The sequence below is a fragment of the Catharus ustulatus genome, chromosome 11, assembly GCF_009819885.2.
Source record: "Catharus ustulatus isolate bCatUst1 chromosome 11, bCatUst1.pri.v2, whole genome shotgun sequence".
Classification (NCBI taxonomy): domain Eukaryota; kingdom Metazoa; phylum Chordata; class Aves; order Passeriformes; family Turdidae; genus Catharus; species Catharus ustulatus.
Window position 1 is genome coordinate 20507281 of NC_046231.1, and position 139203 is coordinate 20646483.

A 139203-nucleotide genomic window follows, 5' to 3' on the forward strand; every position below is an offset into this window, starting at 1 on the left:
GCAGCTGTGCAGTGCATCCGCTGGGGAGCCGTGTGACGGGAACTGTGCAAGAGTTGTGCCAAGGGGAACTGTGCAACAGAGCAAAGGAGCTGTGCATGGAGAGTTGTGCCATGGAGAGCTGTGCCATGATGAGGGAGTGGTGCCATGGAGAGCTGTGCCATGGAGAGCTGTGCCATGGAGAGCTGTGCATGGAGAGCTGTGCCATGGAGAGCTGTGCCATGAGGGAGAGGTGCCATGGAGAGCTGTACCATGAGGGAGCTGTGCCATGGAGAGCTGTGCCATGGAGAGCTGTGCCATGGAGAGCTGTGCCATGGAGAGTTGTACCATGAGGAGGGAGCGGTGCCATGGAGAGCTGTGCCATGGAGAGCTGTGCCATGGAGAGCGGTGTCATGGAGAGCAGTGCCATGGAGAGCTGTGCCATGAGGGAGAGGTGCCATGGAGAGCTGTACCATGAGGGAGCTGTGCCATGGAGAGCTGTGCCATGGAGAGCTGTGCATGGAGAGCTGTGCCATGAGGGAGCAGTGCCATGGAGAGTTGTACCATGAGGAGGGAGCGGTGCCATGGAGAGCTGTGCCATGGAGAGCTGTGCATGGAGAGCTGTGCCATGGAGAGCTGTGCCATGAGGAGGGAGTGGCGCCATGGAGAGCTGTGCCATGAGGGAGCTGTGCCATGAGGGAGCTGTGCCATGGCACTCCGGTATCAGGGCTGTGCAGGAGCCTTGGGTGCTGTCCCTGCCAGCGCTGGGATCCCGGCCCCGTTTCCGCTCCCAGCCCGCTGCACCCCACGGGCTGCAGCCCTGATGGAAACACACCTGGGGAGGTGGGTGGGGGTCACCCCGGCCGTGCCGCTTCACGGCCCAGCGCGCACAGCCGCAAAAACACGGCACCAGCACGGGAGCGGGGCCTGGGGGACGTGCCGTGTGCCACCGCAGGGCCCTCTGTGTGTCCCCAGGGTGTCCGTGTGTCCCCAGGGTGTCTGTGTGTCCCCAAGAGGTCTGTGTGTCCCCAAGATGTCTGTGTGTCCCCAAGATGTCTGTGTGTCCCTTGGTGTCTGTATGTCCCCAAGATGTCTGTGTGTCCCTTGGTGTCTGTATGTCCCCAAGATGTCTGTGTGTCCCTAAGGTGTCTGTGTGTCCCCAGGAGCTCTGTGCATCTCTGGGATCTCTGTGCATCTCAGGGATCTCTGTGTGGGTTCCACGAGCCCAGGCCACCCCTGAGCCCTGCCCAAATCCCAAAATCCTGCAGACCAGGCCCATGGCCCCAGGACCCGCGGGGCAGAGATGGAGCACCGTGTCGTCACCCACGCCCGCCACGACATCCGATGACACCGGTGACACTCCGGGGGGCTACAGGGACACTCAGCCCCGCGGTGCCCTCACCCCGCCCCTCGTGAACGTTTTGGGGCCGAATCCCCACAAACCCGGTGCGGGAGGCGGAACGTTGGTGCGCGGAACGTTCGGGTCGCGGCGCCGCGTTCCCGCCGGAGCTGTGCGCGGCAGGAGCGGTCCCCCGGCCGCAGGTGAGGCCCCGCGGGGCTGCGGGAGGCGGCGGGGCCGGGACGGGCCCGGGGCTGGGACTGCCCGGGATGGCCCCAAGGTGTCCCAAAGCCGGGGCGAGCCGGGACCGGCCGCTCTCGGCCCGGTGCGCTCGGTCCGGGCCCTCCTTCCCGGCGGGACCCGCTGGATGCGGGGCCTGCGGCGGGGGCACTGCCGTTCCTCGGGAATCGCGGGGAGAGGTTTCTTGTTATTCCTGCTCTGGGATGCGCCGTGAGTAGGCTGCGGGCAGAGAGCTGGAGGGTGGGAATCCGCTCCGGAATGAGAGAAGAATGAAGCCCTGTGAGAGCGGGGAGGCCCTGGCGCTGGCTGCCCAGGGAAGCTGGGGCTGCCCCTGGATCCCTGGGAGAGTCCAAGCCAGGCTGGACACTGGGGCTTGGAGAAACCTGGGACAGTGGAAGGGGCACTGGATGGGCTTTAAGGTCCTTTCCAATCCAAACCTTTCCCTATTTTTTGTTTTGTGAGCAGCACAGAACAGTCAGCATCTGAGACATTGCTTGATGCCTGTTCCAAGTCTCTTTAGTTACTTTTTTATTTTCTAAGAATAAAGAATTTTTTTATGATTTTCTAAGAATAAAGTATTTTTTATCTCTGTTGTAGAAACAGCCAGGAATCCCTTTGTATTCCCGTGCCTATAGATGAGGACAGGGTGGAATCCTGCAGGTCAGACTCGCACTGGCAGTTCCACGGTCACAGCTGGAACAATGATTATTCCTATAATAATTCACTTTGGAACAGCTCACAGTAACTCCAAGGGTCATTTTACTCCAGGGAATGCATTTTTTGCCCTTTATGCTCAGAGCTTGCAGAGGGGTGCAAAGAGCACAGGGCTGGGCAGCTCCCAGTTTGCACTGGTTTTCTTGTGCTGGGAGCTGGGGAGAGCTCTCCAACTGCTTTGCAATCTTCAGCCTTGGGAGGAAGAGGAGGGCTTGGATTTTCCCTTCCAGGGGGCTTTGACCCTTCCCTTCTAAGGCAGCAGAGCCACATCTCTGCACTCCCCCCACCTTCCTGTGGGCTCTAGGGACAAACTTTGTTTCCAGGTGTGCTGTGCAGGAGTTTGTGGCAGCAGGAATCCCTGAGCAACGGGAGGGGATGGAAAACAGCCCTGGATTTACATCCCTGCCCCAAGTGCCTGCACACACCATCACCCCATCTCTCTGAAACCAGCATTCCCAGGCTGGCTGAAAGTGCTGCTGTTAATTGCTCCATTAAACACAGACTGGTGGCAATGGGGTAATTCGATTTTTGGAAAGAGCAGGAGGAGCAGTGAGAGCACTGAGAGCATCAGCCACACGGATCCTGAGCAAACACAGCTTCCAGGTCACACCCCTCTTAATGCTCAGAGCATTGACAATTTGCCATGGCCACAGGTTCAGTTTAGGGTGTGCATTAGGTCAGGATTTTACATTTGAGTCTCTCCAGAGCAATGCAAAGACGTCACACGAGCTCTGCCTTGAGCTGCTTTGTTTTTTTCCATGCTGGTGGCAAATGTCAGGAGTTCCCACGCTCACCCTGCTCTGGGGCTGAAGCCTCTGCTCCCCCACATGTTTCCACTCTAAATCACAAGCTTGTTTTGCAGAAGCAGAAATTGAGGTTGATTTGCAAAAGAAGATCTGAGCAGGGCCAGTGTCTGGGTGGGGAAATGCTCTGAAGGAGGAGGGCAGAGACCGCAGGGCTCACGGGAAATAAACTCCTGTGCAGCCTGAGCTGGGGGCAGCCCTGGCCAGCTCTTGCTGGGCTGGATCCCCTTTGTTCCAGCTCATCCCCACAGTGGGAAGCTGGGCTGGGAGGCTCTTGGAGCTGAGCTGCTCCACTAATAGGCATTTATCAAAAAAAATGGGAAAAATCAGGTTGTTATTGCCAGCATCAAGGAAGTGTCACGGACACTCTCAGAGAGTGAGAGCTTGTCATCCTTTGGCTGCTTCCTCTTGTCATGGAATCCCTCTGGGGATGTTCTGGTGCTGATTGGATTCTGTGCAGCAAACCCCTCTCTCTCCTGCCACAGCCCTGTCCTCTCCTCTCTGCTCCCTGCTGCAGTGTGGAGAGGCTGCTCCAGGCTGTGCAGAGGGCTTAGGATTCTTCACAGAATCGTGGAATGCTTTGGCTTGGGAAGGACCTTAAAGCCCATCTCACTTCACCCCCTGCCTGCCAGCAGCCTGGGACACTGGAGGGTGTCCCTGCCTGTGGCAGGGGTGGAGCTGGATGGACTTTGAGGTCCCTTCCAACCTAAACCACTCTGGGATTCTGTGAAAACTGGTTCCTCATTTAAATCAGCTGGATGTTGGGGACTGGAGGCTGTGAGGGAAGGGACTCTGTTCCTTGTTCCATTGTGGCAGAACGCAGGGATCCTCGGGCTGCCCAGGGTGTGGCACTCTGAGGCAGGGACATAAATAATAGAGTGGATATTATTCAAATGAGGGCTGCCACTTTCCCTGGGTGGGAATAACCCCCTGGGCAATCCCTGACCTGCTCCCATCATTGCTTTCTGCAGAATCACCTCAGTGCTGGCAGGATGCTGCTCCCCCTGCTCTTCCCCCAGCTGTGCCGGCCCCTCCGCTGCCTCCTGCGGGACCTGTCCCGCTGCACATGGCATGGGAAGAGGGCTGGCTGTCCCCACAGGGCTCTGCACACGGCCTGGGCCACCTGCAGCAGTGACATCACCCCCGTGTTCACCAGAGCTCTGGCTTTTGGGGACAAAGTGGCCATCGTTGACCGGAACGGGGAGCACACGTACAGGGACCTGCTCGGCCGGAGCCTCCGCCTGTCCCGGGAGATCTGCAGGGTCCTGCAGTGTCCCAGCAGGGACCTGAAGGAAGAGAGGATCTCCTTCCTGTGCCCCAATGATGCCTCCTACGTGGTGGCCCAGTGGGCTGCGTGGATGAGCGGGGGCATCGCGGTGCCCCTGTACAGGAAGCACCCGGTGCCCGAGCTGGAGTACGTGATCCAGGACTCCCAGAGCGCCCTGCTCATCGCAGCCGAGGAGTTCCTGGGGAAAATAACCCCCAGTGCTGAGAAACTGGGAGTCCCAGTGCTGCCACTTCCCAGCTCTGGAGGTGATGGATCTGCAGCCACGGAGGAGGGGCCCTTGCCAAGCTGTTCCTCGTGGAAGGACAGAGGAGCCATGATCATCTACACCAGCGGGACCACGGGGAGGCCCAAGGGTGTCCTCAGCACCCACGAGAACGTGCAGGCTGTGGTGAGTGCTGCTGCCCCCCTGCCAAGCTCAGGACAGAGCACAAAGTCTTGGAATGTGGAGGGGATTTGGGGTTGCAAACACCTTTCCACTGCCAGATTCCTGCAGAGCTGTGGGGCTGCAGCTCGGGATTCCTCCACCTTTGCAAGGTGAGCACACAGCAGTGTGTGAGGCTCCAAACCTTGGCCTGTTCATGCTGCAGCTGCATCCTGAGGCAGGTGGATTCTCCTCCCTGCTTTCCTGGAAAGCAGAAGGGATGAAACCTGTTGTAAAAAACCTGATTTCTTTGCAGTTTGCTTTTCTACCCTCTGACTAGGGGAGAATCTTTCCTCCTAATTGGAAAATGTCTTAGCCCAGCCCAGTGCTGTGTGAAGCCTGTGCATTATTCAGCTCTGTATCCCCAAGGCAAAAAAATCCATTAGCTCTCAGAGCCAAAAGGAATTAAAAGTTTGAATAAGCCTGCTGACTAGCTCACCACTTGGTTATCAGCTCCTGCAACTGCCAGGCTGCTGCCATTAGGGAAGGAGGGCAGGGAATGCAGGGATGCCTCCGAGAGCTGCTGCTGCTCTGGGTGCTCAGATCCTGCAGTGTCCCAGCAGGAATGAAAGCCTTGATGGATGGAGCCAGGGCTTGGCTATATTGGGCAAAGAATCTGTTCCCTCACAAACATGCTGATTATTTGGGGGGGTGGCCTGAGCAGTCCCCATCCTTTGTGCTGTCCTGCAGGAAGCCCAAAAGCTGCTCCCTGCCCTGTGGAAGAGGGTTGTGAGAGACACGACCAAATTCCACTGTTCAGATGCTTTTCTTATTTTTAGGTGGCTGGAAATAAGCTTTGCAGTTGCCAGCACTGGGCTCTGAAGGGCATTGTTGACCCAGAAACCTGATAATTATCCCTTCAGATAATTATCCCTTCAGAGCAGAGTGTTTTGGAAGCTTGATACTCCCATAATTTTTACTAACATGAAACCTGCTTTCTGTTTATCAGCGATTTCCTGCTCCTACTGATTATCCCCTACAGGTGCTAAAAGCCTGATGTCATCAGTGTCCTAACTATGGCAACAGAATTCTGGGAAAATTAGCTTTTTGATTACTATTTCTGCCAAATCTGCATGTGCAGCAGCAGATTAATATTTCTGTGTGTCCTACTTAAAATCATTGTTGATACTTCTCAGTAACAAGAAAAGGCTTTGCTGATTCAAAGACATTTCCTGACAGGATGCTGAAGGTGTTCCTCTTGTGTTCTGCTGGTGTGGTGAGAATTTTTCCCACACTGATCCTAAAGAAAAGATTTTGTGCCCAGGCAGGCTTGGAATTCCTGCCAGGCAATTTGGGAAAACCTTGGGATAATCCTCCCTCCTGCCCTAAGGCTGTGCTGTTTGTTTTCTTCTGCAGACCACGGGGCTGGTTGAGAAGTGGGAGTGGAAGAAGGAGGATGTGATCCTGCACGTGCTGCCCCTGCACCACGTCCACGGGGTGATCAACAAGCTGCTGTGCCCGCTGTGGGTGGGAGCCACGTGCGTCATGTTCCCGGAATTCAGCGCGGACACGGTGAGCCCAGGGGGACATCCAGCAGCAGGACCCCAGGCACTGCACTCAGAGCAGCTCTGGGGAGGAATTCCTGAAGAATTCCAGCCCCTTTAGCCTGTGTGTGTTGGTTGGGTGCTCAGTCTGAGGTAAATGTGCTCTTGCAGAGGGTGCAGCTCGTGTGTGATGTTGGAGTGGGGATGCTGCACTGCCCCTCCCAGCCCTGTGTGCTCACCAAGAGCATTTCCATCCAGAATCAGGGTTGTGAATTTTTTCTTTTTTACTGCCAGGAAAGGTGGAAATGCTGGTTTTTCTCTTGTATGTTAGTGGTGTGCTTCTTGCTGAATTTTTTACTGACTTGCATTTCCCCAAATCCCCAAAACACTGAGGCTGGAAAAGACCTCCGAGCTCACCATGTCCACCCTGTGACCAATCTCCACTTTGTCACCCAGCCCAGAGCACTGAGGGCCATGTCCAGCCATTCCTTGGACATTTCCAGGGGTAGGGGCTCCACCACCTCCCTGGGCAGCCCCTCCCAAATTTTCCCCTTCTAGTCCTACATCCTTAGTGCTTTATATTGCATTACATGACAGAACACAGCCTTTGAGTTTTGTGCAGCCCAGGTAAGGGAAATCCTGCTTTTCCTCACATGGAAAGATGTCTCTTCCTCCATGGAAAAACAAGAGTTAACAGAGCTGTTGGGTTGGACTCAGTGGTGTGAGAGTTTGCAGATCCAGACCTCCTTGCAGCTTTTAGGAAAAGTGGCAGGGGGGAAACCTTAGTGAAATAAATGCTCTTATAATGTTGTTTTCTCTCTGAGCCAGGAAACACCAGTGCCAGTGTTCTGCTTCTCCTTTGTTCCCTGCAGCAGTGAACTCGGTGGAAAGAGAAGAAGGAAAGGGACAGGCAGCAGTAAAGGTGGAACAGGTTCTACATTTCCCAGCCCCTGAGATGCAGCACCATCCATCCAGATGTCCCAGTGTCCTGGTGGTGTCTGCAGTGTCACAGTTCAGGGACAGTTGGGTTTTCAGGTGCAGAAAGGGTGCTGTTGGCACTGCAGAGTTCCCTGGGAAAGCCAAAGGAGCCTGTGCTCCTGCTCTCCCTGTCAGTTTATGCACGTGCTGGGAAGGCTTGTCCCTTGGAAAGGACAAAGTGCACAGGTGTGGATGCACCTGGAAGCTCTGGCTGTGCTGCTGCCAGGTGAGGGCGGGCCCAGCTCCAGCAGGAGCAGCCACAGGGCCGGGTGATTCTTCACAGCTCATTTCTGCTTCTCAGAGCAGCAGCCACAGAAAATGCACACTTCCTTTTTCTGCCAGGATGGCTCTGACACCTGAGCACTGCCCCTTTTTGGGGGGACAGCCCCAGAATCCCAGCGGGGCAGCTCTGCACTTCCAGAATAAATTGGTAGGATGCTGTGGTGGAAGGCAGGAAGGTCCCTGGCTGCCATGGCTGTGCTCTCACCCAAAGATTGCTGTCATTAGGGTGAGCCCAGGGGCTCGGGGTGCAGCGGGGCTGTGCTGGAGCAGCCCTGGAGGTGCCGCTGAGAGGCGGGGCCGGCACTGAGAGGCTGGAGCGGAGCCTCTGGAGGGCGCGGTGCTCCACGTCCTGTGCCACCGTGATTGATGCTCCCTGGTACCCTCCCGTTCTCCTCTGCTCGCTCCCGACATGTGCGAATCAATGAGCTGACGTTGAGGGATGGGGTCGGGGGAGCGGGACCCTCTCCTGATCAAAGCTCTGCCCAGATGTGACACCGGGGACACGCGGGGACAGACCGGGAGTGGCCGCTTGACCCTGACCTTGGGCAGGGAGGGCAGAGCTCGGGCGGGGCTCTCAGGTGCACGGGGGGCCCTGGAGGGCGGCATTTGCTTCTCTGCTTTCTTTTATTCCCGTTTTTTTCCCGAGGGCCTCCCCTGGGAGCTGCAAGTGGTTTGATCGACACTCCAAAGCGAGCAAGGGAGGGTAAATAAGGCTTTCTCCTGGAGTTTATTGCAAGCTGCCTTTCAGTTCCACTCTATTTTCACCAGCTGTTTACAAAGTGCCCTTTGCTACTGAAATCAGCTTGCAGCAAAGCAGCAGTGGAGGATTTTGCCAAAGGAGCCCGAGTTTTGCCGTGTGCTTTTTTTCCTTGGCTGCACCTTGAGAAAGCAGCCAATTATAGTGTGATATAAAGAAACTCGACTGGCAGCTAAAACACTTGACAGGCTGATCAAAACAAGGCAAGGAACTTACTCTGAACCTGCTGCAGACATATTTAGCCTTGAGTGATACTGGCAAAGGTTCAAGAGAAACCGCAGCAGCACGCCCGATGTGTGTTTGGTTTCTAATCACTAACACTTCATTATACAAAATAAATACTTTATTATTACAGTGTTTATTAAATTACATAATTTGCAGCGTGCCTTATAGTCGTGGATACAGATGGCAGTCTGGTTTTGGTGGTGGGAATAATGCTCTTTTTTTTTTTTCCCACTGAGAAGACGTTCCCAGCCCCAGAGCACGGCTCGCTTGTCGTTCCCCGCCGTGCAGGGGTGGGAGGTGGCAGCTTTCAGACCTTCACATCTGGTTTTGGGAGCTGTCCAAGGAAAGGTTAAAAATCAGGACTGTGGAGTGGCCCCAGTGTCCTGACCAACATCCTTCCTCTCACTAAAACAGCACCTGATGTCTGTGGCTACTGCTGAGGCCAGGAGGACTCATTAAAGTGTGCTGAGGTGCCTCAAGCGTGAAAGTTGCTGCATAAAATCAGATTCTTTTTATTAAATGAGGACATCCATTACGCTGCACTAGCTACTGTACATGTTATAATTCACTTTATAGCACCATCTGTTAACACTGTCTTGCTTAAGCTCTTCGTAGCATTTTTTTATTGCAAGTTATTAAAAAATATGGCTGCATCTATTAATCATTTATTAATAAATGGACCCTTAGTTTCCAGAATTAGTCAGCTCATACATGAGGTGCTGAGTCCTCTGGTGCTCGTGCTCCTTGGGGTGCAGTGTCCTCACAGGGAGCCCATCCAGTGCTCCTGTCTGTGGGGATGGCAGGGATGGCTCTGGGGGACACTTTTCAGCACAGGTGGGTGTGGAGCAGGAAGGAGAGCAGCAGTGAGCCCCAGGGGTGTTCTGCCAGCAGCTGTGTGGGGCATGGCTGGCTGTGATCTTACTGGGTTCTTGTTTTATTGGTTTGTAAGGGTGAGAAGTGGGAGGGCAGAAAGCTCCTGAGGAGCCAGAGCAAGCTGCAGCCTCAGCATCCCTGCTCCTCCCTCCATCACCTGCTCCCAAGCTGAGTTTACTCTTCCAGCTGCTCTGCTCCTGTTTGCATTTCTCAGCTGCTGCTGACCTGTCCCAGATGCTGCAGCAGGAATTTCTTTTCCAGGGGTAGGGATTTTAAAGGTGCTGTGTTTGTAGAAATTTTGTGCACTTTGGTGGCCAGAGAAGAGGTGAATGTGTCTGTTAAGGAAGGAGTGCAGGGTGAGCCTTCCCCTCCTGGCCAGGTCTTTCAGAAGGCTCAGAGCATCAGGGCTTGCACCAGGCACCCTCTGGAGCATCCATTCCTGGTGATTCCCTCCCTCCATCTCCCTCCCTGGATCATTTCAGGCACAGCCTGTGGTGTGAGTGTTGCTGCATGGAAATGTCACTGGGTCTGGAGAGACAGACCTGTGTGTCCCCTGTGCTTGCTGTGACAGTCACACATTGATGTCCCCATGCCAGACCAGACACTCCTTGGACATTTTGGAGCAATTTGTGTGTGGTTTACAGGATCCTCTGCAGTGGATTTTGGGCAAAGAGGATCCATTTTGGGCTTGAACAACAGGAAGAGCTTGTCTTTGCCTTGGACACCCTGATCCTGCCTCAAGGGGAGGATGTTCTAATGGCTAAAGGTTCCCTGTCAGCTCTCACTAGAGCAGATCCTGGGAGTTCTTCCAGCCTCTTGTGCAGAGTGGGAAATCAGAGTGCTGAAAAACCTGAAGGAGGAGACCTGGGGGAAGCTGATGGAAATCTGCACTGGGGGTGACCCAGCTGAGGCGTGTGCTGCCCGCTCGGCTCTGCTGGGCAGGTTTGAGCTGTGATGTGCTGCCTGTGCACTGACAGCCCTGGCTGTGCCCTGCAACCCCTTCCATGATAAATATGCCAGGATGCAGATTTGCTGCCCTGCAGTTCCAGGAGCTGCTGTTTCAGTGCCAGCCTCGCTGTGTGTCTGATTTAAGGTGCTCCGAGGATCAAGCCCTCTGAAAGCCATGCCCTGTTTTACAATGTCACACTCAAAGCCATCAAAACCGTCTTGTCTGGACTCTTCTTTCTAGGGAAGTAGGAATGCTGTGTGCCCAGAGGTGGTGTGTGATTCAGGACAAGCTTTCCCTGACGTTCTGTCCCCCGTAGCAGCTTTCCCTGTGGTAGGAGGGAGCTGCAGACCTGGCACAGGACGAGTGGGATGTGTTGCTCCAGGGCACTGCTTCATCGTGTGCTCACAGCCCTGAATTCCTGAAGGCCAGGAAAGCCAGTGCTGTATCTGGGAGCAAACTTTGTCCTTGTCACTGGTGTTTGTGTGTGAGCCAGGCTGGGCTGGGTGCTGGGGCTGCTGCCTTGGCTGGGCTGCCCAGGGGGACCCAGGGCTCAGCAGTCGCTGTTGCCTGCGGGAAGGAGAAGCGTGCGCTGCACTGAACCTCTCCCCTGGATCTGTCACTTCTGCAGACATCACTCTGGGCAGCTCTTTTGGTTTATTTTGAAAGGAAAAGCAAATCCAAGCAGAGGAGCCTGAGCTCCAATATCCAGGCACGCTGGGGATCGCGGCCCCCATCCAGTTTCAGCTGGAGAGAGGCTGAAAGTTCTTTTCATCTGTTAATGGGAGGCTTCAGAGGAGTAATTTTATTTCAGACTCAAAGAGGAGTCGGTGGAGGGAGGAGCAGGTCACTAGTGAATGGATTATGTTTGATCACTTCTCACAGACCTGGCTTTAAAAAGTTAGAGGTTTTCTTTCCCCTCTCCCCAGATCTGCCGTCTGTCCTCAGCATCTGTTCCCAAGTAATGGCTTTTGATGTGTGTGGGGAAATATAAAAAATGGAACCAGAACCTGTCATATTTACTTATATTTCCAGGTCCCAGGGAAAGCACTTGCTCCTTTCAGTATGCCTCCAGCATAGGAAGGGTTTAAAAGCTTCAGCCTGGAATGCAGAGGGGCCATCAAACAGTGCTGATGAATAAATGATTAAAACCAGAGTCGCACAGAGCGCAAACAGTTTGGGGTTATAACAAACATGAGACGAAGCCACCGAGGGCCTGATTTCTCTTTGAAGAGAAGAATGTTTCTCTCTCTCTGCATATTGGTCGTGAAGTGTTGGAGGCTCAGTCCTTGGGAGAGAGCAGAGCTCCCCTTGGTGCTCTCCTATCTCCCATCTGCTTTTTTTGGGATAATTTGGTGCTGGATGTGTGTGCGTGGTCCTGCAGTCCCTTCCCTGCTGCTGTTGAGTTACAGGAGCTTCCCACCCTTGTGTTTGGCACGGGATCTCACCAAACAAGCAGCTGGTTTGGCCCTGTTGCTCCCACAGACATTCCAAAAATCACCGGCATCCCTTTTCCTCGATGGTGCTTCCCACATGGCAGCAGTCAGTGCTCAGCACAGACCCATCTCCCGAGCGAGAGGGAGATAAAGGGCTGAGTTAACCTTGCATTAGAGGCATTGTTAGTTTTGAAAAGGTTTGAAAAGATTCAATTACAACTGAAAATGGCTCAATAATTTTCTAGAAGAGAGGAGCTGTTGTGTCTGTCAATAGAGGCTGCACCACGGGCTGGCTGTGAGCCTTTTGTGGCCTGATGGAAAAATCCATGCTGATGTTTGCTTCATTTATGGCTTCTGGCTGGTTTGGAGAATCTTCTATCAGCCAAAATCTTACATGGTTTAGCACATAACTGGGTTTGCCACTTTCTCTTCTCCTTTTGCATGAGAAGATGCCCAGGTATTGGATTTGGTGTTTCTGAGTGATTCATGGCATTGCACATCTCCCTCTCTAAAGGGAAAAGTTGTTGCCTTTCCTCCTCTCTCCTCACATCTCTTCCTTCAGATGACCTTAGCAGGTCTGGAGACTGGTTGGGAAGGTTGCTGTATGGACTGGCTGCCCCTTGGAGCCGCTTGTATTTTCCTCCATCCTCATTCACCATCTGTGTGCTGGGAAAACTACGTGGGAAAAATCTCCCAGCTGTGCCTTGCTGCGCTTGTTTTGCACCCACTGGTGTCACTTTCTCCTTTTCTTTTCATTTAATGATGGCAAAATCCCACTGGCCAGCTCATGATATGCTTTTGAGCAGTGGGAGGGGAGGAAAATCAGGAATGTCATGCTGACAGGAAGGCTTTTGGGAACATTAGGTCTCCCACTTCTCTGCTGGCACAGGCAGCCCTGACCCAGAGCATTTGCTGCCGTTATTGCTGGTGGGAAGCTGTTCCCACTCTTGCTTTCTTGCAGTGAGAAACTTTTTGTTTCTAGCTCTTGGTTATCTTAGAAGGAACGTTGATCCATCTCCTGAGCATGTTCCATGGGAAGGCTGCTGCTTCCCTTCTCTGCAGAGCCTGGCATGCAGTGCCATCTTTGCTTCCTCAATCCATGCTTTTGTAAAAGCACTTGGAGGGATCAGATGAGCAAAAAAAACCCCAGAACATTGGGCTGCCAGTCCCCTGTGCACAGGGAATTATTGTAGTGACAGTGGGATAACCCCAGGGAGGATGGATTGAGCTGTTCCAGGCCTGGTGCTGGGTGCTGCAGGACAAAGCTGGCGCCTTGCACGGGGTTGATTGATTAGTCCCAGGTAACGAGGCTTTCCCAGATCCTCCTCTCCAAGCCCGGAGTTGTAGTTAGAAGCCAGGAATAGCTGTTCCAGCTGGCTGGGCAGTGCCAAGCCCTCTGGCCAGCTTGGGCTCTGCAGAGCACTGGGAGCTGCCAGCTTTGTAGCACAGCTTAGTCCTGCTAAAACACATGGGAAGGATCCACATTTGGCTGAGCAGGAGCAGAGCAGGTGGAGAGGTTTGGCTGTCAGCAGATCACCCCAGCAGCTGGTGGCACAAATCCAAAGGCAGCTGCTTATCCTCAGGAAGGGGCTGTTGCTGGGTGAGCTGGACTGACATGGAAAAACTGCAGTGCAGGAGGGAGGATTTTATCTAAGGCAGGAGCTGAGCTAGCACGTGGGGTCAGGGGACTCTGGGGTGCAAGACAGACTTGCTCTGTTTAGATGGGTTTGGGGTTTTTCAGCTCCAAACTCGTGACAAAAACTCTGCTGCATGACCAGACTGGAAGTCTGCCCGCGTTCCCACAGCTGCTCAGGGCTTGGGAAGGCAAAACAAAATCACACAGCAAGGGCTGAACAGCCCCTGAGCATCTGTTTGCCTTCAATCCCCTCAGCACAGTCCTGATCCCTGCTTGCCATCACACGTCCTTCCCTGGCCACAGCACTCTCAGGAGCACAGGCTGAGGAGAGCAGCTCCATTCAGCCCTGGCTTTGGAGAGATCCTTCTCCACCCTGCTGCCTGGAATGGGAAAGATACTGGGGGGAAAAAGGGGCTGGGAGGAGCATGGGGGAGGTTAGACCCTCTAAATGCAATTTTACCTATTCTGGCTGGTAGGTGGGTCTCTGCAGGGAGTGAAATGTTCCCTCTCTGGACTTAGCACCCATCATGAAGAAAGTCAATTCCAGCTGTGCTTTCCTTTCCTTTCCCAGGGATCTTGCAGTGCTCATGTCCCACCTCCCATGTCCATGGGGTTTGCACCTTGTGCATCCCCACCGAGGGCATCCCTGGGCTGGGAGGCAGCGTCAGCTCCCTCCTGCTGGGTGGCACGGTGCCTCTGTGGCCGTGTCCTGCTCTGTTCCCAACAACCCCCTGTGCTGGGAGGGTTTTTTTCAGGAGCTGATTGTTCTGGAGCAGTGGAGTGCGAGATGCGGGGGGAGCAGCCAAGGAGAAAGGGATGAGACGGAGCCCGAGCGAGCAGAACGGAGGGAAGGGGCAGAGTGACAGCATGAAGGAGAATCCCTGGCTCTGCTTCCATCAATCCCTGCCTTGGCTGCCTCGTGTGCAGCTGAGCGTGCCCGGGGAGCGCCGAGGCAGCGCTCGGTGTCAGGAGCTGTTAGGGGATGCGTTTGTCACCGGCGGGGCAGGGACGGCGGCGCTCTGATTTATTGATGGCTTTGGATCCCTCCTGCCTTGGGAAGAGCTTACCTGGCAGGGAGAGTGGTGAGGTGTGCGAGGAAGGGGCTCAGGTGTGACATTTATGGCTCTGACCCCTTGGCTGTGCATTGCAGAGGTGTTTGTCCACATCCCAGCAGAGTGGCTGCTGGAATTTGCCCCCATCCGTATTTCCCACTGATCAGCAGGAGTTGCAGCTGAAGAACATTATTCCCACTCAGGAAGAGTGTGGTTGGGGTAGTGGTCCTCCAAAAAAGCTGCTGTACCTGTGGATTCCGATTCTCTCGCCAGGGACAGAGCTCTGCACCTCACCATTCTCATGAAATCTCACTCCCAGTGCCTGATCTCCCTCTTCCCAGCTTTGCCTCAGAGGTTGAAATCCATGGCTCCAAGCTGTGTATTGTGTATCAGGTGTGGGCTGTGTCTTTCCAAAGAAGAGCTCCCATGCTTTGGAAAACTGGGGAAGCTGTGCATGACAAGGGAATGAACTGATTCTGCCACAACCTTCCATCTTTGTGGGCAAATTCTTGGCTGTAACATGACAGGAGTAAAAAATGCCATTTCCATCACCTCATGAGTGATGGTGGGTGGGGGATCCACCGGTGGGATGAGAGATGAACGTTGTGCTTTGGGAAATAAGGGTGTGATGAAAGTTGGGAACTTGTTTTGGACAGGGATGAGGGGCACACAACAGCTTCCAGCTGTACTTCCAAGAAATCTTAGATAGCAAAGGTGAGTTTTTATCCATGTGTGTTCCCTTCCTTCCTAGGTGTGGAAGAAGCTGCTGAGCTCTGAAGCTCCCCGTGTCAATGTGTTCATGGCAGTGCCCACCATCTATGCCAAGCTGATGGAATATTACGACGAGCATTTCACCCAGCCCCAGGTGCAGGATTTCGTGCATGCCTTTTGCCAGCAGAACATCAGGTGGGTGAGCTGTGGGCAGGGGCTGCTGCTGGCTCACTGCATGCTCCAGGTTTTCCTTTCAGCATCACCTCTGTCAGTGCTGGTTGTGCTTTGGTGTCACTTTGACAGGAACAAGGGTGACATTGTTTAGTTGTGAGCCACTCTTGCATGGGAAGGCCAGAAGGGGCTCATAATGTGCAACACATGGCTGAGGACTGTCCTGCTTGCACTCCAGGATCTCTTTTAAGAGGCTATCCTGATTAACTTAAACCCCATATCAGGCTGAGAAAGTGAAGGACATCTTTGTTTAAAAGGATTTTGAGCCTGCAGGTTTTACATAGAACTGTATCAGGCTGCAAATTCCCTGGAGCAAAGGAGCCCTTGGATACTCTCTTAGCTGGGCTTTCCCTGTGCAGGTTGATGGTGTCAGGCTCAGCAGCCCTGCCTGTGCCTGTCCTGGAGAAGTGGAGGAGCATCACAGGGCACACCTTGCTGGAGAGGTATGGGATGACTGAGATCGGGATGGCGCTGTCCAACCCTCTGCACGGAGTCCGTGTCCCAGGTAGGAGTCTCCAGAGGTGCCACTGCTTGGAGGCATTTTTTGGGATGTGGTTTGGGGTATTCCCAGAGGAGAGGCCGTGCTAGGAATGAGGAATTGGCCAGGACAATGGATGTGTGGGAAGTGGCTGCTGGGATCAAAGCTGTGTGTGCAGAGCTGGCAGTGGTGCCCACTGAGCTGACCACACTCCACACTGATGCTTTTATCACTTCCAAAATCTTAGTGAATTGAAGGAGTGTTTCTTCAGCTCCTGCTGCCTGGAGTTGTATTTTTGGGTGGTGTCACACAGGATTCTCCACACAGAAGTGCTTGTCCAACCCATCAGTGCTGAACACTTAAAATAGGACGTCTGCTCACTCTTATTTTAGTGCCTGTTTCTTGCCTCTTCAGGAATTCAAAACTGTCACACCTTGCTGTACACTCTGGGCCTGTTTTCTCCTTGTCTTCCCCCCCTCCTCTGAGCTACATTTTGTGATTCTTCTCCATAGCTGTACTTTCTGGAACCTAGAAATAAATTGATCTGAGACATTGCAAATGTGAAATGCCCCCACTCTCCCTGTGGTTGGAGCGTGGCCATCTGTGTGCCCACCCTGTGCCACCTGCCTCCCCACAGGCTGTCTGTGCAGGCATGGCACCATATGCAGCCTCCTGGGGAGCTGCTGTTACCCCAGGGGGGGTCCTGGGTGTCACAGCTTCCCACAGCACCCCAATCCCATGGGATGCAGGAGCTGGGTCCCTCAGGGGTGGCACAGGGAGAGGAGAAGCCAAAACTCCCCCTCGTTGACTCCTCAGCCTGAGAACAGCTTGAAATACAAACTCTGTTTTACTTCTGCAGGGTAGCTGTCATTCCCTCACCCCACCTCAGCCAGTTTTATCTTCCTCCAGCAGCCCCATCCCTGCAGGCAGCAGAGGGAAGCAGGCAGGAAAAACAAGACTCCCATCTGCAGGAGCTGGAGCTGTGTGTGAGCCCCACACCCCAGGCTGACAGGGCAGGGATCATTTCACTGCCCCTCTGGCCTGCTTATATTTGCTTTTTATTGATTTTCATGAGGGAAAATGAGTGGAGACTCCAGAAATTTCCCAGGGGACTGAAAGAGAAAAGGAATAAGACTGAAAGTAGCATGGCAATGCAGAGGCTGGCACACAGAAGGGCAGCTCCTGCCCCAGAGCTGGTGGCATCATCCCTGTGGATCCTGGGCTCTGCTGGGGACCTGGAGACAAATCCTCTCATGCAACCAGAGCAGAGGGGCTGGGGACTGTCACTCCAGCCCCTTCCAGGGGCTCCTGCAGCCCTGAGAGAGAAGTGTCTCACAAAGGTGGGGATCAGCAAGAAACTGTATAGAAAGGAGGCTATAATTGAATAGGCTTGATTAATTTATTTCAGGAAGTGTCAGCTGGGAAGCAGATGGGTGAAGCTGAGGCATAATTTACTGGAGCTGTGAAAAAGCTTTTGATCTAGTGCCCTGTTAGAGGCTGGGCAGGAGGTCACCAGGTACCACAGGGATCCCAGAGGCAGCTGATGGTGGGCTGGGAACAGGGGACATCCAGCAGAGGATTTTCCAGGAGTGGGAGCAACACAGGTCCTTCTCTACTGCACTGACCTGTTGGAGTGAGCCCAGAGGAGACCCCAGGATGATCAGAGGGATGGAACACCTCTGAGTGCTGGGAGAATTGGGATTGTTCAGCCTGGAGAAGAGGAAGCTTTGGGGTGACCTAATTGTGGCCTTCCAGTGGCTGAAAGGGCCTGCAAGGAAAATGGAGTGGATTTTGGACAAAGATATGGAGTGGCAGGACAAAGGGGAATAACTTCACAATTAACTTTAGGTTTAGATTAGATATTAGTAAGAAATTCTTGGCTGTGAGGGTGGGCAGGGCTGGCACAGGTGCCCAGAGCAGCTGTGGCTGCTCCTGGATCCCTGGCAGTGTCCAAGGCCAGGCTGGATGGGGCTTGGGGCAGCCTGGGACAGTGAAATGTGTCCCTGCCCATGGAATGAAATGAAATTCAAGGTCCCTTCCAAACCATTCTGTGATTCTCTGAGCAGAGATCCTGGGGCTCCCCTTGCCCTCTTCCAGGCACTTGGTGTGGCAGGAGAAAGGTGAGTCCTTGGACCCTGCCCATGCTGCCCATGTCACCAGCAGTGTGTCCCCACTCTCCACCCACAGCACAGGTCTGAAGGGCAGGGATGGGGGTGTGGGAGCCTTCATTTCCAGAAGCAGCAAAGATGAAAGATTTGAAAGATAAATGTTTGCTTGTATATGGTTAAAACCCTGCTTAAAATGCCTCTGTTTTCACTAGCTCTCATTCTAATCCCCCCTGGTGCTGTTACTGTGAAGGGAGATGAATAATTCATGGCCGGAGAATGCCTCACTGGGCCTAATCACCACTTTAATTGGAGGTTTAGATCAGAGGCAGCTAATAGCTGCTACAGCGGGGACTCCGTGTATTGTTGACAGTGAGATCCTTGAGTGCCTTATCGTTGGCCTGCTCAATCCTCCCGGGACAGAACAGCACCGAGCTGCCCAGATACCAAAGGACACAGAGCACGGGGCCAATTACATTTATCTGGGAAGAGCTGACAACTTTTTCAAACGGAGGAGAAGGGGTGAAAGCAGAATGGTGTCACCCCCTCCTGCCTGCAGCCCCCCACGCCGCGGGCGAGGTGCCAGCATTGCTCAGCATCCAGGAGTCTGCACATTGGAGGGGTGCAGAGGGGAAGGAGCAGAGATTTCCCCCCAGTTTCCCCTCAGGATTGTGGCTGGGGACAAGAGGAAGCCAGATCAGCCCTTCTGATCCCCCCAGTTGTGGCTTGGTGAAGGCAGGAGCTGCGGGGCTGTTCCTTTGGGAATGGGCCCAAATTCCTGCTGACCTGGTGGAGTTGGCACTGGGTATATTTTGACAAAGTGCATGGGCCTGGGAAGCTCTTGTCATTGTTTTTGCACAAATTCTATTAATCCTATCAGGTTTGTGGAGCTCTAATCAATGGTAGGAGCTTTTTCAGCCTTTACAGATGCTGATTTCCAAGTTTGTCACTTTTCCTAAATACCAGAAAAGCTTCTCCAGACAGAAACATAAGGAAGCAGCTCTCCACCAGGGACTTGTTTTACATGCTGCTTTTATTTTAGCCAAGTAGGAGAGGAATTGGTGGGGCTGTGGTCTGAAACACTGTGGGGAACATGTCACCCCTCAGATGTGTCAGTGCTGTGCTGATCTTTGGTGTCTCATTCCCAAGGCTGGGACCAGCACTGGGCACTAATCCTGGAGTCTGCTGCCCATCAATCACTGCCCATCTCCATGCTCAGCTCAGCAGCTTGCATCCAGGGAAGAGCATCTCCCAGGAAGGCATCTGGCTGACCTTGATCTGAGAGGTTCCAAGGCTGTGAGAGCCCCTGGCAGCTCCTTGCATTGGTTTCTGCTCCCTCCAGGAGCTTTCCAGGACTGGCTTTGTGGTGCCTGCCCACAGCCATGCCGTGTTTTGTGGGCAGGCTGGAGTCTGCTCACACCCAGTGTTTTTCACCCTGGAGAAACTGTTCCCACAGAAGTCTAGAAGGTGGCTCCAGTAACCTCCCATGCAACGCTGAGGGTGTTTTCTGCGACTTGTTACTTGCTTTGAGGCCTCTTGGAGCCTGCCATAGCAGGTGCAAGATTGTTTATAACACATATGGTGTGATTTTTAGGGTTGTCCTGTTCAGAGCCAGGAGCTGGACTTGATGATCCTTGTGGGATCCAACTTCTGTGATTCTGTGATTCCATAAATGCCTCGACACGGTAGCTCAGGGCACTGCTGGCTCCCTCCTTCCCCTGCTGCAGCTCTGTCTCTGAGCAGGGTCTGCCCTGCAGGGGGGAGCAGCCCAGGGGTGCTGGTGCTGAGGGGAGGACGTGGCTGTGCTCTGACCAGAATGCCAGAGGCAATTCTGAGCGGAGCAGACACGGATCACGGAGCTGCCACGTCGCTTTGTGTTTATTTCCAGCCAGATTTGCTAATTGTTCGGGTAGTTTCACCGCAATAAAATCTCACTCCCTCATAGCCCATCTGCTCCTGGCTGATCCTGCAGGGATGCCATAAATCTGGGCTACGACGACATATCCATTTCCATGGCAACTGACCAATGTAGCAGACAGAATCATGATGTCACGGATAGCAGATCTCCAGGGCTTCAACAGGACAATGAGATCAGCACAGGGAAAATGCCACTTCAACCCAAATGCCTGAAATGCAAGAGGAAGGCAGGGCTGAGCTCCAGGTCCTGCACTCCCTGCTCCAGGGAATTCCCAGTATCAAGGTGATCCTGGCAGAGCTGGAAAGCAGCAGCTGGAGGCACTTCAGGGGAAAAAATTGATCATCCTTTAAATAAAGAGCAGAGTTACCAATTTATAGAATCACAGAATGGTTTGGTTTGGAATGGATCCCAAAGCTCATCTTGTTCCCTCCCCCCTGCCATGAGCAGAGACACCTTTCACTGTCCCAGGCTGCTCCAAGCCCCATCCAACCTGGTCTTGGACACCTCCAGGGATCCAGGGGCAGCCACAACTTCTCTGGGCCCCTGTGCCAGCCCTGCCCACCCTCACAGAAAAGGATTTCTCCCAATTATCCCATCCAACCCTGCCCTCTGGCAGTGGGAAGCCATTCCCCCTTGTCCTGGCACTCCAGGTATTGTGAAAAGTCCTTCTCCAGTTGAAACTCAGTCCTGTCCAGTCCTGCTGAGCCCCAGGTGCTGTGAGCTGCTGTCCCTCTCCCTGCTCACAGGGGATGAGGCTCACAGGTCACACTGCCCCCTCTGCTGAGCCTTCAGGTGCTCCCCAGGAAGGACAGGCACTGAGGCAGGGGGTGGGAAAGCTGCAGCTTGGGGAGCTCTGGGTCACAGACACAGCTTGGAGCTCAGCTGTGCTGGTTGTGACTCTGTGTTTGCCCTTTGGCTTTGAAATTGAGACCTGTGGAAGAATGGGTGGTTTTGATCCCTGCTTTTCTCCTGTGATGTTTTCTATCCATTGTATTGATGTCTCCTAAAACTGGGATAATCCCTGGCAATTCTCAGCTGTTAAGCTGTTGCCTCCCCTGTCAGGTGCAGGCTGTAGAGGAGCAGAGTAATCGCTGTGCTTTCTTTTCACAGCTTTGTGTAGGTTTTGTGGTGCCTTTCTCTTTTTTCTTTAAAAAGAAAAATATAAAAAATGAAACAGCTTCATTCCTGAGCTCTGAAGCTGTGCAGATGTCTTCAAAGAGTGGCCAAGAGAGACTGTTGAGGGCTGGAGACACGTTTGTGTTCAGAGCATTCCCAGCACTGCCATCCTGACATCCCTCACGGTGGCACCGACGCCTCCCCAAAGGGACAGGAAGTTCTGCAGTGCCAGCACAGCCTGCAGATGCCATTGCCAGACGAGCAGCTGCTCTTCAGCACCCCTGACTGTGTGATTAGCAGCAGGCTGGGCCCTGCTGCCATGCTGCTCTCCCCTGCAGGCTCCGTGGGCACCCCGCTGCCCGGCGTGGAGGTGCGCATCGCCAGCGAGACCTTCAGGGACGGGGCTGCATCCTACACCATCCACGCCCAGGGGGATGAGAACAGCACACAGGTACTGCCCTCCTCACCCAGGGAAAAGTTCTTCACCCAGGGGAAGTTCTCTCCTTCCCAGCCCTCTGAAACCCTGAGGGATGAGGCTTGCACTGCTCTTGTTCCCAGGAATTCAGTCATGGTTTCTTGTGATTTTTTGTGGGTTCCTATAGCTGTGGTGCTTTATGGACTGGGCAAGTGTTGTCCATACAATCATGGAATGATTTGGGTTGGAAGGGACCTTAAAGCCCATCTAGTCCCACCCCTGCCACGGGCACCTTCCACTGTCCCAGGGTGCTCCAAGCCCATCCAACCTGGCCTTGGACACTTCAGGGATCCAGGAGCAGCCACAGCTCCTCTGGGAATCTGTGCCAAAGCCTCCCCACCCTCACAGGGAAGAATTCCTTGCCAATATCCCATCTAAAGCTCTTCTGTTTCACTCTGAAGACCAGGTCTGGTGGAAAGTCCCTGCCCATGGAACAAGATGAGCTTTAAGGTCCCTCCCAGCCCAAACCATTCCATGGTTCTGTGATTGGAAGGGCAGGACTGGTGGCCCTGGGGGTTGCACTCATTTTGAAACAGCACTGGGGGAAACCCATCAGGTTTCCATGGAAGTCCAGCCCATGCTGAGCTCCACATGAAACCTGCACCTGCAGTTCTGGTGTGCCCAAGGTCAGGAATCTGGGGTGGGGAGGCACAGTCTGCCCTGTGCTGGGGTGCTGAGTGTTCCCTGCTGCAGCAGCAGCCCCAGCCCGAGCTCCAGGCTGTCTTTTCTTCCCCCAGAAGTGGCTGAGCAGGGTCTGCATTCCTGCCCCCTCCCCTCCACACCCTCTCTGTGGGTGACCCCACACCCCATGGGTGGGACACAGGCAGGTGTGATGCTCAACCTGGAGCAGGTTCCTGCACTCATTCCCCTGGGAAATGGCTGAGGGCTTGCAAGGAGCTTCCTGGGCTGTGCAGAGACACTGCTGGTGGAAGCACTGCTGAGAGGCTCAGGAAAATCTGGTTTTGTCTGAATTATGTGGTGGCAGGTGGAGGAGCCAGCAGGACCACAGGCAGCCCCGTGGGTGGGCTGTGCTCAGGTTGTGTTTTGTGTTCTGATGCTGTAAGAGCTGAATCCACCCCAGACTTGTAAAACAGCCCAGGGGACAGCTGAGAGGGGATTGTGGCTTTTATTAAAAAACCCTTTTTGCTGCTCTTTACTCTGTGTCACTGCTGGGGTGTGGCTGAGCAGTGGCAAAGCAGGAGAGTCCCCATGTCCTGTGTTTGTCACTTCCTGGATGTGTGTTACATTTCACAGGTTTGTCCTCTGATCCCAGAGTTTGCTCTTGGCCTTTTTTTTTCCACTTGTGTGGAACTGAGACATGAAATATAACGTGTCCCTTTTAATAATGATCCTATAATGCTTTTTTCCCCTCAGGGTTCCCTGGGCACTTTACAAATTAGGTCTCAGACACGAGAATCCCCAAAGTGCAGCTCCTTCCAGGATGAAATGTGGATGTTGTTCTACTGAATTATGAGAGGAAAAAATATGGGATGTTATTTTTTCTGCTCAGTTCTCCTTCCCCTTCCTTCTCATTGCACTGAGTGACCAGAGAAGGGGAGCCCAGATGATCTGTGTAGGGTGCTGGGCTTCCAGCACCTCCTCAGGGCTGCACACAGCAGGGATTCACATAACTCTTCTCTTTCCTCTGGCTTCAGGCTGCTTGGGTTTATTTTGCCCTTTATCCTGGTGATTTCTCACCTGCAGCCCCCAGTGTGGGTGGCTGAGGTCCATACCCAGGGCTCACAATTCTTCCAGGAGCTCCCACCAGTGCTGGCCTTGGCTGCCTGCCCCTTGCTGATGGTTCACTTCCCATCAGGCTCTCCCTTGGGGATCTTTTGGATGTTCTGGTGAATTCTCAAGTCATCAGCCAGGGGAGGGTGTGGGGAGGTGATAATTTGCCTCTGGGTATTGGCTCATGGCTTGGTCCCTGTCTGAAAAGCTGTCCCCATCTCACCCACCATTCCTCTTGTCCCAACTTAACTGGGAGTGTCTTCTGAAGGGAGAGCAATGGTCCCATCTGTTCAGCCACCTAGAGAGGTGCTGGGCACCTCCAGGACATCACAGCATTTCCAGGAGCAGAGCAGAGCCAGCTGCCTCTGTCCCTGGGACTGTCACAAGGTGGGAAAACAGTCCCTGCTCCCAGCGTGTGTTGGCACAGATGGACGAGTGGAGATGCCAGGAGTTTGGGTTTTCTGTGCCCTGGGCACACAGGGTGACTTTCCCTGGCGTGACCAGGTGGCAGCCGTGCTGACAACACCTCAGCTCCCAGGGATGCTGGAATTCCAGTGCCTCACACCTGGGGCCCAGGCAGGGCCTCACCTGCTCAGTGCTGCCCCAGACCTTGCTGCTGGCACTGTGTGCATTCGTTAATAATTCATGGCAGGAGAGACAACGTCAGTGGAATTTATTTAAAACAAGGCAGATCTGACAGTCCAGCCCTCATCACGCTCCAGCAGCCCCAGAAAAGCCCAGCTTTGTTTAAATCAGCTCCTCCACAGCACAGGGGCTGGCCCAGGATTGGGAAGAGCTGGTTGGTGTCACCCTGCCTGTGCCACCAGATAACCCCGTGGCCTTTCCCTGAACAAATCCTTCCTCACCTCACTCACAGGAGGGCTCTGAGCTTTGTTGAGGTTGAGGGCTGGAGGAGACTGAGGGGAGACCTCAGGGGTCTTCAAGGCAGCAGGGGGCAGGTACTGATCTCTTCCCTCTGCTGGCCAGGGACAGGAGCCAGGGAATGGCTGGAGCTGTGTCAGGCAGCTTTAGGGTGGATATTAGGAAAAGGTTCTTCCCCCAGAAGGTGCCCAAGGTGCCCAGGGAATGGGCACAGAACTCCAGGAGAGGGAGGAATTGTTGGGGTGTCTGTGCAGGGCTGGGGTTGGATCAGTGATCCTTTGGGTCCCTCCCAGCTCAGGATATTCCATGATTCCATAATTCAGGCACCCTGGGGATGCTGAGCACCCCGGCAGCAGCTGGGCTCTGAGCCACCTCTCTCCCCGGGCTCCTGCAGGCAGGTGCTCTCTGTGCCGAGGCTGAGGCACTGTCAGGGTGATGTTCACACCTCGGCTGTGCCTGCAGAGCCCTCCCGACAGCGAGCAGAGAGCGCTGCCCTTGCCGGGGAATTGTGTGCGGAGCCTCGCAGGGTCAGCGCCTGCCCCTGCTCCTGCTCCCAGCACAGCCGGCGTTCCCCGAGCTGTTCTTCCCCACTAACACCATCTCTGCTGGGCTCAGCTCCCCTCCCCGTGGTGCCAGCACCCTTGGGACGTGTGTGATGCAAACAGGAGCTGGGGAGGGGGAGGATGGGGAGGGGGAGCAGCCTGTGGGTGGCAGGAGCTGGGAGCTGGGGACTGTTCCTGCTCTGCCATCCCGTAACTGCCTGAGCTTGCAGCAGGGGACCTCTGTAATCTGCAAAGCTGTTCCTGGCACACCCTGGAGATCAATAATGTACTTAGCTGAAAGTTTGCTGGATCTCTGTTCTTCCCTGTGTTTTCTCCCATCCTTGATTGGAGTGCTGGGTTCCTTTCCTTCAGTCCCTCAGTCTCATCTCAGGAGCCCTGAGCTCTGCTCATCTCCCTGGCTCAGGTTTGCAGTTCTGTGCTGCTTCCTCTGGCTGTTCTGCACCTTGTGCTGGTTTCCACACGGAGCCCCAAGGCTCAGGCTGGGTCATGCCTGACCTTTGCCAGCCCCAGAGGAGGAGCTGCAGCCTCACACCTGCACTGGCTGCTCTGTCTGTCCTGCTGAGGATGCACAGCAGCCTGGGGACACCTGGGACAGGCCAGCAAGGGCAGGAGGTGACAGTCCTGTGGGATCACAGGCACAGGGGGCACAACCCATCTCTGGAGCAGAGCCAGCTGCAGTCTTACAGCTGTTCTGGGATACCTGCATGGATGAGGGTGAGGGATACACATGCCAAGTACCCAGACCCACACAGCCACAGGGGTGCCAGTCCTCCAAGACAACCCTGGCAGCTCAGTGGGCACCCCCCCATGGGCTCTGCAGAGATTTGGGATGAACATGAGCGAGGTGGGGCCGCTCCTGGTCCCCTCCTGGGGTAGTGTCCCCACCTGCTGCCTGTGCAGAGCTGTTCCCTGGAGCATCACTGGGGAGCAGAGGTGTGGAAATGGGACAGCACAGCTTTGCTGCTTCCAGTCATCCCCCAGCTGCTCCTGGAGCCACTGGCATCCAGAGCAGCTCCTCAGCTTTCCACCTTCCTTAGGCCTGCTGAGCCCCTGTGCTCAGGCTCTGATCCTTACCCACAGCCCCGAGTGCTTCTTCCCCTGGGGTGCTTTCCCCCGAATTTTTGGCAGCTCTCCCTGTGGCTCTGGCGCCCAGGAAAGGGTTACAGCTCCCCAGCTCTGAACATTTCAGTTTGCTTTGTTCAGTGCAATGCATATTTCATACGCTCAGCTTCCCAGCTGGCAGAGGCCTGGAAACCCTGCAAGCTGTCGGGTATTGTCTCTCTCCTTCTTTACTTGTTTGTTTGTTGGGTTTTTTTGGGTTGTCATTTTTGTTGGATTTCTCTTTTTTTTTTTTTCCCCCTTTTTCATCTTTCCCAAATTGCTCTCTCTCACGAAAGCCCAGCCCTGGTGCTGACAATGGGGGGCTATCAATAGCTAAATGGCTTCACAGCTGTAGCCAAGGCAGGGCTGCAGCCAGGGCTTTTATGGCGAGCAATTTCCTCCTGCCCGGGCTGAGGGAGCGTGGGGACGGATGGCAGCAGCAGGACGATGTGCCAAGGGCTTCCCCCCCTTCCAAAGGTTGTAATTATCTCGTTTATCCATATGCAAGCTGTCGTCCTGGGTGGGAACCGGCTCGGTCCCTCCCGAAAGCCACCAGCATCTCTGTGCCCTCCTCCCGTGCCCCCCGTGCCTGTGCCATCTGCTCACAGCTTGCTGCTGGTTGCCAGCGCCTCTGTGGGGCTGGGGACAGCTGGCATTGTCACCCATGGCTGTGGCTGCAGCTCTGGGGTGTTGATGTCCCTGTGGAGGGACCAGGAGCGGCCCCACCTCGCTCACGTTCATCCCAAATCTCTGCAGAGCCCATGGGGTGGTGCCCACTGAGCTGCCAGGGCTGTCTTGGAGGACTGGCACCCCTGTGGCTGTGTGGGTCTGGGTGCTTGGCACCATCATCCTCATCCATGCAGGTATCCCAGAACAGCTGTGAGACTGCAGCTGGCTCTGCTCTGGAGATGGGAATGTGCCCCCTGTCACTGGCATTCCTGGAATGGCCAGGATGTCATCACCTGGGGGTCTGTCCCAGAGGAACAACCAAAGGAGCTCTTGGATTGCTCCTTTTTTATCCCATTCAGACCTCAGCCTAGTTCTTTCTTTGCCTCAGTGCTCCTCCAGAAGAGCCCTCCTCCAGTTTTTCACTGGATTTCTTGTCCCTGCTCCATCCCATCCTCATGCATTGGTACCTCAGGGGTGAGCTTTACTTCCAGCCTCCCCATTCCATCCCCCACGAGGAGTTTTTCCTCAGCTCCATCATCTCTTCCATCAGGCCCTGTGGGGAATGTGTTGTTGAGGGCAGTCTGGATTAGATCTGCAGCTTTTCTTCTATCTGCAGCCCCAACCCTCAGGATTTCTGGCACAATCCACCTCTGATAAAAACACTCTGCATTTTTTCCCATTTTCCATTTCTTCCAAAACTGCCTTCCAAAGCCCTCACAGTGCTGGACACTGCACTTGTCTATGTTCCAGGTTTTTAATGTTTTTTTTTCTTTTTTTCCCTATTTCTCTCATCTCCTCAGGATCCTGTTTTGTGTCCTGCCCAAGAGTCTCCACTTTGTTGCCCAGGCTGTTTTTGTTCCTGTATAAACATTTTAGCTGCTTGTCATTGATCACATGCAGTTCCTTACTCAGCTTGGGCATTGATTCCATTCTCAGATGTATTTATATCGCCTTCCTTCTTTCTGTCTGCCCTCTGATTTTTTATTTTTTTTTTAATTTGTGGTCATAGCTCTATTTTATTTCTTCCTGGTAGTAAAAATTGAGGCAGAGGTTGCAGTAGCATCGTGTCCCCTTGTTTGTCAGCTGAAAACTCTTCTCATCACAGGGACAGCCTTGATTCCAGAATATTTCCTTGCACATGGAAGTTGAATCCATCTCTCAGGAAGATTTCTTGACCCTCTTTTCACAGGTGTGAAAAATCCTTTGGGCTCACCTTTGTCACAGCACCCTCAGGATCTCTTTGAGTCTCTACATTGTTGTTTTATTCTTCCATAGCATCCCAGACTGGGTTGGGTTGGAAGGATGAAGCTTGTCTCCTTCTCCTTCCACTAGAATATTCCTCTTTGTAGCTGAGGGAAGATTTGGGTGTTGTGGACGTGGTGCTGAAGATCAGGAGCTGTGTCTGTGCCAGGGGACAGAGCAGGGATGTCCCCAGGGAGCAGGGATGGCTGGCCATGGGCAGCAGTTTGTGTGTGCAGCCCCAGCTCATCACAGCTCCCAAACTGCACGTTCAGGGCAGGCTGGTGGAACCCAGAGCAAAGATGGGTCACTGACTGAGTCCCTGCCTGCTCCCTGTGCCTGCCCTGAGCCCAGAATGGCACGAGGGCACATCAGGAGCCTTCCCTGAGGAGCAGAGCTGAGGGAGCTGTGCTGACATCTCACCTCGTTTGTCATCCCTGGGAGCCTGGAAATGAGAGAGGGATGAGAGCAGCAGCGTGGAGAGCTGTTGGCATCTCTGCAAAAGTGTCACACATTTAATTTATGGTGTTAATATAGATCAAGAAGTTTTGTGTCCATGGAACAACTGTGGGAGCACTGACCTTTCCCAAACTTGGCTTGTTTTCTGTCATGCTTTTGGGATCATCTGGAGCTGATCAGGCTGGTAACTTAAAAAAATCAGTATTGCCTAAAAATAACAGACAATCACTTTTGTTTTCAGTGGAGCAACATTTGCTGTAAGTAGAGGGTTGGGTTGTTTGAAAATAAGTTTCAGTGTTCCAGCTCCACTGTGCACCAGCCTTGCTTTTAAATTTATAACTCTCCAAAATGAAAAGATTGTGTTATTCCCAGCCCTTTTTATAAAAGTTAACATTGCAAAAACAGATGTGAAATGTGGCCTCGCAGATTACAGCCTGAGCTTGGGGTTTTTAGGTTGGGGTTTTATTTTTTTCCTCACTCTCTCTGTGCTGTGTCCCTGAGGAGCAGAAATCTGCCTTTTTCCAGCAGGAGGAAAATTGTTCTGTGTCTAAATTGCCTCCTACCAGGCTTGTGTGGATGCTGCAGGACACAGAGCTCCAAGGAACGATAATGCCTTTGCAAAAACAGGCAACTTAGCAGGGAATTTTTAATTAGGAATGTGCAGGAAAGTTCACATTGCCTGGGAATTTGGTAATGCTCTAACAAAGCTCCAGTCCTAGGACATCCATTCCCAAATGGGGCTGGGAGGTGGTGATTAGAGGCACTGGTTGTTATCTCCAGCTTCCTTCAGGAGGCAGGTGAGCAGTTCCTCCCCTCCCACACCAGGTGGATGTGGTGGGATTTGGAAAAGCAGAGTCTGGGCCAAGCCTGGAGCTCTGTCCAGGTCAGTGGGGGCTGAGCTCTTGGGTACTGTGTTCAACCTGGAGGCTCAGGGGGAATGTCTGGCTCTGCACAACTCCCTGCCAGGAGCCCAAGCAGGGCTGTGCTCCAGGGAACAGGGACAGGAGCAGAGGGAACAGCTCAGGCTGGGCCAGGGGAGGCTCAGGTTGGACACCAGCAGGAATTTTGCCATGGAAAGGGGGTCAGGGATTGGAGCTGCCCAGGGAGATTTGGATCCCCATCCCTGGAGCTGTCCCAGGAATTCCTGGGCATGACACTCAGAGCTCTGGGCTGGGCACAAGCTGGGGGTTGGGCTCAATGATCCTGAAGCTCTTCTCCAGCCTCAGTGATCCTGGGATTCTGAGCCACCAAAGCCTTGAAGGGTGACTGGGGGGACAGGGAGGTGCTGGGGACATTAAGGTCCAGCAGAGGAGTGGGGAGCTGGCAGGGTGTCCGTGCTCCACAGCCTGGCTTGGGGTGCAGGACAGAGCTGGATCAGTCCTTCAGGCTTTGTTTTATCATTTCCTGTGCTCTGGTTTGTTAAAAAAGCCCAACAGACACCAGGAAAAAGTTACTTTTCTGGCAGAAGAGGTGGAAGGGCTCCGTCACTTCCACAAACCTCACATACATAAATTATTGTCTTCTATTAGTCACTTAAGGGCTCAGTTGCTTAATTATTTTGATCACAGTAATCATTTATTTACAAGGTGGGGAAAAATGCCAAGCACTTCCAAGCTGAGCAGCACAACAGGGAGGAGGCAGGGCTGCAGAAGCATTTCTTTCCTCCCACAAGTCAAAATGTTTTTGCTTCATGGAGTTACAAGGTCCCTTTTGAGATCCCTGCTGAGGGATGATGCTCTGATGCCTTTGGTGCTCCCCAGGAAAGAAGTTCAGCAAACCCAACTGCAGGTCCCTGTGCAGGAGAAGGCTCCAAGGAGAGCCCAGAGCCCCCTCCAGGGCCTGAAGGGATCCAGGAGAGCTGGAGAGGGACTGGGGATGAGGGATGGAGGGACAGCACACAGGGAATGGCTTCAAACTGAAAGGGGGTGGGCTTAGCTGGGATATCAGGGAGAAATCCTTCCCTGTGAGGGTGTGGAGGTCCTGGCACAGGGTGCCCAGAGCAGCTGTGGCTGTCCCTGGATCCCTGGCAGTGTCCAAGGCCAGGCTGGACAGGGCTGGGAGCACCCTGGAATAGTGGAAGGTGTCCCTGCCCATGGCAGGGGATGGATAAACTTTGAAGTCCTTCCAACCCAGACACTTCCATGACTCTGTGAGTATTTGGGGAGATAAAGGGGGAAAGAGGCACCTTGTAGAGTTGAAGTGGATCTCTCTAAAACCTGTTTGCAGCCTGCAGGTATTTGGGTTTTATCCTCAAACTCTGTCCTCCAACAATCCCCAGCCCAAGAACACGCTCCCACCTCCTCCAGCCTCACCTTCCAGCTTCCCCTCTGTGTCTCCCACATGTTTCTGCTTAGGAATCCAGCATGCCTTCCCTGTTCCCAGAGAAGGACAGGCTGCTCTGAGCCTTCCCTAATTCCATTAGAGTCCATTAGGGGCTCCCGGAGGAGCGCGGGGCCGAGACCGCAGGAAAACAAACGGGGCCACTTTGAACAAATCCCAGGGCCCAGAGCCAGGCAGGGATTCCCAGCTCTTTACAAACCACCCTCCTAATAAAGAGGCAAAATGGGAATGGAGAGGGGCGAAATATGCATTTTCTAATCACCCAGATTTAGGCCTTCAAAGGGTTTATTACAACCTTTTATTTCCAGGCACAGAAAATGGAATCTTATCTCGTGAGCCGGCTGGTCCAGCTCCACTGGGTTTAGAGCAGGGAGCTCTCAAACAACCTTCAGGGCCACGCTGGGGTGTTAAACTTGCTGGAAAGCATTAAAATGTGGCACTGGGAGAGGGGGAGATCCTGCACTCAGCAGTGTGATGCCTCCAGCAGCTGCTGGAACAACGGAACCACCAGGATTGGAGGGAGGAAGGAAACAACCCCCCAGCAGCGTGCTGTACCTGGGATTGCAGAGGGATCAGACTCCAGGGTTGGAGGAGATAAATGCCATGAACCTTGGGTTTGAATTGCTGTTGCTGGGGAGCTGGTGCTGGGGTGGTTTGTGCCCCTGTGCCACGCTGGGGAGCAGAGCCGGTGACATTCCGAGTGCAGCAAGCAAAATCCTATTAAGATAACGTCACGGCCTCTCTGTTTTACTGTTTGCAAGCCAGCCATAACATCATTAAATTACACAACAGGGAGGTGCCTGCTGCCAAGGGGCTCTGCTCGAGATAAGATGTGGCTTGAGCCGCTGCCAAAATTTGAGTTGATATGACAAGAACTTTGGAGCGGGTTCAAGGCTTGATTCACACCAGCCGTGGCACTGTGCAGGTAAACACTGGGCAGGATTGATCCCTGGGGCTGGGCAGGCACCTGGCACCGTGCAATCCTGGGCAGGATGGGGCTGGAGGGATTTGTAGCAGACAATTTACAGCTCTTCTTGTGCTCAGCACTGACAGGAAGAAGGCAGAGCCTGGCAGGGTGTGCAGGTGAAGCTCAGGGAGCTGTTTGCAGGTTCTTTCCTCTGCCATCCCCTCCCCAGCCCTTTTTGCAGGGTGGGAAGGAGCCTGAACACCAGGACACTGCTCAGGGAAGCTGCTTGTTTTGTGATACCACAGCTGGACCAGCAGGAAAAGGAGTGAGAAGGAAGAGCTGCATCATAAAACTCCACACAGCCTCTAGGAGCCCTGAAACCAGCCCTGTGGTCCATCTGTGTCACCCACCCTGTCCCTGCCACGCTGTCCGTGGAGGCTTTGTGCTCCTTGTGCCCTTTTTGCCCACTGTGCCTTTTTTGTGCCTCTTTGTGCCCTTTGCTGCTGCAGGTGTGGAGTTTTGCTCCAGGCCCTCCAGACCTCAGGTTTCTCTCATGGATAGTCTGGACTTGAGCTCCATGGGGAGAACTCACCCAGCAGCATCCCCACCTTGCCATCACTCAGAAAATTCCTCGTTGGCATTAACGACTTCTCTTCCCTGCAGCATCTTCCAGGCAGGGAATTGATCCCCACCCAGGGCTCTGGAAGCCTGGGCTGTGTGTGCTGAGATCCCCCTGTCACCCCATCCTCCAGGACAGGACATCAGGAAGAAAATACTTCAGAATGATGGCTTAGAAGCAGTTTTTTAAGCGTTTTCCATTAGGGAAGCTTTGTTTGCATCGCAGGCTGCAGAGAGCCTGCCCTACCCTGGGACTGCTGGCACTCCAGCACTGCTTTTACAGCTTTCCCTCGTGGCCCTGTTTCTGGCACTGCTGATTTTCGGGGTCCCAGATGGATCCTGGCCATTGCAGCAGCTCAAGTACAAAGTGCCTGGGGAAGTGCCTTGGAATTCCTGTAACTGAGCTGTTCTCCATGGAGGGATGGAGCAGGCACGTCCCACAGCACCCTTCCCTCCCAGCAGTGCCTTTGCACACCTTGGTTGTGGATTTTAACTGACAGAGAATGGGTTAGATGGGGTTTGGGAAGGAATTGCTGGCTGTGAGGGTGGTGAGGCCCTGGCACAGGTGCCCAGAGAAGCTGTGGCTGCCCCTGGATCCCTGGAAGGGTCAGGAAGGACCATCCATTCCCAGGAGTGTTTCCTGCACATCTCCTGTGTGAGCTCTCCCAGCAGCTGGAAGGCCTCACCCTATCCTGCAGTTCCAGGATGGCAATCCTTGTTTTTATATAACACAAATGCCTATTTCCAGTGCTTTGGAATACCAAAAGCTCCTGGAGGAGCCCTCCCAGCTGAGGAGAGATCTCCTGCAGGCGGGAAGGGTGTGCTGGGCTTGGCAAAGGTGGGAAGAGCGCGGGGTGTGGGTCCTGTGTGTCACCCTCCCGCACTGCTGGGGGACAGGTGGCAGGGAAATGCACTGACTGTGTGCTGTCCTAGGTGACACCAGGCCTGGAGGGACAGGAGGGGGAGCTGCTGGTGAGGGGCCCCTCCGTGTTCCGCGAGTACTGGAACAGACCCAAGGAGACCGCGGCCGCCTTCACGCCCGACGGATGGTTCAGGACAGGTATGGGAACGGCTCCCCGGCACTCAGGGATGGGGGCAGCACCTCTGCCTTGGGGCACAGCGCTGGAGAGGGCTTGGGGCTGGGGCTGAAAGGCTGGATGTGCTTCCAAACGCTGCCTTGGGAAGGGGCTTTGTGTTGCCAAGTGGTGGGGGGTGTTTGGGGTCCTTTGCTCCTAAACAAGGAATAGCAGTGCTGAATGTTTTCCTGGGAATTCAGCTTTGCAGACAGGTGGGATTTGTCTCAATTTCCACAGGGATTGTGTCACAGGATCATTAACTACCAACTCCCTGAGAGGAGGGGGCTGGGCTCTCCTCCTTCCAGGCTACCATGACTTGAGGAAATGGCCTCAGGCTGGGCCAGGGGAGGCTCAGGTTGGACAGCAGGAATTTTGTCATGGAAAGGGTCGTTCATTGGCAGGGGCTGCCCAGGGAGGTGCTGGAGTGCCCATCCCTGGAGGATGCCTGGACGTGGCACTCAGTGCTCTGGGCTGGGGACAAGGTGGGGATCAGGCACTGCTTGGACTCGGTGACCTTGGAGGTCTTTTCCAACCTCAGTAGTTCTGGGATTCTCTGATTCCATGACATCCACAGCTCTGCTTTCCCCATTCCCCTCTCTGCTGTGTGTCAGCAGTGCTGTGGTGGCAGGAGTCAGGCTGGCTTTCTGATGCCTTCTGTGTAAGCTGATTTATTGATGGTTCCTGAAGAAGCTGTGATTTATTCTAATTGTTCTCCCGAAGCAGAGCTGGCTCTGCCAGCAGTGTCACCGCGAGTCCCCAAGCCAGGCGGGTACCACGGAGCATCCCCAGCCCTCACGTGGGGTGCAGGGCAATCAGCCTCACAAATTTTTTTAGTCAACACTCCTGATGAATATTTCAGCTGCAAAGGAATAGCGTGCATTAATTATTGCAAAGAGATGTCTTTAGGAGAAAATGATTTTGAAATTCAGTTTAATTTCATTGTAATGCGCCGCAAACAGGAAGGGAGTATGTGTGTTTAATTGGCTCTCGGGGGTAAGGCCGGGAAGATGGCATGCCTTTGTCACAGGCCATTAGTGATACAGACTGCATAATGAGGGACTACAATCAGCTCACAGCTGCCGGCTCCTACGGGGAGAGAATGATATTAAATAGAAATCAGTATAAATTAAACTTAACCCCTTCGCCAACCGAGCAAAGCTCAGAGCTGGAAACAAGGGAGGGGAGCAGTGACAGGAGTGGGGGGTTCAGGGTGGGTCAAGGGCTGCTTGGACAACCCCCCCAGCAGCCAGGTGAGCTCCCTGATGTCCCCCTTCCCTCGGGCAGGAGGCTCAAGCTCCCTTCCCCATCCCTAGCCCAGTTCCTTACCTTCCTTTCCTCTCCTGCTCTGTCTCTCGTGGATATCAGGGTGATGGGACTGGGTTTTTCCCAAGCCTCATTTATCCAGCAGTGCCAGGAGCAATCCATGGCCCCATCCTCACCCTGCCTGCCCCAGTCTCATCAGCAGCCTCTGGAGATCACTCAGAGGTGGCAAACGTCCTGTGGTGGTAAAAAAGCCTTGAGGGAATGGAAGGGGTTGTGTCCTGGCACGGGGATTGGATCTGGAGCAGGGAATTATCCCCATGAAGCACAAATTGGTTACCCTGGAGCCAAAACCAAACTGGCAGGATCCCACAGAGGTGAATCCTGGCCAGTGCCAGGCTGCAATTCCCTGTAAGGGCCACTTCCAGGCCAGCCAGGTGAGTGTTTTACAGGTGAGGCTGAGTGCCAGCACTCGGTGTTCCCAAAACATTCCCAGCTCTGTGCCAGCGTTCTGCTCACTGCCAACCCTTGGGGGTGTCCCCACCAGTGACCTACAGGCTGCAGGTGGTGGCCAAGTCCCTCAGGGCTGAGGTTTCACAGAATTATGGAATGGTTTGGATGGGAAGAGAGCTTAAAGCTCATCCTGTCCCACCCCTGCCATGAGCAGGGACACCTTCCACTATCCCAGGTTGCTTCAAGCCTTGTCCATAAAAAAAAAAACCCAGTGACTTTGATGAATTTATGATTGTGGCTCTTCTGAGAAGCCTCTGAACTCGTGGGGGTGCAGAGGGGATGTGCTGTTGCTCCCATCCTCTTTATTCCTGGGATTTGTGCTGCTGTCTGCTGATCCCTCCATCTCTCATTTCCATCTGAGTGAATTTGATTATTTTTATTGTATTAACGCTGTTGACAGAGCTGCTTAGATCAAAGTCCCCTCTAGCCATTTCCAGGGAGACTGCTGGGTTTCCACCTGCTGTCATACATCCAAGTGGCACCGAGCCCTCGGAGGCCGAGCCCAGCCCAGAGGAAAAACGCCTGTGGGCATCTGGCTCCTGTCCCTGCTGAGCTCCCCAGCTGTGCCAGCCCTGCCAGGTGAGAGCAGCCTCCAAACAGCGCTGCTGAGAGGGGAGGAGAGGAGGAAAGAGGGATGGAAGACATTTTTTACCATGAGCACAGGGTGCCCAGAGCAGCTGTGGCTGCCCCTGGGTCCCTGGAAGTGTCCAAGGCAGGGCTGGGTGGGTGTTGGAGCAGCCTGGGACAGTGAGAGGTGTCTTTGTCCAGGGCAGGGGGTGGCAGTGGGTGATCTTTAAGGTCCCTTCCAGCCCAAACCATCCCATGATCTTATGAGCAAAATCAAACCTTGGGGAATGGAGGGAAGCAGCAGAGGAACAGCAGCTTCTGTGGTTATCCTGATGTTCAAATATCCATCCATCCATCATCCCTCCATCCCTATCCATCCTTATCCATCCATCCATCCCTATCCATCCTGATCCATCCATCCCTGTCCATCCATTCCATCATCCCTCCATCCATCCATCCATCTCCATCATCCATCCCTCCATCCACCCCTATCCATCCATCCATCCATCCCTCCATCCATCCATCCATCCCTCCCTCCCTCTCTCCCAGCCTTGCCATCCCACCCAGGCCAGGCCCTGGCAGTGCCAAATCAGTTATCCTTGCCCAGGAGGCAGCCTGTGGCTCTGGAAGCAGAGGAGAGTTTGGGATTTCACCCTGGTGCCCCTTTCCCACATTTCCCTGCCTTTCCCCAGAGCAATCTGCCACTCCAGCCGTGCTCCCAGGGCAGGGACACGACCTGAGAGCCCCCAGCTCCCCCAGGGAAGGGCAGCTTCCATTCCCATTTGCCCACACATCCAGAAAATTAGAATCTGGTGTATTCAGAGAGATTTATTTTCAATTACAGGTTAAGGCTGAGACATGAAATAGCACTGGGTTTGAAAGTAGTGCATAAATCCTGCAACAAATCCATGTATCTCTGCTCCATATAATAAGATTTTATTGATTGCTATATTGTATCTGTCAGAATAAAACTCTCTTAATGCATGCATCAGGATGGAGAAGATAGAGAGCTTGTTGGGAGTAGAATCTGATTCAGGAATCAATGCACTTTGATTAATATGTCGTTAAGAAAGTAAGAGTTATTTAACTTGTTTGATGCACATTTTGGAATGATGACTCATATCTTTTAAATTTCTTTGTTTGAGCTGCACTTAAAAAAAAACCCACAACCTTGGAGCTGTTTTTCATGCTGTTAAATCTTGGTTTATCAGTGAATTTTTTCTGCACCCTTTTGCACAGGTCACAAATGCCCCTGAACCCCATTCATAATAAATCCTGTGGCCCAAAACACTTCTCAGATCCTGATAAGGCTTTAGCGGGAGAACAGAGTGGACCTGGTGTCTTTTCATTCCTTCTGGATTTTCTGCAGTGAAAGAAAGAGCTCCAGGGAAAACAAAATAAAGCAAAAAACCCCCAACAGCAACAACAACAACAAAAAGAAGTTGTTTTTCCACTGTGATTACAAATCCAAGCACCAAGGACAAGCCCTGGCTTAGCTGGGAGCATCCCACTCAGCACTGAATTCCCAAAATGGAACATGCTCCTGCTGCAGCTGTGAATCCCAGTGCAGGGAATGATCCCAGGGACTCTGACAGGTTTCAGCCACCCCCTGATGTCTCTGTGTCATTTCCAGGCTGAGCTCTCCATCCACAGCTGACAGCAGCTGCAGATCCTTGCCATTCCCAGCCCTGGCTCTCGGGGATTCCATACAATCATGGAATACTTTGGTGGGGAAGGACCTTTCAAGGCCATCAATCCAACCCCCATCACGACTGGAGCACCAGGAGAGGCTGAGGAGCTGGGAAAGGGAGAAAAGGAGCTCAGGGGGAACCTTCTGGTTCTGCACAACTCCCTGACAGGGAAACAAGGGACAGGATGTGACAGAATGACCTTAGAGAAGGTTTAGGTTGGATAGAGGGGGAAATTTCTGCATGGAAAGGGCAGTGGTGGAGTCCCCACCCCTGGAAGTTCAACAAACATGGATGTGACACTTGGGGACAGTGGTCACTGGTGGTGCAGGGCTGATGGTTAAACTTGATGATCCTAAAGATCTTTTCCAGCTAATTCCATGATTCTGTGATTTCCACCCCTCCTGCTGGGAAAGGCAAAGCTTGCTGCAGTTTTCCAGCACAGAGCAATGTGGTGTTTGTGGGAAAGGCCCTGGGCAGGTCCCCCTGGGCCAGGCACAGCTCTTCCCTGCTCCCTGAGGACAGGGATGCAGCCCCATCCCTTTGGCACTGGCTTTTCCCGATGCTTGGCTGTCCCCAGGGACCAGCAGGTGTTTCCCTGCCAGGGGAATTGCTCACATCCGTGGGTGGAGCACAGACACCTGAAAGAGAAAATACTTGAGGCTGATCAAGGCAGATTATAAATAGAAATGCATCTAATTAGCATCTTAATCTGCAGGTTTTCTGTTTGTTTGCTGTGGCTTTCCTACTCACAAATCCAGCTAATGCAAATTCTATTTTTAAAGAAATGATTCCTTAATTGTAATGTGCTGAAATTACCGAGTTACCGGTGTGATCCCACCGGATGGAGGGGGGCTCCTGCCTGCAGGAGCTTCTTTTGGAGTCTGGCAGGGATCAGTCAGCTTAGAGCTGGGAGCCACCTTCCCACAAATGCCATGGAAATCATAGGGAATTTTTACCACATTCCCAGAAATGCCAGGTGACCCCAAACACGCTGATGTGGGAAGGAGCAGGAGCCAGACCTGGTGTGTGCTGGGCTCCTCTCTCCACCCAGCCCTCATTTAAGAGGTGTTTCTAAAATTAAAAACAGAAAGATGGAATATTCTCTGGTCTATCAGCCTTTATCACCCCCAGAGGTTCCTTGCACACACACTTCAAACACTTTGGAGAGCAAATTCCCTTTTTCTGCTTCCTGCTTGAGTGTTTACTCCTTCTCCTTGAGGATTCAGCATTTCCAGGTTTGCTGATAACTGGGAGCCTTGGGGTCACCAGGACATGAAGGGTTGGAATGAGATGAGCTTTAAGGTCCTTTCCAACCCAAAGCATTCCATGATTCCCTGATTCTGTGGTTCCATTTCCCTCACTGCTGGTGAAACTGATGTTTTCAGCAGTTCAGAGTGACTTGGGATTTTTGTAGCTGTAAATGAGAGCAGCTTTTGGCACAGAATTTGTTTACTCTCTAAAGCTCTGCTCTCGTCATATCAAACATCTTGGATGCCAACCCTTCCCTTCTCTGAGAACCTCTGCTGCACTGAGCTCCTTTCCAGAGGAGCAATTGCTCCCCAGCTGAGAGTCAGTGGGAACAGCAGGCACCTGCAGCTCCAAAATCCAGGCTCTCCCCTCTTGTTCTGTGCCTGCTTTTACCCCTGCAGCAGTGCTGCCCTCACAGCCTGGAGGGACAGCCTGGAATGAGCCCCTGACTGCTGGGAATCATTCTTCCCATCCCATCTTACTCACTTCCATCCCATTTCAGGGGTTTAGGAAGGAATCCTTCCCTGGGAGGTGCTGAGGCCCTGGCACAGGGTGCCCAGAGAAGCTGTGGCTACCCCTGGATCCCTGGAAGTGTCCAAGGCCAGACCCCAGAAAAAAAAAGTTGATTCTGCCTTTTGCTAAGGTTTTATCATCCCTCAGTGGCTGCAGGGAGCAGAGGGATCTGCTCTAATATTTTTATTATTAGCATTATTATTTTTGTTACCACACTCTTCAAAGCTCTACCAGCCTCGTTCAGCTGTGCAGCCACACCTTGGAGCATTGATTTTATTACTCTGAGTTTTCTTTTCTGTCTCCTTGTCTGCAGGGATTTCCATAAATATTTAAATGCTAATGTGAAAAAAAAAGAAGCGTTTTTCATTTTTACTTACCCATTTTCTTTCCTGGCTGGTCCTCTGGGCAAACCCATCTGCAGTAATTCAGGCTGGAGATGCTCAGCCTGCTTGTGTCATATCAGTCACCCATGAGTTCCTGCCAGTGAGGGCTGAACCTCCAAACTCTTGGCTGCCTGCTTTGCAGAAACCTTCCAGCTTTGCCTGCTTTATGCACTGGTTTCCATTGGAGCAGGACATGCAGCCTGGGGAGTGTTCATCTGCTCTTGTCCTCACTTCTGAGGGCTTGGAGAGGCTCCTGGTCACACAGAGCTGCAGGAATGAGATAAAAATGAGGAGCAGCACCTCTGCCAAGGGGATGTGAGGCACTGCCAGGCTTTGCCAAGGCTGAGTTTCCGTTTGGTGCTGTCCTGTCCTGGCTGGATGCCCAGGGCTGGGCTGGCACAGGCTGAGGGTGCCCAGGACCAGCCTGGGACCATCTGCAGCAGCCCCTGAGCCCCCAGAGCAGCAGGACAGACATGATTATTTGTGTTTGGTAGCCAAACCTGCTGCCTGTGGGATGTGTTGGGAAGTCTGGGGGTGGCAGAGGGATGGTTGGAGAAGGGATGCAGTGGGTGATGCTTTCCCTGCCCCAGGGGAGATCCTGAGTGCAGTGGGACAGTGACACAAAGGATAATGCCTAAACACTGCCCTGCCTTCTTCCCTGTGCTCAGACAAGGAGAAAATTCCTCTTGGGAGAAGGGAAAGGTCTGTGTGGGGGAATGAGCCACTCACAGGAGCCAGGCCAGGGTTGTGGAGGGGGGAATTTGGATGGTGAAGGAAATGGGATGTGCAGACAAGCCAGGAGAGTCAGTGAGCATCACCCTGACTTCTCACCCTGTCTAAGAGTACAGTAAATTTGAGGAGCCTTTGGAAAATACCTGTGTGAGGGGAATGAATCTGATAGATCAGCTGAGACAAGGGGAGCTGCACTCCTGGGCTGCCCAGAGGCAGGTCCCAGGTCCCTCTGTCCCCTGGCTGGAAGCAGGGTGGGCAGAGCTCAGCTCAGGTGGGCAGGGTTCAGTCAGGCTGGTCTTACCTGCCCCTTCCCCTCCCAGGTAGCTGAGCTGCTGCCAGCACTCCTGGCACTGCTCCACGTCCTGCTCAGCCACACAGCGTGGGGAGGAGAGCCTTATTAGCACAGCTCTTTGTGAGATGCCCTTGAGTGATTTATTTTTTTTCCAGGTGTAAATGCCAGGGGAGGCTGTTCCAGTGCTTCCCATTCTTTCATCTCGGCAGGGTTTTGCCCTTTCTCCCAGCGTGGCTCTGACAGCAGGCTCAGCGCTGCTGCCTGTGGAATACAAAGTTCCCTGTTAGAGAGCATGACAGGAATTCATTCCAGGCTGGGGCTTGCTTGGTTTTTATTTCTGATTTTCTTTTATCCTCCTGCTGGCTGCTCCAGGAGTCTCTGGAGGAGTTTTGGGAGTGGGGAGTCGTTGTTGAACCCCTTTCTCTGGAGCTGGCAGCTTGCACATGACCCAGAGCCTTTCCCAGATCAATCATGGAATATCCTCAGCTGGAAGGGAAGCATTAGGATCATCAAAGTACAAATCCTGGTCCTGTACAGACACCCCAAAAATCCCACCCTGTGCCTCAGAGTGTTGTCCAAACCCTCCAGGAGCTCTGGCAGCCTCAGGGCTGTGCCCATTCCCTGAGGAGCTTGGGCAGTGCCCAGCACCCTCTGGGACAAGAACCTTTCCTGATCTCCAGCCTGAACCTGCCCTGGCACAGCTCCACGTGGGCAGCAGAAAGGGCTGCACAGCAGCTCTGAGCTGTGACACAATTCCCATCCCCTGCCCAAATCCAGAGCAAGGAACCAGAGCACTGAGCCATCTGCATCCCTGCATCCCTTGGGCACAGTATCCACGAGGGCATGGGAGGGTCTGTGCCCCCTCTCTGCCTTTCAGCTGCTGAGGATGGCCCTGAGCTACAAATCCACTTGGCAATTTAACTACAAAAATAAAGGGTGCTGCACACCCACCTGCTGCTGCTGCTGTTCCTGGCAGTGTTTGTGGCAAGGTGTGGGAGCAAACAGAGATTCCCTTCCAATGGATTGATTCTCCCCCTCAGGAGCCATTAAATTGCCTCCAGATTTCACGTGGGTGTCCAAATCCTGCTCTGCTCTGTGGCCACAAAGCTGCACAGCCATGGATTGCTCTTGGACACCGGTGTGGGACAGGTGTGGAGCAGCCAGTGCCTCCTCAGGGTATTGGTGTCCTCAGAGGGTCCCTCCTGTGCCCAGCAGGACCCAGGCCAGAGCAGGAAGGGCTCTTCATTTCCAGGGGGTGAAGCAGAGCCTGCTCAGGCTTGGAGGAGGTTCTGGGGTGGAGTTTCACAGAATGCTGAAATGGTTTGGGAGGTTGGGAGGACCTTAAAGCTCATCCATTCCACCCCCTGCCATGGCAGGGACACCTTCCACTCTCAGGTTGCTCAAAACCCCATCCAGCCTGGCCTTGAACATTTCCAGGGATCCAGGGGCAGCCACAGCTTCTCTGGGTATCCCATTCCAGGGCCTCAGCACCCTCACAGGGAAGGATTTCTCCCTGATATCCCAGCTAAGCCCATCCCCTTGGAGTTTGAAGCCATTCCCTGTGTGCTGTCCCTCCCTTGTCCCCAGTCCCTCTCCAGCTCTCCTGGATCCCCTCAGGCCCTGGAGGGGGCTCTGAGCTCTCCCTGGAGCAGCTGAACTCTCCCAGCCTGGCTCCAGAGGGGCTCCAGCCCTGGCACAGCTCCGTGGCTGCTCCCCAGCATCTCCCCATCCTCACCCTGTGCGCTCCAGCTGGAACCTCCTGGAGAGCAGCAGCTCCACAGAGCTCACCTGCCTGTCCCACCACAGGGACACATCTCAGGTCACAGCTGCTGAGCTGCTCTCCTCCCAGGCCCTGGGCCCTGCTGGAGGATTTTGGCAGCAGATTGGAGTTCTGCTGCCAGCCAGGGCTGCCCGTGCCAGGATAGCAGCTGGATCCAGGAGCCCTTCTCAGAGCCAGGGCTCTGCTGGGCAGGGCAGGGACACTGGGAAAGGCTTTGTCCTGCACCCAGGGACAGAGTGGGAGCCCTGGGAGCTGCTGGGGAGAGGGGTTCCTCATGAATAATTGCTGTGGTATTAATATACATGTGGTTTTTTGAGGAAGTTTCAAACTCTCCCCCTCAGGAGCCTGTGATGCTTTATTAATGATCACAGCACTCTCCAAACCCTCCCTGCTCCAAGAGGGAGCTGGGCCCTGGAGCAGCCCCAGGGTTTTTGGGCAGTGCCCCTGTGAGCCCAGGGAAGGCATTTGCTGGCCCAGGTGTCCTGCTGAGGGTGGATGGACTCAAACATCCCCTGAGAGCCACTCTGAGTTGTGACAGGCTCTAAAGAGAGCAGCAAGTTGGATCCTGGGAGCTTGGCAGGTCTCATGGTGTGGGCAGGGGGGAAAAGCAGGAATTGATGATTTCAGCTGGATTTGGATTAACTGGAACTGCAGAGCCCTGGGGAATGCAGCCTGGTTCCAGAGAATGGGAGTGCTGAAGGGCTGGGCTGGATGGGGATGGCTGGGAAGAGGAGACCCAGTCTTTCCCAAGTCTAATTAATGTTAATTAGCTACAATTAGTGCTCGTGACCTCTGTTGGCAGCCAAGATGGCTGACAGCAGGGACACACATTCCTGCCTTCCACGCAATAAATCAAGCTAAAGTTGCTCAGTTATTTAGCCTATCATTTAGCATTTCATTAAAGAGTTCTGTGCACATACATCACCACTGGTGTGATCCCTTCAGGAGCAGGGATGTCTCCAATCAATCCCAGCAGTGCCAGAGAGGCTCTGGATTGCTGAGAGCTGCACCTTCCCCAGCATCTCTGGGTGCTGTAACTCACCCAAGGGCCAGGGTCCTGCCAGAGAGGGGCTCACACTGAGGGTGCTGTCGGTCCTGCAGGGAGAGGTGCTTGGAGAGAGGTCTCACCTGGGGGATGAGGTGGAATTCCTGAGCTGGGGACAGTCTGGAAGGTCCCTGTTGGAGGCAGGGTGTTGCCTTGCTTTGCCACGGTGTCTTCTCCCATCTCTTCTCCTAAGGAACAGCAACAGGAGGAGAGTGAACAGCCTCCCTAATTCCCAACAGCTTTGGGTGTTAGGGGAGCTTTCCTCATGGCAAGGGCTGTCCAGCTGCTCCATCCCTGCAGGGATTAAAAACCACGAGGATGTGGCACTTAGGGACACAGGAATAGACAGCCTTGAGGGCTTTTTCCAAGTGAAATAATTCTGTGATTCTTCCACTGCTAGCAGCATTCCATGACACGCGTGGAGGAGAACTCTGCCTTTTCTGCTGTGGCTGGGCTGCCCAGGAGCAGCCCTGCTCGCCCCACACCTTCTGTGCCCTCCCTCTCGCAGTGCTCCATAAATAAATCCCCCAGCCCAGGCTGGCACAGTGTATCAATCTTGTTTAATAGACTGGAAAGCTTCTTGCGCGGCGGCAGGTCGCGGGGAACGTCGGGGTGATGGATTGCGCCTTCCCGGAGTCGAGCGCCGCTGATATATAATGAAATATTTATGATTTATTCCAGCTAATAAACTGGAGTGAAGTGTGTGATGTATGTGAGCAGATGGGGGATCTGTGCATGCAGTTTTCATGGCGTGGGGGGAGGGAAAGCTGGGTGTCCGTGACGGAGAGGCAGCGCTTGGCCGCCCGTCCCACAGAGGGGATGGATTATCCAATTCCTATAAAAAACCTTTAGCACTTGCCTTATAATTATTTATCCGCCCCACGTGGCTTTTCTCCAGCACAGGAGTCTCTGGGAATGAGAACAAACCATTGCTTTTTGCACTGGGAGCTTGTGGCCAGAGGGATGGGAAGAGAGGCAGAGTGACCACAGGAATGTCACTGCTGTGCCACACTCAGCAGCTTCCCAGCCCCACTGTGTCTGTGCTACCTGCAAGAAAATCATTCCCATGGGTTTAGGAGAGTGGTGAGACACTGAGCTGCCCTGGAAAGAGCAGGGAAACTTGAAATGTGAGAAACGTGATGGCCATGTGGAGCTTGTGGCTGCAGGGGGATTCCAAAGGCTGTGAAGGAGCATTCCCATGGCCTGCTGCTGGAGCTGATCTGCAGGCAGGAAAACTGTGCTGGAAGGAGGAGGATGGAGGAGAACCTTTCTGCCAGGTGGGGCTCAGAGCTGCCTCTGTGCTCAGGGGGACCATCACAAGCCTGGCTGGACTCCTGCATATCCCCATCCCATGTGGGTGCTGGGACTTGCTCCCACAAAATCCTCACCTGGCAAAGGGGGTTTGAGTCCCCAGGTTTTGGCTCTGCTCTCTCAAGTGCAGAGGATCAGGATCAGGGCTCAGGCTCTTCATCACCTGCTTGGGCTGTTGGACCAATCCTACCTGGAAAATAAATCACAGCCCTAATCAGCGAGGTGTGTCACTGCCAGAGGGTGAGCTCTGCTCAGCCTGATGGACCAGCAGCATCAACAATGTTTTCAGGGAAGTGGGAGGCAGGCAGGAGTTAATGCCAGAGTGGAGCAGAGATCCAGAACCTCCTGCCCCCTCTCCCTGGTGTGTGAGGCCACTCCTCATCCCACCGGGGCTCCTCCAAATCCCACCCCTGTCCTGCCAGCTGTTCCCTTTCTGCCTGATCAGCCCTGGATCCGTGTGCCTGGAGATCCTCTGCTGAAAGGCACCAGAGAAGGGCAAAGACTGATTATTCCAGCTGCCTTCCTGCCAGCTTCCCGGGGGTTTTCCAGCTGGGAGCTTGCTGGTCACCCCCATATGCTCACTTGGTGAAGCAGCAGTTCCAGAGGAATGCAGGAGGGTGAGAGCACTGCTCTGGCTCTTCCCTCTGGAAATGAGGGATCATCATGGCAGGAGAACAGCTGACAGCAGGGAATTCCTCCTGGAGTTTGGAAAAAAAAAAAAAAAGCCATAAAAGTTCCCAGGGAAGCAAGGTGCACTGTGTGGTCTGAAGGAGCTCTGCTGGCTGCCCGTGGATGGCACCTGGTGACTGTCCCCAGAGGAGCTCTCCTGTGTCCCTGCAGGCCAGTGTCACCTGCAAGAGTGGCTGTGAGACATTCCTGCTCTCCATCCCCACTCTGAGGAACACTGGGCTGAGCTCCGCATGGAGCATTTGAAAGCCAGGAGTTTGCAAAAAATCAGGAGTGATTCATTAACGGCAAAAAGGTCTAATTAATATTTGAAAGTGCTCCAAGCACATCCTGCTGCTGGCAGGGAGGAGCCCCCCAGCATCCCTGGCGCCGCTCCGGCCCCTGGAGCTCCCGACTCGAGCATTAACTGCCTCAGAGCAGGAGGCTGAAATAATCAGCAAAATCATTTGCCTTTCAAAGGGGAGATTTGCTGTTCCTTGGTATTTTCTGCTGTGCAGCACTTGGTTTGCTGGAGCTGTGACAGGCATGGGGGGACATCACAGCTGCAAAGAGCCAAATCCCCCTGGTGGGAATGAAGCTTTGGTTTCAAACCTGGCACTGCACATCCTCAGGTGTCTGGGCTCTCCTTCCTCCCTTTCCTGGAGGAAACACCTGCCCCGTCCCCTCTGGAGCTGGGAACACAAAGGAATGGGTGAATACCTGAGGCAGCACCTCCCGGAGCCAGGAATGCTCTCTGCAGTTTGCGGATTTTGCAGATTTGTGGCACCGCGTTGCTCCCTCTGCCAGATCTCGGCTCGCACGTCGCAGCCGCGCTGTCACTGCCACCAAGCTGGTGACACCTGTTACCAAACAGTCTCCCAGGCTTCCGAGGGACGTCTGTCCCCCCGAGCAGGGATGGTGTGCCTGGGGTGGGCTCCTCCTCGGGGCAGCTCCGGGGTGCTGACCTCTCCTCATCACCAAATCCTGGACTCACAGAGCCCAGTGCCCAACACTGTCCCTGTTTGTCCAGCAGATCCCAGAACATTCCCGACCCTCTATCTAGACCAGGCTGAAATAACTTGATTTACCTAAAAAGTCATTTTTTCTGCATACTTCAGCTGTCTCAGAGTTCCCTGAAGCCACTCAGAGTTTCACTCCTTGAGCCAAAGCGTTCCCTGGGTCAATAGCTGCTTGCACGTTTGATGTGAGAATTGTGCTGTGTTTGCCAGGAACAAACTGCCCTGTGGGTGAGGGTGTTGACACAGGTGAGGGTTTGATCCTGCAGCTCAGCTCCAGGAGCAAAGGGGCTCTTGTTCTCCACATCCTGGGGAGCAGCTCCAGCAGCCTGTTGGTCCCCACGAGGTCCCAGCACTTGAAGGAGGTGCTCAAACTACAGCAGAGTCCCAAGGGCTCTTCTGTGTTGCAGTGAGGATTTTGCAACTTGAAGAACCTCATGGCAGAAACCTCTGCAGTTTGAGTTGGCAAATGTTGGTCTCCATTGCACAAATCCAGAGCTGCCCCATCCCTGGCAGTGTCCAAGGCCAGGCTGGACAGGGCTTGGAGCAACCTGGGATAGTGGAAGGTGTCAGGGGTGGAACAAGATGAGCTTTAAGGTCCTTCCAACCCAAACCTTTGCCTAATTGTACACTTTGAACTGGATAAATACATCTATATCCGCCTGTAACTCCAGCAAAGGGCAACCCCCACCAGCACAGAGCCTGCTCAATATGCAGCTCAGCAGAGCCTTTAACATTCACAGAACAGATGCCCACTGAGCATCTTGAAACAAATCCAAAGGTAGCGGTGACGGCTGCTGTCAGGGAAGCAAAAATCCCACGGCCTCGGCAGCCACGAGGTTCTGCTGCCACAGCTCTGTGTGCTGACAGGAGCAGGCAGAGGGGGAGAGGGGGTGTCAGAGATCTCATCAGCCAAAACTCCCCCTCTGCTGCAGCTGGCTGAGGGTAGGGAGTGCTGGTTGTGGTTCTGAGCTGCATCCCACTGGGTGGAGCAGCTGGGGTGGATGGAGCACAACACCAGCAGTGCCACAAGGGCTGGGGGGCTCAGGGGACTCACCTGTGACCCCCAGGCACAGTCCTTCCTTTGGAAGTGGCACTCAGCACTGCTGGGGACAGCACTGAGCAAACTCAGCATCCTTTTCACCGGTCTGGGAGCTCCCCAGTGGCTCGGGAAGCAATGCTGGATGTGGCACTGCACAGGCAGCCTGATGTGCTGGGCTGGAAGCAGATGGTGCAGGGCACAGGGTGACAGGGCTGTCCTCAGTGGATGGCATCCCCCAGAGCACTCAGGGCTGTCAGCATGGGAAGTGACAGCCAGGGCCTGCTGCTGGAGAGGAGATGGAAAGGAAGAGACAGGGGGAATTAGAGAGCTGGTCCCAGGAGCTCACAATAGTCACAATAATGATGTGACACATCCCCTCAGTGCGCTGTGCTGCCAGTGGAAGGGAGGGATCCGTGTGGGGAGCAGTGATGGTGTTTGTGGGGAGCACAGGGATGGAAGGGGAGCGGAGAGGAGAACTGTGCAGGGATCATTCACCCCATCAGGGCAGAGGAAAAGCAAGTGTGGCTGTTTTCCTATACTGACATCCCAAAGAACAACCTGGGAACTGCACCAGGGCTGAGTTCCCTCTCCTCTCCCCATCTTCTCTGTGTGAATAAGCAGCTCCTGCTCCTGGCTCTCCCTGTGCCACCGTTTAATTAATGTGCCCTGTCCCATTGTGTGTCAGTCACACACCACAGGGTCTGGGTGCAGAAAGCAGTCCATCACAGCAGCCACAACTTCCTTCCCACTCCAAACACCCAGAGAGCCCCAGTTCCAAACTTTCCCCCAACTTCAGGACATTCCAGACAGCCTTCAACATCCACAGAGTGCCAAGGGGCAGGCAAATAAATATAGGAACAATTAATCATTCCCTGGCTGAACTGAGCTGCTCAGGATTTTGGCAGGTGCCAGCTGAGCAGGGACACGGCTGTTCTGGATTTTCAGGGCTGATCCTGATGTTTCCTTGTCCTGACAGTGTGAATCTCTGGGCCTTTGCTGCACCACATGCAAACTCCACAGTGCCACAGGTGAGCTGGAAATGCTGTGTGAAAACTGCAGCACTGCTGGCACATCCTGTGGTACCTGGGCTGATGATGGGATCACACCTGTGGGAAGGACAGGTTGGACCAAACATCTTGCTCAGGACAGGCTCATTTTCCCAATATCATTCCCCATCTTTTTTTGTGGAATTACAGAATGGTTTCGTTTGGAAGGACCTTAAAGTTCATCTCATTCCATCTTCCACTATTCCAGGTGGCTCCAAGCCTGGTCCAGCCTGGCCTTGGACACTTGCAGGGATCCAGGGTCAGCCACAGCTTCTCTGGACCCCCTGTGCCAGGGTGGGATTCCTTCCCAATACCCATCTAACCCTGCCCTGTAGCAGTGGGAACCCATTCCATTGCAGCACCAGCAGAGTGCCACATCCACATGCCAGGAAAGGCAGAGGGGGACCGAGGGAACAGCCTCTGATGGAGCTGTTTGCTTTGCAGGAGACACAGCAGCATACAAAGACGGAGTGTACTGGATCAAGGGCCGCACCTCCGTGGACATCATCAAAAACGGGGGCTTTAAAATCAGCGCGCTGGAGGTGGAGAGACAGCTCCTCACACACCCCCACATCACAGGTCTGTGCTCTCCTGCTGCTGCCCAGAGGGGACAGAGCCTGGGGACAGCCCTCAGCAGGTGCAGGAGGCTCCCAAGGGCTCCCTCCCACAAGGGGATGTTTAAATCCCTGCTCTCCCAGGGCCAGAGCTGAGTCAGCAGCAGCTCCTCTCTGATTTTGGGAAATGAGGCTGTAATTAAATCTGCCCTGCCCTTGTGCAAGAGGTCAGAAGTGGTGCCCCCAGCTCCACACCACTCTGTGCATCATCTTCCTCCCTCCTGACTCCAAATTCTGGAACCATGGAGCTTCCTGCCTTTCCTGTGGTGAAAAGCTCTGTGCTTGTGTCAGCACAGAACCCCACGGTGCTCCCTTGTGCTGACATCCCATGGCATCACATCATCCCCACACCTGAACCCCTCTTCTGGCCCCAGGAGCTGCCCAGGCTCTGAAGGAGCTGCCCTGGCTCTGAAGGAGCTGCCCTGGCTCTGAAGGAGCTGCCCTGGCTCTGAAGGAGCTGCCCTGGCTCTGAAGGAGCTGCCCTGGCTCTGAAGGAGCTGCCCAGGCTCTGTTTCAGCCCCTGCTGTCCCCGCAGACGTGGCAGTGATCGGGGCCCCGGACATGGTGTGGGGACAGCGCGTCAGCGCCGTGGTGAAGCTGCGCAAGGGGGAGATGCTCTCCGTGAGGGACCTGAAGGACTGGGCCAGGTAAAACCCCACAGGAGGGACACAGGGACAGCAGGCTCAAAGCCAGCACTGTCCTTACAGGGGACATGCCATAGGATCACAGAGTCATGGAGTTGTTTAGGTGGGAAGGGATCTTAAGGCTCAGCCAGTGCCAGACCCTGCCATGGCAGGGACACCTTCCCCCAGCCCAGGGTGCTCCAAGACCTGCCCAGCCCGGCCTTGGACACTTCAGGGATCCAGGGGCAGCCACAGCTGCTCTGGGCACCTGTCCCCACCCTCACTGGGAAGAATTTATTTCTGATATCCCATCCCTCCCTGCCCTCTGGCAGTTTGAAGCCATTCCCCCTTGTCCAAGCACTCCAAGCCATATAAAAAAAGTCTCATAAAAATTCTCCTCTTTTCCCATCTGAACAAGCCCAACTCTGTGATCTTTTCCTCGCAGGAGAGATGCTCACTATGCTGTAGGTGGCTGCTCATCCCTAAATCTCCTTCCAGGGACACTGGAGATCTCTTCATCCATCCCCATGGCTTTGGGGATCCCCCCGGCTGTTCTGGGGGTCCCTGGTGCCAGGCAGGGGGCTTTGCTCAGCCCCCCTCTGCCTTCCCCACCTCCCAGAGCATTCCCTGCCCATCTCTTCCCCTCGCTGTCCCCAGCTCTGTGACAGGGACGTTGTCCTTGTGCCCTTGAGCACAGAGCCCCGCAGGGTCCGGCTGCGCTCCCTGCCCTGCGCCCACCTCTCCCTCTCGCCCTGTCTCTCCCCTTTATTTTTCATGTCACTTAGGCTCCCGGGGCCGCCGTTCTCGCACTCCCTGGCAGGAGACACATGTCCCTCTTCAGAGTGATTCATTTTTGCGGCTTTCTCCTCGGATGGTGCTTCCCGGCGCCAGGCGCCATCCCGAGTTACGGCTCCATATGGCCGGGTGCGGGTGCGGGGGGAGAGGCCGGCCGGGGCTCGGGGGGGCTCGGCAGACTTGGCATCTCACACGAGAGCCAGTGCCAGGCGCTGCCGGAGCCGGGCACGGCCCCAGGTTGGTGACAGAAGGCAGGAGAGGCTCCCCGTGCGCTCCGGGATGATGCTCGGGGCTGCCGAGGGGACGGGACGGGACTCACCTGGACTCACCAGGAACGCGCCGGGTCCCGAGCGCTGTCCCCGATCCCAGGAGATCCCAGGAGATCCCAGGAGACCCCAGGAGACCCCAGGGACCAGCTGCTCCCTGCAGAGACACTCTAGGAACAAACACCCCACCACACATCCCCAAAGAGGCTGAACTTAAATGGGTTCCTGGGTGTCCCAGCTGGGGCTGCTCGGGGCTCTGGGTGCTCCTGGGGGTCCCAGCTGGGGCTGCTCTGGGTGCTCCTGGGGGTCCCAGCTGGGGCTGCTCGGGGCTCTGGGTGCTCCTGGGGGTCCCAGCTGGGGCTGCTCGGGGCTCTGGGTGCTCCTGGGTGTCCCAGGTGGGGCTGCTCGGGGCTCTGGGTGCTCCTGGGGGTCCCAGCTGGGGCTGCTCGGGGATCTGGGTGTTCCTGGGGGTCCCAGGTGGGGCTGCTCGGGGCTCTGGGGGTCCCAGCTGGGGCTGCTCGGGGCTCTGGGGGTCCCAGCTGGGGCTGCTCGGGGCTCTGGGTGCTCCTGGGTGTCCCAGCTGGGGCTGCTCGGGGCTCTGGGTGCTCCTGGGGGTCCCAGCTGGGGCTGCTCTGGGTGTTCCTGGGTGTCCCAGCTGGGGCTGCTCGGGGCTCTGGGTGCTCCTGGGGGTCCCAGCTGGGGCTGCTCGGGGCTCTGGGTGCTCCTGGGTGTCTCAGCTGGTCCTGCCCAGCTCTAACAGCTCCAATTTGGTGTTGCAGGGACACCATGGCTCCCTACACCATCCCCACAGAGCTGATCGTGGTGGAGGAGATCCCGCGCAACCAGATGGGCAAAGTCAACAAGAAGGAGCTTCTGAAGCGCTTTTACCCAGCCTAGTGCCTGCCTGGGGGCTTGGCCCGGACCCACGGCCGTTCTGCCCCTGAGGAGGAGCCACAGGGACCGTCCCTGGCAGGGCTGGGCTCACTGCAGCCTAATCCATGAATAATGTCCACTAAAAGTAGGATTTTCCTGCCTGGCTGAGCCAGAGCTGCAGAGTTAAGATTTCCTTGTGCAGGAGCCCTTTGCAGCAATCACAGAATCCCAGAATGGTTCGGGTTGGAAGGGACCTTAAAGCTCATCCAATCCCATGGCAGGGACACCTTCCACTACAGGCTGCTCCAAGCCCTGCCCAGCCTGGCCCTGAACCTTTCCAGGGATCCAGGAGCAGCCACAGCTTCTCTGGGCAGCTGTGCCAGGACCTCCCCACCCTCACAGGGAATGATTTCCCAGCAGAAATAAAGAATTAATTCAAAATCACACATCATTACTGACTGTATTACTCATCCTGCATCCACCACCAAGTGATCCCAGTCACTGTTGATAAATCCCACCTTCATACAGGTGGGACAAACTCCCTGTTTGACTCCACACATGAGCTGCCAGCCGCAGGGGTTGCCCCTGGGGGACAGTGGCCGTGTCCTGTGGGTCCCCAACCAGTGAGTTCCCAAGCAGTGGGTCCATGTGGTCTGTTCTGTGCAGTGCTGAGGGAGCTCCAGCAGCTGATGGGGCTCTGGAAGCACCAGTGGGGGCAGGAGGAACATGGAGCACAAATAATTACAGGGATTCCTTTGTTAGGGTCTCACTGGAGCCCCAAAAATCTGGGAGAACATGAGGGGACCATGGAGGGGACCATGGCAAGCACACAGTGCTGGGCAGGGAGGGGATGGGATGAGATGGGGCTGGGAAAAAGGGGAAGGGGATATGGATGGGGACAGGCTCCCCCCATCCCACCTGCACAGGGGTCTGTCCCTCCCAGCACCCTGCCCACAGCGGCACCTCCTGGATTCCAGTGCTTCAGGCTCAGAAGGAATCGCGAGGGGACACGAGGGACACCCAGAGCTCAGCAGCCACTCTCGGTGTCCCAGATGCCAGCACAGGGCCACACGTGTGCAGCTCCAGCGGGAGGGCCCGAGCGGATCCTTTGTTAAAACATCAACGATGCAGTAAATTCTTTAACTTACCAAATAGATCAATATCAAATTATCATGTCTCGCATTCATAACTCTTAAGCAAGCAACAATGGAGAGAGACAAGGTCACTGGAGAATAAATAGCAGCGAAAGCTCTTAATGATCTATCATTCTCGACAACCCCGGCACCCCGCACCAGCCCGGTGACAAGATCATTAATAAAACTCTGCAGGAACGCTATCGATTGCTTTGATGGATGATCACAGGTAGCAAATACTGTAAAACACCTGGTTGTCACACACAAAATGAGGAGTTTGACTCACACCTCGGCGCAGGGACCTGCCCGGGGCTCTGCCACGTTTGTTCCTTGGGGATTCCCGCAGGGAGGGTGCTCAGGGCTGACCCCCGGTTTGGGGCTGTGCTGGACCCTGATGCTCCCACTCCCATTCATCCCTCTAGGTGGGACCTGTTAATTAAAAACCTCGTTAAAACGCCTGGGCACCGTGGCCTGGCTGGGAGCTGAGCTGGGCGGAGATGGTGACCCAGTGCCACTGGATGAACCTGGACACCTCCGGGAACACCCACAGAGCCAGGACAGGGGATGGATGGGGGTCCCGAGCACCCACAGAGCCAGGACAGGGGATGGATGGGGGTCCCGAGGCCGTGGGCTCTGCTCCCCCCACGCTGCATCCCTCGGGGTGCAGGGGGTGCTCTGTGTGTGCCCCCAGCTCTGGGCACTTCGCTTTCCGGGCACATCGGCATTGACGGTCGGATCATATGTACACAACCATTCAATTACCCCGTAATGGCTGCGGGCGATTAAGCCATCAATCTCCTTCATTAGGGGCTGCCAGGGCCGGCCCAGCATCGCCCAATAAAACCACTGAAACAACAACAAAAACAACAGCAACCCAAAGCAGCAGCTTTAATGCATTGACCATAACCTCAGCCTGGACAGCGCCGGGGGTGTCCCCAGCCCTGGGCCAGCTGGGGACCCCTCACCCCGAGGGGTTTTGTCCTGCTGGGCTGTCCCTGGGGAGCTGGGGGCTGCACATCCCTCTGTGCCCCCCCAGCTCGGCACGCCAGGACCTGCTCTAGCGCTTTATAGCCGACATTATCTTTTATTACCATATAAAATCCAAGCTCCGCTGGCTTTATGGGGCTGCGCTGGCACCTCTGCACTCCCAGCTGCTCCCTCTGCCCTCCTGGGCACTGCCCTGGCTCCCCCAGTCGCTGCACTGGGGTCACAGCTGGTCCCACTGTGCCACACGTGAGGGACGTGCCTGGTGCCACTCTGGGAGCATGACGGGTCCAGCTGCACCCCCATAAGAGACGTGACTGGTCCCAGTACACACGGAGGGCTACAACTGGTCCCAACAGCCCTGGCACTTGCCCTGCTGGATGTCACCTGAGAGGGGGAACCCTCCAAAACATGGAGCACGCAGGGCAGCAAGGGAATTGTAATCCTGGGCTGGTTCTGCAGGTTTGCAGGGGCAGGGGGTGTCAGTGCAGGGACAGTAAGGGATGGCAGCAGCCACCAGCAGCCCCGTCCCCACGAGCGGGGCTAGCGCCCTGTCACAGCCTGTCACGTCTGCCACCCCCGCCGCGGTGCCGGTGGCAGCGAACATCTGCTCGGCCGCCCCGCTGCCACGGCGCGTCAGGGTCAGGGGCAGCGCCGGGACCCCGGGCCAGCTCTGCCGGGGCCGCTGCTCGCCCTGACGCTGATGCGGCGTGACGGGGCAGCGCGGCGGAGCGATGGCATCGGACACACGGACGGGCAAGTGAGCGCCCTGCCCTCGCCACGGCCCGGCCACGCCGCGGGTCAGCTGTGCCCGACGCTGGTGACGCGTCCTTGGGGACACCGACAGCCCTGCCACCACCGCTCGGCTCCGGGGTGCGGACAGGACACCTGCATCCCTCCTTTTCCCACGCCGTGTTCCCCATCCCCGCGCTGCTGACCGCACCGGGAGGGCACCGAGGGCATTTATTCCCAGGAAGGGGCAGTGCTGGGCGGGTGATGCCACCAGTGTCACCCACACATTGTCACACCACACTTCCTTGCCAGGCCCAGGACTCTGTTTCCCGGGAGGGCAAGAACCCCTCGACCCCTTCGCCCTGGCCGGAGGTCGCTGCTGTCCCTGGCTGCTGCCCCGGGACCCCCGGCACCCCGCACTGCCGGGCGGGGAGCGCTCCCGGTGCTGCTCCCCGGGCTGCGAGAACCGCCGGGGCCGGGGCTGGTGGCCGGGACGATGCTGCCACCTGGTGCCACGGCACGGCGGTGGCACCGGGACCGGCACCGGGGATCGGGGGGCACACCGGGATCAGCACCGGGGCCGGGGGAAACACCAGGATCGGGATCAGGGGAAACACCGGCACCGGGATCAGGGGAAACACCGGCACCGGGGGTCGAGGGCAGCACCGGGGCTGCTCACGGGGGTCGGAGGAAGCACCGGGACCGGGGGGTCGGGGGACAGCGCCAGGACAGACAGTGGGGCCGAGAGCTTTGTCGGGACTCCCGGAGCAGCCCCCGCCCGGTGGGAACCCACCGGGACCAGGAGACCGCGGGATGCTGCCGGTCCCGTCCCGACTCCGCACTGGGACGGGTCCCCACGCCAGCACCGAGGGCACCGGCACCGGGAATGGCCGGGAGTAGACGGGAGGGATCGCCCCGATGGGAGCGCGGCCGAGAGAGAAGGGAAGAACCGGTCCCGGTCCCTCTCCCTCTCCCTGTCCCGGTCCCGGTCCAGCTCCAGCTCCAGGCCCAGCTCCAGGCTCCTGTCCCACTATCGGTGTCGGTCTCTGTTCCTGTCTCGGTCCCTGTCCTTGTCTCGGTCCCTGTGCCGGTGCCGGTGCCGATGCCGATGCCGGTCCTCGTCCCGGCGCCGGAGCACCGGGGGGGCAGCGGGCCCGGCTCTCCCCGTCCCGCCCGCCCCGTCGCGGCATCCCCGGAGCGCGCCCGGCGGCAGCTGCCGCGTTCCGCCCGCCCTGCCCGGGGCTGCGCTCCCCCGGCCCGGCCAGCGGGGACCCCCCCGAGCCCCCTTACATCCCTGCACACCCCCCGCATCTCCCCCGTCGGGCCCCCACCGGGCCGGGCAGGGCAGGGGCTGCGGGCCGGGGGCGGCGGGGCCAGCTGCCCGCGGGGGGGTCGGGTGCCCGCAGCACTTGTGCTGTCACTCAGCCAGTCCCGCCGCTATTTTAGCTCGGGGCCGGCGGCCGGGCTGTGCCCCGCTCCGCCATGGGCCCCCCGCTCCTCCTCGCCTGCCTGCTCGCCCCGCTCTGCGCTCGGGTAAGGGGTGCGGGGACACGGGCACGGCGGGGACGGGGTGCGGTGACACGGGGGATGGGGACCGCAGCTCCGTGCCCCAGGAGGGCTGCCTGGGATGGGGAGCCTGCACGCGCATCCAGGGGGTGGCCGGACCCCAAACCTCGTGGGAACTCGTCCTTGTGGGCATCGGGGATGGGGCTGGGGGTGATGGGGGCTCGGGGCCCCTCTGGAGGCTTTTCCCACCCCACAGATGGCCGAGGCAGGGGGGGGCCTGCGGCTCCGGCACATTGCCTGCGCCTGCGACCGGGATGGGCTGAGATGGGATCTGGGGGAGGGTGAGGCACTTAAAGACACCCTGCTCCTCTTTTTTCCACCCCAGCTGTAGTCCCAGACCTCCCTCCACCCCTCTACCCACTCACGCCCCCCCGAGCCCCTCATCCTGGTCTCAGGCCCGAGCCACATGGGGCCCTTGGGATTCTGGCCTGGGCTCTGTGCTTGGCTGCTTCAGGGCAGGGGAAGGAAAGGGGATCTGCAGGGCAGCCCCCACAGGAACAGGGCCCCCAGCGCCCCTCCCTCACATCCCGAACCCCCCCAGCCCCAGCGGCCCCCAGGGACGGGCGGGGGGGTTTCTCCTGCTGGACGAGGGCTCCAAAAAGGACCCGGAGGCCAGAGCTCAGCCTCCGAGCCTCGGAACCAGCCCCTGGTCCTGCCCATCCCGTGGGGCTGGTACACACTCCCCCTCCTCCTCACACCCCCCTCCCCAGGGACCCCCGGCACAGCCATCCCCCTGCCCCATTGCCCCATTCCCCCATCCCCCATCAGGACACACCCGCGGCCCCTGGGGCTCCAGGGACCCCCCTGCAGCCAGCGGTGCAGGCACAGCTGGGCACAGATGTGGGTGCCAGGCTGGCGCTGCCCAGATGTGCTCCCTCCTTGGGGAGGGGACGGGGCTGGCACGGAGCTGGGGGGGGTGGTAGCTGCATGCACTGATCCCTGCCCCCCCACCCTCACTGTCACATCCATGTGGTGACAGTGACATGGGGGGAGGCCACAGGGGTGCTGTGGGGCACAGCCCACACCCAGGGCACCACCAGGATCATTTGTGGGGCACCCCTTCCTGGTGAGCCCAGCGGGACACCCCTCACCATCGCACCAGGGGGGCAGGGGACACTGACACGAAGCTCCCAGAGAAGCTGGGTGGCCTCTGCATTCCCCCAGCCCCAGCCCCATCAGGGGGACCCAGCACTGAGCCCTGCAGTGCACCCCACTGTGCACACCCAGCCCAGTGCAGCTCTCTGCCCGCTGCCCTGGAATTCCACCCCATCCGGAGTTCTGAGGTCACTGGCAGCCCCGTGTCCCTCTCAGGGTGCCAGCCCAGCCCAGCCAGGCCCCTCAGCCCCCCAGGGCTGGCTGCAGCACGAGGCTCCTCGGCGGGTGAAGAGGGCCTGGGTGATCCCCCCCATCAGCGTCTCGGAGAACCACAAGCGCATCCCTCACCTCCTGGTGCAGGTAGGTGAGAGCCCCCCGCCCTCTGTTCCACCTTGGGCAGGGGGTTACACAGGGGCAACCCCAGACCCCCAGCCCTGATTTTCCTGGGGCAGATCAAGTCAGACAAGCAGCAGCCTGGAGGGGTGATCTACAGCATCAAAGGGCCGGGGGTGGATGAGGAGCCCCTGGGCATCTTCTCCATCGACAAGTTCAGCGGGAAAGTTTTCCTCAACGCCATGCTGGACCGGGAGGAGAACGACCGCTACCGGGTAAGGATGTCCCTGGGTGCCCACAGCCCCTCCCTGGGGTCCCCAGCCAGACCCGACCCCCGCTCTGCACCCACAGCTGAGAGCCTTCGCGCTGGACCTGGGCGGGGTCACCCTGGAGGACCCCACGGACCTGGAGATCATCGTGGTGGACCAGAACGACAACCGGCCGCTCTTCCGGCAGGACGTGTTCACCGGGCGGGTGGTGGAGGGGGCTGAGCCAGGTGGGTCCGGCCGGGGGGCTGGGCTGGGCTGGGGCACCGAGCCAGCCTGTGCCAGCACCCACCGGGCGCTCCTGCGGGCACAGGGACCTGCGTGATGACAGTGGATGCCACCGACGCCGACGACCCCGACACGGATAACGCGGCGCTGCGCTATTCCATCCTGGAGCAGGGCGCTGCCGGAATGTTCAGCATCAACGCCACCACCGGGGAGATCTGCACAGCACGGCCCGGCCTCGACCGCGAGGTAGCGGGATGGGGTCACCTGCAGGGGACTGGGGCTGGGTACCGGGATTTGGGACTCCTCACACGGTGAAACCACAGCTCCGTCCGCGAGCAGACCCAGCCGTGGGGACAGGGTGGGTGGGCAGCAGCTGGGGGATGTCTGCACTCCCTGGGGGCTGCAGGGGCTCAGCTCTGGCCCCTCATTCCCCACAGACCATGGGGGTGTACAACCTGACGCTGCAGGCGGCCGACATGTCCGGGGACGGGCTGACCACCACGGCCATGGCCGTCATCTACCTGGAGGACATCAACGACAACCCTCCCGAGTTCACCAAGGAGGAGGTAGAGCCGGGGGGCATTTGGGGACTTTGCCGGGGTCAGCAGGATGGACCTGCCCCCCTCGGGGCACTGCAGCATCCCAAAGGAGCAGAGTCCAGCCCCACACCGCTCTCCCCCAGTTCTCCATGGAGGTTGAGGAGCAGGCGGTCGGTGTGGACGTGGGCAAGGTTTTCGTGCACGACAAGGACCTGGCAGGCTCGCCCAGCTGGTTGGCCAAATTCACCATCCTGGAGGGCGACCCCGAGGGCGCTTTCGCCATCCGGACCGACCCGCACACCAACGACGGCGTGCTCTCCGTGGTCAAGGTGGGCACGGGGCAGCCGGGGGACAGCGGGGGTCCCACGGCTCGGCTGACCCCAGGCCCCTCCCGCAGCCGCTGGACCACGAGGTGCGGGATCGCTTCGAGCTGACGGTGTCGGTGCAGAACGAGCGGCCGCTGGAGCCCTCGGCCCCCGCCAGCCCCCGGGCTCTGGCCACGGTGCGGGTGCGGGTGCGGGACGTCAACGAGGCTCCCGTGTTCCGCGAGAACCCGCGGCGCATCAGCGTCCTGGAGGGGACACCCCCGGGCACCCCCATCACCACCTACACCGCCAGCGACCCCGACACCCACCAGATCCAGACCCTCAGGTGAGCCCCGCTCCGCTCCCACCGCCCCCGGCACCCGCGGGGGGTTTTGGGGTGATGTCTCACGCACCCCCTCGCCCGCAGCTACGCGCTGCTCTACGACCCCGCGGACTGGCTGCAGCTGGACCCTCACGGCGGCACCGTGCGCACCAAGCGGGAGCTGCTGCACCCGTCCGCCTTCCTGCAGGGCGGCTGGTACATCGCCCTGGTTCTCGCCCGCGACGATGGTGAGCGGCCGAGCCCCCGCTGCCCCCGAGCCCCCGCTGCCCCCTCGCTCCCGCTGCCCACGCTGACCCCTGTGCTCTGTCCCCAGCCGAGCCCCCGCTCTCGGCCACCGGCACCCTCTCCATCGAGATCCTGGAGGTGAACGACCACGCTCCGCAGCTGCAGCCGCCGGCCGGGGTGCTCTGCGGGCGGCCGGGACGCGGGGGGACCCTGCTCCTGGGGGCCACCGACGATGATCGGCCCCCCCATGGAGCGCCCTTCCACTTCCAGCTCAGCCCCCAGCACCCCCAGCTCGCCCGCAACTGGAGCCTCGCCCGCTTCAATGGTGAGGGGCAGCCGGGGAGGGGGGTCCTGCGCTGAGGGTCCCGCTCACCCCCTGCCCACCCCCGCAGTGACCCACGCCGTGCTGGCCGTGCTGGCCGAGCTGCCCGAGGGGCTCTACTCGCTGCCGCTGCTGCTCCGGGACTCGGGGACCCCCCCGCGGGAGCAGCAGCAGCTGCTGAACGTCTCGGTGTGTCACTGCGGCCGGGACGGCACCTGCCTGGACGGGGCCCTGGCCGCGGCCACCGCCGGGGCCGGCATCACCCTCGGGGCGCTCATGATCATCCTGGGCAGCACCATCCTCCTCCTTGGTGAGTGAGACCCCCGCCAGCCCTCCCCCGCCCCTCCATCCTGTGCTGCTCCTGGCCATCCCTCCCGAACCCCACCAGCACATTCTGACACCTTGACCCCCAACCATCACCCCGTCCTGGTCCTGGCCTCCCACCCACGGCCCTCAACACCTCCCCCGCACCCAGCAACCCCTGCTGACCGCAGTCAAGACCCCCGGAGCCATTTCCCTCATTTCCCATCGCATCCCAATCCCTGCCTCCACCCCTATCCCGTGTCCCAGCCCAACTGCATCCCACGCCAGCCATCATCCCGTGCTGCCCGTGCCTCCCCGTGCCCTCACTCGTGTCCTGTGTCCCGTGTCCCATGTCCCATGTCCCCATGTCCCGTGTCCCCATGTCCCGTGTCCCCATGTCCCCGTGTCCCGTGTCCCCGTGTCCCCATGTCCCGTGTCCCGTGTCCTGTGTCCCGTGTCCCCATGTCCCCGTGTCCTGTGTCCCATGTCCCGTGTCCCCATGTCCCGTGTCCCGTGTCCCCGCAGTGCTGGCGGCTCTGGGCGCTGCGCGGGTGCGCGGGCGCCGCCGGGCTCTGCGCAAGGGGCTCCTGCAGCGCTCTCGGGACGACATGCGCGACAACATCCTCAACTACGACGAGCAGGGCGGGGGTGAGGAGGACCAGGTGAGCAGGACCCCATGGCAGGGGGGTTCCCGAGGGTCCGCAGCTCCGCCCTGCACCTCTGAACCCCTCCCGGCCCCGCAGGACGCCTACGACATCAACCAGCTCCGGCACCCCGAGCTCTTCTCCCCCCGGGCCAAGCCCCCCCTGCGCAGGGACGCCCCGCTCAGCTCCGGGACCCCCATGGCCCCCCGCAAGCTGCCCAGCAGCCCCTCCGACATCGAGGATTTCATCAATGAGGTGGGTCAGGGCCCGGCACCCCCGCCCTCCGTCCCCCATCGCCGCCGGGCTGGCGGTGACCCCCCTGTCCCTGCAGGGGCTGGAGGCGGCTGACAGCGACCCCAGCGTGCCCCCCTACGACACCGCCCTCATCTACGACTACGAGGGCTCGGGCTCGGTCGCCAGCCCCCTCAGCTCCATCGTGTCCAGCCTGACGGACGAGGACCAGGACTACGATTACCTGAACGAGTGGGGGCCCCGCTTCCGCCGCCTGGCCGACCTGTACGGGCACTAGCGGGGATGGGGGGCAGGAGGGGCACCCCACTGCCCAGGGAGGGACGGGGCAGCGGGCAGCTCCCACACAAACACCCGCACATACGGAGGACAAGCCCAGAGGCAGCGGCTTCACCTACGGACCCGCACGGGATGCGCGGCTGGAGCGGCTTTGCACACGCGTGTGCAACGAGGGCGCTCCGTGCGGGGGCTGCCCACTCACACACCCCGCAGAGCCCGGGTGAGCCCCACACAGCTGGGGAGGGGGCGAGGAGACCCCCACAATAAAGAGCGGGGTCGGTGGCGGGGCTGTGTGACCCCCCCACAGCAGCCCGTAGAAACAAGGCACTTTTATTGGGAGCCGGCAGCACCCCCGGGGGGCTTCACCCCCGCCCCAGGGCTCCCAGCACCGCTGCTCCTGGGGCAGGATCCGGCCCCACCGCGGGGTGGGCGCTGCTCCCCCAGCCCACCCACAGCACGGGTCCTGCTGCCCCCAAAACATCCCCGGGCGGGGGTCCCACCCTGCTCTGCCCCCTGCAGCAGGGAGAGCCCCAGGGGGGCACGGCTACATCTCGCGGGGAGGGTCCGGGGAGCGCAGCATCCTCTTGGTGGAGGAGGCCAGGCCGGAGTAGCCGTGGGGGATGGCGTGGGGGGCCAGCAGGGGCAGGTGGTCCTCGCGGGGGGGGCGGCGGAACAGGGGCGGCCGGCGCTGGCTCTCGCCGTCCTGCAGGGACTGGGGCAGGCTGCGGCCCTGGCTCTCGGGCAGTAACATGATGCTGAGCACCGCCAGGATGGCGAAGGAGGCGAACACGACGTGGTGCAGGAAGAAGCCGCGGCTGTTGGGGATGGCGGTGATGGGAGCCGCGGCTTTGCCCACGAAATTGGCCCCCAGGACCAGGCCGAGCCCGGCGCCCCTGCGGGAGGAACACGCTCAGAGGGGCCCTGCCCCGTGTCCCCTTCTCTGGGGTGGCACAAGAAGGGGCAGCTCCCCCTTACCTGACCACGGTGGGGAGAACCTCGCTGGCGAAGAAGATGCTGAGCATGGTGACGGCGTGGGAGGCGGCCGTGCCCACCACGGACAGGGTCAGCACGATGAGCTCCAGCAGGTCTGCCAGGGGGCGAAGCACATCAGGGGACAAATCCTGCACCTCCCTCTCTTCCCCCCGGCCGGGGGCTGCGTCCCGGGGGTCTGTGGGGGTCTTACACTGGGTGAGGGCGAGCAGCAGGAGGGAGGAGATGCCGGTGAGGACGGTGCAGAGCAGGAGGATGGCGCGGCGCCCGAAGCGCTCGGCTGTCAGGCACACGAAGAGGCAGGCGGCCGCCTCGGTGCCCACCAGCGCCAGGTGCGAGGAGAAGAAGTGGGGCAGGTGCGGGACCAGGTTGCGGGTGAAGCAGTGGCGGATGCCCGAGCCGATGAACCTGAGGGACAGCGGGGTCAGGGGGCGGCGAGCGGGACCCCCCAGCCCACGGCCACCCCGGCCACACGCCCCGCCGCTCACGCCGCGAAGCCGAGGATGACGCCGTTCTTCCAGATGACCCTGGAGCTGCAGATCTCACACACAGAGTGGTACCGGGGCCGCGGGGGCTCCTCGGACAGGGCCTCCAGCTCTGCCGGGAGAAGGGAGCCCAGCATGGAGCCGGCTCTGCTTCACCATCCCCACCACCAGGGCTTTGGGAACGGGGCTGATCGCCCCCCACGCACCTGTGAGGAGGCTGTCCTGGGGGCAGTCGTCTTCGGCCAGCGCCTGCAGGGTCTTCCTGGCCCTCTCCGGTTGCCGCGTGGCCAGCAGCCAGCGCGGAGACTCCAGCAGCAGCGCCGGGCACCTGGAGCACGAGTGTCAGGTCACGGGGCTCCCCATGGGCCTGGCCACCCTCCAGCACTGACCTTCCCACCCGGCTTCAAAGCAACGCTGCCCAGAAACCCTCAGCTTCAAACCTGAGCAAACATTTACCCAGGGTGGGGGGCCTGCTCCTCTGGAGAGCCCCGGCTGGCCTTTGATCCCCACCCTGGCCCTGGGCAGGGTGTGCCGGGCCGGGAACAGCTTGGCACCAGCCCCGGGGCACAGCCCAGCCCCTCGGAGCCCCCTGCCCGGCGGGTCCTTACCACCAGCAGGCAGCCAGCAGGGCCAGGATCATGGTGACAGCGCCCTGCAGCACCCGCCAGTCCCGGCACAGCAGCGCCAGCCCCGGCAGCAGCAGCTCCCCGGCAATCCAGAAGAATCCGGCCACCATTGTCACCCCCAGCCGGTGCGGGGGCTCACACAGCTCCAGCCCTGGCGGGGGTGAGGGGGCTGCAGTGGGTGCCAAGGACACCTGGAGCATCCTGCACCTGGAGCATCCTGCATTCCAGAGCATCCCGCACCCCGGAACATCCCACAGCCTGCAGCCCCCACACCCCTCCGGGTGCCCCCCTCACTCACGGGCCACGTAGAGGGCGAGGAAGGCTCCAGCCAGCGCGGCCCCGAAGAGCAGCCGTGCCACCAGCACCATGAGGAAGTCCGTGGCCAGTGCCACGCCGAGGCCCACGGGCACGGCCAGCGCCAGGGCCAGCAGGAAGGTGGGACGGCGGCCGAACCTGCCAGGGACGGGCTGTGAGAGGGGCTGGGCACGGTGCCCCCTCCCGCGGGGGCTGCCCGGGGACCCCCATTACCTGTCACAGGCCAGGCCGGCGGTGACACTGCCCAGGGTCCAGCCCAGCAGCTGCGTGGTCTGCTCCAGGGGCACCTTCCAGCGTGAGGCACACACCAGGTCCCACTGCGGGGGACAGCGGGGAGGTGTCAGCGTGGGGGGCTTGGCAGACCCCTGACACTGCCCCTGACTGGGGTGGATGGGGCTGGAGGGCTTCTGGAGAGCCCCCACCCCACAAACAGAGAAGTGGGGACAGATGTGAGGGGATGTACCGGGGATTGCAGGAGCCCTGGACACCCTCCAGCCCCTCAGCACCCTTGTGGTCCCAGCCAGCCCCAAACCCCCCCCATGGGGTCACTCACCTTGCTCCCCCCTGCACATCCAGGACTTTCCCGTGGGGTCCTTCCTGCAGTCCCCAGCTTGCTCTGGTGGCTGGGACCCCCCAGTTTGTTCCCCCCGACTCCTCGCAGGTTTCCACCACCCCCGCAGCATTCCCGGGACCGTCCCTCAATCCCTCCCTCACCCAGGGACCCCTCAGCCCCCTCCAGCACCACACACTGCCCCAGGCCCGGGGGTCCCCCACTCTCCCCAACCCCGGGACCCCCCCCGAGTGCCACCAGCCCGACCCCACCTGTGTGACGAGGTTTGCGCGGAGGCCGGCGGCGGGCAGCGCGTAGTGCCAGCCGCGGGTGCAGGGCCCGGTGCCGTTGGGGCGGGGGGCTCCGGAGGGGTACCGGTACAGCTGGCAGGGGCTCCAAGCACCGCGGGGGAGGCGCGGGACGGCGGCGCGGAGCAGCGCGGAGCCCCCGAGGCGGCGGAGCGGCGGCGGCAGCAGCGCGGTGTCGGGGCGGCAGCGGTGCGGGGGCTCCGCGCCCAGCGCCCAGCCCAGCGCCCAGCCCAGCGCCAGCGCCGCGCACGGTGCCCACCCCCCCGCTGCCCGCCGGCCCCGCGGCCGCGACCCCCCGAGCGACATCGCCGCGGCCACCGCGACAGCGACACCGCGACAGCGACAGCGCTCGGGCAGGTGGGGCCGCACCGGCCGGACCCGCCCCGCGGCACCGCCCCGACGGCTCCCCGTGGAGCTGAGCCCCCAGCCCCGGTTCAGACCCCCAGTCCCGGTTCAGACCCCCAGTCCCGGTTCGGACCCCCCAGCCCCGGTTCAGACCCCCAGTCCCGGTTCAGACCTGCTAAATCTCGGTTCACTCCCCGGCAATGCGAGGCTCAGCGGTCTGATCGCCCCTCAAGCCTGGTTTGTCTCCCCAGCGCCAGTCCCGGTGCCCAGCCCTGGTCCCGGTCCCCAGCCCGGTTCACAAACCCCAGCCCGGTTCCGATCCCCAGCCCGGTTCACAAACCCCAGCCTGGTTCCGATCCCCAGCCCGGTTCCGAGCCCCAGTCCCGGTCCTGGATCCCTAACCCCGGTTCCGATCCCCAGCCCGGTTCCGAGCCCCAGCCCGGTTCCGATCCCCAGCCCGGTTCCGAGCCCCAGCCCCGGTCCCGATCCTCCCCCCCAGCCCCGGTTTGCTCCCCCCAACACCGGACCCAGCTCCCACACCCCGCTGCACCCCCAGCCTGGTTTGCCCCCTCCCAACGCCCCCAGTTTGGTTCTCCAAGCCCCATTCACCCCAGCTCAGCCCCAGTTTGCGCTTCCCCAGCCCTGCTTGTCCCCCAGCCCTGGTTCACTGCTCCATCCCAGCTCGGCCCCCCTCTCCATGGTGCCCAAGACCCCTCTGAGGACTGGGGAACCCCCTGGCCCAGCTGGTTTGGGGGTCCTGGGGTGCAGCCAGGGCTTCCCATCTCTGAACCCCCACAAATGCACCCCGGTCCCCCAAAACTCAAAGGGGGGCAGTGGAATCTGTGACACTCCCTCTAGGAAGTGAACGTGAGCCCGTGGGAAGGGCCAACAAGAGCAGCCAAACTGCAAACAGGCTTTATTTCCCTCTTCCTTTTAAACTTTACTCACAAAAGTGACTTCTGTGGGCAGCGGCATCACCCGGGTGCTCAGCTTCAGACCTGCAATGGTGGAAAAACTTCATCTGCAAAAATCACATTGAAAATCACACTGAAAAATCACACCTGCAAACTCACACTGAAAAATCACACTATAAAAATCTCATCTGCATTTTTTTGCCTCCCTCCGAGGGATCCACACCCCCCCACACGTCTGGGAGTCACAGCACCGGGAGGAAAACTGACCCTGGAGACTCCCAAGGTCACCAGCACCGTGGTCAGATGAGCCTATGGGACTTTCCAGCTTTACATGTTCATAAAAGGCCTCTCTGTGAATACAGAGACAAATTTATGTCTGTTTAGCACAATAAAAACCAGGGATGGAAATGAATCAAAGAACAAGTGTTACCTGTGGCTGTTTTCTCAAAGCCCCTGACACAGGAGCTGCCCTCAGCATTTGCTCCAGTGCCCCACCACACTGACCCCACAGCCCAGGACAAGGATGGGGGGAATCCCTGTGGCTGCAGCTGGGACATGGCACTGCCTGTGTGAGCCCCAGTCCTGGTGCCAGCAGGACCAAGGCAGGTGGGATCCCCCCAGCTCTTTCCAAAGCTGCTGTGATGGAGTGAAAACCTGCAGGATTCCCCCTGCCCCGACTGTGGAAAATTCCTCAAGTGGCTGCAAAGCTGGTGGCAGTGAGGAGGAACTGGGGCTGAACCCAGGGGTCCCCTCTGGTCCTCCCAGCCAGGATATGCCAGCAGAGGAACAAACTGCATTTGGAATGACTTTGCTTTCCAAAGAGGCAGCTGAGACACTCGGCCAGCACGAGCACTGGGAAAACCCAACAGAGGAAGCTGGAGAACCCAGAGCTGGCAGTGGGGGTCTGTGGGGGTGACCTCTCACTCCTGCCTGGGGCTGGAAGCTGCAGCCAGCAGGAAAGGCTGGGCAGCAGGGGAAGGATGGCACAGAGGTCTTGGAAAGGCCCTGGGATCTGCCTCCAGCTGCATCCCTGAGCTGGTGAGTGAGGGCTGAGTTTGCCTGGATCCCTGTCCAGACTCTGCAACCCCAAAACTCCTGCTCAGTCACTCTGGGGGCAGTGAATTCACCAGCACAGGGGTCCCCTCTCCTCGTGACCCACCCCTGGAGAGTTCCAATCCCAGTGCACACAAAGAGGCATGGAAAAGTGAGAATGATGTTTAAAATCACAGAATAGTTTGGGTTGGAAGGGACCTTAAAGCTCATCTTGTTCCATCCCCTGCCATGGGCAGCTGATCTGGGCAACTTTTTCCTTGACAGGGAAACTGATGCCCAGGGTGAACTATAAATACGAAGATAATTTTAATTAATTTATTTATTTCTTTACACATAACTGAAAGTGATGTTACAGTACATAAGTTATTTACAACTGTGCAGTAATGTGTTGCAAAATAAATTATCTAGAAGGCAGCAAAAGTACATTGTTAATGTATATAAAAACTGTACAGCATTTATGGGATACAATTTTTCTTTATATGAGTATTGGCTCTGTAGTGTTTTCAAGTTATGTTCTCAGAAAGAGAAACGAAATGCCCAAGATTAAAGGAAAAAATATATAAACCACGTGGATTTTACTCCATTAAAAACACAGTTGGCAAAGTCCTTTCTCTGCGTCGCCGTCTCCCCGGCCGTGCCGCCCCGGCGGCTCCTCTGCCCGTCCCCAGCGGTGGCAGCGGCTGCTGGGGGCACATCCCGGAGCCGTCCCCGCTCCGGAGCCGCCGCTGCCCAACGTGGACACTGTCCATTTGTTTCTAATTGGTTTTTTGTTTGTTTTTTTTTTTTTTTTAAATGTAATTTTTTTTGTAGTATTTTTTTTTCTGTTTGTTTTTTCTTTTTTTTTTTTTCAGACATACCCATGATGGAACGAGAAACTCAAACACCCCCCCCTCCCCCCATGGTTTCCTACTGCAGCTTCTCCCAGAGAGGAGATGCGCGCCCGGTGGAAAACAGAGAGCTGGAAATCACGGTGTTCACAAGTACATGGTTCACGTGGTTGCTGGCCCCGCTCAGCAGCTTCTGCAACACACACACGGTGTCCTTGGCCTCCTCCCTCCGCGCCTCGGCCAGTCCCGGGGCCGCTGAGCGCCCGCTGCCCGCGCTGCCGCAGCCTCCCCGCTGGCAAGGAGCTGCGCCCGGCCCGCTGCGCCGCGGAGCCGCGCCAGTCCGGAAGCGAGGGACACGTCGTGAAGAAAGTGCAATTATTTCTCTTATTGTTTTGTTTTCTGCCGATAGCTGCTGCTTCCTCCTCCTCTGACCAGGGATTCATCAGCAAGCGGTTAAGGGTGAATGTGAGCTCGACCGCCCGACCTCGGAGCGCTCCCGTCCTTGCCAGTGTTCAGTGATGTCTCCTGGCTTGGAACTGTCATGCCGGCAAGAGCACAAAGTCATCGTTCACGTCGACCATTGGCACATAGAACGAGGGCACCTCGTTCACGCACAGGGATTTGTGCCCCGCGGGGTCCAGCTCCTGCACCTTCAGCTGCCACTCCATCCTCTGCACCGCGTTCAGGGCAGCTGCTTCGTGTTGCTGTCGCATGAGCAGGCACGTCTGGATTGGGAAACAACAACGGGACGTGAGGGCTGAGCGGCAGGCAAAGGCAGGGGACGTGCAGCCAGGGATGCCACACGCAGGACACCTGGATTTGGGATGTCTGCTGAGCCCAGCTCCAGCAGGAGCTGAGGCAAACCCAAAGTTTGGGTGGGAAAGGCTCGTCAGCACTCCAGAGCATTCACTGCCATGCATCACTGCCCTGAATCTCTGGACACCCACTCTGTGCTGGAAACCACTAAGGCAGCTCCCAGGCTCCAGCCACGGGCAGGGCCCTCCTGGAATGCCCCTGCCTGGAGCACGGGGCTCCCACAGCTCTCACCTTCATCCGGTCGTACTTGTCATCCACGTCCTGCAGCCAGGAAATGAACTGTCGCGCGTTGAAACGGTCTCTGACCGATTTGTTTTCGTCTCCCTAAGGACAGCACGGCAAAGGGACAGACACAGGATTAGTTTTGTACTTTAAGCAGTTACAGATCTCACAGGCCATATTCATATTCACTCAGAACTGTGGTGCCTGCAGGGTGGGAGGATGGACATCACTGCTCCCAGTTGCTCCTGCAGGGAGCAGGAACCAAATCCTTTCCAGGGATTCAGCCTCAGACTGGGATGCACCCATGTGCATCCCTGTTTCTCAGGGAATCTGTCCATGTCAGCCCATCACAGCACCTGCACCTCTCTGACTCCTTCAACTCCTGCCAGGACAGCAGCAGCAGCAGACACTTGGCTGGGAAATGCCACAGATAAATCAGAGCTCCTGGATCAATACGCACTCGCTAATAAATCCCAGGATCCTGTCCTCGCCCAGGATCCCTCCTGCAATGCAGCAGTGTAATGTTTCTCTTCCTTCCACAGGAAGACACCCCAGAGTGTAGTAAAGGAAACTTCTCCAGTGTGCAGATGACCCTGACCAAGAAGGATGGAGGGTCTCAAGACTCACTGACAGATATGAACTCCCTGTATCCCACATTCCTGGACCTATTTCCTTCCCCAGCACACATGTGGGAACTGAGGCAGATTAGGCAAATCATGTTCCTAGTCACAGAATGGTCATAGAACAGTTGGATTGGAAGGGACCTTAAAGCCCACCTCATTCCACCCCCTGCCATGGGACATGTTCCACTATCTCAGGTTGCTCCAGAACACATCCAGCCTGGTCTTGGACATTTCCAGGGATGGAGCAGCCACAGCTTCCCCAGGCACCCTGTGCCAGGCCCTCCCCACCCTCCCAGGGAACAATTCCTCCCCAATATCCCATCTAGCCCTGCCCTCTGGGGGAGGTGACATCCTGAACCTGTGTGCCATGGTGGGTGACCTGAGCAAGGAGCGCGTTAGTAACTCCTGCCTCCATCCTTCCCTCCATCCCTCCAGAAAAGCCCATCCCCTGCAGAGCCCCTGAGACCCTTCCTCACCCCTGAGCCAGGCACTGACCTGATTTTCCAGAGGCATGTTGTACACCTCGGAGTCCAGCAGCATGGTGCAGGCACTGAAGGGCACGGCCTGGTTGGCAATGGTCCTGGCTGCCCGGCAGTGCACCCTCAGGATCTCCTGCTCGCAGGACACGATGAGCTTCTCCTGAGGAACAGAGAGCAGTGAGTGTGGCAGCCTCAGCCTCACCAGCAGGGGAAATTTGGGGCCTGTTCCCTGGCTGGAGGGTCCCTTACCCGCTCGATGCTGTGCTGCAGCCGCAGCTTGCCCCGCACGGCCTCCTGCTGCTTGAAGAGCTCCTTGAGCGGCTCCGCCAGCGACGGCGGCGGCGCGATCTGCGGGCACAGGCAGGGGTGAGAGCAGCTCCTCTGTGGGGCACAGCCCCCCCAAAACGTGTGCTGGCCACAAAGGGGCAGGGATATCCCATGGGGTGCCTGTGGATAAGCTCTGCCAAGGACAAGGTCCTGCCAGCGCTCAGTGAGGATGAGGACTTGGCAAGAACAACCAGAGCCTGACCCGCCCTCGTGCTGCAGGGCTGGGTGTGTGGCAAGGAATGGAGCCTGGTCACACTGACCCTTCTCCTGCAGCCTGGATCCCAGACCTGCACCTGCAGCACCAAGTTTAATTATGCATTTGTATTAGTGAGGCTGCTCCTGCAGCACAGCAGTGAAATGCTGATCCCAGTGCCAAGTCAAAGAGCAGAGCTTGGGAAAATGATGGCAGGAGTTAAGAGCCATCTTTTTCCCATGTTCCAGGTTCATTATCCTGTTACTACACTGCTGCAAGAGCAGTTTTACCTCCTAGCCTCAAATCCAGTGGATTCTTAGAAACTTTTCTCTAAAGCCTGACCAAACCTCAGGCCCCTCAGCACAGCCCGAAGTTCTCTCTGTAAAAATGCAGCAACTCAGGGGTTGCATTTACCACACAGCCAGGCACTTACCCAGGCTCAGGTTTGATGTCATATTATAAAGGTTGGGGCACATAGCAAGGTGGTCACAGGGCATGGGGGACAACTTGGATGTGTCTGTAACAGTGAGTGGGTGGAGAGCTCCTGAGGCTAAGGAGAGAAGGTGACTCACCACTGGAATATGGAGCTTGCTTAGGGGTTTGCCATCCAACAGGTAGGAGCCTGTGTAGGTGACATACTCAGCGTAGCACTGTGGGGCTTGGGGAGTAATGTAGCACAGGATTTTCCGCTTCTCCTCAATCTTCTTCCTGATCTGGAGGTACTCGAAGTAGGGGTTGGACCTGTCGCTGTGGTAAGGTTCGATGTCGTCCAGTTTGATGGCATCGACGATAGCTGCCAGTGTCTGCTGGATCATCTCCCTCGTCTGCTGGGTGGACGTGTTGATCTGCTGCTGCAGCTGCTGGTTGGAGCGCTGGAAGCGGCGCTTCCGCGGGTGCTGGGCCTGGGAATCGTCCTCCTCCGTGATGCGGCCTTTGGCACGCGTGACGGGCGCGGAGACGGGAGGAAATTCCTTCTCGGATGCGGCAGCGTTCTGCTTGTTTTGGTTGGCGAGCATCTGAGCCCGGTTCCTGGTAATCCGCTGAGGAATCTCTTCTATTTTGGGTGGCTTGGGAGCTTCTGCTACTGGTTTTTGTACTGGTTCAACAACTTCTGCTTGAGCGTTGCCAGCAGGCGGATCCGCCTGGGATGGTGGGGCCTGGCTCCCGGCACGGGCTGCAGCAGTGTCCTGTGGAACAGCAGCCTCAGAGCTGGCCACGGGCACAGGACAGGGCTGGGAGCTGCCCTCTGCCACCTCAGCAGCTGATGACAGCTCCTCGTGCGCGGCCTCCACCTCTTTGCTCTCCGCCGGCGCGGGCTCGGACGGGGTCTGCTGGAAAACCTGCGCTTCCGAGTCCTCCGCTGCCTTCTCCTCAGCTGTGTTCAGTGCTTCAGAGGAGGCTTCTTGTGCGGCCACTTCTGGTTTCTGCTCCTCTGCTGGTGGCTCTGTGTCCGTGGGCAGGGTGGCTGCTGCCTGGCTGGCCGGCGGCTCCTCCGGCTCGGCGGGCGCGATCACGGACGCGCCGGCTTTGATGATCCCAGCGCTCGGTTCTGAAACTGCTGCTGGGCTTTCCTCCACCGCTTCTGCCTCCGTCATCTCCGTCTCTGCAACGTCCTTAGGCTGGAGTGGCAGCTCTGGGAGCGAGAAGGGGCCAAGGTCCAGCTCATCCTCGGTGTTGGTGAAGGGGTCGGGCCACGTCACCGCCTCCTCCGCGTTCGCAGGTGCTGCGCTGTTGTTTTCCAAATAGTTGTTCTCTGGTGCAGCGACGACTTCGGCCTGAGGTTCTGCTGGCACACACGGGGGCTCTGGAGGGATCTCTGGTGCTTCTTCTGGAAGAGGTTTGCAGTTGTTGAAGAAGGTGTCTAACCTAGTAGGGGACATGTACGGAGCTTGCTCTTCGGCATTTGCGATTTCTCCTGGAACTGCTTCCTCAGCATCCTCCTTGACTTCCTCCAGCCTGGGTTCAGCCACTGACAGAGGGTAAGAGATGGGAGAAACGGGGTAGGAAGTCTCTGTGGGAATGAAGGCTACCGGTGCAGGATGAATGGGCTCTAGGGAACAGAGCGGAGGTTTAGGGGACTCGGAAAACCTCTGGGGAGATTTCATGAGAAGCTCCGAGCCCATGGACCAGGTGACAGGGTGCTCTGCGGGGGTGCCCATCAGGCTGGGAGGAATGGCGGTGTCCGGGTTTCGGGGAGGAGGGTTATCCCAGTCTATGTTGTTTTGTTCGGGCATTCCCGAACTGAAATGGTTCTCCTCGATGGGTGGCAGGTAGGTGGATTCTGGTGGCATGATGGAGGCGGTGGCTTGCTGCTCCTCTGTGGTGTCCAAGGGCATGCCAATGTCGGGGGGAAGAGCACTTTCCACTGAAGGAGCCAGCAGCTCATCCCTGTGCGAAGGGGAGGATTTTGCTTGTAAACCAGAAAAGACACTTTCGGGCGACTGGGCGACCCCGCTGACAGCTCCCGGCGCGCAGTGCAAAGCTTCCACTTTGGGGGAGGAAACTCCATAATCCGGGGAGTAATACCCAGGAGACAAACACTGGAACTTCTCAGCAGGAACAGAGGGAAGGGGAACTTTCTCCTCCATTAAATGCTGCACTGGAGAGTCGTAATTGGATGTTGCTGGGACACTTTGCTGCCTGAAGAACTTATCTCCGACGCTGAATTCCTCTTCGGGCGCCCTCCTGATATCCACTGAGATGGAGCGGTAGAGGTTGGAGGAGGGAATGGTGCGAGTCGGGGTCTGGCTGGGGTTCTCGGGGAGCCCGCTGGACACGTTGGTGTATCTGTCGAAGAAGGAAGGAGAGCAGGCGTTCATGGACATGGTGGAGATGGGCAGCGAGTGCTGGGAGTCAGCACACTCGAACATCAGGTCTGTGTAATCCTCGTTGCTGCACGACGGCGTCCTTGGTGTCTGCATCACCTCCTCGTAGCTCGGGCAGGACACCACGGATGCCGGGGTGGGGACGCCCGTGGGCCGGTTCTGATCTGGCCTGGGAGATGCTGGGAGGATTTCCTTCAGCTGAGGACCTGTGATCCAGTCCTTGGAGTCTGGCCCCACAGCAGGCTGAGCCTTGTTTTCTGGTGACAGGATAGGAGTCAGGGGACCCAACTCTTTGAGTTTCTTGTCCTTGAGCTGCGTGTCCAGTGCTAGAGGCTTCTTGGTTGGCAGATCCAGGCTCCTCTTGCGCACATCCTCTGAGCTTTTGAGTTTGTCCTTTAACTTGGGGTCTCCGGACCTGTGCCGCATTTTCTCCATTTGTTTCATTCTCTCCTTGTGCCTTTTGTGGCGTTCCTCGATCTCCAGGTCTTTCTGGCTCAGCATCCTCTCAAAGCTGGTCATCATCAAATCACCATCTCCCAGAAGTTTCTCCCTCGGCCTGGCATCCTTCTTGCCGCTGTCTTTGGAAAGAGTTATTTTTTCATTCCCATTGCTTATTTTTATGGACTCGGATTTGTCTTTGTCTTGATTCTCCTTAAGCTTCTCCTTCAGTTTGGTTTCACCGAATTTGAGGTTGTCCTCCTTGGATTTATCTTTGAAGGTGGTAACTTGAGGCCCATCCTTATCTTTGAGTGTTGACTTTGGCTCATCTTTGTGATGTTTAAAGAAACCATCTGTGTGTTTGTCCCTGTGCTTTTCCTTTTCCTCCTTCCATTTTTCCTTGTGTTTATCCCGCTTCTTCTTCTCTTTAGCTGTGCTGATGGTGCTGGAACCGTAAGTCTTTTCTTTCTCCGCCTTCTTTGACAGCTCTCTTTCAGAATCATTTTTATCCTTCTTTTCAGAAAATAAGTAATCAATGCTCTTCTCCGGTTCCTCATCAGCGTCTGCCTTCATGTTGTAGGAAGAGCCAAAAGCCTCCCCATCCACAGAGAAATCCTTTTCATAGTGAGTGGAATCCTTTCTGCTGCTGGAGTCCTTGAATTCTTCTGATTTTTCCTTTTTCTCTGTCTTCTCTTTCTTTGCTTTTTCCTTCTCATGACTCTTCTTTGAGGAAGATGAGGAATGTCGGTGCCTCTCCTTCTCCTTGAGCTTGTCCTGAAGGCAAGGTAAAGGGAGAGAGTCCTTAAACTTTTCTTCAGCAGCGTCGGTCAGAGAGAGGTTAGAAGACTCGAAGAGGCTGGTGAGTCCTGGCTCCTGCCCTCTGTCCGTGAAGCTGTCAGAGGAGATCTCGCTGATTTTGTCATTGGAGTCGTCCCTGTAGTCATTCAGAGCCTCCTCCTCCAGTTTCTCCAGCAGGCTCTTCTCCGACTCCCCTCCTTTTGAAGACTTCTTCTCTTTGGAATGCTCCTTGTCCAGCTTCTCCTTATGTTTGCTTTTCACCTTGTCCTCACTGGTGTGCTTCTTCTCAACCTTTTCTGGGAGTTTCTGCTTGTTTTTCTTCTCCTGAGTGGAATCCGTGGACATTCTTTCCTTCCTGTCCTTGTACTTCTCACTGGAGTCTTTATCCTTCTTCTCTTTGTGTTTCTCAAAGGAACTCTTCTTCTCCTTCCCCCCTTCCGATGTTCCCTTGTCCTTTTTCTTCTCCTTGGACTCCTTATCCTTCTGCTTCTCGGAGTGCTGCCGGTCGGAGGAGTACTTGCGGTGCTTGTCGGGGTACAGCTCCTTCTCGGCCGCGGCGCCGTCGTCCTTGTCCTGCAGGCTGTCCAGGCGGTGCACCTCGCTGCCGGCCGCCTCGCCCACCTTGAACCCGCTCAGGCTGTAATCGTCCCTCTCGTCCTCGCTCTCGTCCGTGAAGATGTCAGCGATGCTGTACCAGCTCTTCTCCTTGCCTTTCTTCTCCTCCTTCTTCTCGGGGAAATCGTCTCTGTCTGTGGAAAAGTTTTTCTCTTTTTTCTCCTTGACCTGGTCCAAAGAGCTCTTTCTCTCCTTGTCCTTGCTGTGAAGATCCTTGTACTTCTCCTTAGTTTCTTTCTTCTCTTTGAAACTCTTCTCTAGTTCTTTGTCCTTCAGGATTTTGTCTGGAGCAGCTTTTTCATTTTTCTCCTTGTCGCCTTCTTTGGATTTTTCCTTGTATTTTTCTGGTTTCACCTTTTCTTTTTTTTCTTTATCAGGAGCATCCTTCTTCTCCTTTTCCTTCCCAGAATGGTGCCTCTCCCAGTTCTCCAGGGTTTTCCCACTGAACTCAGGGTCAGACTTATCCTTGAAGAACGTTTCACAGCCATACTCCTTGAAGTCATCTCGATAAGGCTCCTCCTGCTTTGTCTTGGGATCTTTTCGCTCTTTAGAGCTGTCAGAAGAATCTTTTCTGTCTTTGTTGGTCTCACCTGTGTCTTTTTCTTTCCTCTCCTTGCCAGTCTCCACAGAATCCTTCCTTTTCTTATCCTTTTCAGGTAAATAACTGGGAGTAACTTTGTGTCTGTCTGTTTGGTCCTTTTTCTTCTCGGAGCTTTTCTCCACATAATCCCTCTCCTTCTTCTTTAAGAAAGTGTCCTTTTCATTCCGCTTCTCGTTGTATTCCTTCTTCTCTTTAATTTTATTTTCCTTTTTCTTGTCTTTAATTTCCTCTTTCACGGGTTCTATGATTAGTTTTGCCACGGTGTCATTTTTAATCTCCCTGAAATCCGTTATTGGAGAATCCCAGCTGTCCTCACCCTTGAAATCGAAGGATGAATCAGAGGACAAGTCTGAAAACCACCTCTCCTGCTGATCGTCCGAAAGGCTGAACTTTGTGTCCTCGCTTTCGGCAAATTGAGTTTTGTTATTAAACTCATCAAACCCAGACTCGTCCCTGTAAAGTTTTTCTTTTTTGCATTTTTCCTTCTCTTCCTTGAAGGATTTTTCTTTCTCTAGTTTAGAAGCCTTCTCCTCCTTCAGCTCATTCTTCTTCTCAGATTTGGACTGCTTGTCCTTTGACTTCTTCTTTCTCTCCTCCTTGTGTATTCTCGGCTTCTCCTCCTTGGGAGATTTCTCTTTGACAGGCTTCTCTTTTTCTGATTTACTCAATCCTTCTCTGAAGGATTTGCTCAGGTCTTTACTACCATCTTTGATTTTTCTTAATGATTTCTCCTCTTTTGAGGATTTTCCAGTCTCATCCTTAAACAACCACTCCTTCTCCTCCGCTTTACCTTTGGGGAGCTTTTCCTCCTTCTTACCGTGTTCCCGATCGTGCTTTAACACTTTCAACTTGTTTTCGACTGGATTTTCTGTCTCTACTATCAAGCCTTTCTCAGGCTTTTGTTTAGAGTCCTCAAACTCAAAAGAAAATGTTTTGATTATTTTAATGTCTTGGCTGATGGGACACTGTCCCTTCTCCTTGTTTTTATGTTTGTGTTTTGTTTTATGCTTTTTAACAACCTTCCCCTCCTTGTCCAGCTTTGGAATTGCTCCATCCACATTGCTATGGAATGAATTCTTTTTCTCAGAAACAGTGTTGTGGGGGGTGTTTTTCTTTTTGTGCTCTGGTTTCTTCCTGACTGGCTTTAGTGACTCTAAGCTCGAGTCCTCGGACGAGTAGTCTGACTCGCTCGTCAGCCTCGTCCTGGTGGAGTCCGATAGGGAACTGACGTCTGACCAAGCTGGAGAAGATATGGTTTTCCAATTGTCCGTCCTCCAGTGCTTGGAGTGCTGTTCTGTAAGACTGGGATTATGTTTCTGGGATGCTAAACTCCCATGTGAAGAGGTCGATGAGGCAGACAGAGAGTTAAACAAGGAGGATTCCTTTAGCACTAGCCTTGAGTCCTTTACACAGCTAGAGCTCTGTAGAGAGTCTCTATCATCCTCCTCACTCTCCACGTTTTCACTCTCTGATTCAGAGGAACAAAACTTGTCATTTTTTTTGCCAAACCGAACCTCTTTGCTTTTTGTCTCCTTCTTCCGCTTCTTTTTTACTTTGCTTTTCTCCTTGGGCGCCTTGGTGCTGGCTGGCTCCCGAATTTTGCTGCTGGGCAATATGGAGTGGGTGGAGAGGCGCAGCTTCTCCCCCGTGCCCACGGCCACGCTGGTCTCCTCCTCGTCCGAGCTGTCCGACAGGATGCGGTGGGCAGCTTTCTTTGGTGTAATTGTGTTATTTTTAGTATAAGTTTTCACTTCCATTTTGGGTATGGAAATGAAACTGTTTGCTTTAGTCTCTTTCCTGTAATCCTTTTTCAGCAAATGTTTGTCATCGACCGGCGGGACCCGGTCCTGCTCATCGTCCTCATCGAATTCATACTCATCCTTCACCGGGGTGATGGTTTTGGGGGGCTCCTGGGCCTTGGGCTTGTGCTTCAAACCCTTCTCAAACTCTGAGTCTGTGTTATTGCCATCAACAGAGCTGGAGGGAGCGAAGGAAGGAGCGTCCTCCTCTTCTGAGGTCTCTGCAGAGAGAAGAACAGCGTGTTAAGGACTGCCAAGGCTCTGGGGAGGGAACATCACTGGTGTCCTGCACACAGCAACCCCTGCAAACAGCCCTGATGCCCTCTGGCCTCACCCAGCCTTTGCAAGTTGGCTGCCAACAGCTCGGAATGCCAGGCTGGGGGATCTTTCTGGAAGGAAGCTCCTCCAGTTCCAACCTGCATGGGGTGTTCCTCAAAGTAACATCCTGGGTGTACCATGAGAACTTTGGAACGGGGTTATGACTGCACACAGTGTAGGTGAAGGTTCCCCAAAAGACTCAAAACTCTAGTTTGCCCTAATTAAAACCTGGAGATGTCCCACAGTGGTGGCACTGGTGGAAGAGGCTCTAGCAGGGACAGCCTGGAAGCAGAACCTGAAACACCAGTGCTGGGACAGCTGAAGGACAGGAACACAGGGTGGGCATGCAAACCTCCTCCTCTCCACTGGAATTACCACCAGGACATCCATTTACCTGCAACTGCCTTCCAATTCTACATCCCAACTGCACCAGGGAAGCGATCTCAATGCTGGTTTCCAGGGCAAACAGCCCCCAGGCTAAAGCTGGTGGCAATGCTGTCTGAATTTGGGTTACAGTTACGGGTGGGCTCCTGACCACGGCAACATCTGACAGGAGTCTGTCTCAACGTCTCTCTCAAGGTCTCTGTGATAGCTGCAGGCCACAACTGTCCCAGCCCTGGCCACAGAAAGGCCAATCTCACCTGTGGAGCTCTCTTCACTGGAGGGGTACGTGGTCTTCCCCAGGAGCAGGTTCACCATGGTGGGAGAATTCGCTACCTTCAAAGGCGTCTCGCCCTTCCTGTTGCTTTGATGAGGATTCCCTCCATAATGCAACAACAATTTCACCACCTGAAAAGAGAAACTGAGGCTTGAAGATGCTCACAGTGTTTTGATTCCAGGGTTTTCTTGCATGATTTTCATACATAACTAAAAGAGTGGTGTCTTCAAGACATGGTACTAATGTAAGAGTGAAGCCCCAACAACATTCCCAGGGAAGTGGTGGAATAACCATCCCTGAAAGTGTTCAAGAAACATTTAGGGACAGGGTTCAGTGGTGCACTGGCAGCATCAGGTTAATGGTTTGGGCTCGATGATTGTGGAGGTCTTTTCCAACCTTAATGAACCTGTGATTCTAAGAACCAACCTGGGCAGGAAAGAAGGGGGAAGAGCAAGGCACAAAATCATGTTCCTGTCCCAATTCCAGAAGAATGAACTATCCCCTGAGCAGAGGAGCACCAATTAAAACACTCAACAGCTCTGAGACAGGGAAATTCACACAATCAGGGAATGATTTAGGCTGGGAAGGAACTTCCATCCCATGCCACGCCCTGCCATGGGCAAGGACACTTTCCACTAACCCCAACTGCTCCAAGCCCCATCCAACCTTGTCTTGAACACAAATTCCTGCCCACTCCATGGGAAATGAGACAAAAATACCCAGAATCTGTGTTTTCCCAGTGGGCTGCTCAAAGCACAAGTTTCCAGAAGAGCCATTTAAAGCAGAGCAGTGAATGCCAGCACCCCGACCTTGAAGTGGCCGTTGTTGGCCGCGTCGTGCAGGGGGGTGTCATCGTCCAGCCCCTTGGTGTTGACCTCGGCTCCTGCTGCCAGCAGCTGCTTGGCCACGTCGTAGTAGCCCCGGTTGCAGGCCTCGTGCAGCGCCGTCCAGCCTGCAAGGACAGGGACACTCAGCTCACAGTGACACTGAGACACAGGCAAAGCCTGCAGGGTCAGGGTGGTCAGGGCTGTGTTGGTGTGATGGCCAAAGCTGGCTGTGTTAGCCCAGATCACCATGGCACAGCAGGAAGGAATCTGCAGCTCTGTCCTGCTGCTCCTGCCAGGCAGTCAGAGAATCAATGCCACTTCTCCCTCTGGCCATGTGCTACAGGCAGAGCATCTGCCAGACCTGACACAGCCCCTGGAAATGGATGGGTTTATATGGGAAATAAGGAGAATTGCTGATGTCATGTGAAAGGCAGGTCTTAGATCTGTTCCCTTTTATACCATCATGAAATGGTTTGGGTTGGAAGGGATCTTAAAGCTCATCCAGTCCCAACCCCAGCCATGGGCAGGGACTCCTTCCACTGTCCCAGGTTGCTCCAAGGTTGGCCTTCAACGCTTCCAGCAATGGGGCAGCCACAGCTTCTCTGAGCAACCTGTGCCAGGGCCTCACCACCCTCACATTTCCTATTTCTTCCTAACATCCCATCTAACCCTGCCCTATGTCAGCTTAAGGCTATTCCCTCTTGTTCTGCCACTCCATGGTCCTGTGAAATGTCCCTCTCCAGCCTTCTCTTAAGCTCTGTTAGGTTTGGCTTTAGGTTCCAATCCCTCTGCAAGTGAAATCGTGGTGCCCAGACCAGGCTGAGCTCAGAAATGCAGCTAGGGCTCGAGACACAGATTTTCTGTGTGCTCTCCAAACACAGGAATGCTGGCCTGGGCTTGGGGGGAAACCAAACAGTAGCATCTCCACAGTAATGGCAGTTCCAGCTCTCAAACAACTCTCTGAAGAGCACAGAACAAAACACTTTATCGTGTTCAAACAGCCTGTTTTTAAGCAGAGCCTGTTTTGAAGTTTCCCAGCGCGGCTGCTGCGGTGTTTTGCTGATAGCGCCGTGGGAGCGCGTTCTGTTACCTTCACTTGGAGCCTTTGCAGGGGGCACCTGTGCCCGGAATTAATCACAACTGATACTTCAGTCTGGCACTGGGATTAATCACACGGGTGGAGGAACAGCCATATCTATTTATAGCCCCAAAACCATGAGAAGAGAACAGCAAAGTCAAGCTCTGGGGCATGTTGGAGAAAGGCTGATCCAGCCCAACAAGCAGCACCTTCATGACCCCTTCACCAGCATCCCATGGCTGCCTTTCCCTGCAGGACTCAGAGCTGTTCCCAGCTCATCCCACCACCCCAAACAGCAGCTTGGCAGCACTGCTGGGGAGGAGGAGGTGGAGGTGGCAATACTCCTGAGCTGAGGGTCAGGATGGTCAACAACTCCAGCTTGGGTGCCTGGTGGGAGCCCAACCCTGCCCTTCACATTCCCTCCCCATCTGCAGCACCCCCACATTCAGCCCTTAAAAACAACTCCCAAAAATTCACAGGCATCAGGCCCCCAACTCCAGAGATGACTTCACAAACCCACTCTCAGCAGTATTTCTGGGCACATAATTCCTTCTATTTTAAGTAAAAACAGAGCTTAACCAGCCCACCTGCCTTTGCAAATTCCCCTCCAGCCTTCCAACACGGCACCCTTTGGAAGGGCAGAAGGAAATGGTCTGGAGTGGTCGGGCCAGTTTTGGTGTGCGGAGCCACAAAACTGGGATTCTCCAGGGATTCTCTGGATCCTGCCCAGCCCAGCTTCACCACCTCAAGCAGACTGCACAGCCAGGGAATTCTGCTCCCAAACTCCAACAAGAAAACTGATGCATTGGGGGATTTTTTTAATGTGGCTTTTTGTCGTTGTTTGATTTTTTTAATTATTTTTTTTTAATCACAATTTTCAGCAAACCCCTCTTTCCAAGGCGCAACCCCATGTTAGAAACCAACTACATTTCCTGCTGGGAGTCATTCTTGGAGGTGGAACACGCAAAAAGGTGGGAAAAAAGTTGTGATTCCTGGGCTGTTACCTGCAAAGTCCTTCACATTGACATCTGCACCCTCGATGATGAGCTCCTTGATGCGCCGGGCGTCCCCGCGGATGGCAGCGCGATGCAGCCGAGTCTCTCCTCGCTCGTTTCTCTTATTTACTTTATCTTTGGTTTTGGAGGCAGAGTTGGGAGTTCCCTTCTGACAAACTGTAGACTGAGAGGGATGCTTTGGTGTTGTGTCAACTGCAGGGAGGAGAGAAACAGCGTCAGGGATTGCATTCCACACAATTCCTAAGCCCTTAGAGGGAGCTCGTGCATCACGTTTCAGATCTTCCCAAAATATTCAGAAGGCAGCAAGAGGCAACCCAAGCTCTGGAGTGGATGTGAACAGAGCAGCCTGTGTGTGTCCCACGGAGATGGGAATCACGGGCTGCCAGACCCACTGGAGAGCTGCAGGCCTGGCAAACACTGCGGGCAATCCCGTGATCTGGGAGCAGACAATGCAGCTCCTTACCCTCAAACCTCAGTTCCCCAGGGAAGTGGCCTTTTACCAAGCACATGTGAGGTCTGACGGCCTTGGGAGGAGACTGCATTTCCTGGGAGAACGCTGGAATGATCTGCAGTTTTTTTCCCTTTTACCTTTCCCAAAAGACAGCAACATAAGCAGCAAGATTGGTGAATTTTTGGCTAAAAGCTGCATGTTGTGTGTAGGACGAGGATGTGAACACATGGATAGCACAGAGCCTCCAAAAATGGGGGGGGGCACGTTTGTAACAGATAAAAATGACTAGAACACAAAATCCATGACAAACACATTCCAGCTGCTCCACATCTCAAGCTACAGCAGTGCTGGTTACACATCTCATCCCCTTGCAAGAAAAGGAACATTAACAACCTACAGAGGATGGTATTTTGTCTTTATTCACAATCTTCCTTTACTGAGGTAGTCTGAGATGCCAGTGGGAAACACAGAGCTGAGGTGGAGGAGGTTCCTATGGAACCACAGCTCCAGCTGAGCAGCCAGGCTGGGCTGGATTGGGGACACTGGGAAAAGGAGGGACAGCCAGAGCCACGTGTGGATCCCAGTGACACACCTGGAGTCACCTCAGAGCCCTGTGGGAGCAGTGAGACCCCAGAGAGCAGCAAACCATCCCCTCTGCACCATGCCAGCTCAGCCCTGCTGCTCTACCTGAACCTCTGCTGACCCCAAGAGCCAGGAATTCCAGATGTTTGGGAACCCCTGGCTGCACTCCCACCCTGCAGAACAAACCCCCTCCCCAGGCTCACCTGGGCTGTTTGCAGACTCTTCTGCTGTCATCTGCATGAGGAGAGCGACTTGCTGGCGCTCGGAGAGCGGGTACCCAGCCCGGATCCCCGAGAGGCCCATCCCGAAGAGCAGGCCAGGCTTCCTGGTGGCGGGCTCCTTTTTAATCCTCTTCCGCTCGGGACCCTGCTTCTCTGTGGGACAAGCACACGGGGACACAGCCTTCAATGGCACTGGAGCTGAAAGCCAGGTCTGATCTCTGTGCTCCTGTCTGAGCACGGGACTGAGAGCGCCAAAAAGCTTCTGGGGGGTGATGGATCCCAGTGCTGGATCCCAGTGCTGGGTGAGAGATCCCAGTGCTGGGTGAATGATCCCAGAGCTGGGTGATGGATCCCAGTGCTGGGTGATAGATCCCAGTGCTGAGTGAGGGATCCCAGTGCTGGATCCCAGTGCTGGGTAATGGATCCCAGTGCTGGGTGAGGGATCCCAGTGCTGGGTGATGGATCCCAGTGCTGGGTGAGGGATCCCAGTGCTGGGTGATGGATCCCAGTGCTGGGTGAGGGATCCCAGTGCTGGGTGATGGATCCCAGAGCTGGGTGAGGGATCCCAGTGCTGGGTGAGGGATCCCTGTGCTGGGTGAGGGATCCCAGTGCTGGGTGAGGGATCCCTGTGCTGGGTGAGGGATCCCAGTGCTGGGTGAGGGATCCCTGTGCTGGGTGAGGGATCCCAGTGCTGGGTGAGGGATCCCTGTGCTGGGTGAGGGATCCCAGTGCTGGGTGAGGGATCCCTGTGCTGGGTGAGGGATCCCAGTGCTGAGTGATGGATCCCAGAGCTGGGTGATGGATCCCAGAGCTGGGTGATGGATCCCAGTGCTGGGTGATGGATCCCAGTCCTGGGTGAAGGATCCCAGTGCTGGGTGAGGGATCCCAGGGCTGGGTGATGGATCCCAGTGCTGGGTGAGAGATCCCAGTGCTGAGTGAGGGATCCCAGGGCTGGGTGAGGGATCCCAGAGCTGGGTGAGGGATCCCAGAGCTGGGTGATGGATCCCAGTGCTGGGTGATGGATCCCAGTGCTGGGTGATGGATCCTCTCCTCCCAAAGTGGCTGCTCCCACCTGGCACAGAGCACCCACCTGCCCTCAGATCTTCTGCAACCCTCTAAGAAAATCCCAAACAAACATGAGGCAAGGGGAAGGAGAAACCCCTGAAGTGTCTGGTTTGTCATCCCAAATCCCAGCCTGTCTCCTAAATCATCCAGCTGCAAAGGCAGCTCCTGCTGAGAGACCAAGAGCAAGCACCCCCAAAGCACAGCCACAACCATGGAATGGGTGGGAAGGAACCTTGAAGCTCATCCAGTCCCACCCCTATGGGCAGGGACACCTTCCACTAGCACAGGCTGATCCAAGCCCTATCAAACCTGGCCTTGGACACTTCCAGGGATAAGGAAACCTGAAGGTGCCTTCCCCACAATAAAAATAAACAATCTGCAGCCTCTCCCCAGCTCTGCTCAGCCCCCTGGCATGCTCACTGTGGGTCACGGGCACGTGGCCAGCGGGACAGAGCCCGCAGCACAAAGTCCAGTGGGTCAGGTGGAACTGCCAAAGGACAGGGTCACACACAGCCACCAGACTGTGCACCACAGCATAGGCTTCTTCCCTCACCCACCAAGCTGCAGCCCAGGGAAGGTCTCTGGCAGAGGAGGGCAGCAGCGTGTGGGGATGTTCTGTTCCTGCCGCTCGCGGCTGAGGCACAGCCAGCAACACAAACCTTTCTGGGCACAGTGCAGAGCTGCCAACCTCTGCTGCTCAGGGCCCACCTGCAGCAGGTGATTTCCATCCACCCCTGCCCCTGGATGCTGTACATTTAAGAAATAATGATTGTTCCAGGGAACATCTCAACCAGAGAGAACGGCCACCCCTCTTAAAGCTCTCTGCTCATTGCTCAGAGAGGCTCTGGCTGTCCCTGGATCCCTGGAAGTGTCCCAGGCCAGGGTGGATGGAGCTTGCAGCAACCTGGGATAGTGAAGGTGCCCCTGCCCATTGCAGGGGTGGGATGAGATGAGCCTTAAGGTCCTTCCCAACCCAAACCATTCCATAATTCTATGAAATGCAAGCCCTGGAAACATGTCTGCACTGAAGGCGAATCCCAGTCTACTCTGAAACCACATTTTGGTCATCCTGGCAGCTGTGTCAGAGCTGGAAGATGAAATCAGATCCTAGCAGAGTTTTTTAATGGCTTAAAATAAAATTAAATCCAGTGTGCTTACGGGAAGACAACTTTGCCAGGGTGGCTCCAGGAGCCACGCTGCTGCGCTGTGTGTCCTGCCAGGGGACACAGGGACACCTGATCCGTGTGTGCAGCACCTCCCTGCTCCTCCCCAGTCTGCTTAAACCCTGCTCAGCCAGGCCTGGCTTCCCCCAGCCTTGGTCACATCCAGCCACAGCCCAAAGCCAGGCATGGAGATGCTCGAGGGGTCACATCTTGGCTGGTGCCACCAAGCAGAGTCCCTGAGGTGGGCGATGCCCACGGCTGCTCCGATGTACGGAGCCACAATTAGAATGGGAACATTTTCATTAATATCCCTGGGCTGCTGCAGGTTGTCAGCACGAGCCTGGGATTTGCAAAAATTGATTATCAAGTTCAACCGAAACCCCCTAAACTCCTATTCATTCTGCAGTTGCAGAAATTTCCTCCTCCACAGAACATTTAACATTACAAAGCATGTGATCAACAAGATAAAAATAAATTGGAAAGCGGCTGCCGCGCTCTCGCTCGCTATGGGGAGGCAGCCGAGGACTTGGGCTGGAGCTTCCTGGTGGGAAGGGCTCAAGGCCAGCTGGATGGGACCTGGAGCAACCTAAAGGTCCAGTGGAAGGTGTATCTGCCCATGGCAGGGGGTGGAGATGAGCTTTAAGCTCCTTCCAACCCAAACCACTCCACGATTCTGTGATTCTGTGGCTCCAGTGCTGGCACTCTGTGTGGGCAGCGTGGCAGCCCCCAGTGCATGGCACAGCCCTCAGGCAACGTGGAGGGACCACAAGATCCTTAAGCAAGATCCTTAATTCTGAAACATGAGCAGAGGATGGAGACAGAGCTGCTGCCATCATCTCCTGCCCATCCTGAGAGCCCTGCCTGGCACTGGGCTGGTCCCAGGCTCACAGAGCTGCACGTGTGCTATTTCAGCCCAGAGGGTTTTACTCACAATCAGATTTGCAGCAGATTTAAAGATCTGCCTGCACAGAGATCTCAGCTCCTGTGTCTCCAATTAACTGCACCTCTGCAACACCCTGCTGCAACATGGAGAGACCAGAAACTCTCCCAGTGTTACCCATCTGACAGAAAAAAGCTTATTTGACACTAGAACCCCTCGAGCAAGCACAAACCCCAGAGATACAGGGGGTGTGCAGGCAGGAGCCCTCAGTGGCCGTGCCTGGACCGTGCACACAGATCCCAGTGGGAGGAAGACCACGGCAGCCCACGGATGCTCCGTGAGCCCGGGATGAGCCACACCTCCATGCAGCTATTTTTAAAGCAGCTTGTTTGCTGCTTGCTTCAGCCCTTCTGCAAAGCTCCTGAGCATCAGCCCTGGTTTAATTCAGGGATCCTGCTCGGCTCTTCCCTCACGCTGACGCCAGCAGGAACCGCGTGCGCAGGCTTAAAGGGGAAAGCAGGAGCTGAGCCGGGAGCTGCTCCTGCCTTTCATCACACGGAGCCCGGGAGGCTGCAAAGGCTGGGCAGGAGCACATTCCCAGGACAAAGGGGTCTGAGCATCAGCTTGAGGGTGGTTCTCGTGCTCACACGAGACTCTGGCAGTGCTGCAATGGGGAGCACAAATCCAGAGCTGCTGGAAGCTCCATAGGGATCCCCAGGGCAGATTGAGGGGGATTCAGCACTGCTGGGCTGGCTCTGTGTGCACACACAGGCTGAACCCAGCCCCAGCTCTAACACAGAGGGGCAGGAGGAGAGCAGGGCAGTGATGGAAAACCTCCCAGAGGTTTCTCCAAGGCACGCTGAGAGGCTGGCAGGTCGTGGGGACACCGCAGCCGCGCGGCTCCTCGCTCCCTGTAATGCAGAAAGCATCTGCTCCCATGCTCAGTGTGACAACACACGCACGGGAGGTGGAACCCTGAGGAAAAACACCATTTCCAGAGCAGCAGAGCAGCAGTAGCAGCAGCAGAGCAGCAGCAGAGCAGCAGCAGCTTGTGCCCAGCGTCTCGGCGCCGCACCGAGAGCGGCTCAGCGGCGAGAGGGGCTCAGCGAGCGCTGCTGTGTGAGCCAGCCCGACCAGGAGATCAATAGGAATAAATTAGAGCAGCACAGACAGCAACAGAGACTGCACTGCACCCCCGGGAGAGCACGAGGGCTGCGCTCCCCCCAGCCCAGCCTGCGTAAGAGTGACTCATTCCTGCTGCAGAACTTGGAGGGCATTAAACGTTCTGGAGCATGTCGGCTCAAAGCACAGGGGAGCAGGTCCAGCCTGGCACCACGGCCTGAGGATGCACCCCAGGCTCACAGGGCACCTGCCGTGTGGGCCCATGACTCAGGAGGTGAAAGGCTGACAGCAGCACATGCCAAGGGTCTGGGGCACTCCAGAACTGAGGGACAAGCAGGCTGAGGGCAAGGATAGAGGAGGCAGAAGTAGCATGGCACAGGTGGAGAAATAAGAGAGGGCAGTAGGACAGGCCAGAGTGGCACAGAGCTCAGAGGAGGGTGAGCAGCAGACCCCTGGAGTGCAGAGGGTTGGCACAGGCACACTGCAGAGCCAACACACCAAGAGGTGATCTGGTTTATCAACCCAGTGCCAAAAAATACAACAAGAGGAAAAGGAAGGTTTGCCTTGACAGAAGGTGCCCTGAGCTGCTCCCATCCCACCTGAAGGATGGAGGACCAGAGGCAGAGCCTCATCCCACACTGCTGGAAAGGATGGTGGAGACCTTGGCTGTGAGTCAGGAGCAGAGAAAAGGCACCAGCAGGAGGAACAAGCCCCTTTAAAACCGTGTCAGGTCACTGTGTGCAGCTGAGCCCACCATCCCCAGTGCTCAGCTGGGCTCCCTGGGGATGAGGATCTGTGGGGCCCGACCCCACTGGTTGCAGTATTTTTAAATATAATTTGACTAGAGATAGCCTGTGGTCCAAATCCAGGTGTTCTCCCTACACTTTTGGGCCAGACCCCACAGCTGTGCCCTGATGTGTAAAAGCAGCTCCTTCACAGAGTGGCCACTGGCTCCCAACATGCTGGGAGAGGAACCCAAAGGCTTCACCACAAACAACAATCTCCATGTTAAAAGTCAATTATTCAGAGCAAGACCAATTTTCAAGTCCAGACCGTTCATTTCCCACGAAATAGAAAGAGCTGGAGGAGGGAGGACGGGGGAGGAAGGCTCTGGCCAGCCCTCCCCTCCCGGAGCTGGGGCCAGGACACTCTGCAGACAGCGCTGATAAAAGCTCTTGTATTAAGGAAAAAGCCATCATTGATAGATTTTTGGTTCACAGAGACACAGAACACTGCAACCTCTCCCTCTGCATGTTAAGGAGGTGATGAGGGGGGAGGAGGGAGATTTATGGCAGCTCCCATCATAAAACGACCTGGTTTTCTGCACAGCCCTTCCCAGATGGCTGCTGCACACGGGGAGTTTCTCAGGGTGATCTGAAGGCTGCTGTGTGCCAGGCTCTCCACACTGTACCAGCATTATGGAGCCCAGCTAGGAAGGGAGAAGCTCTGACATTCACTCTCTCCCTGGTTGCTAGGTGAGAACAGTTTCTTACTATTTTAGTAAAAGGATTGAAATGACACAGGCAAAGAAAGCCCCGCTGCAGCTCCGAGCCCCCAGCTGCACACACCGGAGCACAGCCAGGCACAGCAATGGCACAAACACCACTGTGGGATGCAGATGCCTTTTCTAATAAGCCAGCAATTTGCTTCTCACGGATTCCCTCGCCAGCCTTGCCCGCCTGGGACTAACGAGCCCGTTCCCATGCCGTGTCACTCCAAACACTCCGGCATTAGGCAAGCAGCAGCCGGCTCCGGGAGATGGTTTGGGTCAGCTGATTCATCAAGCATTTTCTAACCTACTAATTAGCGTCACGTAACAACCTCGGGGGATTAGAGAGGGGTTTGAAGCTCCAAGGCCAGCTCCTGCCAACCATATTCATGCTGGCCCTTGTCCACCACAGCACCTCCCTGGCCACCACAAGCCCCCGGAATCAGCCCTGGGCACCAGGAGAGCCCTCGGAGCCTGGAAAGGTTGATGTGCACAGAGCAGCTCAGAGAGCTGGTGGGAGTTTTCTCTCCCTTATTCCTCCAAGAGCACTCAGGGAAGAGATGGACACACAGGGAGAGAACTGGACAAAGAGGGAGGGACTGGAACACCCAGGGAGGGAGTTGGGCACCCAAGGAGAGCAGAACCCCCAGCACTGCTGGGCACCACCAGCTTTGACCCAGCCTCACTCAGGCCTTCCCAGCTCCCAGGCAGAGCTGTGAGAGCCCAAAATTATCTCAGCATGCTCTGAGATTTGTACTGACCCTCAGCTCTCCCTGCTGATGACTAAAGGCCTGGAAGCCACAGCTGCACCTCAAGCCAAGGACTCAAGTGTCGGCTGCCACCCAGCTAAGGAAAGCACCGCGGGAGGAGCGGGCACACGGAATTCTGCGCTCCATGCACCTCACAGCTGCTCCCCAGCAGTGTTACCTGGCCCAGCGTGCAGAGAGGGAGCTGCTGGTGCGGCTCCATCCCGCCAGAGCCCCAGGCAGCTGGGGAGTGCCCGGCTCCACGCCGGCAGCCTGGTGCCGTTGACTCAGCCGTGACTCAGCCGTGGCTCAGCGCCGCAGCCCCGGCACCGCTGCGCCAGCCGCCCGTGCCCACCTCTCCTGCCAGGTGCCTTCCCAGCAGGACTGCTCCCTTCTCCCTGCCTGTTTGTTAATACCACAATTATCCAATATTCCAGGTCTGAAGCCCCCTCCCGGCGCGGCGCACGCGGCTGGAATTGCTGGGAGAAGAGCTGGCTGTGCTCCTTTGGCGGCTGCCAGGCAGCACGTAGGCTCTGGGCAGCGCCTGTGGATGTGGGGAGATGCCACTTGAGGGAAGGAGAAGGAAGGAGGAGAAGTCTGAGGCGCAGAGATGCTGCTCCCACAGTGCTGGAGCTGTTAACATGCACAGTCTGGAGGCTCACGGCGCGATGCCATTTTTTTTTTTTTCCCAAAGACAGTTTATTTAGTTAACTCTGAGGAACCTGAGAGCCAGAATTGTTGCTCTAGAAACCATTTTGAGAAAGATATTTTAAAAGATTTAGCTCTGAACCAACTGTACCCAAACCATGTGCTCAGCACAGTGCTGGCCAGTAGTGCCTCTGGGAGCCCACACCACGGAATCCTGGAATGGTTTAGGAGGGAAGGGACCTTAAACCTCATCTTGTCCTATCCCCTGCCATGGCAGGGACACCTTCCACTATTCCAGGGTGCTCCAAGCCTTGTCCAACCTGGCCTTGGACACTTCCAGGGATCCAGGGGCAGCATCCCTGTGCCAGGGCCTCCCCATCCTCACAGGAAGGAATTCCTTCCCAATATCCCATCCACAGCCTCCAACCATCCTGCAGCACCAGCTGCTGCCCCACACCTGGCCAGGGCAGGTTGTGCTGCCCTTCCACAGCAGACAAACCCACCTCTGATGTTCCTCACCCCACACATGGAACACCTACGTCAAGGCTGAGCCAGAGCCATCCGGGAAAAAAGCAACACACGCCGTGCTAAGGAAAATGAGTCACTGCAACACATCAGGATGAGGATCCACGCTATTGTTTAAACACTTGACGAGGAGAAAAATACCCCACTAGAGGCAAAGAGAGAGCTCTGCGAGCTCCCACAGCCCTACAGCTGAATTCCACACGGCTGTGGAACATCCTGGCACACCCCCTCATGCACACACAGCAGCCCAGGGACACAGCCTGGGAAGCAGGACCATGTTACATAAAGCAGCCGGGGTCAGCCAGCAGGGATGGTGCAATCCTGCTGCTCTGAGGGCTGGGAGCAAAGCTGAGGAGCAAAACCAGCAGCAGCAGCAGCCTCCCCCTCCTGCAGGAGCCTGGGGTGGGCAGATGGCAGCCTTTGCTCCAGCCTGTCCTGCATGTCACACCTGTGTCCTCAGCACAGACTTGGGGGGACCCCTCCACCCCAGAACAGCTTCTGAGCACCACAAACACGTCTGTGCCTGCCTCTACCTGAGCCAGGCCAACACCAGACAGGCCTGAAACACTCACAATGGGGTGATGCAAGAGCAGAGCAAGGTGCCAGGAAGCCTTTTCCTATCCCCACTAAGTCTTTTCCCACCTCCAGCATCTGATTCCTGCAGTAAAAGATGTCAGGGAAGAGAAACAGGCTCCTGCTAAGCACCAGTCTGACTGTGCACATTGATCCTGCTGGGATCTCCAGCCCAGAGCCACCTCCTCCCCAGACCCCACCAAACAGGTTGTTGAGACCTGCACCTCCCACACACCTGCCCAGAGTTTGTGAGAGCCCAGTTTGTCTTTAAATGGGTCTGTGAGTGCCATGACCCCCTCTGGGTCTCCTCTGGAGCTGGGCTGCTGTTACCCCTCAGCTCACCCACTTCCCCAGGAAGGATGGGCTCTGCAGAGGAGGGGAAGGGCTCTGCAGAGGAAGGGGAAGAGTTGTGCAGAGGAAGGGGAAGATGTGTCCAGAGATAAGAAAGCACAGGGTAATGGGGGAGACCCTGAGCAAGGGGGGGTCTCATGGGCTGCAGCTCCCACCCAGCAGCCACAGCCTCTCCCAGCAGCTCTCCCTGCTCTCCTCTGCATTTGGTTTCCCTCTCACTGCTGCCCAAACATTTCCAATATCTCTGCAGCCAGAGCAGCCCTGGGAAAAGCAGATCCCTGTCGTGACACTCCAGCTGTCACGAGGGTCAGGCACAGCCCTGCAGTGAGTTTGGGCTTCAGCTCTGAACCCAGTATTGAATGTGGCACAAACACCCTTGACAAAGAGCAGCTCCAGCTCTGGTTCATCAGCTCTGCCTGGCCCCAGCCACTCCTGCAAAGGTGACACACCAAGGGAGACACCACAGCAACCCAAACCTTGCAAACACGTTTAAGAGAATTAATGAATGTTTGGAAACTTTCTCCCCAGACAGGAGCTCAGGAACACAAACCCATGGAAACACTGGGCCACCCCCAGGACACGTCATCACTGCTGTCCTGCTTGTGGGACAGCCCTCACTGCTGCAGGGGCACTCCTGGCCCTTCCAGATCTGCCCTCCCCACTCCTGAACCAGGAGACAAATCCCACGTCAGGTCACCTCCCAGGCTCACCACAGAGCACCACCAAATACAGCCCTTGTACCATGTTCAAATAGCTTCCCAACTTTTAGCCTGTTTTATCTCTTTACACAAACACTGATATTTACCTGGCCACAACTATTTCCAAATGCAGATTTCCCAGGAATGTACAAAAAGGACTCACACAAATCCCTGTCCAGAAATCCACAGCTCAGCCCCTTACAACCAAACAAAACCATTTTCTCCATGCCAAAGCTTTGTGACAGCTCTTCCCAACTGCTAACAAATCCAACAGCCCACCCAGGAGCCTCATGCAGCAGCCACTCTTCTGCTACAAGACTGACCTGCTTGACCAGATTCTGCTAGCTGATTTTCTTGACAAGACTACTCAGCTTTATTCCCTTGTTTTCCAAGTTCTCACAAGCATGCCCAGCTTGTCCCAGCCACAATTCCTGAACTGGGATAGTCAGAAACAAGAACAGCTGTTGAAGGAAGGGGGTGTCCTCCCACAGCCATGGATCCACCTGAAAACATCACTAAGAACAGATGTGCACATGTGGAGCAGAGCAGTTATCCAGTTATCTTGTCCACCTACTTCTTCCTTCAATTAAAAAACACAGGGAATTTGATTCAACACTTCCACATGGACTGGCTGCACCCTGGATCCTGTGTGCTCCCCAGCAGCCCCAAGAGCCAGGGTCTGGGGGTGCAGTGTGCCATTTCTGTACCTGTATCCGAGTCTTTTTGATCTCCATTTGTTCCGACAGTGAAAGGCAACTTGCGTTTGGTCGCTCGCTCTTTCACCTCTTTGCCGCCATCGCTCCGGTCCAACTTTGGAGTCTTGGTTAGAGAAACTTTATCTTTATCCTGGAAAGAAAAGAGACCAAGGTCAACAAGAGTCTTCTCCAGGCTGTGCTCAGCTGGTTCCCCAAATCCTGCACTGGGCTCATCCCTTCCTTTTCTGCTGTGGATTTCCAGCATCAGGGATTGCCAACACAGCCTCCACCAAGATTTAAAGCTCTGCCACCACCAGAGCAGAGCCAGGCCAATCCAGGCTGCTGTGGTGCCAAATTCCAACCAATTCATGTGAAAAACAAAGCCAGCACTTTGCATGAGGCTAAGGATGCACCCAGCTCTGGGCAGGGGGGAAGGTAGGCTGGGATGGGGGAATGTGAGAATTTCCAAATGCAACCACATGACAAGAATGATCCATTCCTGCTTTGTATCAGCCCTGCTTGTTTGGGCTGGTTTGGATTTTAATGTGAAGCAGAAATGCTGTGAACTGCTCAAAATCAGTGAGAGATTTTGAATGAACATCCCAAGCAAAAGTTAGAGATACTGAGACAGGTGAGATTTTTGACATGAGCAGGGAGAGCTGGCTCCCAGCTCAAACTCCAGGAGCCCAGTGTGCTGGGAATGCACGGCCCCAGGTCATGCCCTGTGGTTTTTGTATGTGAGGAACAGGATTATTTTGAGTGAGCAGTTCTGGACTGACCACTGTGCTCCTACCTGAACAACAAGAGCAGCACAAGTGCTTTGTCACAGATCTGATTTCAACAACCCAGCAAAACCCAGACTCTGCACTTTAGAGGCAGAGTGAGATTAAATACAAGAACCTCAGTACAAAGAATCATGCCAGAGTGTGGCTGGAAGCTCAGATGAGCCAACCCAGGAGCATTCCCTTGTTTAGAGAGGCACAGTCCTGCTGCCTGGCAGGTGGCCCCAGTGGCAGCAGTCACAGGACTGCAGTGTCACTGTCCCCGTGTGCGTGGCTCCTTCCCCTTTCCGTGTCTGTCTGGAGCCACAGCTCAGCCACAGGAGGAAGAGAAGCCCCTGGCTCGCCCCAGGGGGATGTGTTTGCACCACGGGCAGTGTGACAGCTGCGCTCTGCAGAGGATGAAGGAAATGGGTTGGGGAATCCCTTTTTTGGTAAAGCAAGAGAAACAAACCTGCCTGACAGGGCTGTGTGGTGGGAGGCAGCCAAGGCACGCTCGGAGCCCCAGCAAGGGCAGCCCTGCTGGAGAGCAGCCGCCAAGCACCGGCCCTGGAGCGACGGGACAGAGCCCCCACAGCCAAAATAAACACTCCAGCGTTTCCTTTAAACCCTCCACACTGAAAAGCTTTTGACTTACGCTTTCTGAGGTGAACAAAAATAGTTTGGGCTAACAAACCATGCCACTTGTACTGCTCTGAGGTGGCAGTGAGGCCAGGGAGCTTCCATCACCTGTGTTGTGAGCAGGTACCTGGTCTGTCCTGGTTCTGTGATTCTATGAAATATTTTATCAAAGGAATAAAATAAAATGTGTGTGTTTGCAGATAAAAAGCCACCAAATAAATAATGCACCTTTTTTTCCACAGTGGCTGTTCACATTCTGAACTTTTCCTGGTATCTACCTGAATAAAAGGCATCTCTGAACACTTCAGACAGGAGTCTGTGAGGTTCCTGCAGGGTGAAGCAGTCAGGGCACCAAGGCTGTCAGAGGTCAAGCAGCATCTGGATGATGCTGTTAGATACACAGGGAGGTTTTCTGCTGGATTAATGCTGCCTGGGATCGCTGTGAACTCAGGAGTGAGAAAAAGGGCAGGACAGGTAAAAATGCAGCTCATTCTAGAAGTTTGAATCATGGAGTTGTTTGGGTTGGAAGGGACCTTAAAGCTCATCTTGTATGGGCAGGGACACCTTCCACTATTCCAGATTGTTCCAAGCTCCATCCAGCCTGGCCTGGGACACTTCCAGGGATCCAGGGGCAGCCACAGCTGCTCTGGGCACCCTCACAGAGAAGGATTCCTTCCCACTCTCCCATCTAACCCTCACAGAGAAGGATTCCTTCCCACTCTCTCATCTAACCCTCTCCCCTGTCACTTCAAAGCCACAGTTATTGTCAGAGGAGAGACAGAGTAGAGGAATGATGAGAAAACCCTTCTGGGAGCAGAGGGTGAGCCCTGGCAGTGTCCATGTGAATCCTGGTGCTGGGCACGCTCGGGCAGAGCTTCCTTTGCATCCACCCCAAGGCTGGGAGCTGCTGATCCACTCAGCTCAGCACAATTAAACACCAGGCAGCGAAGGAAGCGGCGGCAGCGCCGGCTCCGCTTTGAAGATTAATTCCTCCAGTAGCACAATGATAACCTTTCCTACTAATTGGAGCAAGGAAGATCCAGACTTTGCTTCCCCCTGGAAAGCAGTGACCTGCTGGGGATGCCTGCAGCAGAGGGTGGAACATCAAGGCAGTTGGAAAGTCCAAACCCTGCAAGTTTTCGTTTTCTTATTTTAAGCTTTACTTCTCTAATTATTTCCAATTCTGTAATGAAGAATGTCGTCCTTTACTCGAGTAAAACCTGGTTTCATTTTTCATGTTTAAAGTAAGCTCAGACTCATCGGAATCAGGTTTCACAAGTGGAACAAATCCAAATGAGAATCACAAAATCCTGGAACGGTTTGGATTGGAAAAGACCTCAAAGCTCATCTCATCCCAACCCTTTTTTGCATGGGCAGGCACACCTTCCACTAGATCAGGCTGCTCCATCCAGCCTGGCCTTGACATGGCAGGGAGACTTGGATGAACAGCCCTGTGTAAAAGCTGGGCTCTCCAAAGCCAGGACAGGGGTTTGGGGATGGGGAAGAGTCGAGAGCTCAGCAGCAACAACAAGTTTCCCTTTGCAGGTGTTAATAAAAGCTGCTTTGGCAAAGGGGAATCAGCAGCCGTGAGTGCAGAAAAAAAATCCCCTCCTGCCACATCACACTTGCAGGAGAGTTACTGTATGAGTAAATACCCACCTTGAGCTGCTCTTGCAAAAGTGAAAAGATGCATCACAAGCTGCTCTCAGCTGCTGTGGTTGCAGCACAAACCCACCAGGAACTGGCCCCAGCAGCCGCCCAGAGTGAGGTGCTGCAGGGTGGGGATGGAAGGGCTTCTCCCAGCACCACACACCCTGATACCAATCTGCTCAGGGCACTTGTGACACACAAACTGGCCAAAGGCCAGTCCTCACAGCAAAAACAATCCTCTGGGGTTTTTTGATGCAGATTTCTGAAAGATAGAGCCATTCAGATGGGGTTCTGAGCAACGTGACCTAGTGGAAGGGCTGAGATGAGCTTTAAGGTCTCTTCCAACCCGAACCAGCCCATGATTTTATGATTTACAAAGCCATGCAAAGAAATCTGCATTTCCAGCCCCGTCACCTCGCTCAGACAGAGCCTGACTCGCAGCCCAGCGCTTATGCAGAGACTTGCACTGCCAGCCATGGAAATCCCCAAAGCCCTTTGTTCTCCAAAACCAGCTCCAAGCATTCCAGGTTGTGATGTCAGTAAAAATTAGGTAGCACTGAACAAAACCAGCACGGGCAGCCCGGGAGGAGAAGCCCAGGAGGGCTCCAAGGCTGGTGCCCCACGTCAGACTCCTGCTGTGGGCAAACAACCCACGCTGCAAAAAGCAAATGCTGCCACAGAGGGACTTTCCCTGCACCAGTGGGTCTGTCCTGGCCCTGCCAGCAGGAAGGGAGAGGGGGCAGAAGGTTCCCACCCTGCATTACAAAAAGGAACGGATGCAGCTCTACTCAGAAAGCAACTGGATGTGGTGAAAACCAAACAATTCCCTAAATCTGGGCCCCTCGTAGCCTTCCCAAAGCCAGAGTACAGCACACACACAAAGTTCCAGGAAGTTTGAATTTGTGTTGTTATCAATGCTGCAATAAAACATGTGGAGCATGGAGGTGACTGGAGCTGAAGCCCCGTTCCTGTGAGCCTCAGGCACCAAAGTTTGTAAGAAATATGACCCAGTGATGAGCATGGGCTGATTAACTTCACTGAAATGTCATCTCTTCAGCCACCCAGATATCCCTGCAGCTTTCACACCCTGTGGGTGACTCTGTGCTGGACACAGAGCTCAGCACTCACTCCTCCAGTCTGGAAAGCCCTGACAGCACAACAGATTTAATGAAGAACCGAAAAATGAGGACCACGTTCCCTTTTCTGAAAAGGGGAGAAGGGGAAGGAGGAAAAACCTCAAGTTTTTTTAACCTCTGCCAGTTCCTACAAGCAAAAACTGGGGTAAGTGCTGCTCTGCCTGGTGCTCACTGCAGCAAAAATGCACTTTTGACTATGCAAGAGGGAGCATTTCCCCATAAAGAGGCAAAGGCTGCGCCAAGCACACGGTGCAAGCACGCAGCCAGGCCAGGCCCATCAGGAAATGCTTCTGACAAACTGATATAACCCTTGCTGTGGTGCTCTGCTCAGCATAAGTCATGAGTAATCTCCTCCTGCTACGGGGATCTGTGCATCTAGACCAGAAAGGAGAATTATTCATATATGGCATAGAGATTTTTACAAAAGCCTTGAGGCTGAAGGGAGCAGGAGGAGCCCGGGGGCTGCCAGTGCCCGCCCCGGGCAGGCTTGTGCAGCCTTATAAGGGCTCCAGAAAGCCCAGGAGAAACAGCTCCTGATCCAACACCACCGAGCATCCAACGCCCTCAGACTCCACTTTAATCCACTTCACTCTCAGGGCTGCATCCCACCAGTTCCTGAGTCCCTCCCATGGAGGGGCAGGGAGCAGAGAGCCAGGAGTTCCCTGCTGAAATGAGCTCTGCTACTGCCAGGCAGCAGCTCACAGCCTCTTCCCCCAGGCAGGAGCCCTCTGGAGCAGCTCCCTGAGAGCCTGATACCTGATCAAGCATGGAAATCAGGTGCAGAAGTTGGTGATCACGGAATCCTGGAGTGGTCTGGGTGTGAAGGGACCTCAAAATTCATCTGGTTCTACTCCCTGCCATGGCCAGGGAAACCTTCCACCAGCCCAGGCTGCTCCAAGTCCCATCCAACCTGGCCTTGGACACTGCCAGGGATCCAGGGGCAGCCACAGCTTCTCTGGGCACCCTGTGCCAGGGCCTGCCCACCCTCTCAGGGTAGGATTTCCTGCCAATATCCCATTGAAACCTCTCCTCCTTCAGCTCAAGGCCAGCCCCCTTGTCCCCTGTGGTACTCAGCCCACTGCAGGACCCCCCCCTCCATCTGCCAGAGCTGCAGAGCCCAGACATGCAAAGCCTGTTTAATGCTAAATCAACTATTTGATATTAAGGTCCCATTAGGAGGAAAACACTTGCTTGGCAGCCCTTTGCCACGCTCTCCTGTGCCCACAGCAGGTCCCTGTGCAGGACCCAGCTCTGCTCTCCCTCCCAGCCTCACAGGGAAGCTGAGCCAAGTCCCAGCTCCGGCCTTTGAAGGTGTTGACAAAGGCAAGATAAATGCAAGGCAGCGGCTGCTGACAGGCAGGTACAACAGCGTCTGCAGGGAGGAGGTCGAAGTGCTTTTCCCCTGAGTCACTGCTCCAGCTCAGCTTCAGAATTAACCAGAAACAGGGCAAAAGCCACTCAGGCTGCAGCTCAGCTCAGCCCCTGCAGGACGAGAGCCTGTGAGCGTCTCCTCTGCTGAAAGAGCCAGAATTAAAGGAGCAGAAACTCTGCCCTGTCCCCTCTCAGAGGCAGTCCTGAATGGGAGGCAGGAATTGTGTCCTAGTTATTTAGCCAGCAGGAGATAACTCTGCTTCCCGGCGTGCCCCGCGCCGCTCGCCAAACCTGCTCTGTAAATAACACGCAGCCTTTAAGCTGCCGGGAGTGGATGGAATAAAATGGGAGCTGATTCATATTCCAACTGATCCTCTCCCTCCCCAAGCACCTGCGCCAGCATTAAGCTTCTTACCCAGCCTGTATTTACATATCCTGCACTGCTGGGCACAGCCTCCTTGGCCAGGGTAAATGTTGGCATCTTCCTGGTGCTGCCAGGCAGCTGTTCCCCCTCCAACATCCCTAATCCCAGATTTTGTCCCCTCCTAGAAGCCCCACGCTGTGCCCACAGCAGTCCTGCACTTGCAGTGACACAGAAAGGGGAATGTGACAGATGCCACCAAGGTGCTCCATAACCAAATCCTGGCTGGGATTTTCCTGTTGGTTATTCTGTATTTTTCTCATTTTGTCAATAATGTCAGCTCAGTCATACAAGGAGTTGCTGCCATCACCGGGGTGGGGATGCAGGGGAAATTATAGATCTGGGGCTTGCCATGCTCAGCTTCAGCTCCTGGGGCCTGGCAGAAACTCCCAGGGGAGTGCTGAGAAACTGGAGCAAGGAGATGAAAGGGAAGTGGATGAGATTTGTTCCTGAGCAGAATTCAGCAGATGTAGGTTTTCATGTTTATTTAAAGGTAACATTTGCACAGTTTTCTGCACAGCTATTGACTGGAAATGACTGAGAAGGGGGGGAGAAAGCTGAATGAGAGCACACTGGGCTCATGCCTGGAGCCAAATGGGATGAAGAGGAGAAGTGTGAAGATATTTATCCTTAAACTCAGATTTCATCTCAGTAGTTTCACCTAAGCCACGCCAAAAACCAGACAACACCTCAAATCAACTCTCAGAAGCAGCAGTTTCAGCAGAGCAGCTCCTGGGCTGAGCCTGGCCCAGCTGTGCTGCTGGGGAAAGCCAGACCAGCCGTGCTGACAAGGACCTGGATCTCCATCCAGAGCAGGAGAAACTCCTCCCTCACCCTGCACACACTTGCACCATCACCACATCACCTAGATCTTCCACAGCTTAGTGCAGAAACCCCTAAAAACACACAGAACTTGCAAAAGAGAATCTTCCAAAGCAGCTCCTGTTGCTGCTGAGCTGTGCTGGGTCCAAGTGGGCACAGCACATCCTGGGAAGGACTGCAGCCACAGGGAAACAAATCCAACCCCACCAGCTGCCAGAGCACCAACACATCAATGTAAATCCCCCAGTAAGAGCCCAGGGCAACCTCCCACCATGACAAACACAGCCACAGCTTCCAGACTCCAGGCTCAAAGAGCAGCATCCCCAAAGGAAGGCAGGTGGCACGTTACCTTTTTCCCCGTTTGTTTCTCCACCATGTCGTTGCTGAGAGAGAAATCTTCTGACTGTGGTGTTTTAGAACACCCACCCTTGGGCATCGTTCTGCCTTCCTTACTTGATCTTCATTTATGCTGCCATCGCCTCATCATCAACCGTCTGTTGGGAGAGAGGAGAAGGCAGGTCAGACATCTCAGAAGGATCTCTCTGTTGTGGGGGGAAAGACAAGGCATAAACCTCCTCCCAACCCCTGGATGGAAACACCAGGATGGCAGAGCACCCTCAAATCTGCAAAAGCTGCAGCAGGCTCCTGCCACCTTCCCAGAGAGTAACAGAGGTGCTGCAAGGAGTCCCACATGGAATCACACAGAATCACTGAGCTTGGAAAAGACCTCCCTGAACACTGAGTCCAACCTGTGCCAATCCCAGCCTGGTCACCAGCCCAGAGCACTGAGTGCCACATCCAGGCCTTCCTTGGACACCTCCAGGGATGAGAACAATGCCATCTACCTGGGCAGACCCTTCCAATGCCTAACAATCCTTTCCATGAAGAAATTCTTCCTGATTTCCAACCTGAACATCCTCTGGCACAGCCTGAGGCTGTTTCCTCCCATCCTATCACTTGTTCCTGGGAGAAGAGGCCAACTCCAAACTGGATCCTGCAGCTGCACACATGGTTTGTTTCATATTCAAGGAACCAGAAGGGAACAAGTCCCACCAAAGAGCAACAGCCCTCCTGCTCTTCATCCACAGCATCACCCCAAGCCCACATGAAGCTTCCTGCAGCTACAGCTCTGTGCTGAGCACAGGGACATGGGGACAGACCCTGGGCTGGGACAGCCCTGCCACACTGAATTCCCAGACACTCTTGCAGAACCAAAGTACAAAATCTCCATTAAAAATGCACTTTTGGAGCATGTTGCCATCGTGAGATGGGAGCAGGAGGGCTCGGTGCTCCTGGACTGGTTTGTCACAGCTCCTCACCCTGGGAAAGCCAACCTGGAGAGGACAAAGCGCTCCTGCTCCTCCTGGGCTGCCTGCTCACAGGGCTGGAGAGACAACTCTCATGTGAAATACAGCTGGAGCAGGCTCAGGGACACCAGCTGCAGCCAAGGCCCTTTTAGGTGAACAGGAATATCTCCTCTCTCAAGACCAGAGGCTGGAAAGCATCAGTGGAATGGGGTGTCTGTGAGGAGTGAGCCCCAGAAACCCCAACAGCAACTGGGTTCCTCGGCCTGAGGCTGGAATGGTACAGACAGGAACTTTTCCCCATGTAATTGTCACCTGCCAGCTCTAAATTGCACCCATTTACATTTTACAGCAGCAGCTCTGCAGAGCTACAACTGCAGGAAATTGTCCAGGGAGATGGGAATTCTCAAAGAGAAGAGAGAAGTATTGTATTTAGAAGTTCCCAGGAAATCCCTTCAAAATTTCTGTTCCATTTACGCCTCAGAGGCCTTGGGACTCTTTGGGTTGGGTTTTTTTTTCTGGTTTTTAAAGGTGATTCAGAGGCCCCAGCCCAGCCCTGGAGCTGCACAAATTCCCAGACCAAAGCACCAGGCACAGACAGTGCTGGTGTTTCCTGTGCTTCTCAAGGCAGCTCATTCTCCAGCTCCTCTGCCTGGGCTGTGGGAAGGTTGTTACCCATATTTAGGAACAAAACTTTGGGAATTGAGAAAACACCTCCTCGTGTCCCCCCTGCTCAGGGACAGCTGAGTTTTGGGACAGCCCACAGAGCCCTCCATGCTGCACATGCCCTGCAGGAGCAGCTCCAGCCATTCCCAGCCCCAGGAATCTCTCTCTGCCAGCCATCATTAGCCAGCTGGGTAAATGTAAGAATTATTTCCCCTCGGTTTCTCTTAGAGGGGCTCATTAAGGTGCAGGTACAGCAGGAAGGAGCGTGTGCCTGGAGGAAGCAGGAGCAGAGGACAATATTCCCTTCAATATTCACTGCAAATCTAAGAGGTAGAAATTCAGATGGAAGTTCTGGGCACGGGAAATTTATTTACACCTTGCAATGGATATTAAACCCAAGCAGCTTCACCTCTGCTGATGGTGGGACCGGGTCACCCAACCCCACGTCACAAAGCACCCCATGACCAGCACACTGCCAATATATTCCCAAAAAAACCCTGCCCACTCCCAACTCTTTGTGGCTGCTTGTACCAGGGTAGGCACCTATTCACGTGGAGCTTCCAAAACCTGTTTAACTGAGAAAAGGCCAGACGGATGCCAGATTAATTCTGCGCCCCTTCTGTTCCCGGAGCTGACTCATTACACTTGGAAAGCCGGCTGCCTCTCCGGGTAAACACAGCCCTGGCCTGTTCCACAGCTTGCAGGGAGTATCACATTTGCACAACAATTACCGACAACGACGCAGCCTTCGTTTCATTTTTAAGCACGTTTTATAAGTTCATTTCATTTTTAAGCACGTTTAATAGGAGTCAGAGGGGAGGCACAGACTCCTGGCTGGAAGAGCCTTCCCCAGCTCACGACAGAGCATTTGCAGAGTGACAAATCTAGGGCTGCAGAGCGACAATTTGGCTTCAATCCCTCCTAATTCAGGAGCTGGACGAGCCACCCCTTTCCACGATGCCCCTCTCAAGCTCACCTCCTTACAGGAGACAACCAGCACCCTTCCTGTTTCACAAACAATTAACTCAGCTCCTCGGAGGAGCTGATTACATGTGGCTGCACAATACCAAGTGAGCTCAACAGAATATAATCCCTCGTACTCCTCCAGGAAAACAAAGGAGCTGTTTACCCCTGGCCAGGGGCCAGTCCTGGCTGTGCCCGGTGCACAGCAGCCCCCAGCCTGGCCACAGCAAACCCTGCTGCTGGAGAGGCTGGATCCCACACAATCCCCTGGGAAAGCGGTGAATAGAGAGGGGGAGCCTGCCCTGGATGGACTGGCCTGGGTATGGCAGCTCCTGCTGTTTCAGGATCCAGCTGGGAAGAGCAGGGATGACACCCAGCCCTGTCACCCTGCTCTGGAATGGGGGCCCTGCTGGTTCACCCCACCCTGGATGGGGGTCAGAGCTCCCACAGCATCCCTGAGCACCCTCCCAGAGGATGGGGGAACAGGACACTCTGGGACACCACCAGGAGCAGGGCTGGAGCCTGTGGAATGGGTCTGGTTGGGAATGGCAGAGCCAGCCCTGGGCACACCCACCCACAGCCGTCCCCTCCATGGGCCAAGGACAGTGTAGGAAATGGTTTTTATTTTGCCCAGGGCATACCAAGCCCCAGCCACACACTGAGACCAAACACTCTATGAAGGAGCTCAAAGGCCACGAGAGGGATGGAAGGGAAGGGGGTGTCATCTGGCCTGGGAGGGAGGAGGAAGAGGAGGATGATGAAAGCACTGCTGGGTTCTGCCCCAGGACATCTGGGAGGCAGAGTGGGAGCTGTGGCACCCATTAGCCAGGACAGGCTCCCAGTGAAGGCAGTGGGCAAACTGGGACAGGCACAGAGAACAAGGACAAAGCCCCCAGACAGACTCCAGCCCCTGCCAGGCAACACCAACACTGGGCTGGACAGGAGAGCAGCTCCTCATTAACCAACCCTATGGATCCCCATGTACATTTGAACTTTCCATCCCCTCCTGCTTGATGGAACCAGCGAGCAGCACCCCAACATCCGTATCTGTTCCATGGCAGGGACACCTTCCACTGGCCCAGGCTGCTCCAAGCCCCATCCAACCTGGCCTTGGACACATCCAGGGATGGGACAGCTTCTCTGGGCAACCTCCCCACACTTACAGGAAAGAATAAAGAACATTTCCAGATGTATTTCCAAGGGGAACGACAGCCTTTCCTGGTCCCAGCCCTCCTTCCCTGCCCTCCTGCAGAGCAGCCAAACTCCTGCCACTCAATCTGAAGCCACAACAAATGAGCTCATGCCCACGATCTGTGCACTGGAGCCTGCCCGTGCCCCGCCAGCTTGGAGTAGAAAAGATTGCAGAGCCTTTTAAAATGCCAGAATCAGGAGGGAGTTGGCTGGAGGCTCCTGCCCATGCAAACCCCCCGATGCAATTAGAGCCCCAGACATTATTTGCACAGATCCAACACGTTTGTTTGGTCTGAAAAGGTTGGAATGGGAACAAGCCTGTGAAAAATGAAAATTTTAATACTTCAGTCTCCTTTCAAGGATGCTGTCTTAAATCTTTGAAAACTGCCTTAGATTAATAACTCACACCCACAATCTGACACTTGTCCCCCAGCTCTGGAAAGCAAAGGGAAAAAAAAACAACAACTGATGTCTTTCAACACAGAGCCACTGAATTCCAGAACGGTTTGGGTTGGAAGTGACCTCAAAATTCATCCTGTTCCAGCCCCTGCCATGGACAGGGACACCTTCCACTTGAGCAGGCTGCTCCAAGCCCTACCCAACACTTCCAGGGATGAGGCAGTCACAGCTTCTCAAAAATGCCCAGCCCAGCTGTGTGCCCAGGCTGCTCCACCAGTGCATCCCCAGCACCTGCCCTGCACCAGCTTATCCTCCACTGCCTGGCCAACATGAGCCACAGTTAGTCCCTAAATCTGCCTGTGAGCACCAGAAGGACGTGAGTTTGGGGAACAAGGAGCAATTGTTCTTTGTGCTCCAGCTTGGCTCCGGAAGAGCAAAGTCCATGGTTTTCCACAGTGAGTACACACGGGAGCAGCAGGAGCCCTGCAAACCTGCACAGCAAACACAGGTGGTTTCCTCAGCACCTGACAATGGGTAATCACAAAGATTAGCTATTACTGAGACACAGCAGTGTAAGGTGCTAATTCTTACAGCCAGAACTCAAAGCAAGGAGAATGGAGAGCCCGCGTTTCCGGGGGAAGCACTGTCACCCAGTGTCACAGCTGGGCTCACAGCTCCATCCTGTCCTCACCTTCAACTCCACATCCTTCCTTACCCTGGGGACCTGTTACCTGTTTGCTCCTGGCTTTTGAAAGTGGATGTCACTCCTGATCAGAAGTTCTTAGAGATGGCACATCCTTCTTCAACTCTCTGCTCGGCTTCTTTCCTTTTCTCAGTCACTGCCTGGTCCCAAATAACTGTCCTTTCTTCCACCTTTCCAAAATACTTATTCTGCCTTACCCCACATATCCTGACCTTCTGATATCCTGCAATGACTGCTTGGGCAAAGCTTGCTGCTCTCTCACACACCAGCCAAGTAAACTCACTAGGCTGGAATCACAGAATGCCAGACTGGGACAGAAGGGACCAGCTCTGCTCCAAAAGGGACCAGGGTGCTCCAAACCCTGCCCAACCTGGACTTGAACACTTGCAGGGATGGGGCAGCCACAGCTGCTCTGTGCCAGGGCCTCCTCACCCTCACCGTAACAAAATACAATGATCCTGCAGCCAAAGTTACTTAAATTAAACTGAATTAAATAGTGTTACTGAATTACAGCAGCTGTTAGTATTTCAATCTTTTATGGGACAGATGCCCCTTCCCAGAGTTCCTCAAGACCTGCAGAAAAGAACACAGTGGAGTGTTGGATGTGCACCCAGATCTCCAAGGATCACTGTGGAGATGATGCTCATGACCTGGCTGGGCACCATGAATATTCAGCTCCTCCACAGCTCTCCAGCACGGCTCCACCACACGAATTCATCTCAGCTAAGGGGTTCAATTCAAACCACAGCCCCACACCTGTGACCTGCCAGTATCTCCATCTCCCCCAGCAAGAGGTCAGTGATTCCAATTCTGACAACTCCACATATTTCAAGTGTTGCTATTTAACAGGATTATATTTGGCAATTTCTGCTCAACCACACTGTGATTCAGAATCCTCCAGCTGGGACCATTCTCAGCAGACACAAAATCCAAACTTGGAGAGCCCTGACAGTGCCCTGCACCCACAAGCAGCCACTCTGCCTGTGTGGTTTCTCCGGGAGCAGTTTTTCCCACAAACCCTTCCCTCGATGATCCGTCCACAGCTGCCTCTGGATTGCTCCATTTCGGGATGCTGCCGATCATCTGGGTCCTGGCCAAGTTACAAAACTGTGCTTTGAGTCAGTGCTCCGGGCTGTGGTCTGGGAGCAGGATTAGCTGTGATGTGGAAACCTCTGGAGCAGCACACAGCCCTGCTGCACCACTGTCAGCCAGGGTGGGAAAGCTGATTTTGACACTGTTGTCCTCTCCAGGATGGCTCTGGATCACCAGCCCAGATCAGAATCTGATGGAGAGGGAGGACCCTGTGCTTCCCCCATCTGCTCTCTGCTTCTGCTGGACACCCATCAGATTTCAGCCAGGGAGGAGCTGGAACCACATCTGCCAACACAGCCACTACCAGAGTTTCTGCACATCAACCTCCTTAAAACAGCCATCAACTCCACATGACTATTCCAAGCTGCACATGGGAGGAAAAATGCAGCCCAAACCACCCAGCATAAAGAGAAAAGGGAGAAACGTGATGCTGGTGAGCTGGGAATTCCAAGGAGGACAAAGCCTTCACCAGGATGTGAGTGGAATCTTATAGGTCCCACCAGCTGGGAAAGGCAGATATCCTCCAGGGCTGCTTTATCCTGGCAAAATTTGATCACCACGGATCTGCAGAACCATCTCCATTCCCAGTGAAGTTTGAGGAGTTGGGCTTCCCCCTGTACCCGGCATGGAGCCGTGGCTGCAGCTTCCAAGCGCAGCTCGAGGGGTTCAGGAGCATCAGCCAAGACCCAAAAATGAGCCAGATCTGATTTTCAAGACAGAGAAACAAGTGAGCACAGACAATTCCTGACCAAAGGGTGACAGATGAAGCAGCGACCTGCGTCACCCACCCCGCGGTGGCACCGGGGACACGGGGCTGGCAGGGGCTGCTGGCTGGCTCTGCTCCCTCCTCGGCCAGGCTGAGGATCCTCTGTGCTCCCACTGTGCCTGCTCCATCCCCCACTGCTGGCACCAGGGCCCTGTCCCAAGGACCAGCACTGCTCCTATGGAAAGCTCGTGGTGGCTCCAGCGAGTCCCATCTGCTGCTCAGCTGCACACGGGAAGGGAGCGGGATCAGGGATGGATTTGGGCTCATTTTTGGCTGTTTTAGACAAGCACAGGCGTCACCGTTCTGTGACCTCATCACTGACAACTCTGTGCCTTGCTCGCCCCTGGGCACTCAGAATTGGCTCTGACATGACACAGCTGAACAGAGACCTGGTCCTGGGAGTGCAGGCTGCCTGAACTCCAGAAATACTCCATATTCCCGGTGTCTATCTCTGAACATACATGTGCACATGGACACACGTGCACAGACACATTTAATGGACACACAGCCCCCAGTAAAACCCAACTGAGACTCACTCCAGTCCTGCCCTATTTTTGGTATCACTGTGTCCACATCTAGGACAAGAAACAGCCTTAACTACAAATAAACCACATGACTTAAACACTTAAACCTGAGAGCAGACTACATTCAATCACGCTCATTACATGAGAAAGAAACCAAAAATACTTTTTTGCAAAAGGTGCCATGACCATCACAACAGGGTCTTTCAAGTTGAGGAGACCCTTGACTAAGGACTCTGCAACACCAGTTACCCCCCAGTGAAAATTGTGCTTGAGCCTTGGGGGATTTGGACAAAAACTTTGGGATGTCTGTGTTTATATCTGGTTTCAGTCCATGATGTCGCAATAGCAAAGTAACATCTTCTCCCAGCTGTGAGCAGGAAAATCCATGGTAATGGCAGTAAAACATTCCTCATTCTCCCATTCTTGCACAATTCTTCCCAGGACTCCTCTTTCCATCTCAGCATCCTCGTGCTCCCTCCCAGTGTGGGAACCTCAGAAATATTTTGGTAGATTCAGGAGCAAGGTCCAGACAGAACAAATCTGACACAGGGGCCCTGAAGGCATCAGGCTTCAGGGAAAACCCAGCACAGAATTTCAGTGATTTCCTCTTATTTGGGGTCTGCAAACCCAGGAGTTTTGCTTTCCTCTTTCTTCTTTCTCACTGAGGCCAGTGGATTCCACATTCCAGACTCACATTTGATCCACGTAAAAACACTTTGCAGCATCACTGGGATTTGTTTACCATGTTACTGTCAGCTTTTAAATGACAGGGCAACAACTGAATAGACATGGACAGAAGGCCAGGTTGAAATGGGCTTGGAGAAACCTGGTCTAATGGAAGATGTCCCTGACAATGGCAGGGGGTGGAATGAGAGGAGCTTTAACGTCCCTTCCCACCGTGATTCTATGAAAACACTGATTCACAGCTCACATTAAACTGGAATTCTGCAAGCATGGAAGGCACCTGGGGAGATGAGGAAAAGTCTGGGCCATGAGAAATTCCAGCCTTGTGCCAGGGCAGCACTCAGCAGGGAAGCCCTTCTCCCAAGCACAGCACGCACCACGGAGCAGCTCGGCACGGCGCCAAGGCCGGGCAGGCACCGGGCTGAGCCACATCCACAGCTCCGTGCGGCCAGGAGGGAAGGGAAGGCAGACAAAGTGGGCATGGAAGGGACCTGTGCACATTTCTGGGCTCCCTCAGAGCTGGCTCCCCTTGTCCTCAGCTGCTGGTGCTCCCTCCCAGCAGCAGAACTCTAACCACACTTTGTGCACCACTCCCAAAGCCATGGTGGCTCCCTGACACGCTGGTTCCAACAGTGGATTTCCTTCCAGCCTGTTTCAGCTCGAGCTGGAGCCGTGCTGCTGACGACAGCCCATCACTACAGAACAAGCTGTGTGACAGGAAAGCCCTTGCTGTGCTTCCGTGGGGCTCTGCACGCCACAGCCAGCACAGGAAACACAAATCCTGAGCTCCTGCAAGCAAACCACACACCCTCTGCTGCCAGGTGTACAGGGAGAAGCTCCCTGCCCGTTACCTGCCTCACTCGTGCTCCTATTTCCCTCTGGTTTTCCCACTGCTGGTCCAGCCTGCGGTGACTCGGCTGTGGTGGTGCCAGGGGGCTCAGCCTGGCTCAGCTCGGTGCAAGGGGGTTCAGACCAGGTCCAGCTCGGTGCCAGGGGGCTCAGACCTGGCTCAGCTCGGGGGCTCAGGCCTGGCTCAGCTCGGTGCCAGGGGGTTCAGGCCAGGCTCAGCTTGGTGCAAGTGGGCTCAGGCCAGGCTCAGCACAGTGCCAGGGGGCTCAGGCCTGGCTCAGCTCGGGGGCTCAGACCAGGCCCAGCTCGGTGCCAGGGGGCTCAGGCCAGGCTCAGCTCGGTGCAAGGGGGCTCAGGCCTGGCTCAGCTCGGTGCCAGGGGGCTCAGGCCAGGCTCAGCTCGGTGCCAGGGGGCTCAGACCTGGCTCAGTTTAGGGGCTCAGACCAGGCCCAGCTCGGTGCCAGGGGGCTCAGGCCAGGCTCAGCTCGGTGCAAGGGGGCTCAGGCCTGGCTCAGCTCGGTGCCAGGGGGCTCAGGCCAGGCTCAGCTCGGGGGCTCAGGCCTGGCTCAGCTCGGTGCCAGGGGGCTCAGGCCAGGCTCAGCTCGGTGCCAGGGGGCTCAGGCCTGGCCCAGCTCGGTGCCAGGGGGCTCAGGCCTGGCTCAGCTCAGTGCCAGGACCCCGGCCAGCCACACGTCACAGCCGAGGGGAAGGGGCCATCCTGGGCCAGGGGCCATCCTGGGCCAGGGGCCGGCAGGGGAGGTTTGGGCACAGCACAAGCCTGCTGCTCATTTGTGTTTGTGTCAAAGTCAGGTGAACTCTCCACAAACCTGCAGCTTTCCATCTCCTTTTGAAGGAGCTCTATTGTATATAAAGATACAGGAATGCATTTACCAAAAAGGGAATGTTCTTGTACGGGGAAAACTCCATTTTCTCTACAGAGCTCTTGTTGAAGGTGCCATTGGGAGTTGTAAGAACAGACCTGCCTTAACAGATTTTTCTCTAAGGATATGAGTCTCCAAAACCAAAAACCTGAGAGCCCCTCCTGATTTTGAGCCTAGTGAAACAACAGGAGGCCTCTGATAAACAATTTGGTGCTGCAACACTGGTGAAAAACTGAAAATATCCAGAGAGGCTGTGGATCCTCCATCCCTGGAAGTGTCCAAGGCCAGGCTGGACTGGGCTTGGATCAACCTGCTTTAGTGGAAAGTGTCCCTGTCCATGGCATGGGGTGGGACAAGATGAGCTTTAAAGTCTCTTCCAAACTAAACTATTCCATGACTCTGTAATTCTAGGAATACCTGGAGCAGCAGACCAGACACGTGCAGTGGTGGGATGTGTGTGGCCCTGCAGATGTCCCCAGCACAGCCCCACCACAGCTCACCCAAGAGCCCCAGCATCTTCCAAAAGGCAAAGCTCAGACAACACATATGTGTGGCAAATTGGGGGAAAAAAACCCAACAGATTCTCTGCCGCCTCCTTGTCTTCCTTAAAAAGCAAGGTCTGTCTCCCAGCTGCCTGCTGGATCCTCCTGCCTCCCCCAGGCTGAGGAGCTCGGGGTGAACACGTGGCACTTGGTAGCAGAATTCAGAGAAGGGAGAGATCAAAGCCAGGCTTTGTGACCCTGGTGGGGGGGAAAATCAGCTGGGAGTGACAGGCAACCTTTACCCCAATAGCAACCCAAAGGCAGGCTGCAGCCACACCAAAATAACACATCAAGGCATGTATGGAGCCAAGCCTTGGAGCAGGATCATGAGGATCCAGGTAGGAATGGAACAACAGGAGAGGTAATACTTATTGCTGGTCCCCCAGTCTGTACCAGGCTGACGTGGCACACCTGGCACACCTGGCACATGTGCTCCCAGCAGGATCACAGCAAGCAAAGAGGAACCACAGCCTCAAGAGCTGAGCACAGCCAGCTTCTCCCTGTGATCTGAGGACTGAACCTTCTCACAAACTGGAGTGGAACCCTGGCAGAACCCAGCTCAGGAACACACAGCCACACTGAGCCCATCTGCACCAGAGGGCAGATGCTGCTGGGTGCCCATGGAGAGCTCAGCCCCAGGGGCCTCGGGAGGAGGACAGGAGTGTCAGCCCTTGGCAGAGCTTTGTGCTCTTGGCTCAGTCCTGTACCTGTGCGGTGAATTAGGACACAGAAAACAACTCAACCAAGTCTTGTGCCAAACTGATTTTGCCCCCCGGCCAAGCACGTGCTGAGGGAGATGGGAACGTCAGAGCTGTGGCTCCCAATCACTGCACAGTGAAGCTCATCCACCTCTCCAGAGAATCCCACAGAATCCCTGACTGAAACCTGGCCAGCTCCAAGGAGCACTGCCCTGTGCTCCCAGGAAACACCGAGGTTCACGTTCCACACACCTGGGCTGGGGGATACAGGACTCAGCGACAGCAAAACATCTGAATTCACCAATGAGCTCCAGGTGATCCCACCCCGAGCTGCACAACCTGCAGGAGCAACACTGGAATTCCTTCCTTGGGCTGCTGACCTACTAAACTGGTTGGAACGAGCAGCATCAAACAATCCATGTCGGAAAGGGGTTTAACAGGCTGGAAAGGGGTTTTACAGCCTGGAAGGGCTTTCAGTGCCCGCACGCTCCGTGCTGGCTCTGCAGGGAGCTTTTCTCCTGGCTGGGTACCCCCAGCTCCTCCGAGCTCTGTTTGCCCAGGCCAGCAGCCCGCTGCCCCGGCTGTGCAAACACCGGCCCCGGGAGCCGCCGGCACCGCTGCAGTATCGTGGCAACGTGGCTGAAGCTGGCTTTGCAAACTCACCAAGTGTGCAAATTAATTTCATTATCCGCTCTTGCACATCATGAGGAGGGAAAACAAATAACCTGCCCGAAAGTACATTCTAGTAATTATTAACACGGCGTCAGCGGAGCCTGGGGGAGCAGGAGGAGGACGGGCCAGGAGGAGAGCCTGGCACTGCCTGGCCGCCAGAGCAGTCAGGACTTCGTAAATATAAAATCCAGCCTCGTGCTGCCTTTGTTCCCTGGTTAGCTCACGGATTCTCCATGTGCTTGGCTGCACCTACATGTTCTCCCAACAGTAAAACTGACCCTAATATCTCACCAAAGCTCTTGGCTTCCATTTGCTTTTGCTTTCACGGAATCATTGAGATTAGAAAAGACCTCAAAGACCAGCAAGTCCAACCAGTGACAAATCCCCACCGTGTCACCAGCCCAGAGCACTGAGTGCCACGTCCAGGCCTCCCCTGAACACCTCCAGGGATGGGGACTCCACCAGCTCCCTGGGCAGCCACTGTCAGTGACTGACAACCTCTTCCAAAAATGAATTCTTCCCAGTGTCCAACCTGAACCTCCTTTGCACAATGTCCCTCTTCCTCCCACAGACACTCTGGAGCACCCTGAGCTGTCAGGGCTGTACACAAACCTCTGGTGATGACTAAAGCCCAGGTGTGCACTGAGTGTTCTGATTCCTATTTTATTTTACAATAAAAGCCTCCTTCAGCTTGGCAGAGATGCTGATCTGTTCCAGAAACTCCCCTCCCCTCCAAAACCGAGAGCAAACCCTGAGATTTAAAACCCTGTAGCACATGATAATTTAATCCAGTGCTGCATGCCTGGATTACATGACCCCTTCCCCATCCTGACAGGCACAAACCCCATGCTATGGCAAAAGATGTTTATAGAGCTGGAATTTTTGCTTTAGGACTCACACAATAACTTTAACTGTTAGAAATCCAAGCTACTGCCATGTCCCCCATGATGATGTGGCTGTAGATGACAATGAACCCCATGGGCTTGACCCCACCACAAAGCACTCCTGAACGCTGCACCTCTGCCAGGAACTGAGGAGATCCCTCCCTGCCCGCTCTGGCTGCCTCCTGGAGGACACCTGGAAAACCCCTTCTGAGGCTCCCAGTCTGGGGGGATTTAGTTTAATCATGGAAAACTGAGATGTTCTCAGTTTGGAGGAGAGCAGAGCAAAGCACTCTGGAGCTAGCAAAGCCAGGTTGGACAAGGCTGGGAGGAGGGTGATCCTGCCCATGGCAGGGGGTGGGACAGGATGAGATCCCTTCCCACCCAAACCATCCCATGGTTCTGTGATCCTACAGCAGGGCTGTGGCAGAGCTCCAGCAAATCTTCAGGCATTATTAGCAAGCCATTAAGAGACACTGTCAAGACAGATAGGCTTTGAGATTGCTTTCCAAGGCAGTTGTCAGGGGCTTGGGGATGCACCAGGTGCTGCAGCAGCAGCTCAATTTTCCCTGCAAGCAGCCTGTCATGTGAGCACTGCTTTAAAAGGGACCTCACAGCAGGAACCCAAGATTTTTCCACATCCTAAACCCAGCCTGGCATTGCACCATGGCGATGGGACTTAGTCAGAGCCTGGTTTGGATGAGATTCCTGCACAAACCTGCTCCCACAGGAGCACTCAGCTCCCTGCAGGCACAGCCTGGGGACGGAGCACCCTGACCCAGGGGTGCTGATTCACCAGACAGGCTCCTCCACTCCCTGTCCCAGCGCCACAGGGGCACCAGAGCCTGTGGATCTGTCTGTGCCCTCCCTCCTCCCTGTGCCTTGTTTTCAGCAGGGAAGATCCAGCTGCATATCCACAACACTTAAAACTGACTCCCCAGTGGTTCCTGGTGCTTTTATCCCCCACGTTCTCATCAATATAAACACATCTGCATGGAAATTCTTTCATCTTCTTCTATCTGCCAAGGGCTCCTTGTGCTGCTGTGCAAGGCTGGAGAGCATGGTGACCTTCAAGGGCTTCCCCAGCCTTCCTCCTCCTCCTCCTCCTTTTCCTCCCACTCCACCAAACAAGCTGTGGCTCCTCACGGAACCTACGTGCTCCATGCACACGGAATCCCAGAGTCTGGAAAAGACCTCCAAGACCCCACCTTACAACAACCTCCATGGGAGCTTTGTGCTCCATTCCCATCCCACTCCCTTCCCTCTTTGCCTGCCTGTGAAGGTCCAGGTCCCCACTGGCCAAATCCAAAGGTGTTTTCATATTCCCCTCTATTTCCAAGCAGTTTCTCTATGACTCACGCACTGTTACAACCTATTTTCCCTGACTTAAGTCAAAGTGCAGAGATCTGAAGTCAAGTCATCCATTCATGTTGTATTTTCTCCTCTTTCCTTCTCTCCTCAAGACCTCTCCAAGCAGATTTTCCAAAACTGCTCTGTATGTCCCTATTCTGCTGGACCTGGCCACATGATTTTACAGGAACAGTATTAACCAACAGCATTAATCCAGCTTGTTTTTTGGTTTTATGGGTTTTTCTCCTTTATTAAATCAGCAGTACAGTTCTCCATAGTTTAAGTGGAATCATTCACAACACCATTTCCACTCTCTTCCATTTAAAGACACACTTAACATTTCTCAGAGAGCAGAGGAAAGACTTTCACACCATGGGAAGGGCGATTTTCTGCCTTTCTAATATTAAAAAGCACCTGTTTCTAGTTCTGGGCCATAACACACTGTCCATAAGTGCATGTGTGAGCAGGGAACACTGCAGATCCAGAGTGGAAGTAGCTCTCCAATCCCCCATTACTGTGATGGACGGAAATTGCTGGATCAGGACACTTCCACCCGCTGGTTTTCTCTCCCATCTTTATTCTTTTTTGCATCTTTACATCCTTTTGCATCTTTAGCACGTGACCAGCCTTAAGAAGCTGAGCTCTGTCCTCATTTTAGTGCGAGCTCACCACGCTGCTGCTGCCATCAGCCCAAGGGTGTGAGTCACAACCCAGCCTGCACATGAAGAGATTTATTTAAAATTTCAGGGAAAATGTTAATGCCTTGGTGCCATACAGGGAAAGCCTATCCCACCCCATGGCACCCAGCCCATCCCAGCCACTGTGCTGCACCAGCCCCATCACTGGGGTGGGTGTGCTCAGCCACCAGAGAGCGAGGCCAGAGCTGGAAACATCTCCAGCAGCTTCACTGCTCCCATTCAATCCCACCTGCTATGCAAAAGGGAACAACTGCATCAAGTCCAAGGAAAACTCCACATACAATTATCCCCAATGTGTTCTGAGCTGGTTCCTCCCCAGGCACTCATGGCAGGCTCATGACACCTGAATATAGCCCTCATGTAGAAATTGTACCTGCCAACAATCTATAAATAATTGAATTATTTACTCATTTTAGCAAATCCTAGAATGGCTTAAAGGGGCCCATAAGAAACATGGAGATAAACCTTCCAGGAGGGCCTGGTGCAATAGGACAAAGGGTGATGGTTTTAAACTGAAAGAGGAGAAATTCAAACCAGATATAAGGAAGAAATTCCTCCCTGTGAGGGTGGTGAGGGCCTGGCACAGGGTGCCCAGAGAAGTTGTGGCTGCCCCTGGGTCCCTGAATGTGTCCCAGGCCAGGTTGGATGAGGATTGGAGCAACCTGGGATAGTGGAAGGTGTCCCTGCCCAGGGCAGGGGGCGGAACAAGATGGGACTTTCAGGTCCTTCCAACCCAAACCATTCCACAATCCTGTGATGATTCCATACTGATGCTCCCAAGCATGGTAGCTCAGCATGGTGGGACTTGAAGGCCAGGTCCCCAGCTTCCATCAGCAATGGTTCTCCAGAGCCTCCTGCTATGGGACCTGCTGCTGCATTCCAGAGCATTCCCAAGGCCAGCCTGGGCAGCAGAGCAGTTCCTGGCAGCTGGGATCACACGGTTTGGCTGCTGCAGGTCTGCACCCCTGGCAGCACCTCCCGGTGCCGATGGTCACGATTCATGTGGGTCTCTCTAAGCCCTTTCACCTCACAGCCTCGTGACTGGGATTGAGCCAAGAGATTAAAACCAGCTTGTGAAACACAAAGTGGGATTGTTTCCTTCGGGTATGGACACGCTGGGATGTGGACAGACCATGTGGTCCTGACCCAGGGGGTTTCCTGTGAAATGCAGGAGTTACAGGTGCCACACTGTGCCAGGGCACAACAGAGCTGTGCAGGACAGGCAGTGCTTCCCTGCAACACTGTGCACACTGCACATCCCTCAATAATGGAGATTTTGGCACTGGAGTTACAGCAAAACATGGCTTGTTCAGTCTTCTGCTAAAGATGTACAGCAGCAAATTAAACCAAAGAATCCTGCAATGCTCTGGGTAGAAGGGACATTAATCTCATTCCATCTCCTGCCATGGGCAGGGATCCTTGCCACTATCCCAGGTTGCTCCAAGCCCTGTCCAATCTGGCCTTGGACATTTCCAGGGATCCAGGGGCAGCCACAGCTTCTCTGGACAGCTCTGGACAGACCTTCCCACCCTTGTCCCATGTGAACACCTTTTGCTGTCCCGCCACAGCCAGTCCCTCCACCCCACAGATGAAGGAAGTGAGGACCAAGCACTATTTGTAGCAGGTTTTACTCCCAAAAAGGCCAGTCCAAACCAGCTGCGGCTGCTCTCTCCCACCACGATTCTTGCAGACGCTCTGCTCTTGCTGAGATGTGAACTGGAGAAATTTTTTTCCCTTGCTTTCTAAAAAAGTGCCTGAGGACCACGTTTAGTTTAGTGCAGCCGGGAAGGACCAGCTCAGCACTTTGGACACCCAGCAAAGGCATCGATTAGGACCGGCTTTGCACACTAACTGCCATCAGAACTGCCCCTCCCCTCCCCTCGAGTCTGGCCCTGAATGGGGGCATTGTCTCAGGGCAGAGCAGCTCTCCAGCCCCAGCCCCTGCACACGGGACCCTGGTGCTTGCAGTAACAACAAAATCCCAGCAGAAGCCCATTAGCATCCAAAGGGAGGAGCCTGAATGGATCACAAGGATTCTTTGGAAAGTAAGAGTGAAACGAATGCAGTAAAATGCCACTTTTAAGTGATGCTCATTGTCCAAATTAAACCATCAGCAGCAAAGACCTTGACTCTCCTTATGCCTTCAGCCAGGACGTGCTGCCGAGCCTGGGATAGAGGCTGTTAGGAATTTTAAGCCCTGGACTTGTCCCAAGTATGGATTACTCCATTTCTTTGCGAGCACTTGATCACACGGAGCTATATTTGGATTCCCAGAAGGAAAGCTCAAATCCCCAGGAGGGCATACATGGCTGCAGCCCCCTGCCACATGCAGGTCCCCATGTCACCCACCCAGGGGACTGTGAAATGTCCCAGCAAGCCAGGGGCAGGTTCAAGGGGTGGCAGGAGAGAGCCCAGCACTCTGGCAGTGGGAAGCCCTTGTCCAAAATCCCAAATTCCCAAAATTCCTCTCCTCCCATCCCACTGATCAGGTTCAGGGGCTGCCTGCTCCAGGACAGATCCCTGATCCCAAAGCACCTTCCCAGCCCTGCTCCTCTCAACCCTGTGCTGCTGCTCACCCCCAGCTGTTGGCTGTGTGTGGCTATTTTTGCACAGCCTACAGAACAAAAATATAGGGAGCTATGTTAGGTGAAGGCTTGCACTGTTCACGGTGTGATGACAGCCAAACTAGGTCAAGCCTTAGCCAGATTCCTTTAAAAAAGGAAAGGAAAAAATAATCAGTGGGAGAGCAGCAAACTCCCAGGGAAAAAAAAAATCTACATCTACAATACATACTGTGCACCAGATGACTGGGGCAAAAATACATCTATATCTACATCTTTCTGTAGTTTAAATGGTAGATTTTTGTATATTTTTAAGGACATTAACATGCCTTGAACTGCAAAGAAGATATTCCATGTGCATTTAATATACTGACTTAAACCAAAATAGAGTTTTCACCTATGAAATGTAACCTGGTAGCCCATTTTTGGGGGAGGCTGTGGGCAACTTGATTGTATTCCATGGCTTCTCCACCATGAATAAAGGCATTCTCCTGCTGCTCTGGGAGCAGGAGCTAAGCAGGTAAAAGGATCCCAGTCTTGGTGAGAAAGGCAACTTGATATCATTGTCTGCAAGGGGAGAGGAAGGTAAATTACTTTAATTTCTATTCCAGAGGACAGACTCCCATCAGAGATTGGGTCCTGCTGGGTCTGAGAGAGCTGAGGGTGTCCAGATGAATCTGGGGAGACCTTAGAGCCCCTTCCAGGGTCTAAAGGGGCTCCAAGAGAGCTGGAGAGGGACTGTGGACAACAGCCTGGAGGGACAGGACACAGGGAATGGCTTCCACTGCCAGAGGGCAGGGTTAGAATGGGATATTGGGAAGAAATTCTGCCCTGTGAGGGTGGTAACACTTAGATGGGGCTTGGAGCAACCTGGGATAGTGGATGGTGTCCCTGCCCATGGGACAGACAGCAGACATCTGGCCTGGGCCTGGATTGTCACCTCCTGGCAGAGGAAACCCTGAACTCACAACCCTGCACAGGCTCATGGAAATGAGGAACTGGGTGATTTTAAAACACCTTCCCAGTGAAAAACGTTCCCAGGCTTAGTTAAACGTGCCAGATAAAGCCTCTGTAGAACCTGATGCACGATTATCAGTCAAGGCCAACGTATTTACCCTAAAATTGGGTAATATTGTTTTATGGCTCTTAATAGTTGAAGCCGACAAAGCTCTGAACAGACGCTGCCGAGCAGTTTCTCAGCCTTTCATCAGCGCTGCGTAGGCGTTGAATTCTGGAGCTAATCACCTTAGCAACGGCTCTAAACATATGTGCAGTGACATCAGCTGATTTCTGAAAGCTGTAAATAGAGGATAATAGCACGAAAAAATTCTGGATCCAAGCCAAGACCTAAAAAACATACTATTAAAACACCGCCTGTAATTCAATGTATGCAAACTTGTTTGCATCCCCGCTCCCCAAAACCTGGGTAATTACACACCTACCAGCACAACTGGTGATTGTCCCACTGCAGGCTGCTCTCGGTTACAGGAATTTCTCAGAAAACGAGGATTTGATAGAAATCCTTCTTTAAATTTAATTTTACAGAGCCTGGAGAAGAAGCTGCAATATGAGGCTGAAGGGACCAGCTCCAGCCCCCAAGCCCTGCGTTTCAAAGTCAATGAGTAACAGCTTCAACTTAGAGAATTATTTGTAAATAAGAAAATCAACAATGTGCTCATGGGGCTTCACCAGTGAGTCACGCAGGAACGGGAACCATGGCAAACTCTGCTCCAAGGACGTGCTGCCAGGCCTGTGCCCTTGGAAAAGAGGAGCTGGAGCAGGAGCAGGAGCGAGGAACCCGCTCCCGGCCTGAAAAGGGGCACATTCTGAATTACCTCATGTTTGGTACCTCATTAAGACCCTAAAGTGTCCGTTCAGGGAGTCCCTCAATCAGCCATCAGCGTAAGACACGAGGACAATATGGTTTTTGTTCCCCTCTCTCGTTGTGACCCATATTCCCGAGGCCTGTTGTGCAGGACGTGACCCGGCCGCCTAAAGAAACCTTTGCAGAGCCTCCATGGTGAGCTGGCAGCGGGGAGGGAGCGAGGGGAGATGGAGAAACAGCCTTAATAGGATTTTCAAATGTCAAAAAATATCTTTAGCAGGCCCCATTTAGGCAGAGGCTCGGCACTCGCTGGAGTTGAAAGCGGAATTTGCTGTGCAGGGAACGCCGCTCGCATGCTAAGTGAAGGCCGGGAATGCTGAGGGAGAGGCCCAAAGCAGCCGGATCCTTCCCTTCTGCTCTGGAAAACCACGGCAGGGAGGAGGACACGGAGCCTCACTGTGAGCTCCCACCACACAAAATCCCTTTGCTCAAATGCAGCTGCTCTGATTTTGGTGCATTGTCCAGAGAAGGAGCACCAAGAGAGGCTGAGGGAAAGGAGGCTCAGGTGGGACCTTGTGGTTCTGAACAACTCCCTGAAATGAGGACACACCAGGGGGGATCAGGATCTGCTCCCAAAAAACAGCGACTGGACAAGGGGAGACAGCCTGAGGGTGTGCCAGGGAAGGTTCAGGTTGGACTTGAGGAGGAATTTTGTCATGGAAAGGATGGTCAGGCATTGGCAGGGGTTAGGGAGGAGGTGGAGTTCCCATCCCTGGAGGAATGACTGGACATGGCACTCAGTGCTCTGGAATCACTCACACTCTGTGATCTTGGGGGTCTTTAGCAACCTCAGTGATTTTGTGATTCTGTGAAGTGTCATGCATTAAAAATAAAAACAGTAAGGCAGGGAAAGGGGAAATGCAAACTTGACAACTGCACCAGGAGGAGGATCCTGCACAGAGCCAGAAGCAAGAATTCCCCCTCCTTTTTCCAGGTAGGGTTGGGGCTTTTTCTCTGTCAATTAGAGCCGCAAGGAAATCCAGTGCATTGAGATCAGCAGTGTTAATCGTTATTGCATCTGAATTTAATTAGCATTATTTTTTAACTGCAGGTAATTTACAGTGCCTCACCTAAACATGGAAATCAAGTAGCGCCTTCTGCTCACTAGAAAACCACCACCAAGGATAATCCTGCTATTTGCTTTATGCCTTCTAATGTCTGTAATCCACGGCTCCCCATTCCAGGAGACTGCCATGGTTACTCCTGCTCCCTCCATCAAAGGCTCTTGCCTGCATCTTCTGCCGAGCTCTAAGAATAGCACAGGCCCTTTCCCAAGCTCAGGAAGGTGAGCTGCAGGGAAGGATGGAGTCCCTGCAGGCACAGGGAACAAGGGGATGGGGCTGACAGGACTGGCCAGTGTGGGAACCACCTGATGGATGTGCAGCAGCATGTCCTGCTCTCTGCTGCCTGGCTGGCAGGAGCAGGGGCTGAGGTTACCAAAGTGTCCTCAGCTCCCTGGGATGAGAGGAGAGGTCAGGGTTAGATGGGACAATGGGAAGAAATTCCTCCTGTGAGGGTAGGGAAGCTCTGGCACAGGGTGCCCAGAGAAGTGGTGGCTGCCCCATCCCTGGCAGTGTACAAGGCCAGGCTGGATGGGGCTTGGAGCAGCCTGGGACAGTGGAAAGTGTCCCTGCCGATGGTAGGGGTGGAACTGGATGGGCTTTAAGGGCCCTTCCCATCCAAAGCAGTCTGGGATTCTAAGGTCAATCCCGGGCATCTTTATCACCTGTTCCCTAACTCTGGAAGTGCCTCTCCACAGCTTGTATCATGGTTTGTGCACTCCAAGCCTTCAGAGTCAAATCTTCACACAGACCCTCAAATTCCAGGTGAGTATTTCAGTCTGAGGAACACCATTCCCCAGGGACAGCCAGCACAAGTCACCTGTCACCATCACCTGGGAAAGGACCAATTACAAGAACCACACTGTTCACAGCACCATGCACAGGCTGTGCTGGCTTCCTGGAAAAGAATCACTTCTCCCATCAACCAGTTCTCCAAAACTGGCCAAAATCTGGCAGTGTTTTGTATGTGCTTGCTAAGCTGTACACCTGGGAGAGATGGAGGGGATGCTGCTGATGTGGGGAGGATATGGCAGAGTTCCTGGGATGGGAAAAAGCAAGTTCTGCACTGCTGGTGCTGAGATTTGTGTCCTCCCAGCACTGAAGGCTGGCAGGGACTGGCTGGAGGCACAGAGCATGTGGATAAACTCTGCTCACTGCAGGGCAAACCTGATGCTCAAGGGTAGCAAAGAAACTTCAGAAAACTGAATGGATGGCACATCCTCTTTTCCAGACCTACTCCTTTAAAAGCAGATGCTCCTCCACCTATGGAAACTGGAGCACATGTGCCTGGAGATAAACAACATCACGGGACAGGTAAGCTGGTTACTCATGATTTATCACACCATCTCCCTCTCTAATTGCAGAGCTAAGCAGGCACTCACCTAATCCACCGTAAGCAGCTTACGCTTCCTTAGGCAGCTCTGCGCCATCGCTCACTTCCTGGTTTGGAAACCATCATTCCCTAAGTCCCTTTCTCTGGAAGGTGAGAAACAACACTTCTCAGTCACCCTGCACAGATTTTGAGACTTGCAAGATGCCCTCACAGGACAGGTAATTCCTGGAAGTCCCAACTATCTTCCAGGGCAGTGGTGGAGTCCCCATCCCTGGAGGGATTTCAGAGCTGGGCAGATGTGGCACTTCAGGGACATGGGTTAGTGGTGGCCTTGGCAGTGCTGGGGGAATAGGTGTTCTCAGTGATCTAAAGGTCTTTCCCAACCTAAAGGATTCTGTGACTCTGTTTCATCCTCAGTGCTGAGCAAAGCATCTTTCACCTTTGTGTCCTGCTGCTCTGGTCACGCACTGCAGGTCCTTGCTCTCAGTTTTCCCAGAATTTCACTCATTTTTTCCATACTAACAGCTGACTCCTCTCTGGTTTGATTCTCTATTTATTCTCCACTAATTTATCAAAACAGGGCATCACAAACCTGCCCAATACCTACTGTTTGTGGATTCTAGTCTAGTACTCATAGGGTTTCTTTCTTTTAACTGTATTTTCAAAATCCTTGGAGCCCCATAAAAATGAGTTTAAAAAAAGCTTGTAAAGGTCCACCAAAAAAGTGTCCCCCTGTGGTCAGAGTCACCGTTCCCAGAGTCTGGAAAGGTCAGGTTGGATGGGGCTTGGTGCAACTTGGTCTACTGGAAGATGTCCCTCGCCCATGGCAGGGGGTGGGACTGGATGAGCTTTTAGGTTCCCTTCCAACCCAAACCATTCCCTGACTCTATGATTAGCCAAAGCACATTTTAGCTTTTCTCCACATATCTGTGGGTAAGCAGGAGGTTACAGACAGGCTCAAGGGAAGGATCCCAGGCTTTGGGTTACACCAGGCAGCTCTCACTGCTGGGAAGCTGCAGCCCTTGGAAGCGGAAGCTGAGCCGGCGCGCGCCACTCGCACGCCTTCGCTCACGGACACGGCCCGGCCAAGGGGGATTTTCTGATTTGCAACACCAGAGAACTTTACCCCCGAAACTACCCGTGAACTTTGGCTATTAACCCCAAGTCAAGCTCCAAAGTCATTCCAGGTAACGAGCCAACATCACCAAGAGCTGCCTTTGAACCCCATAACCCAACACCCATCGGGGGCGAACCCTCGGTGCTGAACTCCTCCCGCCACGAATTCTCTTCGGCCTGATACAAAATTTATTTTACCGTCTGTAAAATTCATTTGTGTAGTTGCACACCCTGGTAGGCTTGAATGGGGCGAAGGAGTGTTTCAACTCCCAGTGCAATTTATTATTTAAAAGCAGAGAAATGACATTGCCGGTCGGAGAGCCCGGGTGATGTAATGGGGAGCGCAGTTCCGCTCGCCGCCGGAGCCGCGCGGTACATTAGCGTGCTGGCCAGGGTGGCTGCTCCTATCAATTATTTATAGTCTCCTGGCGTGCAGCCTGGAGAGGGTCACAGCACTGAAAGCCAACTTTATCTGCATTGTTCCCAGCTCCTGCCCAGCTGTCACTCTGCTCCCTAATTTAATACACCCAGCGCAGCGTAAAAGGATGCAGAGCTGCTGCCTGGAATAGGAATGGGAATGAGGAGGTGGGGTCTACAGCGAGCTGGTGGGGCCTCACTCATCTTTGTTAAGGTGCTGACTTGGCTGTTTTGAACCTGCCTTTGTACCCCAGTCACTGGGCTGAGATATGGAGTGATCCAGGGCAGGAGTGTTTGGGGTGAGAGGTGGCAGCAGGGCTCTGGGATCTCCATCTCCATTTCTGTGCCACAATACGAAGGGCAGGCTGCACTGCATGGCTTCCAACACATTCCAGCAAGAGCTACTCAACAACAGATGCAAATAAGGGGTGGGGGAGGAGAAAGGGCACTTCAGCTTTCCAGAAAAAAAAAAATAAAATATAGATATATGTTGAGAAAGGAACATTTCTCATCTGTTGTTTCAGGTACAGTTCACAGTGCACAGACAAGGTCTGGAACAAGGTGAGCTTTAAGGTCTCTTCCAACCCAAACCAGCCTGGGATTCGGTGACTCGGGGTCTCCATCAGTGCAGGAGGTGCTCCTCCTGGATACCACTCTGTCAGAAATCTGGTACAAGATGAACTGCTACTTTGGCAACTCCTGTGCTTGGTCCTGCCCCACAGATCAACAGGATCCACACAGCCCAAATATCCATCTCATGCCAAAAACTGAAGTAAATTCCAGCTTAAATAATAAGGCATTTTCTCAAGCCTTGTGAAGCCAGGAAAATAATCTGAATTTTCCTGCAATTAGGATTGACTGCCTTATTGCAAGCCAGAAGTGCCCAGGTTTGGTTTAAGCCACACAAAACACATTCTGATGATGGTGCCTGGAAACCACACACAAAGATTTCACCAAAAACACAACATCTGCACAACAAGGAAGTTGTGGAGAAAGAAAACTCAGGCCCAGAGGAAGCAGGTTTGTTCTTCTGTGGCACAAACAGGGGCCCAGGGGAGGCTCCTGTTGAGGTCCTGTCCAGCAGTTTCCAGTGCTCCAGGAGAGGAGCAAGGGGAATCTCCCCAAATTTGGGAGATTTGAGAGGCCCAGGTGAGGGAAAAGCAACAGCTAAACCTTTTCATATTAATGTGACTCAGGCAAAGACAGGACAGAAAAACAATCAGCCTTGAAAACCAGCAGTCAGCTTTTTCTTCAACTTTTCTGTGCTATGAAAATCAGGAAGATTCTGTCCAAAAGGGGGAACTGGGACAGCCATGGGAGGAACGAGCTGGTTCCCATCCCAGAGGCAGTCACAACACTGGGCTGTGTCATTGAGCCAAGCCCAGAACGTGCAGACCACACGCGGCTGCCACCGCGCCGGCATCTTCAGGGCCTTCACATCCTCCTTGAATCCAGGATTATTTCCATGGCAACTATCTGGAGAACTTATTAAGTTTAAAAAAAAAACAAAAAAAAAACCTCCAAGAACAGTTTGAACACACAGACTCTACGTTCGTAACGTACCAACTGACTAAATTAGCAGCACTAAGATTTTTAGTAATCAAAATAGATCATGTTCCAGCAACTGAGGCTTCTCTGTGCCACATCTACAGAGAAAAATCTGATAGCAATAACCAGAGGGGAGGAATTACAGGTTTTCCAAGACCTCAGCCCTATATCAAGCCAAGTCTTACCCCATTCAAGACACTATTTCAGTACCTGGCAGTTCAAACGCTGTGAAATGAGGCTGAGTTTTTGTCAGATGATAAACTTGCTTGCAAGGCTCCTACCAGAGAATCAAAAAGATGACTATCATAACACGAAGTACTACAAAAATTCATTGAATACCCTCAAATCTGTAACAAAGAAAGCACCTTTTATAAATCCTTCTCACATTTAGCTTGAAAGGGTCACAAGTTTGGAGTATTTGCTCTGAGAAAGGACAAGTCGTTTATTAAAGTTGATTAGAAATAAATTAAAAATCAGCAAGACCCATTAGTGCAGCGCTGAGAAGGAGCTGTCTTTCTCCAGACCAGCACCACTCCCAAACTTGCAGGGATTTTGTGGCTCCCTTGGAGCCAGTGCAGGCTCAGCCCTGCAGTGACTCCAGTTCCCATGCACAGGGCTGAGGGAATTACCAAGGTTTTGGCAGCACTCAGAAACAAACGCTGCCCGAGAATTTCATAACAGCAATTCAGAGTGAGAAGTCAGAATCAACACAAATGATTTGGAAAGTGCTTTAAAAAAATAAAATATAGTTAAATGAACTGCTGGCTCGGTCACTCAGTTCAGCCAGGGAGATTACAGGCATTATTGATTTACCTTAGAACAACCTGGGAACTCATTTCCAATGGCTTTTAATGGAACTTGGATTTTCTGTCCTAAGCTGCCTCGTGAGGTTGAGCCTCCTGCAAGGAAATGCAACTCCAGAGCATTAAACTGGCAGCTGTCAGAGGTACAACAGCCCTGTTTGTCTCCAGAGAACGTGTGACAGGATGGGGCTTTTTCAGGCAGCTCCAAAAGCACAGGATCGTTTAGGCTGGAAAAGAAAGGACCTCCAAGATCGAGTCCAACCTGTGACAATCCCCACCTTGTCACCCAGCCCAGAGCACCGAGTGCCATGTTCAGGTCAGTCCTTGAACACCTCCAGGGATGGGGGCTGCACCTCCTGCCAATGCCTGACAACCCTTTCCATGAAGAAATGGATGGAAGCTGGGAGCAGGGGAAAGAATTTTGACCAGGAAAACACACCATCAACCCATCAACCCTTTTTGCTGCTTCAGCAGCAAAAGCTTCTCTTGGGGGAATGTTTTCCCTCACCACAACACATCACAGCAGGCTTGGCCCCTTGAAACCTTGGGCTGGTTTAAGCAGGTGAACAGAGTATTATTCCTTTATATACCTTAACCAAAAAGGAAAAGATTTTTCTCAACTCTTCCGGAAAAAAGACTCCTGTAATATAAAACCAAGTAGGGAATATAGTAGTCTGAAAGGCTTCCAGAAAGGTGTGAGCAGAGAAAACAGTAGCTCATAGCAGGAAGGAAATTGTAACATTAACCATGGCCTTTGAAGGCAGAGGCAGATCCGCGTCACCGAGCACCGACAGCGAGCAAAACCAAAGAACAAAACACATCTGATCCCCGGCTACTTCCAAAATCCATCTGCAAACACATCCTGCCCCGAGACAAATGCAGACCGAGGCGTGATGGAGAGATGGCAATTAACTGCCCCCGTTGTTGTTGTTGTTATTATCTGCAGTGCCTCTCTGCAAACAAGCTGCCCTTAGCCCCGAGCCAGCCCTCGGCCGCTCGCAAAAATCACTGAGCATTACATCCTGCCCCTTCTCCTGCTTAATGTCTCACCCTGGAGCTCCAGGAGCTCCCAGCTCTGTCCTTCCCCTTCCCTTCCCCTCCTCCTCCTTCCCTCCCAGCCAGCATTCCCCCTCCCTCCCCTGCTGCCTGTGGTGCCAGATGTCAGCCTGACCCCAGAGCCTGTTCTGGGTCATTTATGGGGGTTGTGGTTCCCCCCTCGCCGGCTGAGCCGGGATGGCCCCACCGTGCCAGCGAGGGGCTCTGCTGCCACTTTGACTTCCAGGGATTTTTCCCTGCTAACAAACACAAGTTTGGGAGCCTGCTCATGCACACTGCAACAGCAGCCTCGGGCAGGCAGCGCTGGGTAAGGTGACCCCGGCCTGTGTTCGGCATCAGTCATGGGTGGAAGCGTCACTTACTGCACGAGGAGAACGGGTGACCTGAACGACTCCCGCAAGAATAATTGCACGCTGAAGGCAAGGGCTGAAGTTTCTGGAGGAGGGATGCTGGGAATGCTGTGGCACTCCAAGAAGGACCATTCACAAGGCACTGGGCTAACAAAGAGAGCCATGGGGGAATTCAAGATGTATTTAAAATGAACCCAGGCCCGTATTCTTGACCACACTCCTTGAAGGATGTGCCCCCAATGAAGGAGCAGCTCCAAGGCAACGGAATGCAGTTTGCTGGAAGGGAAGGGAGAGCTTCCAGCCTGACATAAGCCAGGGCTCGGATTCCTCTATCGCAGAGGCTGCGCTGCAGATAAGGCTGCGTCAACTTTTCCACTGGAGCTCTCTCCCCTCTAAGGTTCACAGTCAGAGCAAAATGTTTTGACCAGGTGGAAAGTGAACGGAGGCTCCCAAAGCTGAGAGCTGCTGTGTGTATAAAACATCACTGTGTCACCTGCCCAGGATTGGTTTCCCTCCACTGGCAACAGGAAAACTCATCTTCCTCCCCATGAATTCTTCACATTCCTGCAGAGCCGATAAGCCCAGTCTCTCCAAGGGGCTGCTCAGAGCCACACTAAGTGCCCTGAAACACCAAACAAGCCCAGGGACTGAAACCCAGGCAGGTTAAACGTTAACCTGGGAGCTGAGCAGAGGGGACACAACGGTGGTGCCACGATCCTGCTCCAGCCCCACAGCTCAGATCCACACCCAGACCTCCCACAAGCAGCAGGCACTGACAGGAAGGGAGGTTTTGGGCAATCAAAGAATCCCAGGATGGTCAGGGTTGGGCAGGGACACCTTCCACTGTCCCAGGCTGCTCCAAGCCGCTTCCAACCTGGCCTGGGACACTTCCAGGGATGGGGCATCCATAGGGGTGTTTCTCTGCTGTAGAGTCCATCTGCCTGTGGGAAGAGCAGCAAGGAAAGGAGGTGAAATCTGGCACCTGGCTCCCATCACTGCACCAAAAGCAGGGTGAGTGCAGGCAGGATCTGCTCTTCCCAGACTCATCCTCCTGCAGAGCAGAGCAGGGGCAGCACACCAGGCTCACAGGCTGCCTGCTCACTCTGTGGCACCTTGGTTTAGTGTGTGGCAGGCCAGCAAGATGCTCCATTTCCAAGGAAAGTGCTGGAGGAGCTTGGCTCCCCCACGGGCCCCTCCAAGCCAGCCCCATCCCCACAACTGGGGGAGTTTTGGGGCCTGGTGCTGTGCAGGGGATGGGAGGTTTTCCAGGGAGGTATTTCCAGTCCTGGCACAGCCCTCCCCCACAGGCCTCACTGCAGTTATCCCTGAAGACAGAAAAATTTGTGCTTGTTTTTCTGCTGCTGCTGAGCAGCTACGAAATGTCTCCCACCACGGAGAGCCTGAATAAATTCCGGCTCCTGAAGCAGCATCTGATTCAGTTTTTCTCCAACCTGCATCACAATTTCAAACCTTTAATTTACTAAGGTAAAAGCAACGTCTGTGTCTGATTGCCAGAGGTCAGAGCATTTTTTACCCAATACATACCAAATATTCCAATTTATTTCATTTATTTCATTTATGCCAATGTTCTGGGGAGATTCTTAGACTGGCCATGACTTATCACAAATTACTGGTCACAAACTTTTCCTCCTTGTCCCCATGTGAGTCCAGGAACTATCCCTGGGTGGCCAGGAGAGCTGACTGTACACACCATGTGTGCTTCCAGCAGCCTTTTGGGAATGCCTGGATTTCTCAAGCTCCAGGTCCAAATGAAAAATAACACTTAAAAAGGCAGAAAGGAGGGAAACAGCCTGATTTTGTCCTTCCTCGTTAAATCTGGAGTGCTGGACCAAACCATGGCAGATTTCATCCAGGGAAGCACCTCTGAAAGCTCCATGGATGGGTTTGAAGCCACGTGGAACCTGGAAAGCTCCACCAGCACCTCCAGTAAATTCAAGATTCACTGCTGTGTGTCAAGGAAGCAACTCTGTTCTTTCTGGAGGGAATGGACAGATTGCAGGAGAAAACTATATCCCAGTTGCTGCCAAATTCCACAGATTTAGTTATTAGTAGGCAATTAGGAATATTATTAACACTTCCTACTACGTTAAGCTCCATTTTCAGGGCATCTCTGTGAGGAGCCCCAGCTCCGAGGCACACGTGGCATCACGTACCCAAAACTGTGTCTTGCTGCCTCCCAGCCCCTTCCCCGCAGCCAGATTTAATGCAGTTGTCTCACAAAATAAAATTGCAAGTAAAAGAAAAAAAAAATACAGAGATTAAAAATGAGGGTGGGGAGGGGAGGAGGTAAATAAAAGCGCGGCGGCACAAAGGAAAAACAATTTTGCTCTTGTTTTTCAACTCACAATCAACATCTGAGCTATTCAGGAAGCTGGTGCACTGCCCTCCAACCAACTTCAATTAGGGAATTCAAAAGCAGTCAGACAAAAGAATGCCTGGGAGTTACTGCACCGCACCGAGATATTTTTAGCAAGAGCTGGGAGGCTGTTTGTGGGACACTGCTTTGCTTCTCTCGCGCTTCAGCTTTTGTATTTACATTCACAGGACAGCGAGATTTACTGGGTCACAGAGAAAGAGAGGAGAAGCGGCACAACTGACGCGAATCCTTTTGCCTCTGATACTCTTGGAAGGATTTTCAGCAAAGGCTGATGGAGGCCAGAGTGAAGCAGAACAAGCTTTGCCTCCATCTCCTTCCAAAGCCGCCGTTCAGCTGCGGTGTGCGGCCGCTCCTTTGGAGGGGCGATGGAAAAGCACTTGGGGAGCCCCCGAAAGCCAGGCAGGGACACGGCTGCTTCACCCACACAAAGCTGGGGCCAAACCCCCTGCTGACCTGTCCCCACCCCTGGGTCACCAGCTGGACACACAGCCAGGCTGGGGCGAGCCAGCAGCACCGGCACACGGAGCCCCCAACCCAAACCCCCTCTGGAGCCGCTCGGCCGAGCCCCAAGGAGGTTCTGCTTTTCCAGAAGCCATTTCCTATCAGTGCAGCCTCATTCCCTGCAGGGCTCGGGCAGTGCCTGTGCAGAGCAGAGAGGTGAAGGCCCAGGCCAGGGGGGCTTGGGGCCGGTCTGGGGGCGCTGGCCCCCGGTGCTGCGCTATCGCAGCGCTCCTCCAGCGCATCCCCCTCTTCCGCTCCCTCCCACCACTGCGGCAGCGCAGATGGCAGCAGTGTGACCTCGCTGTTCCTGCCTCCTTGTTTTGATCCTGCAGTCTTGATTGTTCAGGCTAATCCCACACTCCCAGCCTTGGCTGCCTGCCAGGACTGTTATTAATGGCACAAAAGCTTCTCATTCCAGCTACTTCTACATCCGCTAATGCTGTTGTTCCCTTCTCTCGCTCCCCCTCTCGCCACATTACAAACTGGAGCTGGAATATATTTTACAAGGGGGAAAAAAAAAAAAAACCCTTCTCTGATCATCCTCACGCGCTGAAGGCTCCACCAGAACCGTACGGAAAAGGCTCCTCAGCTCCAGCAATAAACACCGATGGAAAAGCAGAGAGACCACCCTGCTCAGCCTGTGATAAACAGCACATGGATGTGGGGACTTTCCAGCAATCCCTCAGGGAAAGCCAGGAGCCCAGGCAGAGGCAGGCACAGCTGCCTGCGAGGCCTCAGCAGAGGGCTCAGCTGCCCAGGGCAGGACTGGCACCACTGCTCGGTGATGAGGATGGGCAGCACCTCTGGCACGGCACATCTGGCACAGCACCGCTGGCATGGCACATATGGCACAGCACCCCCAGTACAGCACCCCTGGCTGCTCTTCAGGTGGCCCTGGAGCCCCAGTTGCCTCTCCAGGGCCCCCCTGCCCTCCTGGCCCTGCTCTACACCCAATTCCCATGTCTGCAGCTCATTAAATCATGCACTGAGCAGCAGTTTCATCTGAGCCTCTCATGCATCATTCTCAGGGCAGGGCCCAAAATGCCCATGCAGGGGCAAAGCTGGTTTTGGGTACAGGGAAGGCTGTGCCCTGTCAGCTCCCCACCCTGGCTGTACCCCACCTTCTTCTGCTCCAAACCTCTGGCAGCGAGGGGCTGTGGGTGAAGCCCTGGGCAGGGAGGTTGGACCAGCAACACAACCCTGGGGTGCAGGTCCCACATCAGCTCCACCTGCTCAGACAGGGGGTTGGTGTGGCAGGGGAAGGGATGAGGATATTCACTGGGTCCTCCTGATCTACCAGAGACCAGCCAGCCACCAGGCACAGATCTTTGGCACTGCTGCCATACACCCAAAAATCTGGTGATGTCAGCCAAGCAGGCAGCAGCACCACACTCACCACACCGAGGGGCCACCAACCACAGGTTAGCGAGGTTGGGAGATGTTTAAATTGCAAACCCAGCCAGAGCACGTGTCCCTGGGACCCTCCCATGGGAGCAAGCCCACCTTCCCCTGCAGGTCAAGCATCACATCAGCTCGGGGTGTGAGGAAACCTGCCCAGCTTGCAGCCCAAGCTGTTGCCCTGGTGAGATGATTCACCACCCTGCCCTCGCTGCTTGTGGAAATGCAGCAGAGAGAAAAGCAGCTACGGGCACATTTCTCCTGATTAGAACGGTCAGTACATTTTTAATAAAGGGTTCTTTAAAGATAATCTCATTTCAGTATTTACACATGTTAAACAGGTTACAGAGATCAAGACATAATGAAGTCAAGAAGGAGAGGACAATAAAAGCCTGGTGGGATATTGCAGGGAAGGGTATCTCCAGCCTGTTGGTTTGGAGCACAGGGGGGCTGAAACACAGAATCCCAGAAAGATTGGTGTTAGAAGAGATTTTAAAGCTCATCCAGGTCCACTCCACAGGCAGGGACACCTTCCACTATCCCAGACTGCTCCAAGCCCCATCCAACCTGGCTTTGGACACTTCCAGGGAAGAGCAGTGAAAGAAGGGGGCACAAACCCACAGATCCCAGCAGAGGAAGGGGCTCAGACACTGGGAATATCTGGCTGTTGCTCATTCACAACAGATCAGCAGCAGATTTCTGATGCAGCCTGCACCTCCAGCTCCTATTCCCTGAACACAGCAGCTCCTTCCCAGCCCAGCCAGTGAGAGAACCATGTCCCACCCCAACCCCACAACCCTTGTGAACAGCACACAGACCTGGATTCCCCCTCAAACACATCCCCAGGCCCTCCCTACAGCATCCCAGCCCATCTCCTGCTGCAGCAGCTCTGCCCCAGAGCTCTGCACCTGCTGAGCTTACCCCTGACAGCAGCAAAACCTGAAATATCCACTACAGGCTCTGGTGTCAGCAGTGCAGCTTCATGAAACTCTGCTCCAAGGCTCTTCATGTGCCATGGATTAACCCTGAGGAGTGCAAAAATTCTCCTGAAATGCACAATATTCCATTTGCTTTATCACAGGGGGGATGGGGGATGCACAAGGTCACCAGGGAGGGAAAATTCAGTTGTTTGGGATTATTTCTCTGCTGTGCAAGAGAAAATGTTGGTGCCTGTTCACAGCTCCCATCTTTCCCTGCTGAGGGTGCAGGAGACAAAAAAAGAGCTTTATTTAAACTACTTGATAGTCACGAGACCAAGCAGAACAAAAGGAAAAATGTATTTGGAGGGAAATGTTAGTTCTAGAGCTCAAACAGCACTTCTGGTTCCCATTAAATAACTGAGCTGAGACAGGAAGCAGGGAAGGCAGCACCAAGTGCTGGATCATGGAGTGCCTGGTCCTGGGGGGTAAAGCAAAGGCACCTGGAACTGCAGGTACTCAGCCCAGGTGCACGGGAACAGGTGAGCTGGAGCGTGAAGCACTTGGATTTTAAGGAGGAAATAGTGGAGAGTGGCAGTCATAAGGGAGAGAGATGAGGAACACCAAAAATAGGAGAATAGTTCAAATTTATAAACTTTTTCAAAGCCAGAAGGACTTGCTGTAGAATCTCAGCAAACAGGACAGAACTTCCCCCAGTAAATTCTTGCATTTCTACAGATTCAGACCAACCACAACAAGTATTTTCAAACCAAGAGATAACTAAAGAAAGCCTGATTACATATTTACAGATGCAAGGGCTGCTACAGCCACAACCTGAGCTCTTCTCCCACTAGTAACCCTCCTAAGGAATCTGGTATTTTATTTTTTATTGCAATTTCTTTAGCTGCCACTTCCAGCAGGGAGAGATGTCTGTATTTGTACCCTCCCAGAACAAGGGGAGCAGGGTGGGTGTCAGGTCAGGTCACCCCAAACCCGAGGGCAAACACCCCCAGACCCTCCCCAGCCCTGGCAGCCAGCACAGCCAGCCTTCCACCCACCAGATGCTCCCAACTTTCTCCTTGCTAAGCTCAATAGCCTGTGTTTCCCACTCCCAGCACATGAAACGAGCCTTCTGAGCCCCATTGAAGCCCCCAGCCTCTTCTTTTCTTCTCCCAGTGAATAGTCTCTAATCCCATTAGCTCTGCGAGCGCGCAGCCACGCGGGGAGCCCGTCCCACCCGCTGCCCAGAATCCACAGCTCGGAGTGCTCTGATCCCAGAGCACTGTGAACAGCAAATACTGCTGGGTTTAGGATAAACCCACCCTGATGGCACCAAGACATAACACCAGCAGTGTCCCAGGACCCAGAGCATCCCTTCTGTCGTGTCCCAATGCCACCCAGTGCTGTTTTGCTGGCAGGGTCTGGCACTGCCCATTCCCTTGGCTCTGGTAGCTTGTCCTCCCTGGCTCCAGCACACCCACAGCTCAGGAATTTTCCTGCACCACACCTACACCTGCCTGCCAGCACAGGGCACTGGCTTGAGCACCTCCAGTCCCACACTGCACAGCCCAGGTACCACCAGCACCAGCTGATGGCTGCTCCTGCCGAGCTCCCCTATCCTGCAGGTCCTGGAGGATTACAGGGATTGAACAACAGAATCCTGAGGGTTTCAAGTGTGCTCTGACATCATTTGGAAACCACTGCCTCGAAGCTTGTAACCTCTCAAGGGTTTAGGACATCTCTGGGTGAGCCCCCACACCAGAAATCCCAACGGAGACCTGTCCTACATTCCACCACCCCTGTCCCGTGACCCCAAACAAGTTCACGTGGGAAAACACCGTGTGTAAAACGCAAAGGGACACATGATGGCAACACCCACACTGAGTGCTCTGGCCTGCACCTGGGCAAAGAATTTAATCACCAGTTTCTGCTTCCACACAGGAGCCAAGGCACCACCTGTGTCCAGAGCACCAGGTCACCTCTTCCCTGGTTTGTGGAAGCCACACATGGCACGTGAAGCTCTGCAGATGGAGAGGCTGCCCTGGGGAACAGCAGCAGTGCTGACCATCCTAGACCTGGTTTTAAATCCCCCCTCCTTGTCCAGGTCACCATCATTAATTGTTATGAGTTTATTTGGTGTTTAGAGCTGACAAAAGGGACTGGGTGAGGACAGGTGAGATTCCTGCTTCCCAATCGAAGGGCACAGACACAGCAAGGGGAAGCTGCCACTGCCCTTCCCGAGGCAGCAGCACAGACCAGATGGGGCTTTAAGTGGCATTAAGAAGGAGACAGCTCTACTACATCCAGCCCTTCCCTCCAGGGTTAGAAACTCACTGTCCTTACAGCCAAGTGTCCACCACAGAGAAGCAGCCTTTGGCTTTTTCCCTCTCTGTTCTTCCCTGCCACTTCCTCACGTTTACCTTCAGGACCTGCCATCCCCATCCAGCTCACAGCTCCTCTTTCCTTGGAAAGTCTTTGAGATGCACATTATACAAGACACACAAAAATAAATTGGTTTTAATCCTCCAGATTCCAGCGCTCCCAAACAAGGATCTTAAGGAGCTTTACAAACAATGGATTAAGCCCTAAGACTCCCGATGTGGTAAGGAAATGCCTCTGGCTGAGGCAGAGGGAGGTGAGTGAGGCTGAAGGCTGCACAAAACCTTCAGAGTGCAGAGCTCACCTGGTTCCATGCACACAAACACAGAGTCCATCCCTGATCCATCATCAGCCCAAAGGCCCCTTTGCCATTTCTCTCCAGACTCTGAAACTGCTCCAAAACCTACATCTTTCCAGTGCTGAATTTGGGCATCAGTGCTACACAAAACACTCATCTCAAGGAAAATGTCCCCATGGATGGCAGCCCCACAGGGTCCTGACATTCACCTGGAGCACTGTGAAGATTTCCTGACAGCCAGTGCTCATCAGCAGAGCTGCAGGATGCTCCAGTGGGCATTCCAGGCACTGGAACACAACACATCCCACAGAGGCAGGAACCTCTTCTTGCTTTGGACAATGTGACCACAACTTAGAGATCGATCTCTGCTCGGCTGAGCAGGGACAGACCCCAGGGAGCAGCTGGAGCTCTGTCAGGGGAGGTTTAGGCTGGATATCAAGGAAATTTTTTCCCTCACAAGGTGTTGGGCACTGCCCAGGCTCCCTAGGGAATGGTCATGAGGCTGCCAGAGCTCCAGGAGCCTTTGGACAATGCTCTCAGGTTCAGGGTGGGATTGCTGGGGTGTCTGTGCAGGGCCAGGAGCTGGACCCCACAATCCCTGTGTGTCCCTTCCAGCTCAGGATACTCCACAATTCTCTGACTTTGGGTCACGAGCTCTGCAGGCTTAACCTACATTAACACATCACTCATTGCTAGTGCACCCCAGCCTGCAGAGCCCTCAGACTCCTTCCCAACTAGATTTTGCATACATGTTGTAAACAAGCTTTACATCCTTTTGATCAGCACAACCCGGGGAGGGGGAGGAGACTTCCTGTCCCACTCTGCCACCGCTCGCTGCGCTCGGCTCTCGCCGCCCCGTGAGCGATGATGACATTTTCTATTCTGGTGGCTTTTTCTTCATATATTTGTAGCGAGCGGCTGCGCTCGGGCCCAGCAAAGCTGTGGATCTCAGTGTGGGTTTTAACTCAGCTTAAAGTGGCAGAGCCATTTGTTGCAGCGTCTCCTCGCCATGCCCAGCCGGACGCTCCCTGTTCCCCAGCCAGACGTTGGCACGCTCCTGGCTCCTCACTTTCCCTGCCAGTCATCCCAGGCAGACTTTTATTTTTTTATTTTTTTTTTTTGCGAAAGAACTTGTTTACAGACAAACCAGGCTGCCGTGTTTTCCTGCTGGTGCTTATCTGCTGCAGATAACTCGGGTTTCTGCTTGCCCACGGGCAACCAGCCAAGCGCTCACCACCGGCACCTCCCCGCGCCTCGTGGCCGCTTCACGTGGCCAAACCCTCGCCCTGCTCGGGGAACAGCGGCCGGGCACGGCAATGTTCCGTGCTGGAGCCTGGGAATATTCCATCCTGGAGCCTGGGAAGGTTCCATGCTGGAGCCTGGGAATATTCCATCCTGGAGCCCAGGAAGATTCTATCCTGGAGCCCAGCAATGTTCCACCCTGGAGCACGGGAATGCTCCATCCTGGAGCCTGGGAATGTTCCGTGCTGGAGCCTGGGAAGGTTCCATGCTGGAGCCCGGCAATGTTCCATCCTGGAGCCCAGCAATGTTCCATGCTGGAGCCTGGGAATGTTCCGTGCTGGAGCCCAGCAATGTTCCATGCTGGAGCCCAGGAAGATTCCATCCTGGAGCCCAGCAATGTTCCATCCTGGAGCCGGGGAATGTTCCACCCTGGAGCCCAGCAATGTTCGTGCTGGAGCCCAGGAATGCTCCATGCTGGAGCCCAGCAATGTTCCACCCTGGAGCCCAGGAAGATTCCATCCTGGAGCCCAGGAATGCTCCATGCCGGAGCCCAGCAATGTTCCACCCTGGAGCCCAGCAATGTTCCACCCTGGAGCCTGGGAATGTTCCATCCTGGAGCCCGGCAATGTTCCATGCTGGAGAGGCACAAGGTTGGGATCTCCCTCCCTTTGGAAGGAGCGAACGCCCAGGGGCTGCAGCGGGCACTGTGGGAACGGTTTGAGCCAAGGGCTCGTGCTCTCCTGTGACTCCAGCTCAGCTCCTCCACGTCCTCCCCGTGCCAGCTCAGAGGAGCTGATGAAATCCGCAGGCTGTGGGCAGCCCTGCTGCAGCGCAGGAATGTTCTGGAGTCGGTTACTAACACTGTGCTTTGCATATTGTGTTTCAAACACTGCATGCTTCTACACGCTCCGTGTCAACAAGGGGAAAGGGCTGTCAGCCCCAAATGAAGTCCTAATCGGAGCTGTTAGCGATCCAGGTGCGCTGCAAGGACCCGCAGGGATATTCCTGCATTATTCCTGCATTACTCCTGCACTATTCCTGCATTCAGCTCAGCCCTTCCCTCCTGAGAACCATCCCAGCTCCTTCTCTGATCATCTTTTCCTGGCTGTGCTCCTCAGCTCTGCCCAGTGTGGCTTCCACAGGACCCTCAGCCAGGAAGGGGATCCTTGGGATGTTCATCCATGAGCTGGGCATGAGGACCTGGCAGATGTGGGATGTTGAAAAGGGAGGAAAAGCAAACCCAGCACAGGCTCTTCTGGGTGAAACAGCTTTCAAATTTATAGAACCCTGGAATGGTTTAGGTTGGAAGAGACCTTAGAACTCATTCCATTCCACCCCCTGCCATAGGCAGGGATACCTTCCACCAGCCCAGGCTGCTCCAACCTGGCCTTGGACACTTCCAGGGATCCAGGAGCAGTCACAGCACCTGTGCCAGGGCCTCATCTCCCTCACAGGGAAGAATTTATTCGCAATATCCCACCTAAATCTGCCCTCTGTCAGCTTAAAGCCATTAAATTCAAGGGAAAGCAAATTTTTTTCCCCCACAAAGAACACACTCCGTGAAGCTGGGGGTGTGCTGCTCTTACAGATGCTCTATGTGAACCAAAATTTGCTGAAATTATTGCAGAAACATTCCACCACCTCCCAAAATAAGCAGCTCTGTGTATCTTTGCCTGGCTAAAGGATGAAAAAAGCCCTGCAGAGTGGAGCACAGTTTCCATTTCCTCGCACACTCCTACCAGGGCTGTGCTCACAACAAACGCTCCGACCTTTCCTCAAAGAAATCTCTGTTTGCTGCTCCTTATAAATTTGCAGAATTTTGGCCCGTTTCCATTTCACCCACTTTTGAATACGACACTCCCCACCCCCACACAACTGTTCCTTTCTCAGGGATGACAGGCTATCCAAAAAAATCCCAGGAGCCCCTGAGCTCCTTGTTCCCTCCCCGGTCGGCAGACAAAGGAGCACTGGGAATTTTGGACCAACCTGTTGAAGAAATCATTTCACCTCAGAGTTCAGTGTTCCAGTTTCTCCTGATCCCTGATAATGACATTTTCCCATCACTCCCCTCACCCACGATTTTCTATGCAATCATTTGTGACACATTTAAAATATTTTATTATTTTCCTATCAAAACCTGAACCTCAAATCCCTTTGGAAAGACACAGGGGCTACCAGCAGGATCACCCCACAACCTCGCTCTGTTTTTTCATCGCTGCTGATGTGGTGACAAAGAAGGAGATTTTTCAATTTGTTTTGTCCGTGAGCCAAAAATTCCTTTTAATGGCCTGAATATGGTGCCTGTGCTGGTCTCTCCCTGCTCCAGCTCAACCCTCACTTACAACAGCCCCTGCCTACAACACAGAGTTGGCCTCCTTTTGCAGGAAAATAAGGCCAAACCAGCTTGAAAGCATGTTTGGAATCTGGAGATTAATTCCATGTAAACTAATGCATTCAAACCTCTTTGTAGGGCTGCAGCAAGAGCTGGCTGAGCCTGGCGAGAAGTAGGGCAGCGTGTAGGGACGGTGGGGAGGGAGGCAGCAGCGTGTAACCCCGGAGGAAAGCTCACAACCCGGAGTAAAGCCGTGTCCTGCTCCGGACCCGTCACGCCCGGGCTCACCGGGGTGACAAAGAGGGGCTGGAGGTGGCAGGAGGGCAGGTCAGGGGTCAGGAGGGCTCCCACGGGAGCCTCAGGCTGGGATGCAGAGCTTTTGTTCAGCACAAAATGCCGGGAGCAACAAAGCCCAGCAGTGCTCCGGGGTGAGCCCCCATCCCCGCTCAGCCCTCCCCTCCCGCTTCCCTCCACTGTGTCTCTCTCTTCTCTCTCTCTGGGAGATAAATTATTCAGGATGAAACCATTTTAAACTCCACTGGGATGCTGAGCAAAGCTAAGATGGGTGGTGCTGCAGAGGAAGCTGCCAGGGCCATGACCAGAATCCCAGGCTTCCTCATGCAGAGCTGCAGCCCATCCTGGGACCCTGGGGCAGGAAACATCCCAAAATCTCTGAGCACCAGGGTGCCATCCCACCCCATCCACAGGACTGTGAGGCTCAGGGACCTTTCACACCTCATCCATCCTCCCAGAGCCCCCCATGAGCCATATCTGAGCACTAAACGCCCTCCTTCCCAGATTTTCCTCCTTTGGCAGAGTATAAAGCAGCATGGATGAGGGCAGCTGGGCTGGGCGTGGTTTGCATGGTGAGACGGGATATTGGGAAGGATGAGATGGGATATTGGGAAGGATGAGATGGGATATTGGGAAGGAATCCTTCCTGTGAGGATGCCCAGAAAGGCTGTGGCTGCCCCTGCATCCCTGGAAGTACCCAAGGCTGGCTTGGATGGAGCTTAAAGCAAACTGGGATAGTGGAAACTGCCCCTGCCCATGGTAGGGGTGGCACTGGATGGGCTTTAATGTCCCTTCCATGCCACAATTCCCTGATTCCATGACTACAGCAGCAGCAGCACACACAGTCCCTGCACACAAACACCAGCACAGTGCTTGACTCAGGGCCCCACGGCTCAGATGAATTCAGGTCAAAGACGAGAACGCCAACGAGAAGGTAGTTCAGAGAAGAGGGGTTTTGTGTTGTTTTGTTATTAAATGAGGAGACCAAATAATTAAATGGCCTGGAAAGGATTGTACATTAAAAGTCACTTCAGCACTAAAAATCCAGCTCTGACAGCTCTGGGTGAAGCCCTTTAGGAGTTACCATGGCAGTTGATGCAGTGATTCGCCCACTCGCTCCTCAATAATGCTGGATTATTTTTTTTAATGCGCTTCCACCACAAACAAGCAAATGTTGCTGAAGGAAAAAGTCCTTTCTCCCACCATAAAGCTCCATCCTTTATCCCTGCCACAGGCGCTCCGCTCGGGAGGAGACAGCAGGTAACAGGGAGCCAAGCCAAACACGCCGCGCTGAACTTCGCTCCCTCCCTCTCCAGGGAGAGAGGAAATTTAAGAAGCAGATTCAGGATTTCAGCATCCATTTCAGTCTCCCTCCCCCTCCTGAACTGGCGGGCCCCAAGCAGGAGCTCAGATGCTCTGTCAGCTGAACGCTGCGCTCGCTTCCTCTCCCCGCCACCAGCTCAGCAACTCGCTCCACGCCGACGAGGAAGCCAAGGATTTTTGGA

General features: G+C 55.0%; 4 protein-coding genes across 6 annotated transcripts in view; 2 read left to right on the top strand and 2 right to left on the bottom strand.

Annotated features, from left to right (window-relative positions):
- Positions 1 to 1451: 1451 nt before the first annotated feature.
- On the top strand, positions 1452 to 51633 carry ACSF3 (acyl-CoA synthetase family member 3). 2 transcript variants are annotated; one of them, XM_033070090.2, is made up of 10 exons: positions 1452 to 1518; positions 4044 to 4748; positions 6138 to 6293; positions 15202 to 15356; positions 15752 to 15897; positions 21348 to 21460; positions 32927 to 33053; positions 48619 to 48753; positions 49324 to 49435; positions 51252 to 51633. In XM_033070090.2, the coding sequence occupies exons 2-10, from the start codon at positions 4065 to 4067 to the stop codon at positions 51367 to 51369; spliced, it is 1746 nt and encodes a 581-aa protein (XP_032925981.1). In that variant the 5' UTR covers positions 1452 to 1518; positions 4044 to 4064; the 3' UTR covers positions 51370 to 51633. The 2 variants fall into 2 exon arrangements, with proteins under 2 accessions (XP_032925981.1, XP_032925983.1); XM_033070092.2 differs by lacking the exon at positions 1452 to 1518 and adding an exon at positions 1742 to 1765.
- A 4019-nt stretch (positions 51634 to 55652) lies between these two features.
- CDH15 (cadherin 15) lies at positions 55653 to 60923 on the top strand. The gene is made up of 14 exons (XM_033070067.1): positions 55653 to 55727; positions 57072 to 57215; positions 57308 to 57463; positions 57540 to 57684; positions 57768 to 57928; positions 58120 to 58248; positions 58365 to 58550; positions 58619 to 58872; positions 58954 to 59096; positions 59183 to 59419; positions 59487 to 59726; positions 60245 to 60381; positions 60463 to 60618; positions 60695 to 60923. The coding sequence occupies exons 1-14, from the start codon at positions 55677 to 55679 to the stop codon at positions 60890 to 60892; spliced, it is 2337 nt and encodes a 778-aa protein (XP_032925958.1). The 5' UTR covers positions 55653 to 55676; the 3' UTR covers positions 60893 to 60923.
- Positions 60924 to 61202: 279 nt separating this feature from the next.
- Positions 61203 to 64471, bottom strand: LOC117001656 (putative solute carrier family 22 member 31). The gene is made up of 9 exons (XM_033070122.2): positions 64130 to 64471; positions 63521 to 63624; positions 63291 to 63445; positions 62975 to 63143; positions 62573 to 62694; positions 62370 to 62478; positions 62075 to 62289; positions 61867 to 61978; positions 61203 to 61784 (listed from the first exon to the last, which is right to left on the bottom strand). The coding sequence occupies exons 1-9, from the start codon at positions 64469 to 64471 to the stop codon at positions 61436 to 61438; spliced, it is 1677 nt and encodes a 558-aa protein (XP_032926013.2). The 3' UTR covers positions 61203 to 61435.
- A 2307-nt stretch (positions 64472 to 66778) lies between these two features.
- LOC117001619 (ankyrin repeat domain-containing protein 11-like) overlaps positions 66779 to 139203 on the bottom strand; it is a 125520-nt gene continuing 53095 nt past the window's right edge. For both annotated transcript variants that reach the window (XM_033070056.2, XM_033070057.2), the window contains exons 3-13: positions 99296 to 99440; positions 92159 to 92297; positions 82174 to 82344; positions 80926 to 81129; positions 78826 to 78968; positions 78000 to 78147; positions 70537 to 77261; positions 69694 to 69792; positions 69461 to 69604; positions 68352 to 68444; positions 66779 to 68029 (exon numbers count right to left, since the gene is read on the bottom strand). In XM_033070056.2, coding sequence (XP_032925947.1) covers positions 67844 to 68029; positions 68352 to 68444; positions 69461 to 69604; positions 69694 to 69792; positions 70537 to 77261; positions 78000 to 78147; positions 78826 to 78968; positions 80926 to 81129; positions 82174 to 82344; positions 92159 to 92297; positions 99296 to 99382 — 8139 coding nt within the window. In that variant the 5' untranslated portion in view covers positions 99383 to 99440 and the 3' untranslated portion in view covers positions 66779 to 67843. The remainder of the gene's footprint in view (positions 68030 to 68351; positions 68445 to 69460; positions 69605 to 69693; positions 69793 to 70536; positions 77262 to 77999; positions 78148 to 78825; positions 78969 to 80925; positions 81130 to 82173; positions 82345 to 92158; positions 92298 to 99295; positions 99441 to 139203) is intronic.

Coding starts and splice junctions, on each gene's coding strand:
- ACSF3 (XM_033070090.2), top strand. CDS start 4,065: ATGCTGCTCCCCCTGCTCTTCCCCCAGCTGTGCCGGCCCCTCCGCTGC. Junction 15,357..15,751: donor TTTTGCCAGCAGAACATCAG/GTGGGTGAGCTG, acceptor TTCCCTGTGCAG/GTTGATGGTGTCAGGCTCAG. Junction 49,436..51,251: donor GACCTGAAGGACTGGGCCAG/GTAAAACCCCAC, acceptor TTGGTGTTGCAG/GGACACCATGGCTCCCTACA.
- CDH15 (XM_033070067.1), top strand. CDS start 55,677: ATGGGCCCCCCGCTCCTCCTCGCCTGCCTGCTCGCCCCGCTCTGCGCT. Junction 57,685..57,767: donor GGTGGAGGGGGCTGAGCCAG/GTGGGTCCGGCC, acceptor CTGCGGGCACAG/GGACCTGCGTGATGACAGTG. Junction 59,727..60,244: donor CAGCACCATCCTCCTCCTTG/GTGAGTGAGACC, acceptor GTGTCCCCGCAG/TGCTGGCGGCTCTGGGCGCT.
- LOC117001656 (XM_033070122.2), bottom strand. CDS start 64,471: ATGTCGCTCGGGGGGTCGCGGCCGCGGGGCCGGCGGGCAGCGGGGGGG. Junction 63,446..63,520: donor GCCGGCCTGGCCTGTGACAG/GTAATGGGGGTC, acceptor CGTCCCTGGCAG/GTTCGGCCGCCGTCCCACCT. Junction 62,290..62,369: donor GTCATCCTCGGCTTCGCGGC/GTGAGCGGCGGG, acceptor GCTGTCCCTCAG/GTTCATCGGCTCGGGCATCC.